The 141,378-nt window shown below is 33.3% G+C and overlaps 17 protein-coding genes across 28 annotated transcripts in view; 8 read left to right on the top strand and 9 right to left on the bottom strand.

Moving 5' to 3' along the window:
- The window catches only part of LOC133692434 (serine/threonine-protein kinase STY46-like), an 11,780-nt gene extending 10,643 nt beyond the window's left edge, over window positions 1-1,137 (bottom strand). For 2 of the 4 annotated variants that reach the window (XM_062113368.1, XM_062113369.1), the window contains exons 1-2: window positions 651-1,137; window positions 408-522 (exon numbers count right to left, since the gene is read on the bottom strand). In XM_062113368.1, the coding sequence (XP_061969352.1) occupies window positions 408-522; window positions 651-835 (300 nt within the window). In that variant the 5' untranslated portion in view covers window positions 836-1,137. Of the gene's footprint in view, window positions 1-407; window positions 523-650 lie in introns of those variants that run through there. The other 2 variants (XM_062113367.1, XM_062113372.1) reach the window with 2 other exon arrangements.
- Window positions 1,138-10,147: 9,010 nt separating this feature from the next.
- On the bottom strand, window positions 10,148-13,987 carry LOC133692506 (SKP1-interacting partner 15-like). Of its 5 annotated transcripts, none has more exons than XM_062113509.1 (2): window positions 12,734-13,987; window positions 10,148-10,573 (listed from the first exon to the last, which is right to left on the bottom strand). In XM_062113509.1, exon 1 carries the CDS (start codon window positions 13,872-13,874, stop codon window positions 12,738-12,740), a length of 1,137 nt encoding a protein of 378 aa, XP_061969493.1. In that variant the 5' UTR covers window positions 13,875-13,987; the 3' UTR covers window positions 10,148-10,573; window positions 12,734-12,737. The 5 variants fall into 5 exon arrangements, with proteins under 5 accessions (XP_061969493.1, XP_061969491.1, XP_061969494.1 ...); XM_062113507.1 differs by having other exon boundaries at window positions 10,148-10,499; XM_062113510.1 differs by lacking the exon at window positions 10,148-10,573 and adding an exon at window positions 11,104-11,541.
- A 9,473-nt stretch (window positions 13,988-23,460) lies between these two features.
- LOC133692375 (serine decarboxylase-like) lies at window positions 23,461-26,480 on the top strand. The gene is made up of 6 exons (XM_062113269.1): window positions 23,461-23,567; window positions 23,692-23,961; window positions 24,318-24,549; window positions 24,642-24,835; window positions 24,935-25,071; window positions 25,739-26,480. Exons 2-6 carry the CDS (start codon window positions 23,700-23,702, stop codon window positions 26,303-26,305), a joined length of 1,392 nt encoding a protein of 463 aa, XP_061969253.1. The 5' UTR covers window positions 23,461-23,567; window positions 23,692-23,699; the 3' UTR covers window positions 26,306-26,480.
- A 2,495-nt stretch (window positions 26,481-28,975) lies between these two features.
- Window positions 28,976-31,738, bottom strand: LOC133692374 (abscisic acid 8'-hydroxylase 3-like). The gene is made up of 9 exons (XM_062113268.1): window positions 31,374-31,738; window positions 30,960-31,278; window positions 30,711-30,863; window positions 30,252-30,518; window positions 30,085-30,171; window positions 29,923-30,001; window positions 29,740-29,846; window positions 29,549-29,667; window positions 28,976-29,226 (listed from the first exon to the last, which is right to left on the bottom strand). The coding sequence occupies exons 1-9, from the start codon at window positions 31,580-31,582 to the stop codon at window positions 29,136-29,138; spliced, it is 1,431 nt and encodes a 476-aa protein (XP_061969252.1). The 5' UTR covers window positions 31,583-31,738; the 3' UTR covers window positions 28,976-29,135.
- Window positions 31,739-34,928: 3,190 nt separating this feature from the next.
- On the bottom strand, window positions 34,929-39,975 carry LOC133692269 (transcription factor VIP1-like). The gene is made up of 4 exons (XM_062113086.1): window positions 39,213-39,975; window positions 38,834-38,966; window positions 35,982-36,066; window positions 34,929-35,477 (listed from the first exon to the last, which is right to left on the bottom strand). The coding sequence occupies exons 1-4, from the start codon at window positions 39,761-39,763 to the stop codon at window positions 35,233-35,235; spliced, it is 1,014 nt and encodes a 337-aa protein (XP_061969070.1). The 5' UTR covers window positions 39,764-39,975; the 3' UTR covers window positions 34,929-35,232.
- A 20,746-nt stretch (window positions 39,976-60,721) lies between these two features.
- LOC133692767 (vacuolar iron transporter homolog 1-like) lies at window positions 60,722-61,884 on the top strand. Its single transcript, XM_062113900.1, has one exon. It carries the CDS (start codon window positions 60,859-60,861, stop codon window positions 61,525-61,527), a length of 669 nt encoding a protein of 222 aa, XP_061969884.1. The 5' UTR covers window positions 60,722-60,858; the 3' UTR covers window positions 61,528-61,884.
- Window positions 61,885-62,360: 476 nt separating this feature from the next.
- On the bottom strand, window positions 62,361-64,488 carry LOC133690800 (cytochrome b-c1 complex subunit 6-1, mitochondrial-like). 2 transcript variants are annotated; one of them, XM_062111064.1, is made up of 5 exons: window positions 64,206-64,488; window positions 63,973-64,021; window positions 63,252-63,336; window positions 62,760-62,849; window positions 62,361-62,672 (listed from the first exon to the last, which is right to left on the bottom strand). In XM_062111064.1, coding segments are annotated over exons 2-5 (210 nt in total). In that variant the 5' UTR covers window positions 63,975-64,021; window positions 64,206-64,488; the 3' UTR covers window positions 62,361-62,639. The 2 variants fall into 2 exon arrangements, with proteins under 2 accessions (XP_061967048.1, XP_061967047.1); XM_062111063.1 differs by lacking the exons at window positions 63,973-64,021; window positions 64,206-64,488 and having other exon boundaries at window positions 63,252-63,944.
- Window positions 64,489-65,555: 1,067 nt separating this feature from the next.
- Window positions 65,556-68,642, bottom strand: LOC133691704 (cytochrome b-c1 complex subunit 6-1, mitochondrial-like). The gene is made up of 5 exons (XM_062112311.1): window positions 68,536-68,642; window positions 68,255-68,298; window positions 67,353-67,437; window positions 65,878-65,967; window positions 65,556-65,800 (listed from the first exon to the last, which is right to left on the bottom strand). Coding segments are annotated over exons 2-5 (210 nt in total). The 5' UTR covers window positions 68,257-68,298; window positions 68,536-68,642; the 3' UTR covers window positions 65,556-65,767.
- Window positions 68,643-68,694: 52 nt separating this feature from the next.
- LOC133691703 (probable sulfate transporter 3.3) lies at window positions 68,695-69,956 on the top strand. The gene is made up of 3 exons (XM_062112309.1): window positions 68,695-68,971; window positions 69,082-69,368; window positions 69,565-69,956. The coding sequence occupies exons 1-3, from the start codon at window positions 68,911-68,913 to the stop codon at window positions 69,679-69,681; spliced, it is 465 nt and encodes a 154-aa protein (XP_061968293.1). The 5' UTR covers window positions 68,695-68,910; the 3' UTR covers window positions 69,682-69,956.
- Window positions 69,957-70,564: 608 nt separating this feature from the next.
- Window positions 70,565-77,314, bottom strand: LOC133691702 (uncharacterized). Of its 2 annotated transcripts, XR_009841725.1 has the most exons (8): window positions 76,589-77,314; window positions 76,175-76,253; window positions 74,190-74,341; window positions 73,203-73,314; window positions 72,872-73,057; window positions 72,414-72,485; window positions 71,358-72,275; window positions 70,565-70,883 (listed from the first exon to the last, which is right to left on the bottom strand). XR_009841725.1 is itself a non-coding variant. In XM_062112308.1 (7 exons), exons 1-7 carry the CDS (start codon window positions 77,035-77,037, stop codon window positions 71,451-71,453), a joined length of 1,875 nt encoding a protein of 624 aa, XP_061968292.1. In that variant the 5' UTR covers window positions 77,038-77,314; the 3' UTR covers window positions 70,973-71,450. The 2 variants fall into 2 exon arrangements, 1 of the variants encoding a protein (XP_061968292.1); XM_062112308.1 differs by lacking the exon at window positions 70,565-70,883 and having other exon boundaries at window positions 70,973-72,275.
- A 366-nt stretch (window positions 77,315-77,680) lies between these two features.
- On the top strand, window positions 77,681-85,408 carry LOC133692987 (uncharacterized). Its single transcript, XM_062114172.1, has 5 exons — window positions 77,681-77,750; window positions 84,195-84,302; window positions 84,417-84,765; window positions 84,850-84,931; window positions 85,019-85,408. The coding sequence occupies exons 1-5, from the start codon at window positions 77,681-77,683 to the stop codon at window positions 85,406-85,408; spliced, it is 999 nt and encodes a 332-aa protein (XP_061970156.1).
- A 3,584-nt stretch (window positions 85,409-88,992) lies between these two features.
- On the top strand, window positions 88,993-93,726 carry LOC133691177 (fructose-1,6-bisphosphatase, cytosolic-like). Of its 3 annotated transcripts, XM_062111569.1 has the most exons (12): window positions 89,008-89,387; window positions 89,631-89,678; window positions 89,773-89,847; window positions 89,926-89,987; window positions 90,086-90,152; window positions 90,294-90,407; window positions 90,690-90,776; window positions 91,797-91,867; window positions 91,947-92,012; window positions 92,672-92,758; window positions 92,885-92,960; window positions 93,419-93,726. In XM_062111569.1, exons 1-12 carry the CDS (start codon window positions 89,127-89,129, stop codon window positions 93,512-93,514), a joined length of 1,110 nt encoding a protein of 369 aa, XP_061967553.1. In that variant the 5' UTR covers window positions 89,008-89,126; the 3' UTR covers window positions 93,515-93,726. The 3 variants fall into 3 exon arrangements, with proteins under 3 accessions (XP_061967552.1, XP_061967554.1, XP_061967553.1); XM_062111568.1 differs by lacking the exon at window positions 93,419-93,726 and having other exon boundaries at window positions 88,993-89,387; window positions 92,885-93,272; XM_062111570.1 differs by lacking the exon at window positions 92,885-92,960 and having other exon boundaries at window positions 89,005-89,387.
- A 1,355-nt stretch (window positions 93,727-95,081) lies between these two features.
- Window positions 95,082-106,262, top strand: LOC133692023 (exocyst complex component SEC5B-like). Its single transcript, XM_062112680.1, has 21 exons — window positions 95,082-95,618; window positions 95,844-95,995; window positions 96,296-96,390; window positions 97,028-97,222; window positions 97,415-97,542; window positions 97,633-97,791; window positions 98,652-98,756; window positions 99,325-99,399; window positions 99,550-99,687; window positions 99,786-99,962; window positions 101,114-101,257; window positions 102,082-102,208; window positions 102,281-102,491; window positions 102,967-103,082; window positions 103,174-103,408; window positions 103,538-103,631; window positions 104,067-104,144; window positions 104,254-104,310; window positions 104,620-104,769; window positions 105,201-105,416; window positions 105,731-106,262. Exons 1-21 carry the CDS (start codon window positions 95,220-95,222, stop codon window positions 105,968-105,970), a joined length of 3,291 nt encoding a protein of 1,096 aa, XP_061968664.1. The 5' UTR covers window positions 95,082-95,219; the 3' UTR covers window positions 105,971-106,262.
- A 976-nt stretch (window positions 106,263-107,238) lies between these two features.
- On the bottom strand, window positions 107,239-109,064 carry LOC133691379 (sm-like protein LSM3B). The gene is made up of 3 exons (XM_062111855.1): window positions 108,867-109,064; window positions 108,554-108,649; window positions 107,239-107,591 (listed from the first exon to the last, which is right to left on the bottom strand). Exons 1-3 carry the CDS (start codon window positions 108,981-108,983, stop codon window positions 107,511-107,513), a joined length of 294 nt encoding a protein of 97 aa, XP_061967839.1. The 5' UTR covers window positions 108,984-109,064; the 3' UTR covers window positions 107,239-107,510.
- Window positions 109,065-113,077: 4,013 nt separating this feature from the next.
- Window positions 113,078-115,298, top strand: LOC133692394 (uncharacterized). The gene has a single exon (XM_062113292.1). It carries the CDS (start codon window positions 113,641-113,643, stop codon window positions 114,982-114,984), a length of 1,344 nt encoding a protein of 447 aa, XP_061969276.1. The 5' UTR covers window positions 113,078-113,640; the 3' UTR covers window positions 114,985-115,298.
- Window positions 115,299-124,717: 9,419 nt separating this feature from the next.
- On the top strand, window positions 124,718-127,493 carry LOC133691329 (trihelix transcription factor DF1-like). Its single transcript, XM_062111782.1, has 2 exons — window positions 124,718-125,146; window positions 125,599-127,493. Exons 1-2 carry the CDS (start codon window positions 124,854-124,856, stop codon window positions 127,106-127,108), a joined length of 1,803 nt encoding a protein of 600 aa, XP_061967766.1. The 5' UTR covers window positions 124,718-124,853; the 3' UTR covers window positions 127,109-127,493.
- Window positions 127,494-135,791: 8,298 nt separating this feature from the next.
- On the bottom strand, window positions 135,792-138,737 carry LOC133692082 (trihelix transcription factor GT-2-like). The gene is made up of 2 exons (XM_062112765.1): window positions 138,177-138,737; window positions 135,792-137,589 (listed from the first exon to the last, which is right to left on the bottom strand). Exons 1-2 carry the CDS (start codon window positions 138,470-138,472, stop codon window positions 136,095-136,097), a joined length of 1,791 nt encoding a protein of 596 aa, XP_061968749.1. The 5' UTR covers window positions 138,473-138,737; the 3' UTR covers window positions 135,792-136,094.
- Window positions 138,738-141,378: the final 2,641 nt, after the last annotated feature.

Here is a 141,378-nt window from a genome sequence, read left to right as displayed (position 1 = left end):
ATTTTAGATGACACACACACACACACACACACCAGAAAGCTATCTGTTTTTGATAAAAGTTTCTCACCAGGAACATAGAGTCAAATTCGTTGTTTTACAACTATATATGTTAACAACATCGATCCAAGAAACTAGAACCCGAAGTATCCCACCGAGTACAGTTGATTTCAATCCCTATCATTAATCACTCCACCACTAAATTTACAAAAATGACTAGTACAATGTCATTTAAGAAAATGACTACTGCCTTATTCATCATTTCATATCTTGCTTCATTTTCAGCTAATTCTCCATGAAAGTTCCGTCGAAATTATAAAGCAGATTGGAGCTTAGCTAACCATGTGATTCAATAAAATAAGAAGTATCAAAAGCCATTGATAGTGGGAAGAGCAAAATCAAGGCAGTACCTCTAAGAAACGGATATGGTAAACAGGACGCCTTTCTGGATCCTTTGCCATAGCAAGTAGTTTTTGATGTAACAAAACGTCTTCCACTCGATCCATGTTAACATCCAGTCCGTAACTGATAACAACAACAACAACAAACAAGCAAATACAGCAACAATAAGTTCACTAGAATAAAAATAATTAACAGATTCACAAAGAGAACAGAAGCGGGAGCAAATATGAAGTGAATAGAATTCAGAAAACCTAGCAGGCAAGCGATTGAAGTGAGAGTCGATGTGTTCACGAAACAACTCAGGATTAGAAACGGCTTCTTCATGACCACTCTCTATGAAGCGATTATACACGTCGTTTCGCACATCGTGGTTACTAAAACTACCAAAGCTTCTCGGCGGTGAAGAGCTCTCTCCAACTCCTTCCGTTAAATCCATTCGATTTTCTTTCTTCTTTGGCGCTATAAGCAAGTTTCTTCAACTCCAACTGGTTCCATGGAGGGGGGAGATTTTCTTTGTGAGTGGAGAGGACAGGATCTTTGACTGTTGGTAGAATCTAGAAGGACAAGTGAAATGGATGAATTTGGGGTTTTGAAGGCATGCCAAGGACAGTTTCGTCCTATGAAAAAATCCGTAGCAGAAAACGGAGACTCTACTCGACGTCTGGAAGAACAGAGCAGGGAGACTGTATGGTTTTCTTTCCAGTTTTTCAATTCAATTTTTATACTTTTTATTAGCCTTCGGTGCTTTGTACTGCATTTTTATTTGTCAAGGGAACTGGATAAAGTTACTGAATTACTAGAGTACCCTTGATGGTTTAGAGTAATTATGGGATTTGGAAATGGTGCCGTTGGATTTGAGTATATCGCGAAAAAAGCCATTCCGGGTAAAAAAAGGACGGGGCCACGGAAAATTGTACGATACTTTTATTTTAAAAACAAAGACAAAATAAATAAATTTGAAGTCCAAGAAATAATAAGAATATTTTAACTGCATTTTTCTCTTTTTATTTTTTTGGGAAAGTAAGTATAAATAGTTAATTCTTAAATATCTTACAATTTACCAAACACATGATTTCGTGACAGAATGCAAAAGAAAGTGATGGCATTGGAGTCATATGCGTGTTTGTTGCGAGTGAAATGGTTTGCTCCTGGGTTTGGGGTGGGACTAGGATTCAATTCATTAAAATATATATATATTTCATCCACTCCCAGCTGATCATCTTTGTTCGACCATTTCAAAGCGATCCGGCAGGCCATTTTTATTTGAAAGATTTGCAGAATCCACAATTTTATAGGAGTCCGAGTCACATCCAAGATGCAATCTACATTCGTCAGATAACATGCCCTGTTTCTTTATAGCCGAGTTGTCTGTCGCCCTCCTATTGCAACAACAATATACAATTCAAATCCCGCCCCGCCCGTGCGATCTTTCCAGAAGGAATATGGAATGTACTGTAAGTTTATGCTGTCCGTCTCTGAAGTCTTCCCAGTCCCAGATTAATGCCGTTCTGTGCGAATAAATAGAGCATTTCACCTGGCAATATATATATATATATATATATATATATATATATATAGACACACACACACTCACATTAAACGACTGCTTTGAGCATAGGAGTTAACGATGAGCTCAAAGTCTTTCTTATTCACTATTCCTTGACCTTATGATTCCCTTCTCCTTCTATAACAACTCCATAGTTGGTGAGCGTCTTTAGAAATGTTTTCGAGGGTAGTGGATTTTGCTTTTTGAAGGTTTTTTTTTTTTTTACTAGTAATGTATTAAAATAATTTTTTTAAAAAAAAAATTTATTTTTAACATCATCATATCAAAATAATTCAAAAACATCTAAAATAATAATAATTTGAAGTTAAAAAAAAAATAAACATTCATCTTGAGAGATAATGAGGTTTGTTACTATTCTCAATTTACAAAAAGCTATTACAATTTTTTATATATAAAAAAAAACTATAAAATCATAGTAATATTGAATGTGAAAAATAAACCAGGAAAACTATTCACTTTAAATGAAAAAAAATCTACGTAGTTATAATAATACATAATATAAAATTATAAAATTAACTTAGAAAAAATATCTATTTTTCTATAAAAAAAAAACTCACACTTTCGTCTTTTCAGGTTTGAAGAAAATCGGAAACTATCATCCACCATAAAAATCCTTTTTATGTGTGGTTTATCTCATCATATGTTTCTAACATCTTTATATGTGTCACTTTATCATGAATCCTTAAATATTATATTCATGTATGTCGTCTCATTGTAAATCTCTCACACAACACTTTTGTATGAGTTGGCACATCGTGGATCTTAATACTAGGATTTTTAATAGCAGCAACAGACGAAAACAAAAATAACACATTATTTCTGGAATAGTAACCTCTATGTTCTTTTTTACATAACTACGTCATCATGTTTTGTGACCTCTTTCAACTATGATTATTTAACAACATACAAAAATTAACCACAAGGAATTGATACATGTTTTATACCACCTCCATCCAAAATCACTATGAATTATTGGCCTTTGAAAGCAATTTACACATATAGGAGTGAAGGGTAATAAGATTTATTAAAAGTCATAACTCTCAAAAACCAAGAACATCATAATTATGGGGAAACATTTAAAATATTCAATTTTTATTCATCTAAATCTTCAATTGTAAAAAGATAAACACAACTCTTCATGTGAAAATAATCGATAAAACCCTATTAACACTAAATATAAAAAAACAACTAGGAAAACTATTCACTTCAAAAAAAAAACTAGAAAAGTATAATAATACTGAATAGAAAAAAATATGAAAACATAAAATGAATTAAGAAAGATTTCTATTTTTCACGAAAGAAAAAAAAATTGTTACAAGTTAAATCCTTTATTCACTCATATTTGCACTTACCATAAAGTTATTACAATTATTTGTGTGGAAAAAACTAGAAAACTATAATAACATAGAAAAAATAAAATAAAATAATTATTTCATTAAAACAAAAAAACCTAGCCCCGTCCCGTCATCACTCATCGCACCGGTTTATAGCATCATTTGGTAAGATTTCGACATCGACGATGTAGGATTGCATCCATTATTATATGGGGGATTGGCCTACTAATTAAAAGAGCATACTCATTCAAATCAGTGTGATAATTAAAGAAGTGTACCTATTAGATATGTATTAGGTCTAACTACCAGAATTAAAATCCTAACAAGTCCGATAATCCTAGCGTGTAAAATCTAGCTAAAACATGAACTCGATTCTAGCTATTGCAGTGATTCTAAAAACAATGATATGTTTTATATCGTGTTATAATTTAACTTCTGTTATGATATATTAGTCAAAGGTAGCATAAAATAAAGTATTGTTTGGTAATTAATTATTATTCTTTTAATATTTTTATTTTTTAATCTCACCAGGTAATAAATTAAACTTCATAATAAACTGTTTATTCTTGGTTAAAAACAAAATATCTTACCTTGATTCAAAATCGAAACATATTATTTTTAAAAAGCCACATGTTTGATTTCAAAAATAAATAAATAAATAACTCAATTAAACACTGCTTATATATATATATATATATATATATATATATATAAGCAAATATGTTACAAAAATACAATAATCCTGGTTACAAAAAATCAAAACTACCATCAATTAATATCTCTTTGGCCGATGTATCTGAATTAACGAGTGAATATAAATGACATCTGACACGTATGTCAAGCACCTCCTTTCACGGCGCCGAGATTTTAAATTTATTTTTTTCCAATCCCCCGGCCAACCCATTAAAACTAACTGAAAGCTACATGCAAAGAAGTGGAAGGGCAGGGAAGCACTGCAACAAAAGTAACAACCGGAAGGAAAGTGCCTGTGCCTTTCAAATTGTATACATAAAGTTTGGAATAATCTTAAAGCAGAACTTCATATATAGCTCTCTAGTTCCCGCATATATGGTTTCTGTTTTCTGAATTATTGATAGATGCCATATGTTGTTTCATGTCCATAGTGTCTGTGATCCATGATGTCTGTGTTTGGATTCTGGGTTGTTAGTTTGGTGCATAAATGTAAAAATATCCATAAATATTTGGAGTAATTATTGATCATATTAATATATTACAAAGTATATACCGCTTGTGTATCAAAGGCCCCACCGCCCACGGCAGTCCATTGGGTTGGCCGTCAATTTCACATTACATGGGATGGTGGGGTGAGTTTGGTAACAGGGTGGGTCCTGTCCTGATCTTCAAGATCTGAAGACAGGGGAAGGAGACGGTGGGGCTACCCCCAACGCCTAGTTATGATGGCGACGCAGCAAGATGCATGCATGTCAAAAAGGTGAGTCTTCCCTTTAAGAAATGAAAAGGAGAAAAACATAAACTGATAGCACAAGAAAGGTAAGACATTAGTTTCGATTATCCCAGCCCCTTCAAGAAGAAAGGAAAAGGAAAGAGGGGGGGAGGGAGGGGGGGAGGTTGTTATTTGTTTTCGGACGTGCTTGCTATTGTTTTGAAAACACTGTTTAAAAAAATGATTTTTTTTACTTTAAATTAATTTTTTTATAATTTTATATTGTTTTAATATGTTACTATTAAAATTAAAATTATTTTTAAAAAAACATTATTTTAATATATTTTTAAATAAAAAATATTTTAAAACATAACAAGTATTATAATCTCAAACATCCAATCACTCCGGTATGCACTTAGGAACACTGTATTTATTCAATTGTTTTCTATTGCCCGAGTCCAAACGCCGGTTAGAGGGGTCTGGACCACCTTTACACCCTAAAATGCAGCCTATTTTTGGACTACGGTATAAAAAATTCGGTGATAAAATAACACGTGCAAAAAATATTTAAAAAAATAATATGGTTTAGTAAGTTGGAGATAATATCAGTGATTCCCAGTTTCAAGTATCATCTAGAAAACAAAATAAGGAATTAATAAGGAAAGAAAAGGGAGAGAGAAAAAATAAAAGTTAAAAACACATCAAAACTCCAATGATAAGACCAATAATATTACTAGAAAGATATCGACAAAACAAATATAATAATACTAGAAAAGATCACCAATACAACCAGAATGAATCACATAGGTGATCCGTAAGCAAGTAAGCCCAATATTTTTTGATGACTCTTCAAATACAAAAAAATTATTGATTTCTAGTCAATTACATGATAACTAATAAACCTTTTGAAAATATCTCAATGCTCCCAACAGTGCAAAAAAATTTAGTGAGAAGAGCAAAATTTTCATTTTTATTGTTAGAGTTAATATCCATGAGTTTGTGTTTACATTGTCTTCCCAAAAATAATTAGTTATTTTTAATTTGGTAAATAAAAAATTTATTCGTGAAATAATTATTTGTATAATAATTTATCTTTCTTAGAATTCTAATTGATGGAATAGGCATCTACCAATCACGATTTACACACATTTCAAAAGGCAACAATTCTTCAAGGTGGTTTGTTATGGATACTGACCAGAGTCAAAATGCAAGATGAGTTTGAAAGAATATATAATTGGAGCAAAAAGCATCTAAGAGGAGTATTTTGCACAAAAGCTATTAGGGTTCTAATCAATTGCATGTGAATTTATTATATTAAAATAAATTAAAATCACGTGAATGATTTAACAAGTGTCTATTTAGATTAGATCCTGAAAAAGATGTAGTCGTGTCAAACAATATGCCTAACTAAAGATAATTTTAGATTCGATCATTAAATCAGATTTAATTTTTTTAAAAAGATTCTATAGATTTAGTTTGTTAATAGCCTGACTTGCTATAACTAATCGAGATGGGAAGGCTTTTGAATTAGGTCTAAAAAATATTTTATCAGTTAATTTTTAATTTATAGTTTGATTTTTAGATTTTATAATATTTTTCTATTTGAATTAACATTCTGATTATTTATATCCTGTAAAAAGTCAGTCTAAGACCTATTTTAAAGGTTGTCTGAAGGGCAAAATATTAAAAGAAAAATTTACAGTAATAAAACTATGAATTAGATTTCTGTATGATCCCTTCTTTTTAATTAAAATCTTATCTTTCTTGTTTTTATAATTTTATTCTTTAGGTTCCATTGCATCAATTTTAAAGCATCATAGTACCAAACAAAACTGGGAAATAATGGGTTAGAAAAGAAGTGCACTTAATTAAAGAACCACAGCATTGTAGCTTTTACTTCATAGGAGGTGACTTCTTCATGACTTATTAACTTAATAAATAGTGAATCTAGAATGTACGTGTTTGAGGTAATCAAGGAATGTTTGAAAATATTATAGTGATTATAATTTAAAGTGTTTTTTATTTAAAAATATATTAAAATAGTATTTTTTTTATTTTTTAAAAATTATTTTTTATATTAGCATATTAAAATGATATAAAAATATAAAAATTTTTAATTTTAAACAAATTTTTTTAAAAATTTTAAGGCACCTTTAATTTTCAAATTCTTATATCTATCTCTCGACAACCCTCTCAGATGCTATTTATACACAATTTTTTTGGGTGAAAATTGATGTAAGAATTAATTTTATAAATTTCTAGAATTAATTCCTCCTCTTCAATGCCAATAAAAAAAAATTACTTTAAATTAATTGATATTTTTAGTAAAAAAAATAAAATCAAAATTATTCTAACAAATTAATTCAACAATTATCTATATCAAATAATTATTTCAATCCAAACTCGAGCATAGAGTTTCCATTCTCTAAAAGTTTTGGTACTGTTAACTTTTCAACTTTCTACTTTACAGTACACAAAAAATCTATTATAGTCTTTCAATTGAAGTAATTTAGGTTTGTAAGAGTTTGTTAAGCAAGGATTATTTAAAATTAATTTTTTATTTATTGATAATTAATTTTAAACATGTGTGTTAAAGTATTTGTGTTTAAAAACAATTTCCAATAATATTTTAAACCAAATTACAAGTGAATCTGTATTTAAATTGACTTCAAATATATCTATTAAAAAATGTTTTAAAACCAATTTTATAATACTTAAATATCATAAGAGTTTAGAAGGAAGCCTAGCTGTGTTTTTGAAGTTCTGCTGGGATTAGAAGAAAGTTCTGCTGGGATTATAGAAGCACAAGTCCCAGCAGGTTTAGACTCCTTAACAGAGGTACAGGTGCATTGATCGGGTGGTCTACGCATAGCATCGTCCCCATGCTCAAAACACAGACACTGAAGCAACCCTTAATAGAACTGCCGTCATAAAATTCACAGGCATAGCCTTCTTTCCTTTGTCAGTAGCCAGGCGCCTTTCCTTTTCAATTCGCAGTCGTGCAGCTTGCGGGAGCCAAGCCTGAGACTTTTTTCGTTGTTGTTTTTTCAAGAAGGCTAAATTTTTTTATCCTTTTAATTCCTTGAAGTCCCAGTAGTGATGCCTCAAGAGGACACTAACGCAACTCAAGAACAGATTCAAAAGCAACAACAAAGAATCAGAGCGTAATCAAGAGCAGTGGTATAAAATTACATGATTAAGTTGCTTGTTTATTGTGATAAACGTGCTTAGTTTTCTAATATTCTTAAATTATTTTTGCATCTCGTAATCACTACACAGACATGTGCACAGTTTACTTGAATGTTAGATTATTAAACAGCACTCAATAAAAACTGCATGGATTTCAAGGTCCCCTGCATGATCTCTGATAACTTTTTATTTTTAGTTTAACGTAGATGTCCGGGTCAGCTTGCGTGCACCTCGACTAATCCCACGGGCCCTGAAGTTAACAACTATGTAAGCCTCCAGTGACCATTATATGAACAACCACATGACTCGAACCTAAAACCATAAAGAGAGCAAATTTCTTGATCCTAAACTCTTATCACTGGATCACCACCTAGATGGTTATGATCACCGATAATTTATTTAACGCATGTGGTGGTTAGAACATAATTTTAATGGTAGCAACAAAGGCTAACAACCCTAACCATCTTCAACAGTTCATATCTCCATGGGAAAGTATACTATATACGTGTTGGACTCTGTCTAGCTTAAGATTAAAAAATTAAAATGCAAGATTCCTTATTCTTAGCTTGCCCAAGCAGCGAAACAAAAGTAGGGAAATTCTGATGCACCAAAGAGAGAAAGTCTTATAATGCCTTTACCTACCGTTTTGTATTGCGGTTTAATCATGTTTTTGAAATATTTTAGCTTGAAATTAATTTTTGTTAGGTTGTTTTAATGTACTAATAATAAAAATATTTTTTAAAAAAAAACATTATATACTGTTTCTTCTAGTTGTGCAGTTGTCTTAGCAGAGAACACCACCAGAAAAATGGTCCAAGTCCGTTCAAAATCAATGCCAACCTTGCAGACAGTCCTTTATTCGATTGCTGATACTAGCTGCCTACATGCTCCCAAGCCAGCACAGGTCAAGTTCGCGAGAGTTAAAACATTCGCGCACAAGATAAGATGGTCTCAATCAATTTTTATTCAATATTCTGCAAAACGACATCTAAGAAAAAAAGGGGGTTCGGGAATCTTTCAAGGGATCCATCCCAGTAGTGAACATGTGAGCAATGGTGACCTTATTTTTAGGCCAGCAATATTGTCCTTCGGTCAAGTTGTATGGCAACGTGACATCCTTTTCCATAGCCATGTGACCGTACATGTTCATTTTGTCTTCAACGCATTTGTTGTTGACTTGTTTTAAAATTGTTTTTAAAAATATTATTTCTTTATTTGTTTATTTTAATTTATTTATTTTTAAATTATTTTGATGTGCTGATGTCAAAAATAATTTTTTAAAATAAAAATATATTATTTTAATATATTTCTAAACGAAAAATATTTTAAAAAGCAAGAATTATCATACTCTCAAACACTTCTGAGAAATTGACAAGAGACTGCATTGTTAAAAGTTTTTTTTAAAAAAATTAGGGTTTAAATCTGAATAAAATAAATTAAAACACTACCGACTAGTTTAGAATAGTTTTCAACTAATTAATTAATATTATTTTTCAAACTACTTTTTATTTTGAAATTCATTAAAATAATTTTTTTATTTTTTAAAATTTATTTTTAACATCAAAACAATCTTAAAAAAATAATAATTCAAAAAAAAAAGAAATTCAAAAATCCATGAACAGTGATGGTTGCAGTGCTGCTTCAAACACACATTAATTTTACTTGACATGGCTTTTTCAAGTTCATTTAAGTCGTTTAATTTAATTCTAACATGCATTCTTCAAGAAAGTTGCTTTAAATGATTTTTATCAAATACACTCAACTTAAAAGTCACTTTTAACCTATTTTTGTCATAAATTGTTTATAAATCATGTAAAACTAATTCTATTCTTTCATTCTCTTTTATCCTTGTGCAAGAAAATTTCCTCCAACTGGGGGATCTCTTGTTGGCACGCTACATTAGACAAACACACAAGACTGATCCAAAGTGATTGAACTGGAAATTCAAGCTCTCTGCTCTGACGAGCTTCAAATCAAAGCTTGATTAATTAAGATGGGGCCACCCTTCTAGACGAATTAAGATCACAAAACAATCACTTTGTTTAGATATGTACGTTATCTTTAGAACATGATCTTTGAAGAGTGCTGTGATATGAAGCTTCCTTTGTCTCCAACTAACGATCTAGGAACGAAAGTATTTACATATGGAGTATTCGCGGCCAAAGTTTTCCGTCACTCTTGTGACTTTGGTTATCAGTCTCTAGCCATGAATGTCATGAACCATGAGCGAACTGCTCTTATCAACAACAGTAATGAACTAGAATGCAATCTCGAAATAGCTTCAGCTTCCCAACAGTAAAAAACAACCTAGACAACATGCTAGATGATTTTACCAATGATCAGTTTATCGAAAGCTTATTATGATTCACAACTACTCATCGACTATTCCTGTGAATCAAGAAAGTGTGGACTTGGATACTTCCATAGATGACACCATGCATTTTGATGGCTTTTAGGCAAGTAATGGTGGCAATACCTTCACTGATCTTCTGTTCTGTTGAAGTATCGAACTGGCATCTTGCTTCAAATATAATCGCAGGAATCAGCGAAGTACTTCTAAGTAAAGCTGACGAGAATCTGTTCAGTGATACTCAAGAGCTCTCTCCTACAAATGCAGAGATACTCCAGCATTAGCATTTGTTGGGTGTCAAACAACAATCCAGACCATGCGACCACGATCTGTTCTTTTTAATCATATATTAGAAAAAAAAAGTAGGATTCACGAAAATTAAATAAGAAAAGATATGTAATTGAAGTAAAATTTCTATTTAAATAAAATTAGTCAAAAAAGTAAAGAAACGAGCTTAATGCTTTCATTGATTGTTGAATGTCTCTGCAAAAACTACATACAAACACTGACATTACCTATTTAGAGGCTTCACAGAATAACTGCTCCTTGAAATCTAGACTAATAATTAAGTAGGCAAATAATTGTTCATTCTTATCATACATGTCTAGTGTCATTCGCTTATATGTTCCACTATCGACAATCATATACTGCATTTTCTGATATTCACTTGCACATAGCTATGAAGTGTGGGATTTGCACTCTTTCAAAAGGAGAACATGAGGATTACGATTATGGATGGATGGTGTTTGGACTCTTCCGATTGGGAGAGAGAAGTGATCGTCGTGGGAGGGACAAGTTTCCGATGCTAAAGGGTTTCAAACCAACTCCCTCGAGTGCCACAGATGTTAATCAAGCCCAGAAAATATATTAAAAAATAATATTTCAACATACATAGAAAACAAACTTGGACAGACGAGCTCTTCCTCTATATTACTCTTTATCTGAAGAGAGTGAAGAGGGATTTATACAAAGAATGGGACTCGATGATCTTGGACAAGCTTTCAGAAAGTTACCAGTTCTCAAGTGTACACAACATCTTAGAAAAAGTCTCTATCCGGCGCTTAATTTCTTTGACCATTGTAGCAAACCTTGTTTCCATCACAGTGATCAATATTTCAACACAATAGTTCGTATAAAAGATTAAACGGGAATATTAGCAGCCACATCTGATGGCTTCAATGCTCAATAAATAGTTCTCTAACATGTGTATCGGAAAGAAACAAACCAAGGTGCGAATAAACAAATACATAAAAACCATCGATGCATCCTTGTATCAAGCAAAGGCCAAAAGGGTTAACTGGAAACAATTTAACAAAAGGTCAATAATTAGGCATTAGGTACAGGCTTTGAGTTCATAAATAATCAAAGTAAAGACAAATGCAAGTTGTATAGCCACCATCATAATCCACAACCAACCAGATGCATTGCACTTGTCCAATATAAGAAATCTTTTCTTTTTTTTCTAAATAGAAAAGGGATAAATTTAAAGGGTTTATTTCTGGCCGGACAATAAACGAGAATCATTGTGAATGCCACTAAACTGAAACAAGAGATGGGTCGTTCAACTCCTTCGAGTTGTAGCAGGAGGGATTGGTTAAAATTTAGGAAAACAAGGACCTTAAGATCATCCTAGGTTGAAAACAGCTGTGGCTGTAATTGGAACCTCATCTCCCCATGATTCAACCACATATAGAGTTCTCAAGAAACAGGTGAATCAACCGAAGAAAACTTTTTGCAGGCAGAAATCTTCTCCGACAAACCTTCCTTGGATCCATTCTTTACACTCGTTGAAATTTAAAATTCAGAAGATTTACTCCTGGAAACATATCTTCTTGCCTTGAAGTATGTTTGCAACCGCAATTAAGTCATAACAAGAGTGAATACTGGTCAGGGATTCACATGCCCATTGCTGTCCTCTCGTAAATAAAAATGAAGTGAACGTAATACACACTGTTTACTTACAAACACGATGATCATTTAGCCAATCCCTGTATCTGAAGACCCAACATGAAGACACGAACCATATGCAATCAAGTAAACACAATAAATGAACAATATAGAAAAAGGGCTCCGAAATGAACATAACTCAACCAAAAGGAAAGCATAGGAAAACATTAAGCTAGCCAGAATAAGAAATGAAACGGGACGAGAAGTCCCATCACAAGAATCGCATTCACGTTTCCAGTAAATGCAATATCAAATTCCCATCAGCATAATGCTCATAACAGCAATTTCTTGCTCACAAGTGTATCAAAAGCAAATCTGAACTCGTTAAAGGTCTCAGACCTAAGGACACGAACTAATTTCAGCCGATGAAACAGAGTAGAAGCAAGGCAACCAGAGAATATCTCATACGCAACTGGTACCATAAAGCAAAAACAACATTTCATTGATAAACCAAATACATGGTACAGCATAAATAAGCCAATAAGTTTCTCAAATACAATAGTGGCAATAAAATCCAACTCTAATTTAATAACCAAACATACCAGTTCAAGGCAATGCAGTACGACCAGCCTCAAACACAAACCCTCTACAAAGCCCATCTCCACCTACAGGCACTCCTTCAATCCACCTCCAAACAACACCATCACAATCATCCCACAAAGCCAATTTCCTCATTCTCTTGGCCGAGAAACAAACCCTATCCCCGCCACCAAAAACCTTCAACTTACTCGATTCCTGGAAACTCCTATACATGTCCACCGGCATTCTCCCTGCCTCCTCCCATTCCAATCTCTCTAAATCCAGCCTCAGTATCAAAATCGTCGAACACGATGTATTCAACGAGAAATTCGACTTTAACCCTCCAATCATCAACAATTTATTCCCCTTTCCTCGAACCAAACGTGGTCGTTTTATAATATCAAAAATATCTCCCCATTCTTGCCTTTCTAAACAAACCCAGTTGTTATAATTGTTATTAAGTTTCGACAGTATACATGTAAAAAGCTTCCATTGAGATCTCCATGGAGACCCAACATCGCATAAAGCGAAAACAGAGTCCGATATTAGAATTGGGCTTCTGGGTTTTGATGGTAAATTCGCGGAGAAAGTTAACCACGAGTTTGTCTTGTTTGTATTTGAGAAATATAAAGCAGCGAGTTCAGTTAATACCATGACTCGGTGGTTAACAGAGTCAACCAGGACAGATCCGTGTCGTGACCAGGCCGAGCCAAGTTGAGGGAGCACCTGAAATTGGCGGGTCAAGGGGTTACAGACAACGAGTGACCTGTTCGACTCGATCGAGGTGGGTGATTCACCCCAGAGGTAAATGAGTCCACTCGCTGACGCCACCGGGTGAGGTGACCTGAAAGGTAAAAAGCTGAGACTGAACCTGAGCCATTGATTCTGGTCTGGATCGAACACGTGGAGATAAGGTACAGAGGAGACGTGACTGTTTTGTCTTTGATGGTGGAGGTGGTGGTGGTGGTGGTGATGTGGAGGGCGGAGAGCGAGGAAGCGCAGCGGGGGCTGGGTGGAAATTAGGTCCACGAAGGATGGTGAGGTCAACATTTGATTGAAGAACTTACAGACGGATCTGCAAATCATGATTTGACGAAGTGGGAGAGATGAGAAAATCTGGTGGAGTGTGTCTTGTGGTAGACGGTTGATTGGTGAGTCGTCCATGGTATCAGGTGGACCGGCGACGCAGAGAACAGGGGGGAGAGAAAAAGAAGAGATGACAGAGGGGATTGAATGGAGATTTTTGTTTTGTTTTGTTGTTAAAGTACAGTCTGGGGCAGGCCACCGGCCACATGCGATGCCTTTGTTGACTGCTCCAGAGTCAAGAAGAGTCGAGGCTGTAGCTTGTAATGGGCCAGGTACTTGATGGACCCAGTTTTAAGTCCGAATCTATCTAACCGGGTTGGATCCCGAAACTATGTCCAGGCAAGCTTTGGGCTTGTAGCTCAAAATGTTCGAGATTTGATTAATTATAGAGATTGATGCTTGATGAATTTGCCAAGCAACTAAACAGAAGCTGGTTAGATTTGATTATCATATAAGAAGAAGCGCGTTGAGGATTATACCAGCTAGCCTTCGTTTCGCAGCGGAATTGAATTATTTTTTATACAAAAAATTAATATTTACATATTAAAATGAGGTAATAAAAGAATATAAAAAATCAGTTATGATTAATATATAATAACAATAATTAAGGATTTTAATCATACAAAAAAAATTATAAAACCTTTAAAAAAATATATTAACTTTTTCAACACGTGACCTGAATCAATAGGCTTGAAATATCCAATTCAAAAAAACCATAAAGTTTAACTTCCAATAAATGAAATATTAAAAAATAAAATTAAAAAAAATCAACCATATAAAAATATTTTAAAAATAATAGCAATTCAAATAATGATGATCAAAATCATTATTATTGTTATTGTGCTGCTAATACCATTATTGCTAATATTATAATTATATTTTTCATTATTATCCTTACAATTATTATTATCATTGCTACTGTTATATTATAGCAAAACACTACTATTATTATTATCGTCATCATTATCATCATTGTTAGTATTATCATTAGCATTATTATTATTATTATTCTTGATGTTGTTGCTACTACTACTACTATTGTTATTATTTTTATTTTTATCACAATTATCGTTATTATTACTATTATTATCAAAATTGATACCATTATCACCATCATAATAAATCATCATCATCATCATCAATGTTATTATTACCATTACTATTATCATCACCACCGTTATTACTACTATTAGTAGTGGTGGTGGTTTTAATGTTACTACTGCTACTATTATTATTATTATCATCACTATTTTAGTTGTTGTTGTTATTAATAACAATATTAATTTAATTATTGTTGTTATTACTATCATCACTGTTATTATTATTGTTGTTGTTGTTATTATGACCATCAATAATATTATTATTTCCATTTCTATTTTTATTTTTATTTTTATCATTAATATTTTCATAACTAACATTACTATTATTTTTATTATTTTTGTTGTTGTTGTTGTTACTATTATTAATATTATCATCACTATTATTACTATTTTTGTTACTACCACCACCACTATTATTGCAAAATAAAAACCATGAACTTGATTTAAAGAATAGAATTGAAAACTATAAAAACTTTGACAAAAAAGACAAAGAAGACAATAAAAAATAAAAAAAAGAGGGACTCAATTGAAATTAGTATTATCATTGAAAAAACAAAAATCAAAAAATTAATTTGAAGGATAAAATTGAAAGCCATGAAAACTTTGACAAAAGAGCAAAGGAAAAAAATAAACAAATAAAATTTGAAGGACCAAATCAAAAAAATTATGTATAAAAAATTAAAAACCAAGGGTTAAATTGGAAACAAATAAAACTTTAACAAAAAAGAAAAATGATAAAAATACAGAAATCAAATGTAAAATGATTAAATTTGAAATATCAATAACAACGAGGACCGTAGTGTATTTATTAGGGCAGGAGAGAAAAACAAAGGAGAAAAAAAGAGGGTCATCAACAATAAATCGATCATATTTGGATGGCACACGGCACTCGTAATGGAATAGAAGGCGAAAAGGAATAAAATGATATGATGAAAGCCTATTTTTTACCATCAGGAGCTGCCATTTGCGTCATCCAGAGTGCGTAACAACTCCAATGCGCCAATAATTTTTTAAAATAAAAAATATTATTTTAATGCTAAATTATATTACTACCCTCAACCAAACTAACATTCAATAAAAAACCAATGTTAAAATACCATAATACCCTTGACCCTAATGAATCAAATTTATTGGATCTAAGTGTACACATGTAATCCTATTATGTATAAAAAGAAAAATACCTAAATACCCCTACATGAAATTGTTTTTTTGTTTTACTCTCAGGGGTATTTTGGTTGTTTATTGTTAATTAAAATGTCGAATAGATAAAAATAGCCCCAAACAAATCAATAATAACCAATATGACATGTGAATATAGTACAATAAAATGCTAAAGGATTAAATAAAAAAAATCACGCATACATCATTTTAACCTTGTCTGACCCTGGTTAAAAAGTGAAACAACAAAATATCAAATGATTAAATAAAAAAACAATTGAGGGAGTGAAATGAAAAGACATTATATTGACTCGGGTTAACATGCGAAATTTACAACACGGGTAAAGGATATGATCAAAATAAGTTAACTAGTTGGATAAATTGTCTCTTTTCCTTTTCTTTTCTTATTTTCTTCCCGGCTAGCCCTTGATTGAGTTTTAATTGACAATGAATTAGATTAAATTTGAAAGTAAATTAAAGAGTTATAAAAGAATTGAAGATGAAATTTACAAAAATATATTATATTATATCAACTCTGGTCAACTTGAATTAATATACAGAATTATTAACCAGGTCATGGACATAAGCTCAATCAGACACAATTTTTTCAAGCTAAATGATAGAAAAAATATAAAATTACATTTTTCTTATTCTAAGTTTAATAAAAGATCAATGATAAAAAGAGTCAAATTGTATTTTTTTTCTTTAAATTAAAGGGGGAAATGCATTAAAAAAACCTAGATGTCGTGTCTCAACCCATAAAAAATTTGATCCACGCTAGAGACAAAACCAGGTCTAATGATATGCCAAGGATAAAACTAGGTATAATAATTTACTTTCCTTGAATTTATTATGCATCAAAACAAAACATAAAAAATATTACAAAAAAAGCTCTAAAAAAAAACTAGCGTGTCTAGGCCTATAAAAAAAGTGCTAGGCTTGCACGCCCATGTATTATATATTTTTCTTGTCTTTTAAAGAGGTGGAAAACATGTCATCCATCCAGTGGCGGAGCCACATAGGGGCAAAAGGGGGCAATTGCCCCCTCCCCCTCCCAATTAGCAACCCTCCACAACAAGAGAAGCATTTGATGGCGAGACAAAAGCACAAGGATAAATGCTCCTGGTCCTCTATTTGATAGTCCAATTCATCAATGCTACTATTAATTCCACTTTAATTATTTCATAGTATAAAGCGATGTTACTTTTAAAAATGATTTATATAAATTAATAGTAGATAAATCAACATTTGAATTAAATAAAATATAGAGATTTAACAGCTAAATCAAACATAATATAATGAAAAAAGAGTTAATCAAAACTAATATAAAGCTATGTTACTTTTCTATTTGTTTTATTATATAATTTTAGTTTTATTTCTTTATAATTAGTTATTGAAAATGTTAGAGTTTATAATAATTTATGAGTTTGTTAAATTAATATGTGTATGGATAATATTATATGCTAATAGATATGAAATGAAATGAGTTTTGATGAATTGATAAGTATTTTATTATGAATTTCATATGAAAAATGATGATAATAAATTTACTAATGATTAAAAATAAAATACATTACAACTAAATAAATTAAGGATATAATAAATAAATTTAAAAAAATATTTAATATTTATGTTTAATCCACCTGTATAAAACAACAAGCTAGCAAGAACAACATTAATTTTTGACAATCTTTTTAAGCTATGATTTTAGATGTTATGTACTATATGTCAGCATAAAATTGTTACCAAAAACTTTCCTAATCCTTGGAAAATTTAGAAATAAATAAATGAAAATTTACTGTATATATTGGAAAAGATATTTTTAATGAGATTAAAAATAAAATCATTATGAAACAGTTTTAAAATATTAAATTTCAAAGAGAACAATTATAATGTAAGATTTTTTATTTTAAAAATATTCTTGAATTAATTTTGCTTAACTTGAGTTGGTATATATATTTCAAATTAATTTCTATATATAACACATGTATGTATAACATATAATATCAAATATTTGTTTGTAATTTGCCCCTTCATTTAAAAAATCCTAGCTCCGCCACTGCATCCACCCCTATTTTCTTTTAAATAAAATAATAATGCAACACGTTATCTATCTGCTTAAACTTTGATTATAGATTTCCCCCCTATAAACCTATTTTGTAACTCATTTTAACCAAACAATACCTCACAAACACCAATAAATCAATTTATCAATCTAAAACACCTAAAAAAAATCATAAAACAAGAAAGTAAATTGAGTTAGATTCTTCTTACTGGACTTTGATCTATTTTTGAGATAAAATATTTAATCATTGTTTATATTGTCTTTGTGAAACTCAATCATGATTCAAGCCATCTCTATTTAGTGCCCAAGTCTTTCCAATTAATTGTTTAGTCAATACATTGTTTTGGGAGAGAAATAAAAACTAGTCTGAAAAGAGGGGAAACTCTTTAGAAAAGAGAAGGGAATTTCCGAAAAACACCATAGAGAATGCTGTCTTATCAAGGTGTTGTTGGTCCGTGCAAAAGGGAGAAGAAGAATAATAGACGAAGAAGATTTTCCATTGGATGCTCATTGGCTAGCGTCTCCTTTTACGCTACAGTACGCATAATTTTGGCGTCGGCAACGTGACACATAAGCAATTAAAATGTGAAGATAAACAAGGAAACAACATTGTCAATGCCACCTTGTTCGCTCCACATCGAACAAGCCACCTGGGACCTTCCTGCCCTTAAACGACAAACGATTAACAAAAAAAATAATATTTCTGGACTATAGCATGCTAATTTTTTATAATAAAAGAATACAATACAGAAAATATTTTAAAAAATTATATGATTTAGAAAGTTATATATAAGATATGTGATTCACAAATTGTAAGTGTTTTTTAGTGCTCTTTAAAAGAGAAAAAAGAAAAACAAAGATTTTAATATAGAAAATAATAAAAAAAAGATTTTGAAAGCACATCAAAATTCTGATAACAATACCATTAATAGCACTAAAAAGATCTCGAGGATATGATTCTATTAATACTAGAGAATGTCACAAATAGTGAGTTATAAAGATGTCAGACTCACTTGTTTTTAGAACATCTACTCGAATTATTGTTGATAATCTTTCTTTGTATTATTGAAAACGTCTCATCAAGAATTTTTTTCTGATACAAATAATATCATCATTTGATATTTCAATGTATTTTTTTTTCACTCTCTTCTCTTTTCCATCTCCTAATTAAATTTTGTATCTTTCAAATAAGTTCATATAACAATTGTGATTTGTGAATTACAAAAATTATTCGTGATTCTGTGCGCTCTATTAATTTTTTAATTTTTTTTTAATGTGTTATTCACTAGAAAAAAAAATCTAAAAAAAAAGGTTCCACGTGATTCTGTATCTATCCACCAATCAGCACTCATTTCGAGTCTCGACAAATCTAATGATATCCAGTCCAGTCCAGCATAAACGACGTTGCATGATAACCATTAAACGGTACCGTTCCTTCGGGCGGCCGCCTGCATAGACCGTGCTGCTTCCCACGTTTAAGCTAGACACAAGATCGAGCATCAACATGAAGTGGTGGCCTATGACGTTAGCCCAGGAAAAAAGTATCTCTTGCGCACGTGGCTTGCAGTAGCTGGTTTTTGTTTATCCTGGACATCTAGTTTCAAACTAGTTGTCGGTTAATTCGGATTTTCTAGTGTTTTTTTCTTCTCACAATAAATCATTCAATTTTATTAGATTACATTTATTTTCGGCATCTCTCTCTCTCTCTCTTTTTTTAGAGACAGATCATTTACATGATATCACTACTCAATAGGAGGAGCTGTGCTTCTTCGTGTGATCTTCGAATCCGTTAAAAATGTACTAATATTATTATAAAAGAGACAGTAAATCTGAAAGTATGTACAATTGAAAATTATAGACATTCAATTGATATCCAAGAACGGGTCAGCGTGCTGGACATATAAATTTGATGATCATGTCATTATGCACGAAGAAATAAAAAAAAAAAAACTAAGCGGAAAAAAAATTAAAATCTCATGTAATGAGATAATAGAATGAGACAGTAAAAATAAGCACGCTGGAGTATAAAAGTTAAAAACTGTTATTTTAGTGTGTAATTTTATCTATAAACTTTTTAATGTTCATTTGATTTTTCTTTATGAAACTCAAACATAATTCAAGACTATATATTTTTACCTAGAGTTTAAGTCTTTTTAATTAAGGATGTGTTTCTCTTCACGATCAATCTGATGTAAAAATCATAATAATTTTAAAGTTTTTTTATAGCTAACCATAATATAAAATGATGCCTTTTGAAACTAATCATAATTTAAAACATGATTGGCATGTAGGTAAACAGGTATAAATTGTTTAGCAAAGACATCATTTTTGAAGGCTAATTATTAACAAAGTTAAAGGAACATTTAAAACATGTTTCTTTGTTTTTTATCGGTATATCTTATTTATTTTTGTGAGGCTTTTCCTAATAAATTTCTTTTAATATCTTAAAGTGTTTTATTATTATGCTATTTTATTTAAAGTTTGGATTTTATGTAATGTAATATATATTATGAACCCTTATTTTGTTTTTATCTGATGATGAGATGTTTTGAAAATTTATAAAATGTTGTGTCATTTTATATAATTTGTTTTATAATATAAATGTTATGAGACTTGGTGTAGGTGTAGTGTATTTACAGCACTGTTATCATGTTACCGGTCATGAATCTAAGGTCCGGGTCGTGACATTTACTATAATAAAAGAATTAGTTTTTAAATGTGCTATTAAATAATTCATTAGAAAAATCTAAAAGTAATAAAGAACACGAAATAACATATAGTTAAATATTCAACTCATATATAACTGAAAAAAAAATATTCATGATAAAGAGTATAAATATAATTATATTTTTTAAAAAACTAATTAAAATAGTTTTTTCTTAGCCACGTTAGCCACAAAATAAAAAGCATGAGCGGGAATGCTCTTATAAAACCAGAATTTACATCGCCGCTGAGGATTTCCCACCACCAACAGGGCCTGTTAGCAGTATTCCTCTTGTAGCTTTTTTCCGGTCCTTTTACCTGTTGTCGTTCGTGTCCAAGTTTGTAGCGTGAAACACTGAGGCCCCGTTTGTTTGCAGGAAAGTAGTTTCCTTTTGGAAAGTGAATTCCGGGAAAAGTGAATTCCGGGAAAGTGAATTCCGGGAAAGTATTTTCCGATGTTTGGTAGTGTAATGGAAAATAAGTTGGAAAACACTTTCCAGTGTTTGGTTATGTTATGGAAAATGAGCTGGAAAATAACTTATTAATATTTTATTTTTTCAAGTTTATTAAAATAATGAGGAACAAATCTTACAAATTAAAAAGTTGAATGAGAATGAAATTGAAAAAAAAATATAATTTCATAAATTATCTCAAATAAAATAAATAATAATTAAAATAATAGAGATCAAATCTAAAAAATTAAAAAAAATGAAAGGTGAAGAAATTAAAATAATAATAATTAACATTTTATAAATTATTTCAAATAAAATAAGTAAAAATCAAAAGAATGAGGACCAAATTTGATAGATAAAAAATTTCAATAAAAAAATGATAAGAAAAAAGCAAATAACAATTATAAAAATAAGGACCAAAATTAATATAAAAATTAAATTTTAAGAGATGAAATTAAAAAATAAATATTCAAAACAAATTATATATAACAATCAAAAGTTTGAGGATTAAATTTGATATAATTAGCAAATAATGACATTTCTAAATTTTTCACAACTTCCGGAAAGTGTTTTCCGCCCAAATTTTTCAGGAAAACACTTTCCTGAAAACCAAGCCAAATTTTCCTTTGACTGGAAAGTGTTTTCCGTTGACCAACTTTTCCAATAGCAAACAAACACAAGAAAGTTTGGAAAGTGGTTTCCCGGAAACCACTTTCCGGAAAACAAACACAGCCAAAAGGGGAAATACTTTCCTAGAAATCAAACCAAATTTTTCTTTGACTGGAAAGTGTTTTCCGTTGACCGAAAAATGTTTCCGTTGACCAGAAAGTGTTTTCCGTTGACCGGAAAGTGTTTTCCGTTGACCAACTTTCCTAATGGCAAACAAATACAGGAAAGTTTGGAAAGTGATTTCCCGGAAAATGAATTTCGGGAAACAAACATGGCCTGAAACTTATGCTTTTTCGGTTTGTCCGACTTTAAGCTCCACGTGTTTCCGTGTCTATCCACCAATCGGCACTCGTTCCTGCCCCGAATCTCAACAATCCATCATTAACGACGTCGCATAACAACCATTAAACGGTATCGTTCCTTTGGCCCGCCGTCTGCACAGACCTTGCTGCGTTCCACGTTTAGACACACGATCGAGCATCCTCGTAAACTGGTGGCTGATGACGTCATCCCAGGAAAATTAATCTCCGCGCACGTGGCTTGCAGTAGCTGTGAATTTTTTTTTTTTATAAATAAATTGTGTTGAGCTTTATATTAAATAAAATTGATATTAATGAGTGGTCATTCGTTAAAAAAAAAAAAAAAAACAGCAGTATCAGATCACAAGAACAGATCCTATAGGATTCTCTAAGAATAAAAAAAGAAAAAGAAAAAGGTTAAAGCAGGCCATGAACACTGCTCCTTTGTTTTTCTTTTAACGTATGCTGTGAGCTCCTTGAAGCCAATCACCATGGCTATACCTCACATGAGAAAAATATAAATTGATTTTTTTATGGAGCACGAGTCAATATTTTTTAAATTTAAATTTTTTTTTAATTTTTTTTAATTCAAAACTTGTTATTAAATTGAATCAAAATTTTATATTAATCAAAAGTTAAAATTTTCAAATTTTAGATTCCATTTACTCGAGTTTTTCAAATTGATTGAAGTTGTTTTTAACTTTTGACTAATAACAATGTTATACATATATTTGGTTACAAATTATTTTCAACTTAAATAAAAAAATTGTTACAAAATTGAATCAAGATTTTAATTTAATTTAATTAAAACCTAAAACTTTTAATTTTTAATTTATGAATTCAAAGGTATACTGCATTTATTTTTATCAATATATCTCTATTTTAAAGTTATTTTAACTTATTTTTTCATGAATTATTTATAAAAAAACAACTTTGAAATTTTGATTCAAAATATTTTTTATATTTATCATACTAAACGAACTATTAATTTATAAATTCTATCCTATGTTATTATATTTATTTTTTAAAAAAGTTGTCTTAAATTGATTTTTATCAAATATATTTTAAAAATAACTTATTTTTTCATAAATTATTTATAAAAAATAAATTGTGAATTGTAATTAATCACGTGACCGTGTGGGCCAAAAGAAATGAAAATGAAAAAAATAAAATAAAAATCCCAGTTCTGTTTAGTTTCACCAGTATTATTACCATATTTCTATAAATAACCAACCAATTATTTTCTATTTACCCCTCTCTAATCAAACTCCCTTCATTCAAGCAAGCATATAGCCACCGCCACTCCATTTCCTCAATTTCTTCAGGTGCCCTTTTCCCTCCCTTTAATGTTTCAGATCTACAGTTACATTAAAATCATTCATCATTAAAGCAAGCAACCGATACATTAATCCTCCCCTCTCATTTTCTTAACGGCTATTTTTGTAGCAGTAGAAACCATGGAAGCTATCGATGCAGAGCCGGTTCACTTGAACGGGAAGGTTGCGATCGAGGACTTCGATCTGACGGTTGTGGAGGCGGAAAACGGAGATAAACAAAATGGAAGAGAGATTGTGTTAGGGAGGAACGTGCACACCACTTGCCTCGAAGTCACGGAGCCCGAGGCTAACGATGAATCTACCGGAGATAAAGAAGCTTATATGGCAAGCGTTTTGGCTCGCTACCGAAAAAACTTAATGGAAAGGACTAAACATCATTTAGGTGATCAATTTTTTGAACACCAATAGTAACACTAAATTTCATCATTACTATTATCATTACTTTTTTTTTTAATCGTAAGTGTCTAATTTGGTTTCTTAATAGCTCGTGTTGATGTTTCAATTTTAGAATTTTGCTTATTATTAATTTTTTCTTCCTCAATGCGGGAATTGAATCTGTTAACGCTGCTCGGGATCTGGTCATTGTTTTGTTAATTTTGAAATGCATACAATTTGTTTGGTATAATTGCTTTTAAAATCTATTATGTTGCTGGTGTTTGGAAGAGTCTGCTTGGTTCCATGTCTGTAGAATCTATTTATTTCGAGTTCGAATCGTTCACATGGTTTTATCTGTTAAAGGTTATCCTTATAATCTGGACTTCGACTATGGTGCTTTGGGCCAGTTGCAACATTTCTCCATCAACAATCTTGGTGACCCGTTCATTGAGAGTAACTATGGTGTACATTCAAGACAATTTGAAGTTGGTGTTCTTGACTGGTTTGCACGTCTTTGGGAGATTGAGAAAAGTGAATACTGGGGTTACATCACTAATTGTGGTACAGAAGGCAATCTTCATGGGATTCTAGTTGGGTTAGTAGATTTTTCATGTTTCCTTTTGAATATGGAGGAGTTGAATCAAGTGCTAGAAAAGAGTGAGTTGCTAATGCATTTCAATTGTGCAGGAGGGAAGTGTTTCCTGATGGAATTCTCTATGCATCTCGAGAGTCGCATTATTCTGTCTTCAAAGCTGCTCGAATGTATAGAATGGGTTGTGTGAAGGTTGATTGTCTGGTATCTGGCGAGATTGACTGTGCTGATTTTAAAGTTAAACTACTTGCTAACAAGGACAAACCAGCCATCATTAACGTTAATATAGGTATCCTTCTCTCTTTATCTGCACACACTCTTATGCAGACCCATGCCCATGTCTGCTTGAGCATCATTAATTTGTTTCAATGGACCATTCTTATTGCAGGCACGACTGTCAAAGGAGCAGTTGATGATCTTGATCTTGTGATACAAACCCTTGAAGAAAGTGGATTTTCACAAGATCGATTCTATATTCACTGCGATGGAGCTTTATTTGGACTTATGATGCCTTTTGTCAAACGTGTAAGTGATTTCTTATGACTCCTGTTAGAAGATGATTTGATTGATCATAGGAAGGTAATAGTTCTTGTGTTTTCTGTAAGGCTCTTGGATCAACCAATATGAATAACTCATGACATTTCATGAGGATCAATCCCATTTATTTTCTCTCCAGTTGGTCACCATCTATTAGAGTGACTGAATTGTTCTGCTTCTCTTAAGTATGTTAGAAATTAAGTAGTTCATCTTAACAAAATTTGACAAAAAGGGCTGAATCATCTGATCTAAATGTTTCTGTAGCATCACCAGCCCCTATACACTTGGAACAATCTCAAATCTTTCATTATGGCGGTTTTATTTCTGGAGCGCCTCCTCTTTGTTGGCAGTATCTTTGAAATGCTGATACATACAACCGTTGAACATTATAAAAGTCATTGATGGAACCATAAGAAGCAAAATATTATTTTCATGTACACAAAATGTAGAGAACAAGAAGTGGCCATATTCCATTATGCTAGCGAGACGTCATGATGTCATGCTGTCCTTGCTGTCTTCCCTGTAGCTGTTTAGTATGTTGCGGTCACGCATTCCAATTTTCTTTGTTTGGGTCGTTAAGAAGTATACAAGTACCTGTTATTTTAGCGTTGTGGTCCTGGTTTTCTGTGTAGCTCATTTCATTGGTGGTAAACAGGCACCGAAGGTTACTTTCAAAAAGCCCATTGGAAGCGTTAGTGTCTCTGGCCACAAGTTTGTGGGATGCCCAATGCCATGTGGCGTGCAGATAACAAGGATGGAGCACATTAATGTCCTCTCAAGCAATGTTGAGTACCTTGCTTCAAGGGATGCTACAATCATGGGAAGCCGCAATGGTCATGCCCCTATCTTCCTTTGGTACACGCTCAACAGAAAAGGATACAAAGGGTTCCAGAAAGAAGTGCAAAAGTGTCTCAGAAATGCTTATTACTTGAAGGACCGACTGCGTGATGCTGGGATTAGTGCTATGTTGAATGAGCTCAGCAGCACAGTTGTATTTGAGCGGCCTATAGATGAGGATTTTGTTCGCAGGTGGCAGCTAGCTTGCCAAGGGAATATTGCCCATGTTGTGGTTATGCCCAGCGTTACAATTGAGAAGCTGGATGATTTCGTGAATGAGTTGGTTGAAAAACGTTCAACTTGGTATCAAGATGAAAAAGTTCGGCCTCCTTGTATTGCAGCGGATATAGGAAGTCAGAATTGCTCTTGTGATTTGCACAAGTGAAGTGGTGAAGACACTATACCCGATATATTGTTTATCGCTTGAATAATCATAGATAATAGTCATAGATAATGGATGGTAGCCCAAATGAGAAATTAAGTTTTAGTTCATGTATGGTTTAATTTATTTGAATTTTTAGCTGAAATTTATTAATCAAGTTTTTATTTGTTGATTTTAATTTAATTATTATTAAATATTTTTTATGAACTATAAGTCTTTATTTTGTTTGTTAGAATTTTAGTATTTATACCTTATTTTTTAAATATCATGCAGTTGATGATAAATTAAATAAAAGTTATGAAGTTGCAGATTTTTACAACTTCTATTTTTTCTCTTTAATTTTTTTTCTTTCTTTGGCTTATTTTTCTTAGCTTTTTATTTTTTGTAACTTTAAATCCCTTTTGCCTCGTGTTAATTTTGGTATTAGAACTTTTTTTTTTCACAATTAAATAATGCATGAGCTTGTTTAGATCTTCAAATTGAAAAACCATTGTAAACTTTAGATCTTATGGGAAACTTTGATCAACAATGATAAAGAATGTAACAGTAAAAAAAACAAAAAGAAACAAATAAAAATAATAATCTTTCTGTTTACAGCTTAAATCTAAAAAAAAATTCTTTAATCTTTCTGTTTACAATTGATAAGGGGAAAAAAAAACTGTTCATCTTTAACACAGACCCATCCCACTTCTAACCTAAACATACCCTTAGATCTGTTCTTCTCTTTAACCGTAACAACCAAATCAAGCAGCCAACAACCACCATAACCAATTAGCCACCACACACAACCACAATCTCCCAACCGACGACAGCCACCATTCATCCTCCCTAGCCAGATCATCCGCCACACCAAACCCATCCCAACTACCACAACCGCAGCAAGCACAACCTTAACAACCGTCCATAACACTCGCAGTGCCATCGTCCTCAGCAGGAACCAACAGATCGACGTCACAGACCATTGAAAGCCCCCATCTGCAGTGATCGCAAGATTTTCGTCTTCAGAAGCCACATCAGATCGATGCAACAGATCCTCGGCCCACGGTGCCACACTGCCTCGAGACGACAACTCCTTCACGCTGCTGATCGCAACCCGCTGCAGAACCACCTCTCTCTTCAATAGTGGCAAGGGAACCACTTAAGGTAGATTAATTCACTAATCCATGTCAGCATATAATCAACGCCACGTCATCAAATTCTTCCACGTCACCGCCATGCCAGCACATAATCAGTGCCATGCGTCAGCAATCTTCTCCATGTCAACAACAGTAACCACCAGCATCTTCCTACCAATCTAGATAGGAAATCACTTTACTTTTGATACGTTGAATTTTACTATGTATTATACTTGTTATTTAACTTGTTATTAATAGTATTGTTTTGTACTTAAAAAAAATATTTTCATCTTGCATTATATTCTTATACTTTGCTCACTTTATATTTTTCCATTTAAATTTTGCCATTAGTCTTTTTTATTAATTGTGGAGTTTACCTTAAAGTGACTTTTGATTAATTATTTATATTTAAGGTCTAGTATTGCATAGTTAAATTCTTTCTAGTCTTTTCTATTCGTGATTAATTTATATATTAAAAAAATAAAATTAACTTTATTTTTGTTTTGTAATTTTGCTTGCAAGAATAATAAGTGATCTCAATTCTATTTTTAAGTTAGTATTGCATACATATGTATCATGATTATTTAGTGTTCAAATTTAAATCTACATTTATCATGAATCCGACTTTTAGTAATACTTTTATGATTGTTTGAGGGAAGTTGCAAACTAGATGATCAATATATTTAAAATAATTAAATCTCAAGAAAGTTCTCGAATAAAGCATCTAAAGATCAATAAATATCACAAGAATAATCATTGTATGCAAGTTCACCCATATCGCAACCAAAATAACTATCATTTAGGTTAGTTTAAATATGATAGTCTTGATAAGTGAGTAATAAGCTCTAACAAAATAAAAAACACTCATTTTGATCTTTGAATATTTAATATGTGGATTCGTGATATAAATTAATTATTTGAGTGAAAGAATTTATCTGATAATAAAAAAATTAGATTTGTTAAGATGATATTCATTGATGAGTCTAATTTTATTGAAGAGATGTTGGGGATTGTTTTTTTAAAAAAAGAAAACTTTTTATAATTAATTGGGTCAAAATAAAACAAAAGCTACAGAAAAGTAACTACCCAATTTTATGATGTCACAGCACAGATATCATTTTTTAACCTAGTTATGTTTTTGAGGATTTTCCCTGTTTTATATGTTTCTAAATCATGGTTAAACCAAGGTCATCCATAATTTCCTGCAGCTGGACAGCGGAAAATTCCCCCCTCCGTGTTTTATGATGGCTTGACAGGTTGGGTGGTTAATTAGATTCTTTATTACTCTGTACTAGTAAATATAGAATCCTTTCCCCTCCTTCCATCGCTATGATAAGTTCCAGTGTCTTTGCAAAGTTGTCTATTCTAATCTTCTTTCAATGGATTCTGGGCTTACCTTTTCGTATTGCATGGAAGACTAGTTTTCTGGCAATCACATATAATGTGAACCTTACCTACTGATTTTTGAGTTTCAGACCCAAACTTAATTCACCACGCTGAAATGGTTCAAGATAGTTTTTTGTGGCAGCGCAAAGTTGAACTTTGTTGCACAGCAGAAGACACAAAACGAGTCCTGTTATCATGAATTACATCATTGTTGAAGAGAAAATACATTGGTTTAAAAAGTTCTCGATGCTTATTCTTGTTAACTCATAAATGCTTCGAAGTTGTTCTTTCTTATCCATCCATATGTTCCTAGGAGGTAGATGCTTCACAGTTTATAGTGGCTCAACAATAACTGGATACTTGTTTCTTGGCATCCGCACAAGTGTTGGCTGGACAGAGTCATCTTTCTCAAGAGGTTTCCACCTATTATTGATACCAGAATTATAAACAGATAGTGATAAGAATAACAATAATAATTAAAAAAGCTTCAAAAGGTTGAGATTGGATGAAGTGATCATGCTCTCCATGAAAGAATGTTCCTGCTCTCATGATGCAAGTATAGTACCATGCAATCTATATTGGTCTTCAAAAGGTTGAGATTGGATGAAGTGATCATGCTCTCCGTGCAAGAATGTTCCTGCTCTCATGATGCAAGTATAGTACCATGCAATCTATAATGGTCTTTCATGCAAGTGATATTTTTGTGCGTTCTATTCGATCAATTGAATATGGTTTTTCATCTTACTTGTATCTTATGACCAGGTGGTGTATGAAGACACAGATTTCTAGTCTGGCAAGGTTGATTCCAGGGCACATCCGCGGTCCACTACCAAATCCAAGAAAGCTGAAAGACTTTACGGGTGCCTGCAATTGATTTCAAAATTATTTCACTCTGCATATCAACTGATGATAACGGATTGTATTTGAGCTACTCACGTCAAATCTGGAAGGGTCAAACTTTTCTGGGTCGGGAAAAACTTGAGGGTCATGGTGGATGGAAACAACATCCAAGTTAATAGACCAGCCTTTCTTGATTTTATATCCTGCGATATTATGAAATGAATTAATACCACTATGTTCATATTGCTGCTTGACATAAGGTTTTGTGGATATACATACCGTCAATTTCAAAGTCCTGGGCAGCTTTTCTTGAAAACCAAGGTAATATTGTGGCTCTTCTGAGAGTTTCATTGATTACCTGGACATAATGGAAGAACCAAACATTCAAATAAGGGGAGATTTTAGCAGATGAATTTTTTTTAAAAAAAATTCCCCCCTCACTTTATTAGTGTAAGGCATGTTGTTAACTTCGGACCATGTGAGGCTCGCTCCATCCGTTCTCTTTGACTGGATGTTTATATGCTCTTCCTGCAAGTCCAATATCAGACTGCATCCAGAAGTCATCCTCACAAAATAAACTATAATTGGAAGTCTGAATTTATCATTACTCGGAGTTTCTCTAAAACTGCAGGATTTTCTTCGAGAAATTTCATAAGCCAGGTGAGAGCAGCTGTTGTTGTATCGTGACCTGCAACTAGCAGAGTTAATATATTATCCTTCAGTTGTTTGTCTGTCAGTTTGTCCTCCTGATCTTCTCCACCTTCTGCTTTGCTATGTTTCATTATCAGGGATTCTAGGAAATCTTGTTGGATGCTTTTGCCACTTCTCCTCCCTGCGATTATTGAGTCTAACATGTCGTACATACTATCCCGAGCCTGATGATCAGGTGCAAAATCTTATCAGAGCACATCTCAAAATATTCGTTTTTTCATGGATTGTTGTAAGAAATATGTTCTCGATTTTGTCCTCAGTTTCCAAAGATTAATTAGTTGCTTCATATCTCACGTTACAGTTTGATAATATGGCATGAAGAATTAATTTGACAACATGGCAAGAAGAATTAATACCTTGATACCGTTATGATAAGCTGTTCCTGGGATTTTAAATGGCAGTGATGCAAATGAAGAAGAAATGATTTTGAAATTTGATCGAAACTTTTCCTGCTCTTCTCCGGCGGGTTCTAAGCTCATTATCATGTTACCGATTACTTTGAGAGTGAACTGCAAAAGTGGAAAGATATTTCAATAACATCCCAAAAACAACAGTGCAACCCGGGTGGGAAGCAATCTCTTTTGATTGAGCAACAGAGACTCAACTGTAGAAGCTTCTTCAAGGACCAGCACTGTTCGTCCAGACCATTGGTCTAATGTTTCCATAGCCACTGTGTTAATGAAGTGAAAATACGTTTTTAGGCCATCTACTGACAGGGGTTCTCCGATCAGACGCCGAAGCCTTTTGTGAGCTTCTCCGGTGGTTTGGAGCAAGCTGGTAGGGCCCAGCACCTGCTTCCCTGTATAAAAGAGGTTTAAACTCACCATCCCATCTTTTCCTGTCAACAAGATTTTACTTGCTTCTCTTCCAGTCATGAATACAGTGAATCTTCCCAGAACAAAAGTCTTGAAAACCTTTCCATACCTACGAAAAAGTTTCAATAGAACAGAAAAACAAAGATCAAATTGTTTAGTAGCCGTTCGGACAATAAGACAGATTTTGAGAAGTAAATTGCTTACCTCTGCTGCCTGTTTTTCATGAAGCTGAATATACCAGCTGCACTAGAAAACGCGGATAGGAAAGAGAAACTCTCACCAACAACTGGCCAACCCAAGCTACCTGGGATTATCTCCATTTCTTTTGGTGAAATCCGTGACTGTAGCCAGAAGAAAGCTGAAAATACAAGCATGCTTATGAGAACTAAGACCAGCAAGATGCTCAGTTCCATTGCTCGTTGTTTGATCCCACTACACAGCTAGCACCAAATATATATTCAGTTAACAATTAACAGTATTGGATGCATATATATATTTGGATGATGAGCTCTGATTTCTCCGGTATATTCTTCTCCTTGTTGTCGTTTCTCTAAGACCGTTGGAACTTATTAGGGACAATCTTTACTCTCTAAATTCCTCCGAATGCCGCTTCCACATTACGACTGCTTAGTAATTAACGTCAATTTATTAAATTGTATGATGCTAAAAATGAGAATGAAATCTAATAAAATTAATCAGTTAAACTTGTAAACTGTATTATAAAATCAATTAGTTTCAACAATTTGTTTTATAATTTTTTTTATCTAAAATAAATATTTATATAAAATTAAGTACGAATCAAATATTAAGACGATTGACAAAAAAATCAAAATAAATTATGTTGCCCAATTAGTAATCAATCAAATATTAAATGATGAAATAAAACAAAAATAAGTAAAAAAAATTTAAAAATCAATTCTAATAAATAAAAAAAAAGGAAAAATAACCTAATTTCTCGAGTTTAGATAACTCAGAACTCTTAGGCCTCCAAAAAAATGCTGAGGCAAGCGAGCTTGGAGCGACCTATATTACTAGGCTTTTTTTTCAATTTTCTTAAAGAGGTTATCCACCCTTTAATTAATCAGAAAAAATACTAAGATTTCATTAATATTTGATCGCTGAAAAATCAAGCTGGTCTGTTTCATACTAAGAAAAACTCATTTTAACCATATTTTGACTAAAAAAAAAAAAAACAACAACAACATAAACACTTTGTAAAACAGATCTATAGACTCTAACAACCCAAAAATTGATTCCAAAACCTACAATCAATTTGAAATTAAAATTTTTTTTGGATTCAGATCTTTAGGTAATTTTAAGTAAAAAAACACCTTGAATAAACTATCCATATATAAAAAAAACATGTTAACTCCAAAATCACTTGTTTTCGTGTTCAGAACCGGTCTCAACCAAAACTTTCTCTTTTTACAACTGGAATTCGGCTAATTTATATTTTCCCTCTCAAACCAGAGATAAAAAAAATTAAAAAAAAAAAGTTTGGGACCAAATTTGAATTTCTTTGAAAGTTTATAATTTAAAAAATTAAAAGACTAAAATGTATATTTAGATCCAAGTTTTGAAAAACCATATTTTTTGCCGTGTTTTTCAATGTAGTTCTCTATCTTTAAATATTGTCATTCCTTAATAAATATGCTTTAACTTTCTATCAATTTGAGCCAATAAAAGTTTAATCATAAGAAAAAAAAGAAGAGGAACTAAAAAACAAATCATTTTGACAAATTGTGATTTGTCTTTAAATGAATATTGGCCTGAGGAATATTATTTTCCCTAGTGTGTTTTTTTTTTTAATTTGATTAAAAATTAAAAATTAAAAGTAAGTGTCTAAAGATGTTTCGATGGATGTGTAAAAATTATATATAAATGTAAGTGGGTGGGTTTTTTCTATTGTAAAAAAGAAAAAAAAAACACTGGCATCATTCATCCAACTGATTGTATTATCAGCCCACCAAATCAAACATCAATGCGCAACAAGGAGAAGAATTCGTCACCTTCGCTTATTACAAGACAACCATAAGCTTGCAAGAAACGTTCACAGGAGCGACAATGCTTATGTTTGGTTTTATGTTGAAGGGGATAATTTGGATAATTTTTATTCACTTTTAAACCTTGTTTGGTATATTGTTAGGAGAGGAAGGAAAAAATAAGGGGGCTAACACTTGATCCTTAAAAAATGTCAAGTATTAACCCAAGTGGGGGTGATGAAAAAATGTCAAGGGAGGATGCTTTTTTAGATATAAAAAAATCATCCTCGTGTTTGATTTTCCTTTTCTTTTGAATTAGACCACACAAACTTTATTATACATATTTTTTTATTATATTTAATTTAAGCATTGATTTAAAATTTATTAGATCCTATATGTATATATGAGTAATTATATGGTTCTGATTTGAAAATTTTAAGACCTATCGTAAGGCTATAAACACTTTAGATCGAAACAAAATTTAAAATAGTAGCATTAATCTACTATAGCATATTCATCTTTCACGTAAAAATCAAATGTTAATTAGGTATTTATCCTGAATTTTTTATTTTAAAAGAATAGAAAAACTTCACCCACATACGTATATATAATTTTTACATATCTATCAAACATCTTTAAGAACTCTTTATCCTTTAATTATTTTCTTACATCCTTAACATTTAACCTTTATACACTTGATTTTTAATTTTTAATTTTGAATCAAATTAAAAAACTGTTCACCGGGATATCAATTCAATATACATATAATTTGATAAGTAACTACGTATTAATTATAAGTATCTTTTATACTTTAATTTATAAAAAAATATTGTTTCATTTCATAAAAAAAACATAATATATATTAATTTGAATAGTTCTAATTAATGTTTAGTCTTAATAAAGTATTGATCATGAACATTTAGGAATAATGTTTTAATGCAATAAAAATATTATAATTATAATAATTTTATAATTTTTTTATAAAACATTTTTGTTCAAAGATTTTTATTTTTACTCTAAATTAATTAATTATATATATATATATATAATTAAAATCATCATGTATAACCAATTGATTAGTTATATAACACATGCATATCAGCGAAAGTCTTCGCACGCTGCCTGCCGGATTCAGCCCCTCTCCATTGCAAGCTGCCAATGCCCTTGGCTTCGTCAAGGCAATGCGATCTTGTTGGCGGGTCTGCACCTAGACTTTCCACAAACCCACAAAACATTCTGCCAACTTCCCACGCTGCCAGAATCAGTATGCCTTGGGCTATCCATCACCCAAGTCTAGACTCATGCCTGCTTGCATAAGTTGGTGCGATGCCTGCCGAAATCGCTGCTGTCTTGCGGGATACCACTGTCCATTATGTCTCTCCAGTCACATTTCTCGTCAGCGCAAACCTAGCCAATTTGACACTCTGACACTGTCCTTTTATCTGGAGGGAATCTTGCTCGGTCACAAGTGAAGACAGGCAGATGAAAGAAATAAAAAAGAACTGAAAAGGGTAGTCTCCATCAAGAATAGCAAATGGTTGGGCCAACGATCCCTGCAAAACATAGCCACCAACCGCCTCCAAAACCTCTCTTCTTTAGAAAGAAAAGACTGAGAGAACCGGTTGCCATTCTCATCCATGTATTCTGGAGGACTAAAATATAACCCTTTAGGCTTTTAGCGATGTCAAAAAATTGCATGCTCGTCATTTAATTGTGAATGGCGTAAGGGATAACTTCTGACCTAGGTGCGCTCATAGCTGGTTGAAACCAACACATATTTCAAAGGAAAATGTGTGGTGCTTGGTCCAGCCGAACCCAGAGATTAATTATTCTGCACATAGAAGGTTACAATAGTCATCCACTCAATTGTTTAATGAAGGCCTAATTTCTATGCAACATGTGATAAATATAATCTGTCCTGAGGATAACATAGCCTGACGTGACAGGAGCTACGAGAAAGTACTCTCACAACCTGTGCCTGCAACCAATATACATGCTTACATATACAAGATGCTACGAGGGTCGAACTAATTTCTATTTTGCAACATTACATTCCAGCTAATGAGGTTCCGCCGGTGACATTAGACCCTTTGGCTGAAATTTGAGAAGCTAGGGTGTGGCTGCCCATTATGAGTCTGGCCAGTGGTGGATGGCTGTGGCATGTGCAGCTGCTGCTGAGTTTGCTGGTTGCCAAAGGTTTGTAAGCCCTGATGGGGGGGGAATTGAGGAGGCAGAACTCTGTTGAAAGGGTTTCCATTGACAGCCGGAACCTGACCAGTTGCTATCTTAAGCCGCTGCACCTCTTCCCTTAATGCTTCATTCAGAGCTGCACACCATGGAAAATTACAAAACACCAATCCATCACTACTCTAGATTCATCCCCTAAAACTACTGATGAAAAATAAGTAAGTGAACATGTTTAAAATAATTAAACATGAGCATTTTGGCAGAATGCCAAAATAAAAAATTGTTCATATGGAAAATGATAAAAGGTATTTCTCCCATTTTAAGAATAATTTCAAAGCATGGCAACAACATAATACCTTTGGATAAATGATGCTGACATGCTATAACTCATACTCTACAGACACACCTACACCCAAACCTGCCCAGGCACTGTTTAAGATGTGGCAAATTATGGCATATCACATCCATCAAATGCTAAAAGAGGACGATGTTCACATACCAGGTGGGGTGCTTAGATTATGTAAGTACATTATAATGTTACCTGGTGTGCTTAGATTATGCAAGTACATTAAAATGTCAAACAAATAGAAAAATGTGATTATTACACCTCCAAAAAAGAAAAACATTCTTATTCAAAGCGTACCATCTCTAAGGTGTGCTTGTTGCTCCATAGCCTGTAACCTCAGTTTCAGTTCCTTATTCTCAACAGTTAACCCAGTGGTGTCTCTCTGCATCCATAAAAAGAATATAGACAAACATTAGCTTTCCTCCATATTTTTCTGTATTTTTTTCCTAACTGATTTTTTTGCCAGTACTAGCTAATGCAGCCTCTATGAGTGCCATCCAGGTTACTGGAAGGATATAGACAAGTCGGAATAAATTAGTACAATTTTGAACAAGATACCCATATCATCTAAAAACAAATTCAAAAAAGCACGCAGGTGGAAAAGGAAATATAGCAACATGTACTAGACTATATATAACCCATGCAGCCCAAAACTTAAATATGTTCAACAAATATCATTGCATCTTTTGGGAAATCCATGGATATGGAAAGTATTTGCCAAGGTGAAAATAGGAGCCTACATTTTTCAAAAAGTCATATACCTGTCTAATACAAAGCATAGGACATACTTGTCAATATACACAAACACATCATGAATTGCACAATCTATTTTAGGAAACATAAATAATGCTCTGCAGATTAATAACTGGATAAGAGTGTAAACAAGAATCTGAAGTAAAGCTGTCTGTAGGCAAGTCTCAAAAGCACACCAATCAACTTGAAATTTAGATAACTTTCCAAACAGAGATTTATCCAAGCATATTTTTAAGAAAAATAATCCAGATTTCAAGGAGGTGTTAATGTGGGCTCCACTTTCACACGAAATTTAAATGTATTTCAACACTTGAAACAGAGCTTGCAGCCACTACTTTCCATGCATGGTGACTGCAGGATTTAATTTCATGTCTTCAATACAAAGCCAAAGGGACAAAACCATCTAAGATAGCTAGAATCTTTGCTACAGGTTCCAACTGAGATTATGGACAGCCATTGTGGGAGTTAAGATGATATGAAATCTCACAAGGTTTGTTGCATTTCAAAATAAATGTTAAAAAAAGTTCCAGATAATCTTTTAGTAAAGTTTCTGGGGGCATGTCTCAATAGCTAAGGCTGATAAATACTTTCATTGGAGAGCATTTATGGGCGTGCAGAAACAGGGCTGGTTGCATGAATGGTTGGATGGGTTGCAGTTGAAATGCCATGAGCCTCCACATGCACTATGCATGATAACACAGAGAACAATTATATCCAGTATTATGGAATGACAGTATGGTGCATGCTTCAGAAGATGGAATGAGTTAAGCGTGTGGACAATAAGCATAACTCATTGTTTTTGGCTATAAGTTTTGAAATGATTGATGCATCACTCAATTCTTCCACGCTTCAACATGAAATCAAAAACTCTTGCTCAAATTTCTTCTATGAAATCCTTCTAGAGTGCAAGTACAGCTCAAACAGAGTTCAAGTCCAGTGAGGTCAATTCATCCTGTTAAATCAGGTTCATCATCAGGGGTTCTATAAATAAGATGATCTGGTAGTATGACAGCACGCAAGCAACCAGTTTGACTGAGCTCAAATTGACAGACCCAAGTATCTCCTTTTTATCATGGCCACTGACAATATGAAATGAGGCAGCTTGCTGCAGTTGACGCATAGATGACATCGTGCTATTTAAGAAACTTCATTGATATCACTAAAATATAACTATTAATCACTGTAAAGGATATATACACAACAGTTCTTGCCTTTGAGGATAAGGAGCAATTGCGTGGCCACAACAAAAATAGTAATATGATTACTGTGTCAGGTATGTTACCATAACAACCAGAACTTCTCACTGAGAATTAACACAATATTTAACACAATGCTTAAATTAGAACACTAGAAGATAATACCAGTGCATAATCTCATAAATCCACAACCAAATGAGATGATTAGTCAGCGGTTGTAAACGGTGATTAGATAAAACTTGAACAGAATTGACATGTCAAAATATTATAGATGGTTTCACAATTGAAAATATGGTTGACTAAACTTCCAATTATGGAACACACAAGACAGTGTGTTGGGGTTAATGCCTCAAATATGAAAGGCATGTAGCTGCTTGGTGCAGGTGACGCATGAAAGACGCCATGCTATTATATTAAAGTCGCTTTGATGTCAGTAAAAGAACTATTAATCACTATATGGCTACACTGTTCTTTCCTTCAAGGATATGGAGCAAGGTGTGTGGCCTTAACATAGTAATCTGATCAACGAGTCAGGTTTGTCATCATAAGAACTGAAACTTCTCAAATCAAGAACCAACCCAGCATTTAATGCAATGCTTAAAATAAAACACCAAAAATGATCATTGTTACATGCATAATTACATGGGTCCACCACAAAATATGATGCATCAGTTAAAACAATAGCATGTGGAAAGAATTTTTTTAACAAAACACGAAAAAAGTTATTAAATCACAGTCTTGAAAAATGGTTATACAAATGCAAGAAAGGTTAAAAGAGATTTTGATTGAACATAAACTTCCTATTATGGGATGGACATAGCTTAAAACAAATAAGGCAGTGTATCAAGGTAAATGCCTCAACATGCCATAGCCAAATTGTAAAGTACCATAGCTTCTGTACTTGCTTTCCATCCTGTTAAACTCTAATAGATATCTCAAAATGGTATCAAATGAATTGTCCATCATGAGACAAAATTCATAATCACTCCATCAAGAGATCAAAGTCATAATCAATAGATCCAACGATTATTCCCACGTGAGACATCACAAACAAAATATTGCAGCTCCATGCATTCCCATAGAGAAAAAAATCATCACTTCACAGGGCAATGAAGCACAAATTCAATAAAAGAAACCAAATCTAATTATATTTCTCAAGGAAGTTAGATAAAACCATTAAACAACAAAACCAACATATACCTGCAGCATCGTGACCTGTGCGGAGAGGGTAGTTGCTTCAGTCTGAAGCGTCTGCACCTTCCTCTCTAGCTCGCCAGTGTATCTGATTTTCCTCTCCTTTGACCGTGCTGCGGATTGCCTATTAGCAAGAATCCTAGAAAACACAAACATTTCGTTAAAAAAACCCTCATCACTAATCATTTTACCCAGCAAAATGACAATTCAAACAACAAAAGACCACAGAACTAATAACATCACACAACTACTTCTCCATCTTTCTACTGAAGTACTACAATAATTAACACATATAATATATATAGCTTAGGAAGCAAATGAGGAACAGGTAGAATTAATCATTAGAGATTAATTTAAAATAAAAAAGAAAAAGAAAAGGTCAAACCTTTTAGCTCTTTTGGGATCAATCAAAGATAGCTCTGCGAGTCTATCGGGAGCCATAGCTTTCTTGACACCATCAATCATAATAGAATCCACCTCAAACGACCCATCCATCGAATAGCTATGCCTGTGGTGGGGGTTCGCGGCCCTCTTTTCTCCCGCTACCGCTTTCCCGTCGAATTTCTCATCTGCACCACCAGCAGCCCCAAGACCCAAACCGTCAAAAAAGTCGGAGTCCATAGACAAGCTCCGGAGGTGATTGACGGGTTTGGGCTTCTGATTCTGACCGTTGGATGTGGAGTCATCGGACAAGGAGTCGACGGCCATGGGAGCTGCAGGTGGAGGGTGGGTGGTGGTGGTGGTGGTGTTCGGAGTAGGGAGGTCGTCGAGAGAGGAGAGGTCGAAGTCAGAAGCATCTAAGAAGAGGAGGTCGTCGAAGCGGAAGGACGTATCTGAGTGGGCCCTTCTGTGGTGGCTCCCTCGGTAAGGTGTCTCCGGCATCTGCTCAATGTCAACCGTCATGGGCTGCTTCCCTCTGAACTTGGTGGGGTCCATTGTTGGACTTAGAGCGGTGGTTTTGGTGGAACTGTGTTGGTTGAGTCAAGAATACAGACAACTGCTCCACTTGAGACGGAGAGGGTTTGTAAAGAGATTTGAGAGATTATGTGCTGTCTAAGTTTTGCTTCGTTACGCGGTTTCCACAAATAACTTTTTTATTGTTTTTTTAACCGTACACACTCTACGCAGGCTTTCTCTAATCAGAGCACAGCACACGGTCTCCTTCTAATAAACTCTACCTTTTTCGCTTCGTTGTTGTCGTCGTTTCCTTTCCAAGTACGATCATTTTTATTCAAGCTCGCAATGCAATGCAGTGTTTTAACTAATTATTTACCCGCGTAATTAGGTTTTAAAATCTATTTTTTTTAGTTTTTTTATAATTTCATAGAATATTTTTTTAAAATGAATAATTCTTTTCTTACACATACATTTTTTTACTAAAATATTTCTTCATACTAACAAGTATTTTGAATTAAAAGTAAAGGCAATTAAAATATCTTTTTTATAAAAATCTCAATAATTTAAAATAAATAGGAAAATATGAATCCCTTCAATCTAAACTACATTTTTTTTATTGGTAGAAACATGGTTTTTTTTTAATTAAAAGCATTGTCTTTTAAATAAAAAAACTTATATGGAAAAAATATTGATAAAATATTGAAAATCATGCCTCCATATTTCATATACTATTAGAAATTAATTAATCTAATAAAAATATGTAAGATATTTATAATAAAAAATATAAATCTTATTTTTATTGAATATTTTTTGCCACAAACTTTTTTTTTCATATTAGGTTAATAAATAATAATTAACAGGATTATTGCTAAAATTACAAAAACAAATGCTATGATCAAATTTGAAAACAAAGGTAAAATTGAATGGTATTAATGGAATAATATTTTAAATATAATCCTAATTATTTATTTATAGTGAATTTTATCATAACTTATTTTTTACCTCAATTTTTTTATGTGTTTTGTTCAATTTAATTTTTAATATATATATATATATAGAGAGAGAGAGAGAGGAGAGTTAGAGAGAGAGAGAGAGAGAGAGAGAGAGAGAGGAGAGTTAGAGAGAGAGAGAGAGAGAGAGAGGGGAGAGTTTAAGGGTGAAATAAAAAGAAAAGGAGAACAAGGAACTAGGTAGAGTATGGACTTAAAAATAATAATGAGAGATTGTGTTTTAAAAAAAAATACATAGAAAGATCAAGTAGAGTTTAAAAATTATTGCAAAAGATGCTGCACATTAAAAAATAAATTTTAATTAATTATGAATCCATAATCAACAATGAAACAATATAATTATTTAATATTATTTTTTTAATTTAGTTTTTTTTACTCCACAAAAAATCTCGTACAGTACAAATAGAGAATGACACATCTAGACGTTAAACGAATAAACTCTTGCACCGAGGCTTCTAGCCCAGCAGTAGAGGCAAGGTTTCTTTGCCTCTGCCTCTTGGGTTCGAGTCTCAGCGTGCACACATATCATCCCCGCGGTGTCTTATCTATCTACTGGGTTTGCGGGGTGTTTAGTGGGTCCGGGAATTAGTTGTGATACGTGTAAGCTGGCCTGGACATCCCAGGTTACCAAAAAAAATAGATTCTTGCAAAAAAAGACCCTACAAAAATAGCAAAAAGAGAAGGAAACAATAAAAAAAATACAAGTTGCTAAATTGCCCAAAAAAATCCGGCAGCACATAAGTAACTTCCTGACCTCCGATCTCCTATCTTTAGTGGAGGTGACTAACACCACTGATACTATTTAGGAAGAGGAGTGAGTTGCGCTTCCTGCAAAGTGGTCTACGCGCTGAAACATTAATAGCTCCGTCGTGCGTAGAGCTCACATGCTGGACCGTTTCTTTTTTCTTTTCATCAATTCTCTTTATCCCAACTGACTCCAACGACTCGTTAAGTTTGATTTTAATCCTTATTTGTTGTTTATATAATTTTGTAATTTGTTTTGTTAAATTCTGGACCGCAAATGTTCATTGATATTGATATTGATATTGATATTGACATTGATATTGATGTTGATGTTGATGTTGATGTAGTTTTGAATATATTCATGATTTTTTTTTCATGTTTTATATTAATTGAATTTGTTGAAATATTGGTGGTTATGCTTGGTACAATAATTAATTTAGGTTGGGTTAATATAAATTGGATAATTAAAGGAAAAAATTCAAAACCCAAATCTTTGTTAATTATTATTCCGAATCTTGCCACAATCTATTAATTATTATTTTGAATCTCGTCCCCGTAATAAAAATAAAAAGTAAGGATTTGGTTTTGTTATCAAGCCTATATCCCAAATCACTATCTTAAAAGTTTTCACCTCTAATAACATATGCATTTAGTTTAGGTAAAAATATTGGCATGTATGCATGATATGTATTTTTATTTTAAAATCAAACAATAATACAACTTACCTCATGTATGATATCTTATGGTGATTTAAATTTTAATTAATTATGAATCCATAATCAACAATGAAACAATATAATTATTTAATATTATTTTTTTAATTTAGTTTTTTTTACTCCACAAAAAATCTCGTACAGTACAAATAGAGAATGACACATCTAGACGTTAAACGAATAAACTCTTGCACCGAGGCTTCTAGCCCAGCAGTAGAGGCAGGTTTCTTTGCCTCTGCCTCTTGGATTCGAGTCTCATCGTGCACACATATCATCCCCGCGGTGTCTTATCTATCTACTGGGCTTGCGGGGTGTTTAGTGGATCCGGGAATTAGTTGTGATATGTGTAAGCTAGCCTGGACATCCCAGGTTACCAAAAAAAAATAGATTCTTGCAAAAAAAGACCCTACAAAAATAGCAAAAAGAGAAGGAAACAATAAAAAAAAATACAAGTTGCTAAATTGCCCAAAAAAATCCGGCAGCACATAAGTAACTTCCTGACCTCCGATCTCCTATCTTTAGTGGAGGTGACTAACACCACTGATACTATTTAGGAAGAGGAGTGAGTTGCGCTTCCTGCAAAGTGGTCTACGCGCTGCAACATTAATAGCTCCGTCGTGCGTGGAGCTCACATGCTGGACCGTTTTTTTTTTCTTTTCATCAATTCTCTTTATCCCAACTGACTCCAACGACTCGTTAAGTTTGATTTTAATCCTTATTTGTTGTTTATATAATTTTGTAATTTGTTTTGTTAAATTCTGGACCGCAAATGTTCATTGATATTGATATTGATATTGATATTGATATTGATATTGATGTTGATGTTGATGTAGTTTTGAATATATTCATGATTTTTTTTTCATGTTTTATATTAATTGAATTTGTTGAAATATTGGTGGTTATGCTTGGTACAATAATTAATTTAGGTTGGGTTAATATAAATTGGATAATTAAAGGAAAAAATTCAAAACCCAAATCTTTGTTAATTATTATTCCGAATCTTGCCACAATCTATTAATTATTATTTTGAATCTCGTCTCCGTAATAAAAATAAAAAGTAAGGATTTGGTTTCGTTATCAAGCCTATATCCCAAATCACTATCTTGAAAGTTTTCACCTCTAATAACATATGCATTTAGTTTAGGTAAAAATATTGGCATGTATGCATAATATGTATTTTTATTTTAAAATCAAACAATAATACAATTTACCTCATGTATGATATCTTATGATGATTTTCACCTTCCCTTTAGCATAACAAATTTTTTATCCAAAAAATTTTAAAAACCAATTAGGGTTCCAATAATCATAAAACTAGGTGATAACACCTTTTTTTTTTTATCCTTTCATGTAATCAATTCACTAAGATGTCATCCATGACAAATTTTAATGAAAATTTTTGATGAAAAATAAAAATAAAAAACAAGGGTTGTCTAAAAAAAAGTCAGATGTTCGGATCTAGATGAGCCATCATGCTTAGCCCAATACAAAAAAGTTGAGGCGCGTGTGGGCCTTAAAGGTTAGGCTCTCGTGTTTGGTCTTCTTTCTCTGTTTTTAACCTATTTGTCTTTTTCTAAAAAAAACCGAGTAGATAAAGTGTAGCTTGTAATAACATACTATGTGTTCTTTACCAGTATAGATTCTTAGCCATTAAAGGTGGTCAAAAAGTCGGTCTAACATTTGAGACCTCAAAAACCTATTTTTCAACTATGTTCACATAAAAGTAATTAAAAACACCTTATTAACCTTAATAAATTTATTATTTACCTCAAATCACTCCTAAATCGATCAAAAACCAAAAACTAAATTGAATTAACAAAAGTTTTTCGAGACATACTCTATCTTTTTTGGCGAGATGAAAGTTTAAAACCACCTCAACAAAATTTATCTCATTAAAAGAAATCCAATAACACCAAGATTTTTTTTAGTGTCAAAATGTATTTAACCCGTCACTTTCTCTCTGCTCTGTTATTTTTCAATGACATTCTCTCTTTTCTTGAAACTAAAAGACTAGAACATGAAAAAAATAAAAATTATGATCTAAGCATAAAATTATAAACCTAGAAGGACCAAGAATGATTGAATGAAGAATTTCTAGATGAAAATGAACCTTTTTCAAGCAAATATGAAAAAAACCCATTTGTTTTTTTGGGTCATTCTTCTTGTAATTATTTTTTATACTACAAATTGAAATCTTATTTCATTAAATTTACCTCTAATTTAATTATGAAATTTTAGGAAAAAAACCTTGAAGGCTAAAAATATGCAAAGAGAAGTAAACATCACAAACATTATTTTGAATAATAAAATTAAAAAAAAAATTATGACCAATTATTTTTTTAAAATAGTATTATTCATTAAATAGTATCATCCGCAATAACGCATTGTTAAAGGATGTTTTCTTTTAAATGTATTGTATAATGATCAGCCTTTTAGCTTGCCTGACATTACAAGTTATTTTCAAATAAATTTTAAACATATCATTTATTTATATATTTGAGAAAAAAAATTTATTTTTATTTTCTAAATGGCATGACAACGAGCAAATTTATTTGTCAAAACTTGAAAATAATTGATTAAATTAACAGTTTTAATGTGCTTTCAATTAAAAAATACTTTTACTAAAATATATACTTTGTATTACATTACCAAACAAATACTTAATCACGATTGCTAACAATGCAATCATGAAATTATCGTTGCTATTTAGTACTTAAGGAGTAAAAGAAAGTATTGCCACAATACTACAAGGGATTGCATAGCCATCATATGAGGCTATTTGATGTAATATATAACTCGAATAAAAACTAAGATTCTCAGGCCTAGAGAAATAAGTAGAGAAAAGTACTCTAATATTCTCTGAAAAACTTGTAGTTAAGTAATTTTTATTGATGATTGTTTCAAAGCTTCCCATTATAGAATTAAAGGCTTATTAGTACGAGTTCTATATTCTAAAACTCCATACCATAATTTATTAGCACCACATAAAAGTTTCCATATAACAAATTCTATTTTTTGATAACCATGAATTTTGTTAAAATAAAAATTGGTTTCATGTTTTAACCATCCAATAAAGTCTTTTTTCAAAAAGTTCCCATAAAAAAAAATCTCTCCAGAGTTAGTAAGTGTCGAATAGGGTTCTTAAATAGACCATTATGGATTGTTGCTATTGTCCATAAAATATGCCAAACTGTATTTATATGAATTGACATAGCGTATAACATGAATACAAACTAGGGTTTTTAAACTCTGAATTTACAATTCTAAATTGTAGAGAAATAGATGGAGAAAACTCTAATATTTTTTTAAAATCCTGTAATTTAATAATACTTTTTTTTAAAAAAAAAATAGCCCTCAGGACTGTTTAAATACAAGAAGAAATATCATAATTAATAAAATCCTAGCATACAATAATAAAAACAAAGAAAATCATGGGCAAAAACTCTTGAGTCAAATCTGGCATGTTCTCGAACAAAGTTGACTTCTTATACTTGTAGACAAAACGTTTTAGCAAAATTCCCACCCGATCCATTAATTAGATAAAAAATCATGATCCATTTTTATTAAAAAGTCTATTTGACGCGTTCAAATTCTTTCTGGAGCTAAGACTTTTGTTACGCGCAATGCTGCTATCGCCACGTCGATAATGAATGGAAACATTCGAATCCAGCACTGTCACTCGAATTGAACGCTCGTTGGTATTTTAAATATTAAATGAATATTTATGTCTTTGGATCTCTTGAACTATTAATTTTATCTCTCAGATTGCTTTAAATTTGCATAACAAAAGTAAATTGTCGATACAGGTAATTGCCTGTAGAGTTACACAGCGAATCATAACTATATATTTACATCAAATTTCTCAGCTACATTAACACATATGGTCATGCCGTTTAGAATTAAAGAACACGTTTATATAGATATTAAACCTAGACCGGTCTAATGGGTTGATTCAATGATTAGACTGGTTCTGGTAAGTTAAAAGACTGGAATGAGTAAAAACCCAACAAAACTCAATTGATTCATAATATGAACAACTTGACAAAATCTAGTTGAGACCCGATTTTTTTTTCAAATGCATTTTTTCTCATAGCCAAAGATCTTTTTTATATATATATATTTTAATTAATTATTAATCTTTTTCAGAGTTTATTATATAAATACTAAAAATATATATTTTTTTAATGTAGGATTTGAAGTTCTCTAATATATATACTTTATGTTTACAGCAAAAATCATTATTTTTTCAACGTGAGATTTTAAGCACTTTAGTATATATATTCTATATTTACAAGAAAAAAATTATATTTTTTAATATAAAATAAAAAAATATTTTTAATTGAGATACTTCATCTTAAAAGAATAACATATTAGCATAATATCTCTTCAATGTGGGATATAAAATCTTTTGAAATAATCTTTTAAACTTCATTATTTATAAAATGAATATACTATATTTATATTTATATGAATTATTTTTAAATTTTTTTATATAAAATATTAAAATTTCAGATATATTTTTTATTTTTTTAAAATTAATTTAAATTGAGTCAAATGAATCCATATAACCTGAAACCGGCTCCTTTACCGGATATGATAACTATGCATGTGTATCTATCAACACATCACAGACGTGGTGTCCCCCAAGTGTATCATTGCTTTCCATTTATTCATTACATCGAACCTGGCACTACTTTTAGAAAGCTTACAAGAATCCATGCACGAAGTCTGTTTTGCTCCTTAATTTTCAGCTTTCGCCTACTTTATTGTAAATTAAAAAACCGCCAAAAAAGAATTCGGTGAGGATTTTTACACCTACTTTATTGCTAGTTGCTGGAAGTAGAGGATGGTTCTATTTAAATGTATACAAGGTTTCACTAAAATAAATAAACAAAAAAAATATGAAAAATGTCAAGTAAAAAAATACCAACACTCATGCATGGATCTTAGCTAAATCATATAATATTTCCACTTAATTAAAAGAACACTGAATACTGATTAATTGTTTTGCATGTTTCGTATTTTATTTATTTATGTGTTGCTTGTATTATCTATAGCATTCCGTTTCATCGATGAGAGCACCAATGTTTTTTTAAGTAATTCATTTTAAATTATTAAAAATCTCTTGATGAAAAATTTAATACAAATACCACAACTATTAGTTTTTAAAATAATTAAATAATTTTATTCACACCATAAATGCCCAAACAGTTTAATATATTTGATTTAATAGCTAAGCGGTATAACCATAACACACAAAGCACCGCCATGTAACGGGTAATTCCTTACTATTATTATTACTATTATTTCTTTTGCATGAACCATTTTAAAAGGTATGAGCTGCATCATCAATGGAAATTATACTTGTATAAAAAAAGTAATATTCTGATGAAATTAATACAGGAGAAGTGGATCCCACCAGGAAAACCAGCGACCAACTACGATGTTCGTGTTCTCTATGGCTAACCTGGCTTGCCTAAATTTAGGAGGTCCGAACCATTTCCTTGTTGCCATATTAAGTGACGGCAAATAACTCCTTTGCAAGAAGAATATATGTCAGTGTCACCTTCCTCGTTTGGCTAATTCAAACGCATTACCAGCCAGCTTTGTTCATTATTATCCTAGTAACACCGATGGAATATTTGTAGATATTTAAATACTGATTTTATTGGGAAAATATTTCCTGACAGAATCACATACGATTTGAAAAATATACTGTTAATAATTTTTGTTTTATTAATTATTTTATCGGTAATATAATCATCGATGAATTTATAAATAAAACAAATCACCAAACAAAAAGAAATACCGGTATCATTTCATCGGTAATTTCATCGGTGAGTATGACATATTACCGACACTGATTTTATTGGAAAAAATGTTTACCGATAGAATCACATACGGTAATGGATCGTTGAAAAATATACCGTTAGTAATTTTTGTTCTATTAATTATTTCAGCGGTAATATAATCATCAATGAATTTATAAATAGAAAAAAGAATGCCAAACAAAAAAAAATTACCGGTATCATTTTGTCGGTAATTTTATCGGTGAGTATGACATATTACCGACATAATAAATCGTTGATAATTCTATCAGTGATTGAATTCATATTACTGACAGAATTAACCCGTCAGAGATTTACATATTGTTAGTGGTAAATTCTATAATTTTTTTGGAACTCTCTAGAATTTTCTGAGGGACTTAGTCCGTCGATAATTTTATTTGTAATTATCGGTGGTAAAGTCCTGTAATTTTTTTCTAACCATCTTGAACTTTTCTAAAGACTTATTCTATCAGTCATTCTATTTGAGATTCAAATTTAATTGATAATTTTTTCAGTATTATATTGAATATTAAAATAAAAATAAAACAAGAATAAAACTAAAATAAAAAATCAAATTTTTATTATTAATTTTAAAAATATTATTCAATATAATTTATTTAGTGGACAAAGCTAAAGGAAAAGAAAGATTTTTACCGGGATCAGGTGGACGACGAGGTAGAAAGTTATTCTAAAAAAAATATTTATGAAAAAAATGATACTGAAAACAGTTTTTCTTGATAAAAGAAAAGAATGTAACAAAAACAAACAGAATATTTTCATTATTCTGTTTGTATTGAAAAGTCAACTTGAAATCTAGTGTTTCAGTTTTGGTCGATTGCGTCCAAATTTACTTAAATTTACATAAGGGGACAGAAGGACTTAATTATAAATTTGAAGACAGTACTTCGGGGACTTCAATTTCAAATTTTTTTGCTTGCTACAAATTATACTTAATTTGATCAACAGTTTAGCGATTAAGCACTTTAAGTTAAGACTGTGAATCGCCATGGATCTTTGGCTCGTCAAGCCATCTCCTTTTATGGAAATCGCACAAAGTTCCAAATAAAATTGCCTTTGAAATATGACTAATTAAAAAAAACTAATTCATGTGGTAATTTCATTCTTGAAGTTGTACCCTGCATAAATTACTGTGAATTAAATAGTAATTTGTTTTTAAAAAAATTAATTTGTTCCTTAATTTTTTTATATACAATAAAGCTTTTTTAAACTCAAATTAATAACGAATCACTTTTTTTTTTAAGAGGGTGAAATCAAAACACAAAGAATAAAATTGTAAAACGTGAAAAAAATAGATGATAACTTTGAACTTCATTAAAAAAAAAAAGTTTGGATCCCTATCTTTCTCAGTTAATAAACGGTTGATCCCTTTAGTTGTTAGAAATTCCACTTTGATATCAAATTTTTTTTTTCAATTTTTTCTATGAGAGGAGAGAGAGATACTTGTTGAAATCTAGTGTAGAGAGAGAAAGTATTTGTTAACACCTATTTTGACCACCAAAATGGTTGAAGTTGGTGTCAAGAAGATCCATTCAACAAGGGGAGTCTTAAGATGGTTGTTTTGAGCCTCAATATTACTTAAAAAACCAGATCTAAGTTGAGAATAAAAAATTTTATTCGAGTTAATTTTGTGAATTAAACCCTTTTTAGTTTATTAGGTTGCTATGTTGGTTTGTTGATGTCTTAAAAGTGTTTATAGGGTGTTTTCAAGTTAAAATAAATTAAAAAACAAGTTTTTATAGTAAAAGACACATGAACATGATTTTCCGACTACCATTGTGGTGGTTGAATTCTAGTCTAATAGACACACATCATCGGCTATAGCATGAGATGTGTCGTTTTCCCTTTTAAATAAAAAAAAAATATTACAGGCTTGGGCGTCCGGACTTGAGCTTGAAGGCCTACAAACCCAAGCTCTTCCTTTCACGGACTTAGGGGTTTGGCTATGGGCATGCGTTGCTAGGCTATTTCACTATTTTTTATTGACGATTTATTTTTTTATTATTATTTAACTTAAAACTAAAAAAATACAATTTAACTCTTTGTTATTAATAATTTGTTTTTATTATCTCAATCCCACACAACTGTCATAATTTTTTATCTTATAAAAAAATATTTTATACAAAAAATTCTTAGATGCTTTATTGTTATATAAATCTATTAAATGAAAAACAATATATGAGTTAAAAAATCAATTGAATCCAATGGCGTGCATGACTTGCATCACAAGATTGGTTGGCTGACTTGAGTTCACGTATTTTTTTTTAATTGAGTTTTGTTTCTTATCAATTTTGTCATTCGATATTAAATTAATTGGAGATTTAACTTTCTAATTTGTTTTTTTCAAGATTATTCCTGTAAGTTTTGCATGTTAATCTAGATTCATGTAAATAGATTCCAACGTGTTTCCATTTTAATATTATATAAAAATATCATTTTATATGTAATTATTTTAAATTTATGATCAAAATCTATTTTTCAGGAGACATATTAACAATAAATAGACTTTTCTTTAATGTATTTTTTTTAAAAAATACTCCAATGCACGATATAACGCGAGGCAATGAACTAATCGAGAACTAAGGATTGGTGGGTCATCACTTAATCTGTGCAAAATCATAGTGACCCCCCTTTTTTTTTGGTCGGGAGACTTCTTGTTCCTTTTATTTTTTGGTCAAAGATTAACATAGATTCTTCACTCCAAATTCCTTCATCCTTTTGAGTGCCGTCTCCTTCAAAGTGGGTGGCTCTTATGTCCCACGAAGGTATCGTCAGAAACCTGCAAGTTATCTATCTTGTTGTGAATTTATTTTTCGAAGAGCGCATGGCTGGACTTGTTTATACATGAATGATGCAAAATAATTGGATGTTAAGTGTTTTGGGGTTTGGAGTATGTAATTATCTAACAAATTCATACCATTTGGCAAATCCAAATAATCAATAGCTGAACTTCAATATCTAAACTATGGAGAAAGCAAGGCATCTTCACACATGGCTAGCACATGGTGCTTTGATATTTTATGTAGCATAAGCTTGCAGTACTGGAATTAATTAACTAACAAAGTGTTTATATATAGAAGAAGAAGAAGAAGTGTTTATGACAGCTAACAAAGTGGGCATGTTCTACTAATAATTAAATGAATTACTCTTTGGAGCACCGTGCCAAGCACTTGAATCCTCACCTGGCAATCAGTCACGTAATCAGGGTTTTTTTTTTTTAATAAAAAAAATCCAGAGATGTTGGCCGTAAAAAAATTGAAGCAATTGCTGACAAGCAGCTTAGGAGTGAATGAATGGCGAAGGGACCATTAGAAAATTTAGACGTCATAGCCAGAGAGGTTAAAACCTAAAACTGAGGTCGCAAGTTGACTCTCAAAACTAGGGCCAGGGGATAATTAAGAAATCTACTATGGCTAACGTATGTCCTTTATTATATCAGTAATATATTTACACAAACACGCACACAACCCTCCTGCATTCCTATCAATTTTTTTTAACATACAATGTGGATGTTTAAACAATAGCATTCGTGAAAAACAAGAAAAATATAATGCTAGCGTCACTAACTTGACTATATGATTGAATAATATAATAATCTAATTTAAATTATAAAAACTAATAGCTGACGAACTATACAAATTTTTTTTATAACAATTGATTAAAATAAATAAATTATTAATATTATATCCGGAAGGAGAATAAAGAAGAAATTTAAAGATACACTGTCAACCTGAATCTTGCTGAGACGGTCTAAATTCATCACTACAAAAGAGTGCATGGAGACATTAAAAGAAGCCGCATGGGTCGCTAGAGTAATGTCGTGGAAAAAACAAACAAAAAAAAGGAGTGATTATTCACTTACAGTTAGCCAATCAATTCTATTTAATTAAAAAATAAAACTTATCTATAAAAATAAACTTAATAAAAAACAATAAATAAAAAGACTCAAGAGAACTCAATCAAATAAATAAACAAATGACATATAAAGTTGGGAAAAAATAGAGCTCGATCTAATTAAATAAATATTGAATGATAGAATTAAAAAAATATTAGCTTTAAAAAATATTAAATGAAACAAATAAAACCCTAATGAACCCCTAAAAGCGGGTTAATTTTCAAAACATACTACGTGTAAAATCCTAGACATAGGCTTAACCAAAAAGCTAAAATTCAAACAAATTAAAAGGACCAAATATGACAAAGCAACAACTTAAATGAGGATGAAATTGAAATAAAATTCCAAATTTTCAATTATTTAAAATAAAGCAAATAATAACAAAAAAAACATAGACTGAATAAAAAAAAGAGAAGTTTAATGGTTGATTTGAAAAATTGAAGGGCAAGCGTAAGGATTGAGGAAGATAGAGGAAAGAAAGAAGAAGAAAAAAGGAATGGCCATCGGTGACAAACTGGTGAACTTATATATGCACGCGCTGTGTTTTTCATGGAGAACATGTCGAGACGCATCAAAAGCAACCTTGAAAAGATAATTTTGGCGTTCTAAATCAGCCACATGCCCTGTCATAAGACAACGAAATAGCTGACGTGCTTTAATTTTTATCTATTTATTAAAATTCTTAAATGACCTCACCCGACTCATTAGTTACAAAAAGAAAAAACAATAACAACAAAATGACACAAATACCTTTTAACCCAAAGATTAATTTAACTAATATATTCATTTGTGCTCCGCTGTGAATCAGATTTTTTTTTTCTAAACTTGAAAAATAATGTTAAGAGTATGAAGATTTTTTTTTTGTAGTATCATTAAATCCAATGAAGCAGTTTGATTTTGAAACTTTCCAGCCTGGCTCTCTGCCTAACTCGAATTTCAAATTACACCATGTAAGAGCTAATCCAAAGTGAGTTATTCAATTTAATAGGTCTAAAAACAATTTGGATGATCAGAAAAAACATGACACAACTTTTAAAAAACTTTAAGATGATATTTTTTTTAAATACTGAGATAATGATAGATTGGATCGACTTCGGTTACCTTGCGACATGAGTCATGAATTTCAATGAGTTTAATAACTTTATTATTTTTATAAATTATTTTAAGTTTTATTTTATAATAAAATTAGATGCTTACAAAATTGATCATAAACCCTGAAAAGATATTATTTAGATCGTGATAACCATATAGAAAATAGAGAAAAATAAACCATGAATTTGATTTCCTAACTAATCCAATATTGAAGAAGAGTTATATATAAAAAAGATATCATGTCTGATGAGTAAACCTGTTAAACCCGTGAATCGGGTAACTCGAGTCAACACATCGAACACACAAATCGTGTAATGGACTCTATTTGATAAATTTTTTTTATAAATTATTGTTTATTTAACTATATAATAATAAAAATAAGCAATCATAAAATCGAGCATCGAACTAATACTGAGTTTTTTTTTAAGATTATAAAAAAATTATTAATTCTAAATCCATACACACACGTCATAGAGGAATAAAGTTAAAAAAATTCAATAACCATAGAAAAAAAAAGGATCAACATGCAAAATAACAATAATAATATTATAAATTAGTATTATAATCCGCAGTCATAATAGATGTGGCGCCCTACCTTTTATCTTTATACTTAATATTTGATCTGAACGATAGGGTTAAATGGATCCACGTATGCATCTACTTCTTGTTATTTGAAACAAAATATCAGTACTAATTACGAAGTGGAAAACGGTGGAAATTTTACATCAAAAAAGGCTCCAGCACTAAGAAAATTGGAGCACCTTTGACTTGTCTCCATGAAGTGTATCAGTCATTCTCCCTTGCGTCTTATCATCTTCTCGACATGTAGCATATGATATGATTTCCATCTTGTCTTATCTCTTTCTCTAGGCTTTTGTAATCTTGCGGCTGACATTTTGCTCCTCGTCCCTTCAAAAACAAGTAAAAAGCCACACTCATGGCACAACATCCAATCTGATTGAGTGCTCAGAGCTGTTTGGAACGTGTTTGTGGAACACTGTTTTTTTTTTATTATTATTATTTAAAATTATCTGTTTCAATTATTGCCACCCTCCAAACAGCCCCCAAGAGAATCATGTTTGTCGATATTTTATCTGTGAACAACAACATGGGAGAAAAAAACAAAAAACCTGATCGGCAAGTTCTTGCTCGTGAATCTTGCAAGGATCACGTTTGTCGGTATTTTATTTTCGGAGTGTCTTCTCAGTATATAGTTCTTCCACCGATCTAATCAGGCCATGGAAAGTCATGGTTTGATATCATGAATTGATCGACCTGTTTTTCGAATGATTCATACCAGGAACCAGAGGTTCTCAATCGAAAATTGTCATTTATTCGCAGAGTTTCGACATTATTTTTCTTCTTGCAGTCAAAAGAAAATAATTAGTAACTTTCAATTATTATGCAAATTGCATCTGATTAAAATTACCATTCTGCATTCCCTGGCCTTTCCTCTGTAACACCATAGAGTCTTCCCCTCGAAGCTGGAAGGGAATAAATTGAAACGAAAAAAGATCTATCTTTATAACTGGTGACTAATAAAGTAAAGCCCTGTAAAAATTGTTTATCCGAAAGTAATGTTTTGTCATTGATCCTAAGTGTTTGCTTAAGAATGAGATTTCATGGTTACTTAATTCTTATCCTCTAATATTTTATTTGTTTGAAATCTAGCTTTAGTTTTTTTCTTACAAGTTATCATTTGATTGGAATGGATATTTTGATTTTTTATATACATTTTTCCTCGTATGAGATTATTTTATTTTTATATTCATGATTATGGAGTTTAGTAGTTAATTTGATTGATAATTATTTGTTTTATTTTTTTAAATTATTTTTTTAATTTCACACTTTAATATTTCAGATGAGCTTAGATCTACTTTTTAAACTTTATTTATTGTTATTATATTTTTTCATATTATTTAAATTATTAATTGAACTAATAATTATTGTCGGATTTTTTTTTCTATTCTTTTTTATATAAAAAAAGTGGCAGGAAAGACAACGCATGGGCTAACAAATCTAATAAAAACTAAAAGAGTCCTCGTAAATTCTATTTTATATATTTTTATCTTCAAATGAACAATTATAAAACATCAAAATCACTAGATTGGGATTATTTTTTTTTCTATTTTCGTGCTAGTGTTTCAGGATAAAGAATCGCACTTACTTGCCATTGTCCAGAACCAACCATGGAAATGAAACAAGAGAAGAAATGGTATTGCTGACAACTTGTTGTGTAACATGAAAACATCTTTGGTTCTCTCGCCGTGTTTATTGATAATTTGTAGTGTCTCTTTCGTTATTAATTAATTTGTTATCTTTACATGGAGCATAGCATGGAAATTTAAGCTTTAGAAACACTTTATCCTAATATGGGCCCAGATTCTCTGACCAGGTACGGCTCAAAAGCTGAGTTCAGTTGATGATTCTGAAAAATGCCCAGTTCAGTTCATTATATAGATAAAGGCCTGGGCTATGAGTTAGACAAATTAAACTACGGGTAAACAAATTGTTATATAAGGCACCAACGTGAAAAAACAATGCTGTCGAACCCGTATCAAATAATGGTTCGGTTAAACTATTGGTTATTTTTAAAAAAATATCTGTCAGGCTTTCATTGCTTTTTTTATCGGGTCTTCTATCAGTTTTAGTCTTAAAGACCTTGTTTATTTGTTGTTAAAAAGTTTTTTTTTTGGAAAATATATTATTTTTTAATATTTAACAGTATTATAAAAAATAAATTTAAAAATATTTTTAGTGTTTAGTTATGCTATAAAAAATAAATTAAAAAATTATTTACTAATTTTTTAAATTTTTTCTCGAGTTTATCCAGCATATATAGAATATTAAATATAACTATTTGACCAATTGCAATAAAAGAATGAGATAAAAAAAGTCTAATGTTGAATTTTTTTTATTATATATATTTATATATAGTTTATTTTATAAAATATAAATATTAATATGATATAAATATTTAAATATAATATTATAGACATGTATCAATTTTTTGTTGTTTGGAGAATATTAAAAATATTTTTTTCTACGGTATATTAATTTTATAACAAAATTTATATTATTTAAAATATATGATTATTGTATAATATAACATATTTTGTATTAGAATATTGTGTTTTCTAGCAATATTATCTAAATTAAAGTATAATATAACTATGTTTTTTTACCTATTCATTCAATTTCGGACATTTCCAGGGAAGCAAAAATAGTTGCTACTTTCATTTTTTTCTTTTCCTAAAAAACACTAGCCACTCAGACTATATGATTATCAAGGGTGATCATTTTCAGTTCGGTTTGATTTTTATAAAAAAATATAACCAAATCAATTTTTTTAAAAAAACCGAAACTGGTTCAAACTGGTTTGACTCGGTTTTTTCCAGTTTGACTCGGTTTTTTCGGTTTGCTCGAGTTTTTTTTTCTAGTTTTTTCGGCTTGGGTTTGGTTGGTTTGATTTTTTCAGTTTTAGGCTTATAAAACCAAAACCAAACCGAACCAGTTGGTTTTTTCAAAATTTTAATCGGTTTTTTCACAGTTCGGTTTTTTTGGTTATTTTTTTCCCAGTTTTCTTGATTTTTTGGTTTTTTTACTTACTCACCCATAATGATTACACACTATTTGTATTATTATTTATTATTTAAATTCTAAAATAAAAGGCTTGAGTATAACTATAACTATATGTGCTTTGGTCGGTGTAAAGTTGAACTTAAAAATATTGGGTCTGACATCTTATTAGATCCACAAGTATTTAAGACCAACATGTAATTGAGCCTAAAATTATTAAATCTGGAAAAAAAAAGATCCACATCACCTAAACTTATTATTCTATCAAGTTTATATGTTAGGTTATCACCACCACTATTTAAGCTAATAAGTTATGTATGAAATATGACTTTACTTGTATTTGCAACTGTTGGGCTGGATTCTGATGGTATATATTGTGCCGTTGTTTTCTTAAGGCCTATCGGAACGTTGTCCTGGTTACTGATGCAGTTGTCATCAGAGCCTATAAACAACTCAGGCCTTCAAGGTTTTTGTAAAGAATTGGGATTCCCCTATTTCTTCTTCTTAGGTAAAAAAGAAAAAGAAAAAGTGGCTGGTGGGGTGAGACAAGGGACATAGCTCATCTCTCAATAATTGGAAAATTATGGATTTCGTTGAGACTAGATCAGCATCCTAGTTTTATCTTTTCCTTTCCTTTCCATTTTTTTTCTTGGAAGAATTGTCCGGAGAAAATAATGCAAGGGAAAGAAATGAAAGACAGCTCGTTCAGATTTTGTTCTCTTCGATTCTGAGTTCTCAGGTCCCTTGCCATCTTAGGATGCTTTCCCGAATATCCCATAACAAAACAAAACAAACCAGACAAGAAATGAACCAGGTCTCTCCAGTAAAACGCACCACTGACAGATTTGGGCTTTCTAGAGGTAATGGATGCCCACATAGCATCCTTTTGATGCTAAGGAAGACAAGAAAGTACTTATTATTGTTTGATTTGTCCAAATTGAACATGATGCCGCCTCCCATTCTCATCCCACCATCACTTATTCAGTCTCCAGCTGCGCCTTAATGTTGTTACACACTATGGCCACTAATGTAGCCACAAATGGCTACATGAAGTTCTTCGGGTTTTATATGGCCCCACGAATAATTCCAATTAAAATGCAGTACTCATTAGGGGCATGTTACCCCAAAGTTAATTACAAAAATATAAACAAATTATTATTGTTAATTATTGATCACGTTCTTGGTTAAGCAGAAGATACAGAATATTGGCCAATTACAGATGTTTTTTGCACGGGGGATATTTATTTTATGAGCTGGCATTGATTCGAGCAAGAGAATCTCTTGAGGAATCGACCATACATGATGAATCAATCTATACCTAGCATAGATGGCACTAAATAGAAGTTTAATTAGTAGTGCAACATCCACCGAAAAAGTTGTGTAGATTTTTTATTGCCAGGCATAACCTAGCTATCATGATGAACTTGGACTCAGGGTATTGATTTACAGCATCTTCTAGTAATAAATTTATAATTTATAAATATGGATTTCATACTTTTTCCTAGAAGTTAATTTTAGCTGCTCAGAAACCTGCTGATAATGACTGCAATGTTTATATAATTAAGCTGGACTGCTGCAGTATAAAAGTATTATATGTACTAAATCTTTCATTACTAAATTTCTATGCATGAAGGATTAAAGACCAATCCTTTCGTGCATACTCCATGAACATGGACAAAAACCATTAAAATGGTTACGCATAAAATTAAGTTGTAGGGGTTCCATTAAAGAAGATGGAAAGCACAATGATAGCAGCGGCCAGTTTGAGTGGAATGTCGAAAGAGAAATTAGGACAACAAAAAGACTTCCAATAAGAGTAGTTTTTGATTGATAAAATAATGAGAGAAGGTGGCATTCGTGTGGAAAGCACACTCCTTGCATTTCCTAATATTATCGTATTCGCCAACACTTCTCTCTCTTAACTATATACCGAGTGCTTTCCGATTCAGCAATCCATTATGAATGTTACATGCTATGAAAAATTCCTGGCCACGTATATGATCTGATCCTTTGAAATCATCATAATTGGAGTATCATATATATATATATATATATGGATGTATATATTGAGATTTATGATTTTGTACCCCATGATCTTCCATTAAATTAATTTATGATTTTAGAGCAGGCCAGATGATTTGCAAGAAATTGTTGGGCGGCTGGCTTATTATATTGGTGGGTTTTTATACCAACGGGTAATTCCCATGTATAGTAAACATGAGCTTCGCTGTTGAAAAGGGCGTTGATGATATACTTCTCAGGGAAATTAAGTGAAGTCTCGAGTTCCAGTTTTGCTTTTGTCACCTGAACAAGAACAAAAGGCCAAACAAAAAAAAGAAGAAGATGAAGAAGAATTTTACTTAAGGGCCTTGGCCCATCTCTAAAAGAAAAGGAAATGAGCTGCATACATGCATGGAACTGGTGGGGGTCTCTCTAACCTTTCAATTTTCATGGTTAGGTGCTAGGGCACAAAATTCGTGTTGCATTTTGACAAGATCATCGTCGACTTATACTAGATAGAAATCATAAATGAGCGAAGCATGACAAATTAAGCAATCTTCAAGACGAGTTGCCTTCATCAAGACAAATTCTGCTTTATCAAAACGTTACAACAAGTTAAAAAGCAAAAAGTTGCAGGTTAGTTATCTAATATTTTCTTCGTAAGTACCTGTACTTTTCAAAAATATTTTTTCGGTGAATTATTCTACACTCATATTTGGTCATCTTTAAGACCATTAATTCAACTATTAATTCAAAAAGAAAAGATTGTTAATAATTAAATATTAATTAATCCCAAGATAGAAATTTACCCAAAACCCTCTACCTGGATCAAATACACCAAATAATATTGAAAATTGAATTATGTTATATATTTTTCTGAATATCCGAATTTAATTAAACATCATCTTTTAACAAATGAAAATCCTTCAAGATCACATGGAATGATGGAAAGTTGTCTTGGACACACAACGTTCAGTTAATTAATCATATTCATGAAAATGCCCTAAATCTGGATTTCGTACGTAGATCCATAATTAATATGTTAATTGATCATTATATTCAGGAAAATACCCTATGCTTATAATTAAATAGCAGACTACCCTCTTTTTTTTTGTTCCGACCTGAGAATTTGACTAGAATAGAATGCTTGAGAGCGCAGATTATAGAGTTTAGGAAACCGAAGCTTTGAAACGCTTGCTTATGTTAGTTTCCATGTATATGTTTGCCGTTGTTAAGATAGTTGTTTGTCCGGCTTCCACGGTACTCATGCTTTAGTCATGACTTCCAGTCTCTGGGCTAACTGCCTAAAAGCGAACCTCCTCTTCTTGGGGTATATATCTATATCTAGGAGGAATTACTGGATCGAGTTGTTTTCTCTCTTCCTGCATTGGCAAATAGTTTTCACCTTTTTCTTTCTTTGTTCTTACTTGTCATTCTTTCATGACTGTTTATGATTAGTATTCCTAATCGAATCATAATCCTTTTCTTTTCTTTTAATTTCTTCAGGAGCACAGTACTTAGAGAGACAAAAGGTTGGATTATATATTTTCCGTGTGTGCGTGGTGGGTGGTTCTTAATTAGGGCTCGACCATGCTTTTTTTTTGCTGCTTGATATCGATGGATGAGTTCTAGTTATGGTGATAAGGTTACTGTGAAGGCCATTGCGGGTAATACATCAAATGACTTCAGACGCACAAAAACACCATTTTCGACAAATAAAAGTTTCCCAAGTTTCATGTAGCTTTTGCATTTCATTTCATTCTTCGTAGGCAAACCCACCATTAAAAGCTCTGTGGCAACCACATCGATCATGAGCTATGACTAATAAATGAAATTAAATTCTCCTTTTCAATTATTCTTTATAAAAGTTTTGTTGCATAACATCTGACATATCTTACTGCTAATTAATTAACTTCTCTGGGAATTTCAATTTTTGAAAATTACTAATATATTGAGTATGGTAAAGTATAACCCCTACTTTTCCTGAAATACATACATACTAATACAAGCGCAATAATTGTGAGACCGCATACAATTGGCAACTACAAGGATCTTTTGTTATATAAAAGCTTTTTCTTCCCCTAGTGGGCATTCCCACTTCAATTTGCCTCGCCTTCCACCATATATAGCAAAGATCTTCATCTATATATAACCTCTTCAGGGCGTGTGCCATCCACACTTCTCCAAACCTTCCCCTCTTTACTATCTGATTATTCTAACAAAATCTCCATAATTCTCAATCTGCTTTTCTTCCATGGCTAGCAACCAAACATCCCTCAATGATGCCAAATTTGCTCTCCCTATTAATGATGTTGAGCAACAAGCGACCTTAGAGATTGAAACCGAAGACTTTGACTACTCAAAACGAGCACAATGGCTACGAGCTGCAGTACTTGGAGCCAATGATGGTTTGGTCTCCACCGCATCATTGATGATGGGTGTGGGGGCTGTGAAACAAGACATTAAGGTCATGATACTAACCGGGTTTGCCGGTTTGGTAGCTGGGGCTTGTAGCATGGCAATAGGTGAGTTTGTGTCTGTCCACTCACAACTAGATATTGAGTTGGCCCAAATGAAGAGAGAAAAGGAAAGAAGAAATAATGGAGGAAAAGAGGAACAAGAAGAGGGAGAGAATAAGGAGAGTTTGCCAAATCCATTGCAAGCAGCTGCAGCTTCAGCTCTTGCCTTTTCAGTTGGTGCATTAGTGCCATTGCTAGCTGCTTCTTTCATAAGAGGGTACAAGGTGAGGCTAGGAGTTGTGGTTGCGGCAGTGACCTTGGCTTTGCTGATCTTTGGGTGGATAGGGGCTGTGTTGGGAAAGGCTCCAACTGTTAAGTCATCACTTAGGGTTTTGGTTGGAGGATGGCTGGCTATGGCTATCACCTTTGGTCTTACCAAGTTGATTGGATCAAGTGGACTGTGAATTAATTTGCCACTCTCTCCCTTCTAGGTTTTTTATTTTTCCAAGTAATTTTCGTGCAGTAACCAAGTTGTTTTTCTAGTTTCACTTCTTTCCTTTCCCTTTTTATCTGGCCGTTGTGACGCATGTATGCATGGGACGTTGAAGTTGGCTTGTTGTATTATTAGGAATTAGAAGCCAAGGAGGGGAGGGGAGTGGAAGTGATTGGATTGAAGTATCAAATGCTTATAAATAATTAGAAAGAGCTCTCTCTCTCTCTCTTTCACTACTCACATTTGTGAAGGGAATATTTTACTGTAATCACACCAAAGGAATGCCCCCGCTTGTGAGGTCTCTTAATCTTTTACTTAATTTGTGTTATATTTGTTGGAAATTCTAATTAAAACATGGTTAATGGATATATTTGAAGTCAAATTAAAATTGAGATTCATTCATTTTTAATATTAAAATTTTATTAGAATTTAATTTTCAATATACATGAGGTCTTTTATAAGGAACATTAATTAATATGATTTAAATAGAATGAAAAATCGATTTAAATTTTTTTTAGTTGACATGTTTAGTAAAAACTCAATTTTTTAAACATGTGGAAAAAAAAAAGCTTTATGTAGTGGAAATGTGAAAGATTATATTAAATTTAAAAGAGACATTCAAATTTTTAGAGAGGAGATCTTTAGCAAAGTAAACTTTGGACTTAATTGATTAAAAAAGAATTTATTCTGATATTAATTATAATTATTATTTTTATTTGTTTTATTTATGAAATCCACTGTATAAAGAAGTTGTAAGAATAGTATTTCTACACTGTTTTTTTCTAGATTCGATACACTCTTCCGTACCTCTTTCTATAAAAAGAGGGCAGAACTACTGATATTATAAACCCAATCATGCAGTCTTTCGATTTTTTCATCGTGACTTCACATGATATTTGCTGCAACAGCTTACAAATCCATCAATTCACAACATTCTCTGTTATTCTAATTCAAAAGGTTTTCCTTGTCAAAACGATAAAGGGTCGACACGAAATATCAGCCAAGCAACACTTCACATAACCCAACTACGATAGCAAAAAACTCGACTAGGAAATGAAAGTGGTGTCCTGACAGCACTCCCTGTCACTTCAGTTTAGAGAATAGCTTCTGTGCAACCTGCATATTCCAAAATCCCGAATGCTGCTGATGATCCAGACCAATAATAATCTAAGAAAGCATTAAGAAATGGAAAGAAAAACTTACGCATTTATCAATACAGAACCAGTAGTCAAAGTACTGCCCTGTACAATGTTTGTGGCCACTGTCATCTCCTTCAACTCTCTTAACACATGCCTGTAATAAGTGGAATATAATTATAGTTCCAGTGGCAAAACATATACTCAAGTTGAGAAATTTCCAACCAACTGGGACAGCATTTCAATTCAGCAGTGACTAGCGAATTTTGGATAAAACAATAAAACATTCATTTCACGACCCAAGGCTGATGAAGTGCCATATAAAACAATAAGCAGCGTCATTTCTATTAGTTCCTGACAAGATTTTTAAGTACTGTATAAGCATATAACAATTCCGTTATGGAAATCTCGGGGAGTGTAACATCAAATAGCTTTGGAAGGTATTGGATATAAGTCAATGGCCAGAAGACATAAAGTCAAGAATCATATTCATTGCATGTTTAGAAAACAAGAAGGCAAGGAAAAAGAAAAGACAAATTAAATTGTGAAAGTGCTTCACCTCATATTCAAGTAGAGGCTTCACACATTTAGGCTTGCAAGAGTCCTCGAGATACTTCTTTTGATCAACAAGTTCCTCGTCCGCCCTTAATTTAATTAAATGAAAACAACAAGCGCATGCATAGTAAGACATGAAAAAACTATGACATGCAAAATAAAATTCAGAACTATGCAAGCAGATAAGGTTCATTACCGACTCTAGCACAGGTATAAGCATGTTTTTTTTATCTTAGCATCCATGTTTTTGTGTCTGAAAACATGATAGTGTTGGGACTTGGGACAAGCAATATCCAATCATGGATAGAAATCTTGCTTAAAAACAAATAAATCTTTACCTTCGAATAGTAAATTTAAAACTAGTATGAGATTGAGAATGCTTAAGATGTAAAAATCAGCCTTTCATGGTTTCTTTCAAAAAAAACATTTATAGGTCCAAGATCCCAGATTATCACAATTACACCCATTAATTACATGGATTCAGCACCATACAAAACACGACAGCAATTGGTTTCCCTAATGCACCCATCCTTATAAACAACCTTAAACCTGAAACCAACACAACAACACTTAACAGATAATTCCATATTAATTACAACTAGATAATATCAGAAATTGTGCAACACCACAGCATGGCGAGCCAAAAGCCCATCAAAATTCTGATACACCCAGATTCAATTATGATTAGCAGTAACTTAACAAGATAAAGGGAGCCTAATACTCACATGTATTAGAGCTAAAAAAAAGGCACAGTATGATAATTTGCGATGTTCCCTGCAGAGAGGACGGCAATTAATTTAATTTTAGATACGTGCATTAATGGCGAGACCTTGAATTTTAGAAATGCTGCTTTATTTATTTATTATAAATAAGAATACGAAAATAAGGGAGAAATTGAACGAAAAAACAAAGGAGACTTCGATGATTTGATGAGTTAATGAGAGACAAGGAACTGTACCTTAGATTAGAGTTAATGACACATAGAGAGATCGTTCACATATGCAAACTATGTCACTGTTGATGTAAGGATGCTTGGCAGAGAGTTGTGACCTGAGATTGGGCTGAGTTTTGTTGGGCCATAACTGGGCTCTCTTTTTTGGTTGGTGAAAACGATAAGACGAAGTCTATCCACCGTTTGCTAGTCGACAATTTCGCATCTGAAAAATCAACAAGGTTACTTAGGTCTGGTTTGCAACCCGTTTTGGGCGGAGGATACACCGTATAATGGCGGAGGAGTAGGAGCTCCCACTGGTTCCCGTTTTCAATCACATTGAATTCTGCGGTTTTAACACTAGCCACAGCCTTTTAGATTTTTCACTTCTAACAAATTTATTCCTTCACTTTCATTACCATTTTCTACTGAAATTAAAAAGAACATAGCCTTTTTTTTTCAATGATAAACCTTGAATATATCTATATATCAATCAAGATTGAATCCCTTTTTTGAATGATCTTGTCGAAACATCCCGTTCAAATAATGATCCAAATCCAGGATATCAAATAATGAACAAAATTTGTATAACCAGAATTTATAGGAAGATTAACTTTTTGACCAGCTTAGATTGTTGGGGATCCAATGAACCCTTTTGCAATCCCGAGATTCACAAATTGAAACCGAAAAACCTTCGAGCAGAACTTAAAGTTTGTTTTATATGATTGGCTTTTAAAATATTATTCACTCAAAAATATATTAAATTAATTATTTATTTATTTTTAAATTTATTTTTAACATTAGAGTATTAAAATAATTTAAAATTAAATCATTTTATTTCAAAAACACTTTTATTCCACATAAACAAACGTTGAGATTCTACAACCCTAAAGCAGTGAAAAGTCTAAACAAGTCAATCTAGCGAGCGAGCAGAGATCATGCGTGACTGCAGAATATATAGGACGCTGAAATGATTGCCACGTTGAAAAAGCAACGAATTCCGTCCGATCAGCTATCAGTTTAGACTTTAGACAGTTGATACTTGCTATGAAGCGAAACCTGAATTGAATTGTATATATCAACACAACAGTACATGAACAAATATCATCGGAAGCATCATCTCTCCCAGCGGTGTTATAGAAAGGCATTGGCATGGTCATATCTAGGCTGTGTCATAGCAGATTTTGTGATGATATTTGGTTACTTGTCAAGAAAAAAAATTGAAATATATTAAAATAATATTTTTTTTATTTTTTAAAATTTATTTTTAATATTAATATAAGAAAACAATTTAGAAACACAAAAAAAATATTTTTTTTTTAAATCATGCTGAGCTGCAAAATCAATCCACCCCTGGAGAAATATATAGCCTCCATCTTTAAAATTTTCAACATGACCTCGCAAGATATATCACCTTCAACAACTTACAAGTTACAGAGCAATCAATTTAAGACATCTTCCATTATTTTCATTTAAAAAATGTTGCTGATCAAATCGAAAAGAGGTGCCGCAGATGAGTGGAAATGAGCCCATGATCTGACATTTCAAAAGATAAAACAGGAAATGAAAGTGCCCTAACAGCATCCCTACTACTTCAGTTTCGAAAACAGCTTCAGAGCAACCTGTCCAAAATGCCAAATTCAGTTAATGACCTGAATCAAAATCTTGACGAAATTTGAAACACTGAAAGCCAACTTACGCATTTATCAACACAGGACCAGTAATCAAAGTACTGTCCAGTACAATGTTTGTGGCCAGTCTCATCACCTTGAATTCTCTTAACACATGCCTGTAATAAGTGCCACAGAAGTTATATGCTTTTGGCCATAAAATCAAATCCTCGAGCTCAAGAAATAGCCATTCGGAAGAAACCAGTAAAAGAAATGATTTTTCAGTAGTAACTACCAAAGAAATGATTTCCAAAATTCATATAGCCAAAAATTATGGCATCCAGTGGCGGAGCCAAGATTATTTCATTATGAAATGAGGGGGCAAATTATTAACAAATGCTTGATATTATATACTATATAGACATGTGTTATATATAGAGAAATCAATTTAAAATATATGTACTAACTCATGTTAAGCAAAATTAATTTAAGAATATTTTTAAAATGAAAAAACTTATATTATAATTGTTCTTTCAAGTTTTCATATTTTGAAACTGCTTTATAATGACTTCATTCTTAATTTCATTAAAAATATTCTTCTCACTATATACAATCAAACTTTCATTCATCTATTTCTAAATCTTTCAGGGACTAGTGAAGTTATTGGCAACAATTCTTTGTTGACTTGTTGTTTTATACAAGTGGGTTAAATATAAATATTAATATATTTTTTTTAATTTTTTTTATTGTGTCTCTAATTTTTTTAGTTATCCGGTACTTTATTTTTAATCACTAGTAAGTTTATCACCATCATTTTTCATATGAAATTCATAATAAAATATATATTAATTCATCAAAACTTATTTCAATTCATATTCATATGCATATAATATTATCCATACATATATTAATTTAACAAACCCATAAATTATCATAAACTCTTAACATTTTTAAATAACTAATTATAAAGGAATAAAACTAAAATTAGACAATGGAATAAATAAAAAATGAAGGAAACTCACCTAAAACATAAAGCATACAAGGTTACTTGCTTAACTAATTAATAGTTTAGGACTTGAAAAGAAATTTTGTAGAAAGGAGAGAGGCAGGGACAATAGTTCACAAAGGAAGAAGAAGAGCTTGTATCAATTAATAGCTAACAAAGAAAATTAAACTTGTTAAGTTATTATATTAAAATTCTAAAATAAAAAATTTTTTGAAAAAAAAAATTAAAGGGGCAACTGCCCCCTCTTTCCCCTATGTGGCTCCGCCACTGATGGCACCAACAAGGAGATGATCCACATTTTCCCAACAAGTTATCGAACATGATCTTATATCTTATCAAGCAGCGAAGGATTGAAAATGAAGTGAACAGGTGCTTTGATGGACACAAAGTTTTTTTTTTTTAAGACGTCAGATTTCAGAAGTCGCTGAACAAAGACCACATTCATTTGATATCTAGATAATGGAAAAATGAAAAGAGAAAACAAAATAAACTACATGTACAATACATCATTTTCACTCACACATTCTTTAAACAAGTTTGAATATAAAAATGCTTTACCTGATATTCAAGCAAAGGCCTCACACATTTAGGCTTGCAAGATTCCTCAAGATACTTCTTCGGATCGACAGGTTCCTCGTCCGCCCTAAGTTTAATTGAAAGGGAGCAAATGCATGTATAGGTGAGAAACAGAATAGTGTGAAATACAAAAATACATTCAAAACCATGCAGGTACATAACTTCTTTATCTTCCCTGAGACAGGTATTATTAGCACATCTCCATATGACTAATGCATTTGCAAGAACATGGTGAAAAACATATCTCCAAATATAAAAATGCTAGTTTAAAAAACACCAAAACAAAGTTCTTGCTTAAAGCTGATCCAACAAAATAACTAAGCCAGAACAAACACGCTTATGCAAGCCTTTAATGGTTTCTAAGCATAATTGTCCCAAATGGTGCTACAAGAGAGTCATAGTCATTCCATTGTTATGGAAAACAGTTTCATGATCAGGACCCTTAAGACATCATACCTAAACCAAAAAAAGTGAGAACCTAGACAACATGGCCACTTTCTAGGAGATTTTATTACATACTTGAAAAGCAGGAAACGTATCTAATCTATCTATATTTATCTCATTTACTTAAACAGCAGGAATACATGTAAAAGGAACCTCGCCTACCCACACGCACGAGCGCGCACAAAAATTATTGATTGAGGTCTCAGTTTATCACAAATAGACCCATTAGATTGGAGCACTCAGTGTTGCCTAGCAGTTTCTAGTCCATAACACAATAATTGTTTACTCCATTGTAAATCCAAAACCCACATCTCAGTCACGTCAACTAGCACATAATTTAACAAATGAACAAACAAGATAAGATTAAGAAAAACCGACAGATTGCTATAAGCTTAAGAATCATCACATACGTTTGAATAAAATACAGAATACTCACTCACATGTATTAGAACTAAAAATCACGGTAAGACAGTTCGCGAATTCCCTGCAATTATTTGAAATCAATCATCGGAAAGGATTCGTTCGATTGTTAATGACATCCAAAGGCAAAAAAAAAAACTGCGAGGGAGACCTAAATATTTGGACAGGGGTGATTTGTTTGTAATAAAATACGAAACCAACCGTCAAATTATACTGAAAACAAAGGATGGACGACGAGAGATCGAAATAGGAGTGGTTAAGGGAAGTAGAAGAGAAACGTGACAAGGAGAAGAAATCGCACCTTGGTCGGGGGAGTTGGAGATACGATGATCGGGAGATTGACGCAGACAAAGCGACTGTTAGTCCTGTGAGATTTACTTTTCTAATCGAAGACCTCGGACTGGGACTGGGAGGTGTAATGGGCCTGCAACATTGATTGGACTATAACTACATAAAGGGCCTGTGAGACAAATATCTTTCTTTCTTCTTCTTCTTTTACTATTCTTCTATATCTTATTTACTTTGGGATTATCAGCTTTTTTATATGAAGAATAAATTTAATACTCCCTGGAAATACATGAATTATTAAAGGAGGAAGGTTAATCTTGGATTGCACCGTACTTGTATACATATTTTTGCTGCTTTGAAGAACTACCAGGTAGATGGTAACAAGGAAATGATGGCAATTGGGTTAATGAATGTGATTGGCTCCGCCACTTCCTGTTGTGTCACAGCAGGTGCTAACATATACAGTCTACTATCCCTCCTTTCTTTTCTGTTATGCTATTAAGTGCTTAAAAATAGAAGAGACACACCTATGGTATTATGACAGAACTTTGAATTTCAGGAGCTTTCTCTCGTTCTGCTGTCAATCACAACGCAGGAGCCAAAACGGCGGTTTCCAACATTATAATGTCAGTGACAGTTATGGTGACCCTCCTCTTCCTAATGCTTCTATTCCAGTACACCCCAAATGTTGTATTGGGTGCCATCATAGTAACAGCAGTAAATGGCCTCGTAGACATCCCAGCTGCTTGCCAGAAATGGAAGATCGACAAATTTGATTTTGTTGTGATGTTGTGTGCATTCTTTGGTGTTATTTCTGTCTCTGTCCAGGACGGCCTTGCCATTGCGGTGAGTTTTCAAGTTTTAGATAATGGTACCAGAACTGAACCTGTACAGGCTTGAAAAAGTAAACAGGAATTACTTATTAATTAGGATTTAAGTTGCTTTTCCTTTTTCCAATTATCTTGGGAAAAGACACTATAAAGTGATTCCTGCTTTCATGTTATTGATGATACAAAACAACCATGATGCTGTTGATGAACAGGTAGGGATATCAATATTCAAGATCCTTCTTCAAGTCACAAGGCGAAAGACCGTGGTTCTGGGAAACATACCTGGGACAGATATATTCCGTAATCTTATCATTACAAGGAAGCTATGAGGATCCCTGGTTTCTTCATTTTAAGTATTGAAGCTCCAATCAATTTACTTTGCTAGTACAACCTACCTCAAAGAAAGGTTTTTCTGTGCACTCAGTAGCTCATAAAGCATACTTGCACTTCCCATCATGACTCTAATAATTCTCCTTTAATTTTTCCTTCTTTTTTCTTTTTTTATGGTAACTCTCCTTTAACTTTGTAACCGGATTCTGAGATGGCAGATGAATATGAAACTGAAGAAGACACAAAGAGACAGTTAAGTATTCATTTTCTGATATATTTTTGCTCTTCTTGTTGCTGATGCTTCACTAACCAGGAGATTATTCTCACTTGATAGTTGATCCTACGCGCAAGTCCCCACCTGGGCATGGAACTAGAGCACACGCACGTTCTCCTAAGATGCAAGCATTGATAAAGCATTCTCTTCTGCTGGTATTTTGAACGCCCCAATCCCACACTGGGAACAAGGGAGAAGATAGTTTTATGAAGATGATCGGTGTATTTAGGCAAAATCCTAATCAATCCCCATTGATCTCCTTCTCCCGCTATGATTAACAAGCATAAACATATCAGTGTATTTAGGCAAAATCCTAATCAAAAAATCATCTGGGAACCCAAAACTTCTCTTTAACTTGTTGAGTTAAACAACATTAAGCCCATGACTCCCACTCATCATCAACTATAGAACTTTCTGTAGACACATGACAAATATAAAAATTTAGCTTCGGGAGTTGCAAAAGAATACAATAATTAAGTTTTTCCTCTAAAAAAACATTAAAATAATCTATTAACCATAAAACATTCATAAATTTATAATGAGAAACACAAAGTACGGCATTCTTCTTACTAAGTTCTTTTATTTATTCTTCCACTAAATATCTGGAATTATACCAAACATAATTTCATCATACATAACATATCAATTAATTTCATATTTAATAGGAGTACAAATAATTTTTTAATTGTTCCAAACATTGGTATACTCTAAAATAACTGACATCCTTTTCAATTCAAACAAGTGTCAAACTATTCTCAAATAAATGTAAAGTTCAATCTAAGAAAATTATTTCGATATTCATAGAAAAGTGCGCGCGTGTCTATATATTTCTGTTTCCATGCAGAGGGCAGTCATTACCCTATATCATATATGCCCGAGCAACAAAAAGGCTGACTGCCCCCTCCAGACCCCCTCGGATACGCCAGGCTGGTTCCATAGAAGCAATGAAAAATTTGTAACCATTCGTTTCTGTTTGCTGGATTTCATGGTTAAATATTATGAATAAAAAGAAAAAATATGACAACAGGATCTCTCCCTTAGATCTAATAACTCTCCAATAAGAACTCTGTTCCGTTGCCCTTTTGCGTTCCTCCAGGGCAGAGTTTAACTGTTACAACATATTCAACCGCAAGAACATGCATGATTATTTTGGCATTCCTACAATCCCTCGCCAAAGGCTTTCCAAATCAACACAAAGGCAATATAAACGAATTTTACACATCAGATTGCCATTAAACATGACAGTATACCTCCCTTTCAGAGTATCTAACATTATCAAGATCGAATTAGAATGAGCAGGCTACAACAATCCACAGCAGAAAATGGTGTTGCACATACTTGCAAAAGATAATATCATGACCCCCCCCCCCCCCCTGCTTAATTTAAAAGAGGATGCCTTACCCTGATTTTTTTTTTGTGATTGTTCTTGGATTATATGCCATCTGTGTTTCCACCAACAGGAGCACGCTAAAGGATCACAAAATGGGTAAACATTCACACTATACTAGGCGGATCCCCCACCCAATTGCAAACTGCACGCGACCAGCGTGTTCTAATACAGTCCACCAGTGGTGCATGCTGGGAAGGCTCAGGTTTTGTCACCTCAGTGTCTTTACCACTTGATTCGTTCCCAACAGGCCCAGAAGTCACTACCACATCTGCCATGAATTCCTCGGGAGTCCACCTTGGTGGAACTGAAACCCTCAATTTTGTGAGCCTAGGTCTCTGAACTGGTGTTTCACCCCCAGAGGTTGTGTGGCTTCCATTTAAATCAGATTTTGCAATCCCATTAAAATGGTAAAGATCAAACACCTTCTTACCCATTAACCCACTTGAATCCTTAAGGCCTCCCAAACTTTTGTCCAAGTCCAAAATAACCTGCCAGAACTCACTCCATACAATAAAGCCAGTGCTGCAAAGGTGATCAAGTTTCTCGGATGGAAGTCTAATTCCTGCTTCCCTAAGGACTTGATGGAAACCTTCAACACTGATAAAGCCACCGCCGCCACTCTGATCTTGTGCATCAAATGCCCTCCGGATCTGTGATTCCCTTTCTTCCAGCTCATTCTCATCTTGAACAGTGGTGTCAAGAGCAAATAGAACTGTATAATGGGATTCACTTCCTACAACCCATATTGGCCATTTAGGGCATTTTAGATGCTGGCCAACCTTACAAAAATTAAGGGATTCTAGTAGAGTGAGAAATCCAACTTCCACACTTGTGAATACGCCCTTTAGAAACATGCCTCCACCTAAGTCCATCCTACCGTCAAATACATTAGGGACAGCCTGTCCACAGAGCAAAAGGTTCACAATTTCCTGTTTCACAATGTTCAAAAGAATTGATACCATCCCAGAAAAATTCAATCAGTATTCAAAGATTAACCAAAGGACAGATACCATCAAAGCAGAGGGGGACGAGATAACACAACCTAGATCAATATGTGGGTATTATACCTGTGAAGCATGCCCAAAAGGTGCAGTGACTAGGGGAAGGCTGGGATCGTCCCTGTCAGATTGAATGGAGTCCTGAATAGAAGAGACATTTTTCAAGCATAAGTGGCATAAGCATCCAATTTTAAAAAGGGAGAACCACTAATTCACAAGGAAACTTCAAAAGGCTGTTAGAGAACTACAGCATAAGACTGGAGAAAGACAAAGCCATCTTTTTTTTCTACTAACATAACATAACCCCAAAGTAAAGCTCAAAACTCCCATTTCAAAAGGCTTTGAAATTAAAATCTCAGACACCTCAATCCCACCCCGCTCCTACCTTCTTCCACAAAAGGAATAGGTTTTGAAATGGACTAGCGATGCCCCCATTTCCAAGCATAAAATGATGAGGATTAGGTCAAACTCTCAAATGGGAAAATATTAAAGGGCATATAAATGAAGAGATAGCTTTGTAAGCATACCAATCCCCGGGACAGTAATGCAGAAATAAGGAACAGCAGTGCCCCCATACGAGATTGGAAAACAGGAAGTGCCTTATGAAGCTTCTGCAATGCACTTGCTTGTGATGTATGTGTTTCGATTCTTAGAATTTTTTGCAAATCAAAGGCAGATTCAATTGAAAGACCCTCAAGTGCTTTTGCAACAATCTGCAAGATAGAAGACAACCCCTATCAGCAAATAAATATCCAAAACAGCTGTGCAAAATAGTCATCACAATCATGATGTTTCCACTAAATCAATCTCTAAACTTATTATTGCAAGTACATTGATATCAAGCCTAAACCAACGTACCTCGTTCTTTGCAAAGCCCTTGGTGTGGCCAACAACATTCAAAGTGGCAATCACAGCTCTTTTATTATCCCCACACATAAACAATATCTCGCCCATGCTTTTGACCAGGGCTCTGTGAATGGGAAAAAAATCAAAGAAATGAAATGAAAATGGAGAAGTGAGCAAATATAAATGAATTTCTATAAGAGATTGATCATGAACCATATAAGTTTTTCAAAGCATCCCGACATTCATTTCCAACTAAAACAGGTAGAACGCTAGTTACACATAATTGATAGTTAATCAAGGGTATAACAAGTTTTCAAACCACTACTTGCTGTTAAACCTTGCCCACTAGTCTAGATATATGCAGTGGCAAATTATTCAAAAACCTCAAGTACACAGGAACATAAGCTATTAAAGTTAAATTTTAACCAGGACTGAGTTGCACATGACACATGCAAATATAAGATCAAAGAGGTTTGAATATTCTACAAAAGATCAAGTGGCATAAACAGGAAAAAGCATATACACCTCATATGGTATCCATCACCAGGAAACCAACTCCATCACAAACTCAAGGAACACTGTATCAATAACTTGATGACACCCAATTAGCAATTTGTAATAGCTCAACCATACATATAAATCAGAATTCCCTGATAAAGAATATCATTGCAGAAAATAACTCACTTGAGAACAATGGAAAACCCTTAGATATGAAGTTATTAAACTGTGACAACTTAAAACTAAAACAGTTCACGGCACTTAAAAAGCAACTGAGCACATCTCAGGAATGAATACCACAATTTCGTTGTTTGTAAATCAATGGATCATAAATAATGGCACAAAATGAAAGCAAACAAAAAATGGAGCTCCAAGCTTTAAATGCAACTGAAAAAAAGGGTAGGCTACAGGCAGGAGGAAAACCATGTGAAACCATGAGTGGTAAATTTCTAAGTGCATAAGGTCTTCCATTGTGATATTTAACCAATGGTTTATAATCACCTTGCTTTTGCATCTTCAGTGAGAGAACCAAAATTATCCGATGCAACATATTGGCCTTTAGACAATCTTCCAGGGCCTAAATTTTGTGGCGCATTTGATGTAACTTTGCCTATTTCATTCGGAAAGAAAAGAAGGTATTTGAGAACAAATGCCTGCACAACCCCACAAAATATTGTAAGAAAATCAATAGGGATTTTGAACTGATTATGAAGCTATGAATATTGCAAATCAGTATAGCACCAAGAAAACTAAAATAAAAGATGAAATGGTATGAGGAGATTAAGAACTGCACACTTAAATTGCAACCAATACTTGGTTCAAAGGAATGATGAATGATACAGTTATATAACTTCAATTACTACCTTATACAAAAACAGAGGCTACCCATTTCCAAGTAAGAAATCAAACTCCAACCCTCCTCCATTTTGGAGAAGTTCAAAAAACCAGCCATAGCATTGTGAAATGATCAGGCCAATGGCTCAATACAATTATGAAGTGAATTTTTTTTACTTTGGTTGGTTATGGCCTATGGACCTTGAGTTTGAGGTAGCCTAAAATTCTCTAAACCCTTAATGACACACAATCCAAAGATTTGAAAATAAAACAATTTTTGAAAAGGGCTATGCCTAGAATTTTTTGCAATAACCACAAAGTCAAAAGATATAACAATTATTTCAAATATTTAGATAGTTAAAATAATCATCTGATTTACAACAGATTGTCAAAATCACACATGTGTTAGCTAGTGTTTTGAAAGATTATCACCAACAAACACAGGGAATTGATACATGACACAATAACTAAACTCAACTTTGCTAAACCCAATGTAGTTTATGATCAATCACATGAATCATTCTTATATATTATAATTCTATTAAAGCTAAATTTACTATAAACTATCAGCTATTAGATAACTTTTAGTCAGCCTTTCTCCATTTTTAATACTGACTACTAGATGAATCCAACCAATCTTCCGTGTCAGGATGTCTGAAAATGTTAGTTGAAGAAAACTTAACATCAACGGATAGAGCTAATATTTTGGCAATGGCTCCTGGTGTTTAGTTGACCTCGAGCAAAATTTCTAGTAAACTCCTACCGGTATTAAATATGTTCATCTTCATCTTCAAGTTCAATTCAAAGCATTTTCTCTCATCTCTGTGAAATCTGCAGCAGTGATTGTAGCATCCTCACCCTGCATTTGGCTTCTTTGATAATTAACTAAATTCTTTCACACGCCCATGACTTCAGCTTGTCATGAGCCCCCATAAATTCCACTATCAGTTAAAACTTTACATGACTAGGTTATGGTATTTTATATTTTTTATTTATTTTCTATTGATCTAATCTTATTTGGGAAGATACATATTTTAGATTTATATAATATAATATAGTATAATATTATTTTATTTTTTTAATTTATAGCATATCGCCTTGGTTCATTCAGGCATGCGCCTCGGGCATTTTATAGGCCTGGACTCTTTTTAGCGCCTTTTGCCTTTGACAACACTGATTATAAATAAATCTAATATTGAATGGCATAGACATCCATTTAAAAAATCAATTCTATGAATGACTAGACTGTCGCCTAAAGCATGAAAATTTAAAAAAAGATGACATCAAAACATCTATGATGAAATTGCATATTGACATTCAAGTAGCCTGGCAAGAGAGAGCTCCATTCTTCAGCATCACACCATGGTTAACGATCCATCAAGGAATGCATCCAAATTCTAATTAGCTTTATCCAAGGGCAAAAAGCAGAGCGGCATAAAATGCACATGCACCCCACTTCACTAAAAGAGAGGTACGCATGAGTTGTACCCTTCAGACAGTAAGTCGGTAACCCCCCTTCTTCTCATAGAACAAGAAAGAAACAAAGAAAAAACTAATCCTTGATTTATTCGATACAACACATAATGTAGAAATTGATTAAAGATACTAGCAACAACAGAAAAAACAGCATAGTTAGAAATCAAGGGGATTACTTGTATAGTTGCTAAGACGCCACAGGGACCGCCTTCATGCTGCACTAGGCCCATAGATGTTTCTGGATCAGGACTAAACCTATATGAACGTTCAAAATGATATTAGCCAATAACGGGTATGCCAATGAAACTTCTGCAACATCGTGATTTTGAAAACGAACCAGATCTCAAACAAGTTGTAAGACAATTAATTTAGTATACAAATTCCTATGGGATCCCAATGGGGATAGCCCTTAAAAGCACACAGTTCTACCCTTTCATCACTACAATGAACCAATAAGACCACTTTTTCTCCACTTCAGTTGCTGAACATGAATCAAATTGCTAAAATCCACTATTATGACCCATCAAAATGTGTCATAACTAAACATGTAAAACCATTTGCAATATGGAAGTCACCACATTATCCAATACCTTATGCCCTGGTTACTCCACTGAGCAAGAATGTCCTTCGAAACTCCGCTCCCAAACACCATCGAAAACAACTGATTAACTTCCTCACTCGATAATTCCAGTCCCGAATTCCCCTCTTTCGCACCAAAATTCACCTCCTTTCTAACACAGTCCGCACTTTTACCAGGATTTCTATCAATTGTTGCTTTCGAAGGTGAAGGTGAAGGTGAAGGAGAAGGAGAAGGAGAAGGAGAAGACGACAAGGAAGGAGAAGGGGAGGCAATTCTCGTTGCGATCATCCGCTTCTCAGCGGCCGCTGCCATGAGCTCTCGTTGTATCCGCCTCGATTCCTCTGGTGACGCCGCAGGAGCTCCAGCGTCTCTCGGCTTGCTTCGCTTAGGTTCAGGAGGCGAGTTTTGCATGCTCATTCTTAGAGCCACTCTCAACTCCTCTTCTTCTTGATCCGCCATTGAAGAAAAAATCAGAATCAGAATCAGAATCAGAATCGCAGATCCAAAATGGCTTGCAATTTGGCGAGTTTAGGGTTTCATGCGTATATACAGGTAGATTTAATCCAGTAATTACAATGGATAAGAGGATTAGATTTGATTTAAAGATGAAGATATCAAAAAATATAGTAATTATAAAAACCCTAGTGAATTAGGGTTTGAGATCTTTTATTTAGTACGTGAATGGATTTGGATTTTATTTGTGTGTGGGAAGTGACATTTGATTTTCGACGAGAAGAACGATGGTAGGATTGGTATTTTAAATTCTGGATAGGGTCAAAAACGGAAAGAAGATTAATCTGAGAGCGAAGATGCATGTGCCTGAACGATGTCGTACGCTTTATCAACTGTGTGCTTTTTGTTGAGGATATCTACGAGATGATACGTTTGACCTCGTTTATTGATTACTGGTTACATTACCTGCGCAATGCTGCTGGTTAATTTTTTTTATTTTATATAAAAAATATAAAAAAATAAGATTTAAAAATATTAGGTTTTTCTGTAAAGCTATATTCAAAAATCTTGGATTTGGTTGCAATGCTTGACCTAAGAGTAATATTTATAATATTAATAATAACATTAAACTTGCATGATCTAAGTTTAAATGGGTCTGGCTGCAATACCAGACTTAATAGCTTTGGATGTGGGTGTGGCTGCAAGGTTGTGTCATAAAAGTGTGATAATTAAATAGATTAATTAAAAAAACAAAGAAAAAAAACCAATGAAGAAAAGGAAAAAAAATCTGAATTAATTGGGTTAACCCTTTAAACCAAGTTAACCTGTCAAATATTGGATTCATGTCGTAAAAGTTTGATAACTAAATAGGGAAAAAAAATTGACGAGTTAACCCAGAATTAACTGGGCTAACCTGTCAAATCAGGTTAACCTGTCAAACTTGGAATACGTGTCATAAATGTTTGATAACTAAATAGAAAAAAAAAATAACATTAACAAACTAAATTAAATTAAAAAATAAATTAAAAAGGAAAAAAATAAAAATAAAAACAAACAAAATGCATCAGCCTTTTTCATTATAGACTACACTGTGAAGAAAAAGAAAAAAAATCTGAATTAACTGGGTTAACCCTTTAAACCAGGTTAACCCGTCAAACCTAGGATTCACGTCATAAAAGTTTGATAACTAAATAGAAGAAAAAAATTGACGGGTTAACCCATAATTAACTGGGTTAACCCGTCAAACCCGGGATACGTGTCATGAAGGCCTGATAATTAAATAGAAAGAAATTTAACATTAACAAACTAAACTAAACTAAAACAATTAATCAAAACAAAAAAATCAAAAAAAATTATGGGTTAACTCGTTAAACCAGGTTAACTCGTCAAACTCGGGATCTGTGTCATGAAAGTCTGACAAGTAAATAAAAAAATTATCATTAACAAACTAAATTAAACAAAAAAAAGTTCACTAAAAAAACAAAGAAAAAAGCAAAAAAAAATCGAAAGACATAAAAAATGAAAAAAAAATAATAATAAAAAAGACAACTCAGCTTTTGGACTGTAGACTGCATTGTGCAGTCCAAAACCAGGTCAACCCGTCAAATCCGGGACACGTGTCATGAAAGTCTGATAGTTAAATAGAAAGAAATTCAACATTGACAAACTAAACGAAAAAAATTAATTAAAACGAAAAAAAAGCAAAAAAATAATTTTGAGTTAGCTCGTCAAATCATGTTAACATGTTAAACCCGGGATCCATGTCCTGAGAGTTTTATAACTAAATAAAAAAATTTAACATTAACAAAAAAAAATTAAAAAAAATCCATTAAAAGAAAAAATACAAAGAAAAAAGAAAAAAAACCCGAAAGACATTAAAAATGAAAAAAATTAAAAAAAATAAAAAACAAAAAAAAATAAAGATATAAGTGTAAAAAAAAAGTGAAAAAAAAAGAAAAAAAAGAAGGCATAAGTGTTTTACTGTGGATTGCATTGATGTGTTTTGATATATTTTATAATAGGTTGTGGGCGTGTTTTGATGAAGAATAGAATCAAGAGTTATTTGTTTAAGAAGTGATTTTGAACAATTTATTTTTTAAAAAAAGGTTTTTTTATATGATTTTAGATATTAATATTAAAGATAAATTAAAAAAATAATATATTAATATATTTCTAAATTTAGAACATTTGGTTTATCTTTTAATTAATGAGTGTGTTCAGTGACCTGTCTGGCTAATTCTTTTCTTCCTCGGAGAGCAAAGCGTTTTGCTTTAGTTGTCTGAAGAGAATCTTTGCCAGAATTGGAACTGGGATTTGATTAAGTGTTATGGTTGGGCAGGAAGGCTTGTATTCATGATGGATTTATAACCATCAGATGCTAGAGTGTTTGAGGACGAACGCTTGATGTTGATTGCAAGTCCTTAAGGTGGAAGAAAGTCTTTTCCTGTCAATGCGGGGTAAGAGGGATTGAGAGTAGACAATGGTAGCCTATAAAATGGATTTGAGCTTTTCTTTTTCATTTAGGATGGAGAGGAGGTGGAAGAACGCACTGAAGTTGCCGCCCATGAATCATGAATGAACTCTCTCTGTCCATTTTAATAAAGCCCACGCACAAGATCTTTCATATGCTGCTGCAAGTCGCCCTCTCAGGCGAAACGTTATGGCTAGGCATATTGATGGTGGATCTGCTATTGTTAGCCATCCTTTTGATCCAGTAATCCAATCCGACCCTATCTCTGAAATAGCGTTTTTGCTGTGAACAATATATATAGATCACCCTAGCTACAGGCCGGTACAAATTTTTTTAGTATAAAAAAATAATATTCAAAACAAATTAAATTAAATTTACTAAACTACGACCCATAATATAAAACCAAAACAACTCATGGAAAAAATTACAAAGTTTAAAATTTAATACTTTAATGTCAAAAATAAAAAAAAATCAAAAAATATAATATTGAATAAGAAAACTTGAGTCAACTCAACCTAACTTGATAAACTCATAATCCATAATATGAGATTAGGATAAAAAAATCAAAAAAAGTACCTAGTAAGAAAAAAAAAGTTTAACAAAAAAAACTAAAAAAAAAAAATCATTGCTAACCCGAGTCAATAAAAATTAATTTTAAAAAAATTGAGTCAACTTATGTTAAACTCAACTAACTTACAATTCGATAAGAATAATCTCATAAAAAAGCAGAACAAATCGTGAAATTCAAAACTCAATAATTTAATATTAAATAATTAAAAAAATCTTTTAAAAAACTGAATTTAAACTGAATTTATCATCAAATTGATTGACCCAATCATGAAAAAAATGAGAACCAACAATGGAAACCAAATAAAATTCAATTCAATTCAATTCAATTCGACTTTACCTCGCTGGCAGGACAATTAGGAAATGTAATAAAGGGTAAAACGGCTAATATACTGTCTGAATGTTTTCACGCTCAGAAAGCACGGGAAATAACTGGGCTCATTTATTTATTTATTTTGTAATAATCTTGATTTTGCTACTGCTGAAAACACGATCACAGTTATGACTTGCCAAAATCTTCGCAAACAGCTATTTCAATCAGTATATTTATTCTCTTTGGTCACCGCCAATTGAGAATATTTATGCTTAAAAGCTAGATACATAAACAGAATTTGTTTGGAAAATACAGCTATTTGTAAGTCTCTAAATTTAATTAAATTCGAAAGTTTAAATGAAGTTTCATGTTTGTAATCCTTTTAAATGTCAATAATTAAATTTTAAATGAGATTCAATCTAAAAAAATAATATAAAAGTAAATTAAGAATCAACCCCTCTGATTTACTACACTAAATATAATAAATTAATATTAAAAATAAATTCTTCGAAGTATCCATCTACTCATCTTTCTTTTCCTTCACTTTTATCCTTCTTGACGATATTAATTACATGTGCACCACCGTTAAAACTCAACTACACCATTAGCAAGACACTATTTACTTCTCTTCTCGTCACATTCTTTGTCCTCAATTTTGTAACTTGTATAGTCTTGAGAAAATAAGACCTTAGGAAAAGGTATGTGAATTTAATTTTTTGGGTTATTTGTGCATGGTGATTGTAGTGGAATAGACTTGGAATAAAAATGAATGTGATAAAGTAATATAAAAAATAAAACGAATTAAATTTGGTAATATAGTATTTCTTTAGATTTATTTACTGATGAATTCAATTTTAATACTATAATTTAATTTAATTAATACAGTAGATAATTAGCTAGAGGCTGACGAAAGTTTGTTTTGAATTTGAATTTTTCTTTTGAAATAATAACCTTTGGCATGTATTGCACTGCCATGCTATATATGGCATACTATCATCCCCTTTCTCATTTTCTTATAAGCATGTATTTTTCCAACTCTCGTGACCATCGGTCAACGGCTGTGCCTTAAAACGTTGGAAAATTCGAGAAAAATATCAAAGAATATCGATATAAAGGGGTTGAAAATTTAAGATCAAATTGATAGAAATTGTAGATTTAGAATTAAAATAAAAATAAATATATAAGTTTGGAACTAAAACAAGTTTTTTTTTCAAATATTAAAATAAGCAAAGTATGTCAACATTTAACATGTTATCAATGCAATATATGAGGTGACATTCACCTTCACTATGAAATAAAAGGAGCGACGTGACTATGAAAAATAAGCACGCCAAGTTCTTGCGCGTGGTTGATTCTTAAGAGTTAAGGAATGGTAAACGCGTATGGTCTATTTTATTTTTCCATGACGACTTTCTTATGAATGTATACTTGCTCCTTGTTTCTTCTGATGAAATATGTGAATTTCTCATGACAAATCAAAGATTTTTTTTTTAAATCCATGTTCTTGTATTTAAATTAAAATAATGTAGAATTCTAGTTATGGTGAATCCCATTTATAGTGTTCCAATCACATAAAAGCAATTCAATAGTAAACAATTAAAAAAAACTAAAAAACATGATAATTTGCCATTCGTTGTTATAGCTCCTCTTTCGGATTCATCTAGTCAATCTCCCACCTGCAACCTCTTGTTTTTGTTTGGTTTTGCTTTGAGCTAATCGGTGAGGGTAGGTTGTAATTGTTGGGTCGGATGGGAAATTTGCCTTGTTCTAGGATTTCAAGTTCTTGTGCGTGGTTGATTCTTAAGAGTCAAGGAATGGTGAGATCCGGCGGTTTTTTTTTTTTTTTCCTAGGAAAACATCGACGCTTTCCATTAGGCATAAAAATCACTGCTTCAAGATACAACAGTCACACGCCCACGCCCACGCCCACGCCCACGCCAAACAACAAGTTTCTCTTCAACTCTGTTCCTGTCCCTCTCTCTGTCGAAGGACAAGAGATAATTTCTTACAAGAAATAGACGATAGTACTGAAAAGGAAGCTAGGGAGAGAGAGAGAGAGTGGACAGTGGAGGGTTTGTGTCTGAAAATTCAAGTGGTAGTAATGCAAAGAGAAGTGCTTATGGTTGGAGTTCGTAGAGAAATCAATTTGAAATCGTAAAATTAATTTAAAAATATTTTTTAAATTAAAGACTTATATATATAATTATTTTTTCAAGCTTTTATATTTTCAAAATGCTTTATTTTATTTTTAATTTTATTAAATATATTCTTTCTCAATATATATAATTAAACTTTTATTTATCTATTTCTAAATCTCCTGGGGACTAGTGAAATTATTGACAACAATTATTTGTTAACTTGTTGTTTTATACAAGTGGGTTAAATATGAATATTAATATATTTTTTTATTGTGTTTCTAATTTTTTGAGTTGTTCAGTACTTTATTTTTAATCACTAGTAAGTTGATCACCATCATTTTTCATATAAAATTCGTAATAAAATACATATTATTCATCAAAATTCATTTTAATTCATATTCATATGCATATGGTAGTATCCATGCACATATTAATTTAACAAATCCATAAATTATCATAAACTCTAACATTTTTAATAAGAAATAAACTAAAATTAAACAATAAAATAAAAAAATAAAATAAAGAAAACTCACTTAAAACATAAAGTATGAAGCATAAAAGGTTACTTACTTAACTAATTAATAGTTTAGGACTTTAAAAAATAATTTGTAGAAGAAAAGGAGACAAGAACAATAATTAAAAAAAACTTGGATCAATTAATGGCTAATGAAAAAATAAATTTATTAAGTTATTATATTAAAATTCTAATATAAAAATTATTTTGAAATAAAAGGATTTAGGGGCAATTACCCTCAATCCTCATTGTGGCCCCGCCACTGCACCCAGACAAAATCTTTTTCAAGCCTGCACTTTATACGGTCATGAATGTCCAATAATCAATCTGTCTCTCTCTGGTAGAAGCACCTTGCTGATCATCTGCATTTTCATGAACTACTGTAGGTTGCTAACTTCCCAGATCATGCAAGATGTTTTGACTCCTTAGTGTATATTATTATTGTTGGAGCATCTCCAATGCAAAAAGTCAAATTGAGAAGCTAAATTGATAAAATGGCTTTTTGAATAGTATAAATATAGCTTTTTTGATTATGTGCATTCCAATAGTAAAAAACTATTTAGAAAAGTCATTTATAATTTAATATATTTCATGTTAAATTTATTTTTATATAATTATGTAACTAATTTAGATATTTAATGAAATAATATAATTATGATGTTATTAATTATATAATAAATATGAGTAATTTATAAAAATAATATAAAATTTATTTATATGAATATTTTTAATTTTCAGTTTTATATGTTACTATTAAAAATTTAATTTTTTAAAAGTAAATTCAAATTCAAACTTTGAAAAAACCATCAATATTATAAAATTTGATTTTCAATTTTTTTAAAAAAAATTCATGCTTTGAAAAAATGACCGCTGCCATTCTAAATTTTAAAATTTTAAATTTTGAAAAAATAATCGCCATCATTTTAAATTTTAAAATTTTAAAATTTGAAAAAATGACCGCTAACATTCTAATACTTCAAAATTTAAAAAAATAATCCATCTATAAATATTCTCATATACCTTAACATTTTTTCTCATCATTCCATTGTTTTCTCTCCAATCAAAAATATATTTCATTAAAATTCATCATGAATCATTCTAATTTTAATTTTTATGATGCTTTTGATTTTGATGATGACACTCCTGTGTTTGCTTTTCAAGTTGTTGCTGCTGTGGTTGCTGAAAAAGAATCGAATAATCAAGTGCGGAGAACAGGGTATCGTGGCTCTATTCTTGGCCACAATATTGTCAATCGTAATAGAAAGGAAGGTGAGTTGAGGTTATATAATGATTATTTTGCTGAAAATCCTAAATTCACTGAAACTCAATTTCAAATAAGATTTAGGATGAGTCGTCGTCTTTTTCTTTGGATTGCAAATGCAGTGGAAGCTCATAATCCATATTTCAAACAAAGGACAGATGTTCTCGGTGTTCTTGGTTTATCTTGTCTTCAAAAGGTAACTGAAGATCACAGAATACTTGCATATGGTATTCCTCCAGATCTTACTGATGAATATCTTCAAATTGAAGAAAGCACTGCGATAGAAAGTCTTAGAGCTTTCGTCAAAGCAATCGTACAAGTTTTTGGTGATTGGTATCTAAGGGCACCAAACGAGGCCGATGTTTGTCGATTATTATCAATTGGAGAGCAGCGTGGATTTCCAGGGATGTTAGGGAGCATTGATTGTATGCATTGGAAATGGGAGAAATGTCCAATTGCATGGTATGGGATGTATACTGGTCATTGTCGTGAACCAACTATAATTCTAGAGGCGGTGGCTTCACAAGATCTTTGGATATGACATGCCTTTTTTAGAATGCCTGGATCATTAAATGATATTAATGTTCTTGATCGGTCACCTATCTTCGCTGCACTTGCTGAAGGTCGTACTGCTCCTGTCAATTATATAATTAATGGGCATGAATATACAATGGGATACTGTTTAGCAGATGAGATTTATCCTAATTGATCAACTTTTGTTAAGACAATCCCAAGGCCATTAGGAGCAAAGAAAAAATATTTTGCAAGTAAGCAAGAGTCTGCAAGAAAGGATGTAGAGCGGGCATTTAGAGTGCTCCAATCTCGTTTTGTAATTGTACGTGGACTTGTTCGATATTGGGATGAAGAAACGCTTGCAAATATTATGAAAGCTTGCATAATAATGCGTAATATGATTATTGAAGATGAAGGAGCAATGAATCTTGGATTTGACCATGAACGTGAAGCCAATTCCTTTATATCAGTGTCACATGGTGAAATACCAGAACTACATGATTTTCTCCAAACTCATAATCGAATCAGGGATAGAGCAACTAGCTTTCAACTACAAGAAGATTTGGTTGAACATTTATTGGAACAATATGGTAACGAGTAGAATCATTAGCTTTGAACTTCTTATGTCATCATAATTTTCAAGTTTTTTATGTTTTTTTTTCATTATGGTTGTTGTCTTTTAAGTTAATTAATCCTACTTATTGTTGTTAAGTGTTAGAAGAACTTCAAAAAAGTATTATGAATTAATACCACTTTTATAACAATGTATTTAAAATAACCAATAAATTTCTAAATATTTAATTAAAAATACATTACACTAAACAATAAATAAATCTAGTTAATTAAAAATACATTACATTAAACAATAAATAAATCTAGTTAATTAAAAATACATTACATTAAACAATAAATAAATCTAGTTAATTAATAATTAAAACTCCTCTTTTGCATAATTTCTAACTTTCTATTTTGAAAATATGCTGCAGAAATTGGATCCAAATTAGAAATATCCATTTTCATAATTTGTTCTTCTTTCTCATTCCTGTCCAATTCTTGTTTCTCTTGACTTTGTTGAATCATCATTGCTTGTTGCTCTAACATAATTTTTCTGTCTTGTTTCTTTTGATCCTCAATTTCAACTAAAGTATCCCTGAATTGTTGTAAGATATTTATTACAGTTGTCTCCCCAGCTTTATCTTTTCCTTGTTTACGTTTAAGTCATTCCTTTGCAGCCTTCTGACCAATTGGTCTATCTTGATAAATCAACGGTTCACTGTCTTCTCCTAAACTAACAGAATCAGGGGTAGATGGAGCTGATGAAGTCGAACTTGCATTGACATGACTTTTTTTGTTTCTTGTTTGACATCTGATGTTGACTTGCACGCTCAAATTGTCATTTGGGTTCTTTTCTTAGGATAACCCAACAATGTTCTAGTTGAAATCATTTGCCAACGCAAGAAGCATACATTTGTCGAGCATCATTAATCTGGTAAGTGAAAAATTAGAAAAATTAAATAATGTTAAAATATATGTTAAACAATTTAACATGAAAACGAATATTAAAATTACCCTTGATTCTTCAGTCATTTCATTTTGCTGACGATTTTCAATTTGAGTAACAAATCCAACAAATCTACCGACTTCTCTATTTATTTCTTGCCATCTATTTGAAATGCTTATTTGGGAACGATTATTCAAGTTTTCTCCATTCTCTACAAAGTAAGCATGTACTCGAGCCCAAAACTGTTTTGTTTGTTGTTCAACTCCTGTAATTGGATCTTTGCTTGTATTTAGCCATGCAGAGACAAGTAAACAATCTTCCTCTAGTGAGAAGTTTTTACTTCTTTGTGACTTTTTTGTTGTATGGACATTTAAATTTGAGTATGTTAAGTCATCAATTAATTGATTAGAATCACTCGGTTGAGAGAGAATATCTTCTGACTCACTCATAAGAAAGTTGGTGAAAGAGCTTGGAAAATTTGAATCCATCTACATTAAAAAAAACCTCAAGTTAAAACCTTATAGGAGAGTGTAAAAGAAGCGCACATTCAATGTCTAGCAATTTTGTAGTTTACATACATGTGAATTAATAACAAGCATTGCATTCTACTTGTTCTAACATTACAATTTGACTATTTTTTGGAACTAAAAGAGGATTGATATACTGGTTTAATTGCATTTTCAACAAGACAAAATATAATTAACCTCAAATTAAAACAGACAATCAAAAATAAATTTTAAATATGTCACTTTATATTTTTATCAATATTAGCTACCATTATTACTTCCTCTTAATTTTGTCAAAGATAACAACATAAATAAAAGATTGTTTTCCTTAACCCATATCAAAAACATAAAATTACAAAGAAATAAAAATCATCACAAATATCAAATTAACAACAAAAAATCTACAAAATCAAGAGATATTAAAGAGAAAATATAAAAAGCTTTTAAATAAACATACCTTTTAATTTCAGCTAATTAACACAACCGATGTTATTAATTAACCAGAGAATAATTGATTCTTGTTTTTCTAAATTTGAGAGAAGAGTGAGGCACAATACAAGATTTAAAACAAAAACAAGTTTCTTTGCTTGCTTTTAAAGAAAAATAAATTATTGTTGACCAACGACTATTTTTATAGCCGTTGACAACGTTAATCTCTTTTTGGCTATTTCTACAGGAAACTGTAGAAATAGCTCTTCCCAATTTAAACAACCATTTTGGCTTCTCGGTTGCCTGCTGCATTGAAATGACAAATTAAAGGAACAAAAGCTAAAAGGACACTTTTTTAACTTTGCCTCCTCATTTGCCTCTCCAGTTGGAGATGCTCTTACTGTTATCTTCATTGTTGTTGTTATTATTATGATCACCGTTACTAATTTTATTAACATTACTATTATCATTATAATAACATATTATTATTATTATCATTATTGTTGTTGCTATTCCTAGTTTTATTACTCTTATTCATATTCATATTCTTATTTTTATTATTATTACCATAATTGCAATTACTATTATAATTACAATTATTGTTACTATTACCATCTTTATTGTTAACTTTATTGTTGTTGTCGTCGTCGTCAGAATTACTATCACTATATTATAATTTCTATTATTATTATTAATACTTCTATTGCAACTACTACTATTATTATCACCGCCACTATAATAGTTGTTGTTTTTATTATCATCATCCTATCTTTACCAATAGCATCATTATTAGCATTGTGATTATTACTATTATCATAATTAGTATCATCATTAACATGTATGAAAATTATTATATAGGACAAATAAACAAAATTTTAATAATATAAAAAAAATTAAAACTAAAAATCAAACCAAAATGATCGAACTTGAAACATCAATAATAATAAGGATTAACATTAAATTTTCAGGTAGGAAAGAGAAGAAAAATAAAATAAAAGTCCATATGTTATAAACTGGACATTTTAAGCTTATACGCGTCATCCATAAAAGGAGAAGGAGATGCTGGAGAATCAAATGAGACGATAAAAGTTTATTTTCCACTACTAGAAGGTGCCGGGCGCAACTTCTCCTACTTAACATCAGCTTTTCTAATTTAAATAATAATAATTAAATATATAATGCCACTATTACCTTGACCAAATGATAGTTATAAAAAAACTCGAGGTAAAAAGATTCATCTACTGATGATTACATGGCCAATATTTTGTGCCTTAAGGATATATTTGTAATTTTATTGCATGTAAAAAAGAAAAAAAAACTACTTCCACTTGCCTATCAGCGTTGGATTTTTTTTGGCCAGGGAGGCATTTTTATTATTTTACTGTTTATTAAAAAATTTAAAGTAAAAAATACCTTTAAATAAACCTATAATAATTAACAATGCGTCGAGTGAAAAAAACAAAAAAAATATCCACGATTTAAAGACAATCAAAATTTGTTAAGAAGGCTATAGACATCATTTTAATTGTAGTGAGTAGTAAAATGATTCTGTTTAAATTTCTTTTCCCCTTTAGCTTTTTTTACTGCCACGTAAAAAACGGCAGTTCAGTTGACAGGAAATATAAAAATAAAAGAAAATTAAATAGGAGTACGAGTACGGAAGCTATAAAACGACCTCCAAGTGCACCACGACCTCGTCATCCTCAAAACACAGACGACACAAAAACCTCATAACCGTCGAAATCAGAGATAGACGACGAAAGGTGTTATCTGCAGTGACGGCCACACACCTCAGTCCCTCACGCTCCTGTCTCCACGTGTCACCCGAAACTTCCGCCTACTCCGGATAGCCCCATCCCAGTCCCCTCTCTCTCCTCGCTCTCATGTTTATCTCCTCGCCCCACGTGCACTCGCACAGGTATATATTACCCCCCTCGAACTATAAGAAAGACGGGTTTGTTCAAGTTTTAGAGAGAGAAAGAGAGATGGATCACTCAGCAGATGCTCACAGAACGGATTTGATGACCATAACGAGGTTCGTGTTGAACGAGCAATCCAAGTATCCTGAGTCTCTTGGTGATTTCTCTATTTTGCTCAATCACATTGTTCTTGGCTGCAAGTTCGTTTGCTCTGCTGCTAACAAGGTAGGTCCCTTTCAGCGTGTTCGATTCTTTTTAACCAAACACGTAAACGTGACTTCTTCTTTAGCCACCTTTGATCGCTGGCGAATTGGAAATGAAATGAAATGAAATGAGAATTCTAAAAAAAAACAATTCTATCACCCGTGGTGGCTGAATAAATTATTGAAGAAAAAATGAAATGCTTGTCTATGAATTTATAGGTCCTATAAGTAAGATTTATTCATCTCCAATTTTTTACTCGTGTAGGCGGGTCTAGCCAAACTTATTGGACTTGCTGGGGAGACCAATGTTCAGGCAAGTTGTTGAGGGCCCGGTCCAAACTCCAAGCTATTTGTTGTTATAGAAATACAATGGCTAATTCGATTATATTTCACTTTTTTGGAAAAAGGGTGAAGAGCAAAAGAAGCTTGATGTTCTGTCAAATGAAGTGTTCATTAAGGCCCTAGTAAGCAGTGGCCGAACAGTAAGTAATGGGGTAATCTATTTTTATCTATGAACTGAATTTGTTGGAATTTGTGTAAGATTTTGGATCTTGGGGCAGTGCATCCTTGTCTCGGAAGAAGATGATGAAGCAACATTTGTGGAGCCTTCAAGGCGCGGAAGGTATCTGCAACTATGCTCCTTTCTTCGCTATTTGTTACAGCCGGTTCTGTTTTGGATTGTTAGACTAACACATGGTATCGGTTTTCATATATGAGCAGGTACTGTGTTGTATTTGATCCATTGGATGGATCCTCCAACATTGATTGTGGTGTTTCTATTGGAACGGTATGATCGTGTCTAATTCTGAAACATGACATTGTTCTATTTTTTAAATTCAAATACTTAACTGACAAGACGAAGAGTGATTGTTGTTACAGAATAACTGGATATTGCAGTTATATATTGAATGCCTTCTCCTTCATCTAGATTTTTGGGATTTACATGGTGAAAGATGGCCATGAACCAACTCTAAATGATGTGTTGCAACCTGGGAAGAACATGCTTGCAGCCGGCTATTGCATGTATGGAAGCTCTTGCATGGTATGATAAGTCACCTTTCGTATAGTTAAAAGGCTATTCTTCTTCTTCTTCTTTTCTTTTTTGTTTTTTTCTTAAATGTCATTAGGGATTTTCAAGACGACAGGTCGTATGGATCTTTACACCACCCAGCTTCTTGATATGAGAAGTTTCTTTATGTATAATTAGAAATTTGAATTCTTTTGATTAGGGTATGATGATGATGGTTCACGAGGTTCTTTGTCTGCCACCATGACTTGCACTTTGATATGTCATCTACTGATTAATCATCGTATGATTTGGCAGCTTGTTTTGAGCACCGGATCTGGTGTTAATGGTTTCACCCTGGATCCATCCCTTGGGGAGTTCATACTTACTCACCCTGAAATAAAGGTAAATCCTGTTTTCATCAGTAAATTGCGGAATTGCAATCAGTTTAATTGTGTGATTACGTGCTATAGTTAGCTGCACATACCAGGAGTTCAATCCATCCTCTTTAATTACAAGAACCGCATGTTTATCCTTGACCAAAACTGCAGACTGCAGTTAAGTGTATGTCTAGGAAGTGTTTAATTACTGCTTTAGAATAAAAAAGATTTAGACAATGAAGATAAAAAATATAAGACAAAGAAAGAGATGAAAACAAAATTATATTTGATAATACTGTATAAAATAAAGTTATTATCTCTGTATCATGTTTGATTATAATATACAAAATAAAATAAAATATAAAAAAGTTTATTTTATCTTTAATAGGTATTACAATCAAGTTTATATATTTTAAAAAATAATTAATTTTTTTTTTGTTTATATTGAGTGTTAAAATATAATAACTCTAGTTATAAAATGTGGACTGATTTGACGAATTGATTTGGAGCCTGAACTGGTTTAGATTTAAGAAAAATAAAGGTAGAATTGACCTCATCTAATTCAGTCAGAAACCCAAGTCCATCCACACACTGGGATAGAACAAGAGTTAAAAAAAAAACTAACTTTTTTTAAAGTTTTTATTTTTGTCAAAACAAGGTTACTTTATTTTTTTTTAAAAAAAATTATTTTGGATCAACTCGTAGCATGAACCTTGTCTCGGGTAAACTCCCGAGTCGAATTTTAAAATTATAATAATAATAATTTTTATCTATAAATATTATGTTTTTAAAATATGATCTCTTGTTTTGTTTTGAAAGTACGAAAATCAACTTCAAAATTATTCAGGAATAAATTCATATTTTTGTTTTTATCTTTTTCCTTTCAAGAAACTATCTCCATCGAGAAATAACAACCAAACGTTAATTCTTTATAAGAGGCTGCTAATGTATATCTTCTTTTTAAATAGTAGAAAACTGCTATTTAAAATAACACCGATTTAGCTTATTATGGAGGTATTTGTTTCTCACATTTCTTTCTGGACAGATTCCAAAGAAAGGAAAGATTTATTCAGTGAATGAAGGAAATGCAATTAATTGGGATGGTCCAACAGCCAAGTATGTAGTATTCATTATGATCATCTATTACATTTCCGGTGATTATTTGCTGTTGTTTACCGGTATTTTACAACTCTAGGTATGTTGAAAATTGCAAGTTCCCCAAGGATGGATCCTCAGCAAAATCTCTAAGATACGTTGGAAGGTATCCTTGATTCTCTTTCTAGCAACTACAATTTTATGTTATTTTGATCAGTCAGTCACTTAATTACTGCAGTTACCTTTTGAGGCTATCTACTCCCCAACAAAATGCACACTTGATTGTTGAACGAAAAATATAAGTAAAATGAATCACATGCCTTTCTACTTAGAAATCTTTTCAGTCCAACCCGAATCTGAATTTCATCCCATTCTGGTGCATTCAAAGTTGTAAGGAACAGGATTGAAGTTAGAAAATATTGTAGTCTCTGTATTTAGGTTATGGCTACTGCTCCAGCCTCTCTTCAGATTATTGTATCTGACTTCCGAGAACATCACCCATTTCATCCTTCTGTTTGGATACTGTCAAAAGTTAGCATATCGAAGATGTTTTATTAGCAAAGCCTCAACTCCAACTAACTAATTATTTTGTTGTTTGAATTCCTTCATGAACAATTCATTATTTGGGTCATATACTCCAGTTTATTTTTACAGGAGTATTGATACTCAGTTGACGACTACTACTGTTCGTCATGAAATCAAATATTCCAGTGTGATTATTTTCTGCATATAGAAAACCGACAATATCTGTCTCTTTTCATATGGCTTTGCTGTCTTCAATTTGAGATTCTTAGTTTGTTTATGACATTTTCGTATGATACACAGCATGGTAGCTGATGTCCATCGCACATTACTTTATGGGGGTATATTTTTGTACCCTGCGGATAAGAAGAGCCCCAATGGGAAACTGCGGTACGTTTATGCACTCTTGGTGCTGGTATTTCTCCTAAAATGTTTGATGAAGCCTCTGGTATAATGTCCTTTCATCTCTACCTGTTCTAATTTGGGACTCATTGTGGATATATATGTGTAAACTAGTGTTCTATATGAAGTCTTCCCAATGTCCTTTTTGATGGAACAAGCAGGAGGGCAGGCTTTTACTGGCAAGCAACGGGTACTGACTTCGTTGTTTTTGTTGTTGAGCTGTTTCGCTACTCAGATTTATGAAAACTTAGTATTCAATGTGCTTCCACCACCACCACCACCACCACCGTTAGTATTATTTAAAGATATGCTTCTATTTCAAGTTATCAAGCTGTTTCCTTGCTTGTTTGTCCTGCCCTCATGTAAAGGGACCATAGACTATATTAATTATATTGTTCTAAATTTGATGCATTGTTTTTTGAACTTGTATAAGGTTACATGGTAGTTTATAGTTTAAGCTGCATGGAATTGGTAATATATTAATTTCATATGTTAATATGCAGTAGCACGATCCAAGCTAGCTTCTGCCATTCCAATAAAAAACAAAAAGAAAAAAAGTCAGTTAATAGTAATTGGGAAAAAAAAGAATGACCGGGGTGATTGACGTTCCTTTTCTATAGCGTCTGATGTAATCATTTTCCTCGGCAGGCACTGGATTTAGTTCCAACGAAGATACATGAGCGCTCTCCTATATTTCTTGGCAGCTATGATGACGTCGAGGAAATCAAAGCACTCTATATATAATGCTGGAGAGAAGAAAGAATAAACACCTATATATACTGTGGCTATATTTGGTATGGCGCTGCACCATGCCAGAATGCTCGAAATTCCGAAGGGGGTTATTTGTTATTACTTGTATTATAGTACTCATAATATATTCATAGCCTTTAATTGTTCTATGGGCATTTGACCAGTTTCTGATAATCTATTTCATCAGAAAAATCGTTTTCATTTCATCTGATGTGTGTTCATTGATGGGATAAACAAACCTTTCGGCTGCTACTGGAAAAATGAGGAAGGATGTGATCATACACGATTGATATATCGTGACCACATAGGAAGCTAGATCCATTAATTTCTCCATGCGGGAAAACGTTGCATGCAACTTGTTTGTCTTGGACAGCAAGTGCACATAATTAAGCACGCTCTGAAGTTTGCAGTTTTACAGATGCTTTTCAGCCTCGCAAGGGGGCACTGCTGTCCACAGGAACGTGGAGTAACGAATACACCATGGCACGCACACGGAAATGGCACGGAGTGATTTCGCTTTACTTCCGGGGCAATTGTTTGTTTTTTTCCTTTTTGTGCTTCCACGAGTGTTTCTTATCATTTTCTAATTCAAAGTTTCAAATCTTCATACTCCAGATCCAGATGCCATGTTGCGCATCATGCAAATGGGCCCTTTGCTAGCACTGCATGGTTCATTTGATTAGTCTTTTTTATATATCATTTCATCTTGCCAAAGTTATCTGTTTCACATTCGTTTGCAATGATGACAAAAATCTGCAATCATGCTAATTTTAAACCCTTTTCTTGACGTTTGGTCGAGCAAACCGCATTACATGAGTTCTTTTCCATGTTCAATGCATGATAATGCTTATCGCGGGATAAAAAGATTTACAAAGGGAAGCAGTGTTCGGGAACATGGTTCACACCATATTTTTTAAAAAAGTTAATTTTTTTTATTTAAAATTAATTTTTTTTTATTTTTAAATCATTTTATTGAATTAACATTAAAAATATTTTTTAAAAAATAAAAAATATTATTTTAAAAAATAAAACATTTTAAACTACAAATATTATAAGTCTTCCGAACACCATATTCGCGATTACAAAAGCTCGTAGAAAAAGCAGGCCTTTTCATTGAATTTTCGTAGCAACAACAATGCTAAGAACTCTCGGAGAACGCGAGTTTACTTGCTAGCTCGAACGTCTAGAAGTTTAAATCCTATCCCTCCCTGTCGGCACTTTATTTTTTCTCATTCTCTTTTTATCACACCCCTACGCGCACAAAGGAAAAGGAAAGGAAAAATAAAATTGTGTTTACATGATCGCCAATTACTCCCTCCAAAAAGAGCTATCCTTTCCTAACAAACTTTTAACCATCATCATAACTCCACACTTAAAAAATGAAAAAATGAAAAAAATGCATTACAAAAATTAAATAATTTTAGTTAATCATTTACAATTATAGAACACCAAAAAGAAGGAAAGAAAAAGAGCTTCCTAATAGAAACGGTCCTCCTACGCACCTTTCCTTCTCATGCGCCACTTGTCTTAAAATCCACTCACTCATACCAAGCCGTAAACTACACCAGATATATTCTCCTCTTCTCCTTCTCTCTCCCCCCTCGAACGTTCAATTAATACCAAATAATCAGTCATAGCAGACCAGATCTATCCTCAAACAAAAAACAAAAAACCCCTAATACTCCATTAAATTACGAAAATGTCAAGCGATAGCGACGATGAAGACGAGCTTCTCCAGATGGCATTAAAGGAACAATCTCAACGCGATCTCAACTACCAGCGCCCGCCGTCGAATCAGCGCAAGCCGGTTGTCAATTTCGTCCAGCAGCCAAGGCAACCGCCTCCCCCGCAGAGGCCGGCGCCGACGAAGAACATGGCGAATCAGACGAAGAATAGGATAGCAGTGGAGGATGATGATGATTCGGAGGTGGAAATGCTGAGCATATCGAGCGGTGATGAGGAGGTTAGTAAGGACCGTGGCGGTGGAGGAGGTGCGGCAGCGAGAGGGAGAGGTGGACGTGGCGCCGGAGGGAGGGAGGAGGAGAGAGTGTGGGATGGCGAAGAGCCTGATTGTTGGAAAAGAGTTGACGAAGCTGAGGTATACACAGAACTCTCTTCAATTTTTATCAATGTATCTATATTTTGAATCATAGATGTGAATGATTATAGAAACCTTTGGTAATTATACAGTGTTGAGTTGATTCTTTGTTTTGGAGAATGATATGTTAGGCATTACTGATGATGCAGGAAGAATCATAATTTGTGAAATTTAGTTTAAAATGGTTAGTTTGTTGAAGGTGCTGAAGCTGTGCTCTTATGACAGCTTGCTCGTAGGGTTCGTGACATGCGAGAGTCGAGAACTGCACCAGTGGCTCAAAAGTTTGAGCGGAAGCCTTCAGCATTGGCTAGAAAGGGGCTCACCACTCTGCAATCATTTCCCCGTGGCATGGAATGCATTGATCCACTTGGATTAGGGTAAGCTTCTCGCATGCAATTTTCATTGATAAGCAACATTTTTCAGTTTCTGAGGCTTGTTTTGGCTCATGGATTGCGCTAGTTGATTATTTTGAGGATTCCAAATTTCTAGACATTTGTCAAAGCTTGAAGAACAAGAGTTTATGATATTTCAAAAGTGGAAATGCTAATAGATTCCCTTTCAAACATAGAACTATAAAATCTTATCCTTTAGGAGACTGAAGTATAGGTTTCCTTGATATTTTACCTTTCAAAGTCACTTATGCTAAGTGTTATCCTGAGTTTGTTGTGAACTTACAGGATTATAGATAACAAATCATTAAGGTTGATCACTGATTCATCAGAAAGCTCTCCATCAAAATCTGATAGAGATCACTTGGACAATATCCTTCGTGGTATTCCTCTTTTCCCTTTCTCTCACTTTTCCTCCATTCAATCTTACCTATTTGGTTCATTTTATATAACTACACATCATTGCTCTCAATAATATACATTTCCGCATCACCAAATAATTTGTTCTCTCATTATAGTATCATGTACTATCATCAGGAGCTGAATACTCTTTAAATTAGAGCACAGCCATTCTGCATATTAAGCGGGTGCTCTTACGTGTAATGCTAAAAGGGATAATCATAAATACTTGTTAAATTAGGGCTATTCGCTCATCAAAACCAGCAATTGTAAGAAAGTTATTTAAATTCAGTGCTGATCTTCATGTTTTCCACCCATCAGCAATCAATAAATGAAATGACATTCTCAGAGCCATGAGAGAAGGGGCAAGGTCTTAAGATCCTTATAGTTTTGTTGATAGAATTTATCCTTCAGCAGTGATAGTCCTATCGAATTAATCAATGGGTGTATTAGCCGCTTGCTTTTTGTCTTCCATGAAACTTTTGCTATAAATTATGCATAAGCCTTTTTAAGAACTTGATAGATTTAATTCACAGGGCAGCAATAGATGTTTATTTTTGAGGCTATTTATTTTAGTGGTTATGATGTCCGGCTACATCTTTTTAATGTTTTTATTTGCAGAGAAGTTGTTGTATTTCTCTGAAAACTTTGATGCAAAGCTATTCCTATCCCGAATACATCAAGATACAAGTGCAGCAGAGTTGGAGGCTGGTGCGCTTGCTTTAAAAACTGATCTCAAAGGACGGACTCAACAGAGAAAGCAGTTGGTTAAAGACAATTTTGACTGCTTTGTCTCTTGCAAGACTACAATTGATGGTATGCAATCATCATGTTGCACTGCTTGCTAGATGTACTCTTAACCATGTCAAGTGAGCTGCAGATTTTTTGTTTACACCCAGCTTTCAGTGGGCATGGTTTTTGCTATGCAAGGTTATTGGAATTGTAGCCTGTAATGATATGCTGATTGTTGTATTGATCTTGATGTTGGAATTGTTAATTCATTTACAGATATAGAATCAAAATTGAGACGGATTGAAGAAGATCCTGAAGGTTCCGGGACTTCTCACCTGTATAACTGCATGCAAGGAGTAAGCTCACTTGCTAATCGTGCTTTTGAGCCTCTATTTGAGAGACAGGTTTGTGAGAAATAACATTTATAACTTGGTTGAACTAGATACCTTTTGATGCATCACAGGTCACCTAGCTTGTTTTGTTTCTAAAACTAGGCCCAAGCTGAGAAGATAAGATCTGTGCAAGGAATGCTTCAGAGATTTCGAACACTGTTTAACTTGCCTAGTACAATTCGTGGAAGCATTGGTAAGGGTGAATATGACCTAGCAGTTCGGGAATACAAGAAGGCGAAGTCAATTGCTCTACCCTCTCATGTATGCAAGAATCAAGAGTTAATTTACTGTTATATTGTTTGGTTGAGGCAGATGCATCAAAGTATAATCTTTAGGCTTCAAGGGTTTTACTGTTGAACTTTTCTTGTACATGTTTATTGTTCTCCTGATTTATGGTAATGCTGAAAGCTTTACTGTTAAAAGACTTATGTTATGGTGCATGTTCTACCATTTATATCTAATTTGACATGTGTAATCTCAGTTATTGTTGATGCATTGATCATCATACACTCCTCTTGCAATTCCCAGTCATTGTATTTTCCCATTTGGTATGGTAGAACACAGTCATCCTCAGCCATAATCTTCATGCTGCATTTCATTCCAAACTTGATTTGTTATGTACTATGAAGCAAAAGTCAGGAAGTTTTGGTCATTTGTGAAGGATTAATGAATATTCTTGGGCTTAATCATTTCATCATTTGATCTGCTTGATAAACTGTAAGAACTATCTGATATCTGAGAGCGTGGCCTTAGTTTTGGGAGGACCTTTTTGTGGGATAGGGTCTGCAAGGTTGAGCATCTTCTGGGTGAGAAAATGAAATGAATTTAGTGAGACTGTTGTTGACATCCATGTTTAAACATGAAATGTCCTCTCCTGTTGATTTTTCACATCAATAACAGTACCTTACTCCATTATATCTAAGTATGTCCTTCGATAGTTCTATTTTGCATTTTCTAAAGATCTTAGATACAGCTAATTCCCAAAGCATGTGTTTTTTGACAGAACATCTTTAAAACAATGTCTGAATGTCCCTATTCTTTTGAATCAGTTATAGAACATTGTTCTTTTCCTTCTCGCTTTTTTTCCCTTACAAATTCTTACTGTTTTATGTCAATTTCAGGTGAACATACTAAAACGTGTTCTAGAAGAGGTTGAAAAAGTGATGAATGAGTTCAAAGGAACACTTTACAAGTCTATGGAAGATCCACAAATAGATCTTACAAATGTAAGGTTACTAACTTTACAGTGTAAAGTCATCTTTTGTACAGGAAATTACAAAATCAATATTGATCCAAGGCTTTGCTTGTTCTAGTTTATTGATACAGTAATATGGTAATGGGATTACCCGCTAATATAAACCTTTTCATATCGATGCATAAGATCATAGTTTGTTGTTTGTTTTTCGGTTTGAGTAGAGGAAAAGTATAATTATATACTGGATAGTTTGTTTGCTTTGTGGCTCACCGTGGTAACAATCATATATTGGAAAAACCATTGTGCAATAGCAGATCACATTATAATCTAGTACACAGTGATGATCACACCCTTGACCACTAAGCTTACGGACTGTACTATATGTGCTTTAATAGAAATTCATTTAAGTGAAACAATTCAAGCGGACATGTTGCCTTATCTATGGATACCAATGTACGCGGTTGGGTGGTATGTCTGGTCTGGTTATGCATAACCAGTAAACAGACCATGCTGTGCCTGAGTGGAACTTCTGGTTGTATGAAATTAATTATTCCTATTTTATTTTTGTGGTTACTGAAGTATTTGTCTTGTTTATTTAGCTTGAAAACACGGTGAGGCTGTTGTTGGAGCTGGAACCTGAGTCAGATCCCGTGTGGCATTATTTGAATGTGCAGGTCAGTGAATCCATAAACTAATCTTCATATGACATGCAATGCATGTAATTGAAAAGTCCAATTAACAGAAATATACAGGTTTTGTAACTTCTAATTTAAACACAATTGGAAGGCCAATTTATGGATTCTCAAGCTTTGTCCCTTTGGCAGAATCACCGAATTCGTGGATTGCTTGAGAAGTGCACCTTAGATCATGAAGCAAGAATGGAAACCTTGCATAATGAGATGCGTGAAAGAGCTCTTTCTGATGCAAAGTGGAGGCAAATTCAACAAAATCTGAATCAATCTGTATGTGCATTCATCAGAAATTATTCTGTTACATCATGTAACCCATGGGTTGGTGCTGAACAATGATTTTACTTTGTATTATCTCTTATTACTGGCAGTCAGATGTTGATCATTCTCTTACACTGGGGAACATCCCTCCACCAGTAGATTTGAGTGGTGAAGAAGTTGATGCTCTTAGAGGAAAGTACATCAGAAGGTTGACTGCTGTGCTTACACATCACATACCAGCCTTCTGGAAAGTTGCTCTGTCTGTTTTCAGTGGGAAATTTGCAAAGGTATTTTGGATATTGTCTTTCTTCTTGGACACTAACTTGTATCCATGGACTTTAATTGTATTTGATGAATGCTTTTTAAAATTACTAAAAAAATGGAACATAGAGCTTTTATGACATCTGTTTCATGCTGACACTTACATTCTACCATCTACACTTTTAACATCTCTCAGTTTTGTGTACTTTTTTTGGTACCATTATCATGAAGAATCGATTTAGATATTCTAATGTATCATCTACTGGCCATTTGTATGGACAGGGAGAAGCTGAATAAGCCAATATTTGGGTTAATAATTTTGGTTATGACATATAGTCCTTGACAGTGTTGTTAGTCTCTTTGCAACCTTATATTCAGCGTGTGGAGATCCACCATTAATAGCAGCAATTTATGTTGTAGCATCAATGTTATATCAAGAAATTATAATAATTAGATGACATTGAGGAGTCGCTCTAAATGGAAAGTAGCCTTCTTTTAGAGTCTCACTGAACATTACACCATTATAGTATTCTTCCTTGACAACCTTGATTTCTCTTACCCATATGTAAATCCAATCCGAAGTCAAACGTCATTTGATGTTTTATTTGAGAATTCACTCTTGAAATCTTTTTCAAGCTTAGTAAGGAAATTTTGAAACATGGGTACAGGACCCGTTGCATGTATTGTATGGCACCATTGATAAACACCAAAATAAGCAATATTTGACAACAAAGAAATTTATAGTAAAGACAAATCCATGGACGTTATAAATTGCGAGGATTCAAGTCCCTCTAACACGACAAGAGTGCCTATGCTTAGGGAAAGTAAGAAAGAAGACATGAAGCAGAATCTAATAATTCTCCTGCTACTAAGACAATAGTGGTTTTGTTGCTAAGATGCAGGCACTGGCATCCCCCTCCTATTGGAATTGCTTGCTATAATTGCTTGGCTTTGAAGCTCTTAAAAATATAAAACAAAGGAGTAAAATGATAATTTTGTTATCTCTTAGCCTTGATAAATGCAGTGACAACCTCTTCTCCAAGCCATGCATAAAAATAATTGTGCTGGTTTTTCTATCTTTTAAAGCCAGTTCTGATATCATATGAAGATCTGTTCATTTCTTCTGTAAAAGTTAATTTCAGCCTTGGTTTTGATCTTGTGGATCTTACTTTTCCAGTCTTCCCAAGTTTCTGCTGAATCAAATGTTAATGCTTCAGCAACTAAAAGCGAGGAAAAGGTTGGAGATGGGAGGTACTCTGCTCATTCTCTCGATGAAGTTGCTGGTATGATACGAGGTACCATATCTGCATATGAAACTAAGGTGAGCATGCATCATGCATTCATTTAATTTATGGTTGGACATTGTTTCTTTAAACCTTTTTAATTCAGATAGAAGTGGTCTGCGTTTTATGGAAGTAATTTGTTTTTCTAATCTGATGCAAGCAAGGTTTCAAATTTGTCCCAGCTATGGAATTTGAGAAGGGAGCAGATTAAGATTGAAGGTTCAACTGAACTTAAATCAGGATTGCTAAGTAAAATGTATAAATATAGTGAATGTTCTATAAAATTAGAAGAAAAAAAACAGAGAGAGCTTCTTAAGCTTTAAGAGGTAACTGAGGATCGAAGTGCAAGCAATGAGGGGTATAAGTGGACAAACTTTTCATAGTTAATCCAAACTGTAACTTCACAAACGGATCAATTATCGATCTTTAACCATATCATGGCCTGTTGCGTCTTTTTCAATCAGGTTAACTGGTTCTTCAATGTGCCTGACCACCTCTGGGTTTGAGGGGTCAGTCAGGCTGTATGCCTGTATCCAGACGTGTTCCCAGTCGGTCATGTGCCTGACCACCTCTGGGTTTGAGGGGTCAGTCAGGCTGTAGGCCTGTATCCAGACGTGTTCCCAGATGATCATGTTTAAAGCAAATCTGGTCAGGTTTTGATAACCTTGGTTTGCTGGAAAGACTTTATTTTTAAAAGTCTTATGACCCATGTTTTAATGATACTGCTGAAATTATCTTTGGCAGATAATCAAATGAGGCATTGATAATGCATCTGCCTGGCAATTTTGACCTTTTTCTTGATTTTTTCAATCTAGACAGTTAGTTTGGCAGGTCATTCCAAATGACTTTCCTTCTGTTGCAGGTCCATAACACATTTCATGATCTTGAGGAATCAAACATTCTCCAGTCTTATATGAGTGATGCTATAAAGGAAATATCTAAAGCCTGCCAAGCTTTTGAAGTGAAAGAATCAGCTCCACCTACTGCTGGTGTGTAATCTCTTTCATTAACCATCATTTCTTCAGTTTTCAAATTCTGAGTGTTTCATCTTTTTGTGACAGTGATGGCACTTAGAACCCTTCAGGCAGAGATTACAAAGATTTACATAATTAGGCTTTGCTCTTGGATGCGGGCAATGACAGAAGAGATATCAAAAGAAGAAACTTGGATTCCAGTATCTATTCTTGAAAGGAATAAATCTCCTTACACAATTTCTTTCTTGCCTCTAGCATTCCGCTCAGTTATTGCCTCTGCAATGGATCAAATCAGTCAGTAAGTCGTGAGAACTTACCTTTACAAAGAATTAGTTATTGTCTTTGGAATTGATTCATAGGCTAGCAGAAACTTATGGAGCTTGCCAATAGCCTCAATGTAAGGTTTGAAGTTAAGAATGTCTCGTGTATCATGCCATATTTTTAGTGTAGGTGTTTCGCACTATTTTATTGCTAGATAAAAGTTGAAAAATGGTTTAACCCTTTTGCAGAGCTTGATTGCTGAAATCCTGTAATTTTTGGACAGTGGTAACATGTTTTGGGTGTGAGAGCCACATTGTCTATCAATCATATTTATTGTAATTCATGCTATTAAGTACCTTCTGCATCTGCCTCTCTGAATTCTTGCTTGTCCTTATTTTTTTATAAGGATATATATAGGTTTAAGACTTTTGAATGCTCCGCTCTTTAAACTATCTTGTGTTCTTAATATACGTCTTTTGAATTGTCTGACTCTTGGGAATATTTCTTTTCAGAATGATTCAATCCTTAAGGAGTGAGGCTGGAAGGTCAGAAGATATGTTTGCTCTGCTACAAGAAATTCAAGAATCTGTTCGACTTGCCTTCTTAAACTGTTTCCTAGATTTTGCTGGTAAAATGAATAACTTATTCCAATTTTATATTTGGAAGTAGGACTCATCCAGTTATTAATTTATGATGCTTTGTCTGTGCCCCTTGGCCAGGCCATCTGGAACAAATTGGGAGTGAGCTTGCCCAAAACAAATCAAGCAAAGAAAGTTTGCATTTACAGAATGGATATTCTCATGAATCAGAAGAAAAATTATCATCTAATCTCCAAGGAAGTGTTGTTGATTCACATCAACAATTGTTGTTAGTGTTGAGCAACATTGGATTTTGCAAAGATGAACTTTCATATGAGTTGTTCAACAAGTATAAAACCATTTGGTTGCAGTCCAGGTAGTGACCTCTTTTTCTCTCTTCCTCAAAAGTTAGAAATATCATGTATGTTTGAAAGTGCATATGCATTCTTTTATGCCACCTGTTGCTTACTATTATGAAGGTTCTATCTTTTATTTTCTAATCTAGGGAAAAGGATGAAGAGGGCAGTGATATTCAAGATCTTGTAATGTCTTTCTCTGGACTCGAAGAGAAGGTCCTTGCCCAGTATACTTTTGCAAAGGTATAACTTAGCATGGTTTTAATTTAGTATTTGTTCATACACGAGCACAAGGAGATTAAAACATGTAGCTATGCTGCTGCAAGGATATTGATATAGAAGGTAACTCTAGCTTACTCGTCCTCGGTCTCTATTTCTGGACCGGAATCACCTATTATTTGGTTAGTATACAAACACAAGTAGAGTACTTCATAGCTATGCTAGTGTGAGGAAATTGATTTGGGAGTATCTCCTACTTTTTTTCCGTGGGCCTTTTGCTGGACCAGTTACCTTTTAGGTGGTTAGTACTTAGTACAGTCGAAATATATGAACTTGGGACTCCCAATAGTGGATGCATATATGTTTGGTGGTACTTTATGGAATTGACTCCAAATGTGAGTGCAAGTCCTTTCATTTGTTTTGGCTTGATAAATAGGTAATTTTGTGTCTTCCTGTCAGGCAAATTTGATCAGAACAGCAGCTATGAACTATTTGCTGAACTCTGGTGTTCAATGGGGAGCAGCACCTGCAGTTAAAGTAAGAATTTATGGATTTTATAATTGCTTATTCGCTTCGCTTCTTTCCAAAATAGCTCCGGGGATAACAATTTTGTAACAACAATACATGGAATACTAATCCCTTGCAGGGTGTACGTGATGCGGCTGTGGAGTTATTGCACACTTTAGTAGCTGTGCACTCAGAGGTACATCATCTTTATCCCTGGAGTATATATGCTTTATATGTGCATCAATCTTGTTCATATTTTTCTAGCTGGATCATTGAAATTGAATTTATGGTTTTTTTAAATTGCTCATTTAAATTCAACTGTGTTAAGGGGCTACACTTCCACAAAATCATGACAAGTTGACTGCTTTAGAAATCATGTACTCCGTACCCAAGACTGTATTTTGTGTTGATAAGGTTTAGGGAATGGTCTTGTTCTTGATAACTAACCTTCATTGTTATTGCCCAATCAAATGTTTCCTGAGATATATTAATTTGCTCATCTCAGGTTTTTGCTGGTGCTAAGCCCCTCTTGGACAAGACACTTGGTATTCTTGTTGAAGGTCTTATCGATACTTTTCTGAGCCTTTTCCATGAAAACAAAAGCAAGGATCTTCGGTCACTTGATGCAAATGGCTTCTGTCAGCTCATGCTTGAGGTAAAGCATAGTTTTTTTCCCAATGGCAAATTCTTGAATCCAGCAACTTTCTCTTGAAACCATATAATTGTTGCAGTTTTATGCTGTGTAATGAATGATATTTCCTTCCAAGATCCCTTGTGGCTTTTATTTGTTGAACTTTTCTCCTCCACTAACGCATTCAGAGACACAATATATAATACCTATAATCATCTTGCTGGCCCCATGATGCCTCCCATTCCAAAAGGGAAAAGGGACTAAAAAATCACATAGGTACATGTGTATAAAAATAGAAAGAAATGATGGTTGGAGTTGTAATTTTTTTGGTGACAAAGTTTTAGGATAGACAATAGAATTGCTTAGTTCATCTACTGGCTGCAGCTTTCTCATCTAGATGTCATGTCTTGCACAACTGGGTAAACGTTTGTTTCTTTGACATGTTTCTCTGGCAGCTGGAATATTTCGAGACCATATTAAATCCCTATCTCACACCCGATGCAAGGGAGTCTCTTAAGTCCTTACAAGGGGTGTTGCTGGAGAAAGCCACTGAGAATGTCACTGAAGCTGTTGAAAATCCAGGGCATCAACGCAGACCAACTCGTGGGAGTGAAGATGCACTTGCAGATGATAGGCTGCAAGGACTGACTGTGTCCCCAGATGACCTCATTGTAAGAACTGTATTTTTCGTTATACCTTTTATGCAGTGTGTTTTGCGAGTCTAAGTTTTGAAATTACACTGAATCATTTGAGTGCATTGTTATGCTTATTGGGATTGATTTGGCATGATAAAGTGATGAGCTGATGTTTGAAAGCTCCAGAGCGAAGAGCAATGGAGCAATTATATTTCATTTCAATGGAAATGGTGTATATGCAGACTAGGAAATTGGCACTATAGGATCCTCACTGTGGGAACCCTAGTCATCCAGTCTGTTATATTTTGCTCATTCAGTTAAACTCTTCTAATTTGTTTTTTGGGTTTTAGGCTCTTGCTGAGCAGTGCAGCTCTGAGTTGCTTCAATCGGAGCTTGAGAGGACTCGTATTAATACAGCATGTTTTATCGAGTCGATTCCCCTGGACTCGGTACCAGAATCAGCTAAAGCTGCTTATGCCTATAGAGGATCAATGGATTCCCCCAGAAGCTACATGGATTCCCCCGGAAGAAACTATAGAGGCTCACAAGCAATGGGTTCCCCTGGTTTCTCTCGCCACAGACGTCGATAACCTAGTCAGGAGTGGTTGGTGATTACAAGTTTTGTTTTTCAAATTTTCTGTGCATGTGCAATTGATGTATTTGTAGTTGTAATATATTTAGTAGAAAGGAACCCTTATTCTTTCCATTTTTAAGTTCCTCATGATGAGCTTGTCTTTCCCATTTTCTTCTTTATTTCTGGGGTGGGGTGGGGTGGGGTGGGGTTGTATTGCTCTGTGAATTTTCTGACATTTCGCAACTCCTAGTTAAGTTTTGGATTATGATTCTTTACTACTATTGGAAATAAAACCATGGTTATTGCTATTTGACTTCAGAACTTAACGTTTTTAACGGAGGACGGGTGTTTAGAAAGGTGGCTGAAGCCTGAAACTGAATGTCTTTTCTACCCTTTCTTACCTTTTCTTTTTTTCCTATTCATTTATTTTCCTTTTTTGTTGATTGTGGAATGTCTTCCTTTCCCTGGCTTGCTTGCAAGATAGTAAAATAAGCCCCGTTGCATCCTTTCTTATCTCGATTGAATTCTTTTAAATTGTGACCGATGACTGAAACTTCCGGCTTCAAGAACCACGTGTCAAAATCCTCCACGAATTATTTTCAAGTGAAGAAGAACACATGTGGAAAACAGGTTGGATATGATCCCCGTTGCTTGCCAGGATCGAATATTCGAGGTGGATGTTGTTATCAACCGGATCATAAAGGTGTTCCGACAGGGAATCAAATTAAGGATTGATTGTTGGTTTTGTATCTATAATACTCCTTGAGTAGACCTTGCTGTTATTGACACAATCACTGTCATCGCAGTGGACTTGGAAAAATCCAGTTCAAGCTCCATTCAACAAAAACCTGAGGATCTTGCATTTTAAAATAAAAGGTCGCAGCAACATTGGTGGAGACGGTTTATCTTTTCGGTCCATCTATGCTTTTCACAAAAAAAAAAATTTAATTTATTTTAATGTTTTTAAATTGTTTTGATATATTAATATTAAAAAATAAAAATATATATTATTTTAATACATTTCCAAATAAAAAATATTTTAAAAAACAAATCTTATAACCAAACCCTACCAAGGAAGTATCTCTACTTGGCTTAAAAGTGCGGGTAACCGAGACCATAAACAGGAACAGAAGAAGACCAACCTTGGAGCATCTGATTCATTCAGTCTACCTTAAGTACAGTTGCGGCCCTATTCCTAAATCTTGGTAGCCAGTATGCTCGTCAGATCCACTGAATGATGGTCAATCAGCTTCGAGTCAATGGAGTTAAACCAGAGTAGCTAGATTCTGACAAAGTTGCTCCATAATATATATTTCCCTAAAACAAAGTTTCAGCTTGGCAACTCGTACAAATCAGTCCAAATTTAGAAGTCATGTCAATTACAAAACGATCTAAAACTGTAGGCTATTCCGCAATCTTTACCCCAAACTACGTTAATAATATGATGCAAAATAAGCTTGGGCAGGTTCTAAAGTACAGCAATGGCAGTGTAAACAACAGATGAAGAAGGTAGATTTCTCTTCCTGATGATTGCACATTGAATTTCATCCTCCAAGTTAAGCTGTCCTCAATGGAGGAGAGACCAATATGACACCATCTCCTCTAACGAATAGGAAAGGCACTGTGCGTCTTGTAGCCTGAAACAGAAGATAAAAGAAAAAAGGTAGGCACCTGAATAAGTATTATAATAGCAAATAGATTACTTGCAGTCAGAAGAAGTGGCCCCTCATTGCTTAGTTATACTTCATTTTATAAACAGAATCTTCATATGAAATTGTAATATCATTTTTATTTTTAACTTTGGAGCTCCGAGTATCGCTTAATTTCCTTTGAACCAACACTGTTTCTACATCTTTTGTTTTCTTTAAGATATTCCAATCTTTAGCGTAGTTCCTACAATTTTTCATTCAAAAGTTAACTTTTTCCACTTCTTTGGAATGTGCGCCTAATGGAGACTTGGTGTTTCTACGATTACCCAAGGTTGCTTTCTATGATGGCTATTAAGAATACCAGTGAGCTGTAAAAGCTAATAAAGTGGTATCAAAGTGCCTGTGCATAGTAGAGCAGAAAATATGAGATGCTTTCTGATGAAGAATTTGCAGGCGTCCTCCAAATACTAATAACAATTCTTCCTACAATATGAATCTGTAACTATAAGATTCATTTCATATCTGCCTTCTCACAAATCCGATAATGCATGTAAACATATATGATATACAGGTACATGCCTCCAATCTTCAATGAAAAGATGTGATTCGAAGGAAAACTTTATTATTTGATGTAAAGGCAGCAACAGACATCGATGAACAGCCAGTAGCCCAGTACCCTATATAACTTGCAAGCCTTCGAAATATTAGCCGTCGCCACCACTTAGCCAAGCCATCATCATTCATATTTAAGTGAATCCTATCATCTTTACGCAATAATAGCTGCTTCCCATAAAATTCCTAGAGTTAACAATTCGAGTTTCCAATGCTCACCATAGTAAGACCCCTTCCACTTATTCAATACTAGACACTGAGGCATGCAGGTTCTGCGTTTACTACCTAACAAACATTAAGGAGAAAAAAAAGCTTTTAAAAGTGAAATCATAACATACCCGAACAATCTCTTCATAGGTTTCATCGTCGATTTCGACTGTAGTAACAATTTCTTCAACATCCCCAAGAATCATATTCAAATGCTGATCATACGCCTGCAAAATCACATTAAAACATGTAGCTAAAACCCTAAGAGAAACACCACAGTCCACGCAGCAACACAAAGAGAATTGAGAATATGCCGTTGGCGTTGGCGTTAAAAAGAATCGAGAATCTAGGTTTCTTGTAATTAAATTCTCCAAAACGACATTGTTGTATATAAATAAATAAATAGAAATGGGGGTACATGTAGAAGAGAGTAGAGACTCATACGTGGAGTTTTCCGCGAAGTTCACGATCAGAGCGGAGCTTGACGTAGATACGCTCGTCCAGGCTAAGTCTGATGAGATCCAATGGCTCTTTTACCGCGCTCTCTTCTTCGCTTGCCATTCTTTTTCTTTCTAGCTCGCTCTGTGTTTTTTTTAGGTCTAGCGCTCCAATTAATGTTTGGGCGCCTACCCGTTTTTTCTTTGAAAGGATTTTAATCCCTCTTTCTCTGGGGTTTCATTGGGTAGCCTTTCGGCCCTTCACCCACTATGCTTCCAGGTTTCTCATTCTCCTTTTTGGGCTTATTGCCTTACAAATCGGGCCCAGTATCCTCGTAAGAAATTTTTTATTTTTAAAGAGAAGAGAAAAATAAGGTGTTTTCAGTAGAATTTGATAGTTTGATATTCCTGGTTTTTTAAAGTATTTTTTATTTAAAAATATATTAAAATAATATTTTTTATTTTTTAAATCATCAAAACAATAAAATAATTAAAAAAAATTAACTTTAAACAGAAAAGAAAAATCGCCGGTTGTTTTTTTTCCGTACTACTAAGCATGCTTCTAGTATTGGAAAAGTTATTTTGACGCGAAAACTATTAAACTTTGGCTGCTGGCTTGAAAAACACGTGAGGGGTTTTGCATGCCTTGTTTGACATCGTTGCTGCAAAAGGAAAATGCAGCCGTTATTGTCCCTGAGTAAAAATGCCGGGACGTTGAATTCTCGTTTCGATAATAGCAGCTGAATTGGAATGAAGAAATTAACAAGAAGAAGAATTATTCAAGGAGTAGCCCTAATAATTTTGAGATCCCTTTACCCTTTTTATATGCAAAAAATTTATATGAACAATGACATGCCTCATATTTTTCTGTTGATTTTTTATATGTATATAGAAAATGATCCTTCGATTTCTCTTTCTTTCTGGTTTGGTGCCTTTTTAACTTTTTTTTTTACAAACTGACTTTTTCCCTTCTGATTTGATATTTTTATACCTAATTGTATGCGAAAAAGATTACAATTTAATTAAAAATTATCTACTGTGCTAAAATAATTATTGATCATTATATTAAAAGAGTTTAATATTGGGATAGTGGTTATTTTTTAAAGTATTTTTTACTTTGAAATGCATTAAAATATTTTTTTTATTTTTAAAAACTTATTTTTAATATTATCACATCAAAATTATCTATAAATTAAAAAAAAAACATTAAAACAAGAAAAAAATATATTTCTTTTTACAAAAACACTTTCTACAACCAAAACAAATGGACTTGAAAAAGTTGAGATTTTCCCACCAACTTCATTGTTTATAATAAATCATTCAAGAGCTTATTTGATATTGTGGTAGCATATACTTTTAAAAATGATTTTCATTTATAAATACATTAAAATAATTTTATTTTTATTTTTTAAAGTTTATTTTTTTTATCTTACCACGTCAAAACAATCTAAAATTACAAAAAAAAATATGAAGCAAGAAAAAAAATCTTTTACAAAAACACTTTCAACAATAAAAATAAAAACAATCCAAGCATAAAAAAGTTGGGTTTTTCCCACCAACTTCATCGTTGACCCCCCCTCCTTTTATATTCTCTAAAATTTTTATTCTTTTAATTGAATGCTTTTTATTTTTTTTCCTTTCAACTCCATCCACTAATATTTTCTTGATTTTGAATTAGTTGTTATAATTTATTTTGATTTATTTTTTATAGGGTTATCGCGGTCTCAAGCAACTATCATGGTATTTAGTTGATGCTTGATTTTACAAGATTTTTTTTGTTATCATATCTTTGGAAAAAAAGTAGTTTAACAAATAAAGTTTTTAAATTCAGTGGAGTCCATGGTTAAGATTGCAAGTTTGACGAGTTAAACTTCGAAGTTTGAGTCGATCTAATGCCATTTTCTTAATATCTGAAGAAAAAAAATATTATATTGAATTTTTTTTAAAACTACGCCATGTTTTTTACTAGTGATCTAAGTTATTTTTGGACACGCCATGTCACGCAGGGGCAAATCCTACGTGGTTAATTATAAACTCAAGTTTGGTAAGGAATTAAGTCGAAAGATTTAAAGTTTGACATGCTGAGTTGAGTTTAATAACAATATCCAGATAATTCCTTTCTTTTAAAACTTCATCTTCCTTTTTTTTTATTGAATTTTATTTGGGTTTTTTTTATTTTATTCTTTAACATTTGATTGATTTTGAATTGGACTTTATAACTTGTTATAATTTTTTCCGAGGTTATTGCAGTTTTCAAATAAACATCATAATATTTGATTGATATTTAATTTTGCGAATGTCTATTATTGTTACTATATTATTAAATAAAAAACAGTTAAAAAAATAAATTTATTAAATCCAATAGAACCCATGATCCAAATAACAAGTTTGGTGGTTTAAGCCATGAAAATCAAATTAATATAATATGTCACTGCTTTTATTAAAAAAAAATGATGTTATCTTGTATTTTTTAAAAATCAAATCATGTTTTTTTTATTAGTTGTCTTGATAATATTTGGACATATAGAGTCAACTAGGTCATGTAAAAATCTTGTACAAATAGCAAATAGCTTCTTTAATAACAAGTCAAGTAAAAAAAAAAGATCAAATTTAATAAATTAGCAAATAGCTTATTTCACCATAACAATATTTTTATTTTTTACATTTAAAATTCTGAGGGGTGTAACTCAACTGAATAAGTTTTAGGTTTATTTCTTAGAGATCATCAGTTCGAATTTCATAAATATTAGGGACACTGAAAACTTTTATAACCATTAACTTTAAAGTTTGTGGGATTAGTCAAAGTTGCGTTTTAGCTGGTCTGAAGTTCTATATTAATAAAAAAATAATATTCTTACCTTCAAAGTTCAAACTTTTCTTGATGTGACCTTCGTACTAGTGTGGGGCAAAAACCAGGTGTTTTGAATTATACCATAACTATTTTATTAGGACATAAATAAATAGTATATCTAAGAAACTATTTGCGAAACTCTAATTTTTTTTCTTTACATATATTGTTCACGAGTTCATCTTAAAAAACTGGATACATAAATCTCTCGTACGTCCAATAAATGTGATGAAGATTTGTGTAACTTTAATAAATTAAAATGTATTTGAATCCTCCCATCATTTTAGGTCCAAGGCCCATTAAGGATTATATTTTTTTATATCCATGTGTCAAATCACATAAATTTTAAAATCAATTGACTCATAACTGAAGTAGTACTAAATCCTCAAGACAAAAGAGCATGGAGGAAAAGAACGAGGCCATACATTGAGCCGGTCTTATATTTTTCATTAACATGTTTAGGAGTGTAGTGATTATTTTTTAAAAATATATCAAATAATATTTTTTATTTTTTAAATTATTTTTGATATTATCATCACATTAAAACTATCTAAAAAAATAAAAATAATACTAATTTGGAATAAAAAAATAAAAATTTTAAAATGTTTGAAAAATATTTTCAAAGATACTAATAACCGCTATTTTCCACCCTTTTCCAAATAGTAGAAAAGAATGGTCAATCACAAGCTACGCGTGTAATAAAATTTATAACCACACATGTAATTTCCTTGGTGCGTGCTCTAGTAAATCATGGTTTGATAATATTTCTTTCCATTGCCACAGGGTTACTGAGAAGACCTCTATGTATTCTTACATTTTTTGTTTTGTTTTTTTTCCAGCGGAAGTAACGTATTTTGATCTTATATCTATTTTCTTGTTCTCAAGAAAAATACAAAGGAACCCACAAATCCCTTCCTCCCTCCCTCCCTCCCCTGGTACTGGTAGTTCATCTAAAGACAAGAGTTAATCATCAATCTTTCGACACTTTTGTGTCATTTCGTATTAAAAAAGAAGAGGCTGCCCCATGAATTTCTCCAAGTTGCATGTCCTCTTGTGATTAAAATATTTAGGATCCATCCAATTATGTGGCATGGCTTACAATTTTGTTGGCTCTACTCTTTTTTTTAAAAATATATAAAAAAGGACACATGGTTATGGCATCGATCATCTTAGATTTTGTTTCCACTTCATCATTTTGGGTTTAATTATAAGAATTTTTTTTATATATAAACACGACTTTGATGGAAAATATACAATAACAGGACAAGTCTCAAAAACAATATATATATATATATATATATATATATATATAAAAGGAACATTGCTGACTGTGACACGAATAAATAATACCCAAAGTATAATTCGGTTCTTTGAACCTGCTTAAAACTTTTTGGATGCAAACTGGACGCATAGTAGTAGCATCGTATACAATGACACCTCGAGAAAGACAGGAGAGAGGTTTCTGAGATCTAAAGTCCTGGATTCTCGACCTGGTTTTGGGACAACATACTCTCTTGCTTCACGGTTTTTTTTTTCCCTTATCGCAGATAAGTGGCTTTGCTTCTGATAAAACTTAAGCATGGCTTTCTTTTTTGTTTTGTTTTGTTGTTCTTGAATGCCGCGGTGCTTTTTTATTTCATTATTTTGAATTTTGGAAGTGGTTATCTTGATGAGTATTTCAGTTTTTGTCTGAAGTTTTTGAGTTCTGGAGATGGGTTTATGATTCTGTTTGGCTTCTGCGAATTGAAGATGCGTGCTTGATGATCTAGGTAGTTAAAGAAGGCAAAAATAAGAATTGGGTTTGCTTTATTTTGGCTTCCTCTAGGTGAAAACCATATACTGTTATCAATTATTTTTTTTTCATAGCCAAGGTGGTGATTCAAAAGGGGGCAATGGGTTTATAGGTGCGATCTAAATTGTTGTCGAAAAAAACATGGAAGGGAATTTGTCACAAGGAGGTATGATTCCAGGCGGGGCTCCTTTTGGAGGCCTCGACTTGCAAGGATCAATGAGAGTTCATACTCAAGCACAGCATCCACACACTATGCACCACCATCAGCACCCTCTCCATCGGCAAGGATCTTCAACCCTCACCTCAGTTGAAGAAGGTTTTCCACTCAGGATGGGGTTCATGCACAACTCTGATCAAAACATTTCCATGACTGATTACAATAAAGGAGATAGGGGAAAAAATTCAGTCAGTGATGAAGATGAGCCAAGCTATACTGAAGAAGGAACTGATGGTCACAATGATGCAATCACAGGGAAAAAGGGGACGCCGTGGCAGCGTGTTAAGTGGACCGATAAGATGGTTAGGCTCTTGATAACTGCCGTGTCTTATATAGGTGAGGACGGGACTTCAGATTGTGGTGGTGGGATGCGTAGGAAATTCACAGTTTTGCAGAAAAAGGGAAAGTGGAAATCAGTTTCAAAAGTCATGGCTGAAAGGGGCTTCCATGTTTCTCCACAGCAGTGTGAGGATAAATTCAATGACCTTAATAAAAGGTATAAAAGGCTCAATGATATGCTTGGGAGGGGCACTTCTTGTCAGGTTGTGGAAAACCCTGCACTTTTGGATGTTATAGATTATTTAACAGAAAAGGAGAAAGATGATGTTAGGAAGATATTAAACTCAAAGCATCTTTTCTATGAAGAAATGTGTTCCTATCACAATGGAAATAGGTTGCACCTGCCTCATGATCCAGCTTTGCAGCGTTCCTTACAGTTGGCTCTAAGAAGTAGAGATGATCATGATAATGATGATGCGAGGAGGCACCAACATGATGATCTGGATGAAGATGATCAAGAGATTGAAACTGATGATCATGATGAATTTGAGGAGAATCATGCTTCACATGGGGATTGCAGGGGCATACATGGGGTGTTAGGGGGTTCTGCAAAGAGGCCCAGACAAGGCCAGGGCCATGAAGATGCTTGTTTTGGGAATTCATCTCAGGAGCCTAATAAAGGGTCGTCTTCTTATCATCCACAGGCTGCCCAGGTTGATATGAATCAAGTCTCACCTGAAAGTTCAAGAGCAGTTTGGTTGCCGAAGCAGTGGATGGAATCCCGCACCCTTCAGTTAGAAGAACGGAAGCTACAAATTCAACAAGAGATGTTGGAATTGGAAAAACAGCGATTTAAGTGGCAAAGATTTAGCAAGAAAAGAGACCGTGAACTAGAAAAGTTGAGGATGGAAAATGAGAGGATGAAACTTGAGAATGAGCAGATGGCATTAGAGTTGAAACGCAAGGAATTGGGCGCTGATTTTAATTGATTGTCTGGTCCTGTTGATTTCGTTCATCATAACAACTGGACTTGCAAGCAAATCAATTTTGTGTTTATGGTAAGCTGCTTCTGGAACTGGTGTATCATTTAGGAGGGGTATCTATTGAGAAATTGTTACTCTGTCTGCATATATTGTGTAAACTTAGGATAGTCACAATAATGTCTCCCATCGCTTTGTTTTGACACTGTAGAATTATCGTTGCCTATGGTTAAAGATATTGTGGCAATATTTTTTTCCCCTGTCATGTATTTTGGTTTCATTGAAGTTTGAATATCTAGTATCAGCTTGATGATCCAGCAACATATTTTTGCTTCAAGTGTTTACCTTTGAGTATTGGCTAATGATTGTTGCAAACCGTGTTCAATGGAGTCTAAATTCACAGAGTTTTGTTCACAATCCCAGGGTCAGAGGCTATGCAGTAGCGGGTTTTTACTTCAATAACCGTGTTTCCTTTTTTTCCTGTTCAACTACACTTCTCTTCTCTGGTTCTCATTATGATGGACAAGTTCTTTAAGGTCCTTTCATCATGGGAGATATACAAGTAGTTGTCATTCACTAGATGTGACATGTCCTGCCCCCCCTCTTAAAAATATTTTCTCAGCTTGCTGGGGCAGATCTTGTCAGTTAGGGTTTTTCCAGTGATTTGTTTAATGGTTGTATTAACTTCTGTGAGACAACAACATTGTGCTGTCTAGTATTTTTATTTTAGTTCAGCAACTTATCCTTTCATATGCTATCCTAAATCTTCTGAGAGATAATAACAGAGTTTGCAACTGATAGCTATAAATAAAAAGGCATCTGTGCTGTAAGTATGCAATTATTTGCGATTTTGGTGGGATTAGACAGATAGTTGAATGGTGGAAATTTTGGCTACCATGAGGATGTTTTTACTTTTTAAACTGCTCACAAAATAGTCATTTTTTGTGTGTGATGGTGGAATACAATATTTGAACATCATCATTACCATCACTTTTGCTGTCGCTGTTACTGTTTTCAGTTCATGTTCTTAGACATTTCGGCTGTTATAAATGTTGTTTATTAACATGGTGTTTAAGAATATCAGCTATCAAGTTTCAGTTTAATATCATTAAGCTAAAAAACTTGTTATTGCATTAGAAACAGCGTCTTTTTATGACAGAAGAACCAGCAGTTTTTAACACGTTTAGTATTATTAACTCTCATTCCACAAATGAAGCTCTTGGGTTCCTGAGAATTCTAAGTGAACATTATAAACTAGGGACCATTGTTTGGTAATGGTAAAAAGTCTTGAGTTTGCTACCATAAAACTGCAGGTCTGAGTCTCATGTACAGCCACTTGATGCAAAAATCTTGAGGTAGGACCGTAGCTGTAATGTGATTGCCTTTTAAACACAATGTCCTTCCAAGTAATAACAGTGTTCAGTGAGAAGAATTTTCTTAGGATTAATTTTTAGTAGAAGCTCGTGTTCTAAAACAATTCTGTTTCATAGCTTCCTGGCAGGGATCTAAGGCGGTGGGTTATAAACTGTAAAGAAATTTAAAGAAAATTCTCTCGTGTTTTATTAAAAATTTTAATAATGATCCTCCAAATAAACTAGTGCCTCTCTTAAAATTCCTTATAGAAAATAATTTCTAATTAGAATAATTTCTAATTAAAACTTATCTAATTAACAGAATCCATGTATTCCTAAATACTAATTAAAAACAAATAATTAAAATTCAAAATTAATAGAAAAATAATTAAAACAACAACTTTAAGCTTCATGCATACGGGTTTTTTCATGGACTTCTTTTCAGGCTTAATCTTGTTTATCTAGTTGATAAATATAGTTGTAACACGCCAAATGTCAAGAACTAAATGTGCACATCCTTTGTTTGATGAGGAATATTTATGTATGTAAAAACTGACTGGATATGTTGAATTGACCAATATTCCTCAAAAGGCTGTTTAATACATATCAATGTGATCAAATGTTATTCATATTGATATGGAGGCTGCCTTGTGTTTCTTTCTGTGACTCGATAAAATTTAGTTTCTTATCTATGTGTGTTTGCAAGCATGCAAATTCCAACTTGGATTCTAAAAATCACAACGTAAGTTGGAATCTTCTGTAATGGTGTTGCCATACTCTTTTAATGCAGGTGAAACTGTCAAAATAAAAGGGCAGTGGTAGATTGTATTTCGCCACCGTGAAATTTTTGTTTGAATGGTATAGAACTGAATATTGCTGACTTGAACATGACCTTTCATAAGTGAAAGAGCACCCAGAGTTTTGTAGCTCGTTCTGTTTGAACGAAATGGTTAGTATTGGATGGTTTTATTGTTTAAACATGTGGTTTAAAAGGCGACCCAAGTACGCACACAATTTAGTTAAGATACTGCATGAAATGATGATCATTTCTGAAAGTATGTTTAAATTAGTGAGCTGCAATTGGTGAAGGTGCTCTGGTGTGCCCTTTAGGTTGCATTTTGGGTAGTATATGACACATGCAGTTGAGTAACAGTAAGAATCATGCCAGATTAGTGGATGGCGAAATTGCTTAGTATTCCACATGGGACCTGATTCTGAAAACGGGATATCAATATTAAGATGATACATTTTCTGTTTCAGCGAATGCTGGAAACTTCAGAATTTAAATTCTTAGTTAGAATCTCAGTTTGTGAATTAAAGTATTGACCTCTGGCTGGATTTATCGTTCTTTAATCATATCTAATGAAGTTTCATCCATCATGTAGAGAATGCACTTTATCTTCTTCAGGCTTAGAGAGAAAAAAGACTTTTCACTCTGGGAGAAGCCAGAGGGTGCAGGGCCTGACCTTGTTGGTGAGTAGTTGGCAAAGAGCTGCAGCTCAACTGGTTATTAGTACAAGATAAATTGTTCGTTCATGGTATCTAAATTTGCCTAGTTTATTTATTTATACAGCAGATGGTGTCTATTCTTGCTTGATACCTGCAGATTATGCTTTAATGGTTCACCAAGTGTTTGCAAGGAAGATATGCCAAATGATTCTGGAGGATTATCAAGTAAAATCTTGTTCTCGCCACATTTTTATTTCTAATGATTAACATTTTCTTATCCACATCAGGTGCTGCGTGCCTTCTTTCCAAGGTAGTGCCTTTCAATTTAGAGGAAAGGATATTTTGGAATGGCTTGAGGCTTTCAAATGTTTCGATACTAGAGTCCCTTTAGGACCTTGAATCTTGATGTTTTTTTCTTCGCCAGATCTTTCAAACTTAGACTTTTTTCAATGCTCAACTATGGCAGAGTATTGGTTGCTTTGTAAATAGAATTAGTTTCAAGGCCTTTTTCTTAATGGAAGTTTAATGGTAGCATTCCACTAGGCCAATGCAATGATAGACCATCAACTGCAGCTTTCATGTAGCTGTTTCAAATGTTCACCCGGGAAACATTACTACCATGACCCACTACTGTTTTGCTATGAACTGCAACTAGTAGTTGTATGGTCTTTTCATGGCTTAAAGATCGACAATAACTTCGGTTTATCTTGTGCAATCAGACGTATGGAGATGCACGTCTGAATGAGTTGTAAACAGATGAAAATGTGGAGCTTATGATGCTTACAATGTATTTCATTATTGTGCGTGTCTTGATGTGTGCCTTTTTATATAAATCACTACTGCAACATTTCTCCTCGCATGAATTTATGGAGATTTTAAAGGCATCATGGTGTTCTCCAATCATTCTTGTGTGGAGAATATAACAAAGGGTATTGGTCTGGTTCTGGGATATGGCACACAACCATCTTTGAGGAGCTTACTTGATCACTCAGTGCCCTGAAAAAAGCCAAGCTCTTGGGTTGCAATGTTATCTGTAGTCTTTCATTTCTCTTTGGGGTGCAGAGTTGCAAACTAGTGTGAATGCTTGATGTTTTGGTGCAACGATGCTTGAACCTCTGTTTATTGACATAAAAACTTCCTGGAAATCTTAAATTTATTTACAGTGTATCTGAGACCAACAGTTGGTCGAATGACCCCTAATCTTAACTTCCTGGAGTCGATTTCTCTTGAAGAAGATGGTATTATTGAACGACGAAGATAAAATTGTTGCCAAGCAGTTAAGCCTCAACCCACCACCTAATCTGCAACTAGTTTGTACTCTCCTGCTTGACTTGCTATATTATCCATAGTTAAAATTTACTATATCATGAATAATAGTAGATCTTAAAACAAATTTTAAATTAAATATGTTTGTAAGAATGTAGATAATATATATTTATGGTTGAAAATACAAGTAGATGAAAAAAAGAATAAAAATGGAAGAGATGCGCAGCAGATACAGCAAATGGTAATCGTATTGTCCATGAAACAGAAAAAGCTGACGGCAGCGTGCAACGGGGATGATAAATTAGCTCGATGTAAATGTAGGCTCTCGAGGTAAGTTGTTTATATGAAGTCTTCCGTCACATCGGCAAAAAGAGCTTGGATAATCTTGCATTCATGGCGCGGCTGAAGAACCCATTTTTCCTGCCTTTTTTCTCAGTACGAATCATTCCTAGTACTAGCTAGTATTTGCGGCAACCTTTTGCTGTGCCAAATAATTAAGGGCAGAGCGCTAGTGCTCGCTTTTGAAATTGATGGAGAGGTAGCTACTTGCTAGGATAATATCTCGGCTTGATTGTGAGCCGTTTGGAAGTAAACCTACAGAGAATTACAAAACACAGTAGCCAAGGCTTATCCTGTTATCCAATTTGTTCTGTGTCCCACTCTTCCCGTCAGAGAGAAGTGGACGTGGGAGGAACGTGTTTTTTTGTGCTCGTACTCTTCCCCTTCTTCCTCCCCATTGGAGGTCGTTTGTGGTCACATGGGGGCCTCCACCCTGGTAAGGGCTTTTTGAGTGCTTTCTTTTTGCCTTCACGGGGCCCGTCCACAGTGACTTCTTTTACAAAACAAAGGTCTACTTTTCTGGTTAATTTAATTAATTTCTTTTTTTTTGGGTTAATAACCATGCTAATAATTAATGCTTTTATTTATATTATTATCGGCCTAGGGATCATTTAGGTTTTACCAGCAGATGCACATGCTTTCATGTTCCAATGATTCTACTTAAGTGGCGTCAAGTACTGAGGCATTATTGTTAACCACGATGAATATCTTTGCACATGCTAGTGAATATTGCTTGTATTTTGCTCCTCCTTTCTTTTTTATTCCTGACGGTGTTTGTTTTTGTGATTTAACCGTGTTTTTAAATAAATTTATTTATTTTTTTAGTTACAAAATATTATTTTAATGTTGAGATTTACTCCGGGCTAATCCTTGTTGGCGGGTTTTCTTGGAATGAGAGGGGAAAATGGAAAGAGGTAGACGAACATGTTAGAAGGTTCGGTTAATGCTGATTAAATAACAATAATCACCAAGTTAATTAACGAAGATGATGACCAATCAATCACTAATGAATATAATCATTGTAATGTTTTATTTTTTTATTTATTTTTTTCTTAAAACAAGTAAACCAGAGCAGTAGAGGGAGGAGGAGGAGGAGGAGGAGAAGTGACAGAGGAGTCATTGTAGCATTATTTTAGAGCTTGTCGGGTGTCATTCAAGTAGTGAATATCGGCTCTTAAAGGAGGAAAAAGCTGTAAAAAATGTGGAAATTCTCCCCGTGAGAATATGTGACGTGGATCACATTACTAATTGGCATTCAAGGAGAAAAGGGGAGGGAGCGCGCCAAAAAAGAATCAACTTGGTGGTTGCTGAGCTGGTGACAGATAAATGGAGAGGTGAATCCACATGGTAGACAGACAGGAGATGTGAGTGTACATTCACATCACATGCCTACCCATGTGAAGTAAACCTTTTGTCTACTTGTAACTTTTTCATATGGGCCAGTAAATTAAAGTTAGCCATCTCTATCCCGTTTCTTAATATCCGTGTTCGGTTCACAATCAATTTCATAAAAAAAAACATTTAAATACTCATAAATTATTAACCAGTTTCGAGAATATTTATTTATTTATTTATTAATAAAAAATAAAATAGTTAATATATATTTGAAGTATAAATATGTATATTAAATAATAAAATATTATACATATATGCATGTATTTTATGCTAATATTAAGATATAAATATATCATGTTATAGTAAAAAAATCTAAACATTTTACAAATATATTTATATAATATAAATATATATTTTGAGTTAGGTTTGATAATATTAATACCCTATCTATTATTCTTCAGATTTAAAAAATACCTATATAGATTTAATCAGTATCTATTAAGTTCGGATAAAATCATCCTACTCTCTTCTCTTTTTATGTAGATAAATATTAGTGTGTTACTGTTTTTTTCCCATCTCACTAATTGAAGTGGAAAACTTCTCAATTCTTTTTCTTTTTTAATTCAAGATTTTTTCCTCTTGTTCCGTCTTATAAAAGAATTTGTGTGGACTAGGTGAGTGGTTGAATTTTGCTACGTTTCAGTGAGGATAGAATCTGATGGAATTAAGCAACAAAAACTAGGCTACATGTACGTACATGCCCTTCGCTTTCCTAGCTAGAGTTGAGTTTTGAAAATAATTAATCGTGCCTTGATTAATATAGCAATATTAAGTAATTAACTAGTTTAAATATGAATTAATTACCATATTAATCTTCCCTTCATATTCAAACATAAGAACAGCAGCATCTCCAAACATTTTGCACCACATATATATATATATATACAAACATCATATATTGATATATTCCCCTGCTTAATTAAGACAACATGGATCGATCAGATCTCTTGCTTAATTAAGAGCATGACGACGTTAAATACGCAACTTGTTACATGTCGCCCCTCCCGACTTTCATTAAATTCTAAATCACAAGCTCCACTTTTGTACCATGTGGTTCTTTTTTTTTTTGTTTTTTTTTCCCTAACAATTACAAGATGCGGTAGCCTGCTACGGTGCCTTTTATATATAAATAAACAGAGGATTTTAGGCTGTCAATAATAGCCGAGGGGGGGCAAATTAACATGGTGGCGGGCATCTATCCAGCTAGGGAAGTTCTACAAGGCATCTAAATCTTATTATCTGTCTATCAATCTATACCAATATCCGAGCTAGAGAAGTTCTTGCCAGCGAAGCAATTGCAAGAAAACAAAACCAGCAAGTATAAAGTCTATCTTGTGAGATAAGCGAAAACACTCATAAAACAATACGCACCCACCATGAAAAAAAATATACAAATATACTATAATTACTTCGTACAAATTCAGCTACCGCTAATTATTAATTCGAGAGGCCATTTCTATAATCTATCTTATAATTGTAAACATATGCTTCATTAAATTCTCGAGAGTTTAGAATAACCGAGATTTTATTCACTTATCTGGACTCATAAAGTGTACTTATTGGAGATAAAATTTTCTCGAAGTAAAAAAAAATGATGCTTCATTAAAGGATAACAATATCTTGGACGTATAGGCCTCGAACTTAATGTTACTTGTCGATGCGGTACTTGAATTTGTATTTAAACACGTTTTAAAAGTATATTTAACTGAAAAATTATTGAATTGATATTTTTTTAATATAAAATTATCTTGAAAGACTTTATTTTCTTGAGTTTGCATGTGGCAAGGAAAAGAATATAATATATAATTACAATTCTCACTTTTTGGAACACCATTTGATGAAAGAATAGAATTCCTACTTTTGGGAGAGCCAAGTATACGAAGAATAATAATATAGTGTTATATATAATTAATTAATTGAAGGCGAAAAGGCCAATGTGAAAAGCAAAAACAAATATTAAAGGATTGTGCAGTACTCCTCTCATTGTCATTTATCATGAAGATCTCTAGAATATAAATTATCAAATAAAACGGTGCCATTTTTGATTTTCGATGCATGCCTTACCTACCTATCATATTCACCCCGTTTTCCCCTACTTCTTTTCTTATTAACTCATAGCCCCCTGTGTTTCCTTTACTATTACAACTACCGTTTATCAATTACCACATCCCTATCACTTGATTTGTGCACACGTAATGATATTGGAGTACTTTCTTTGTAAGAGATTATTATCTCATATTTTTTATATTTTTTTTGCATTTAATGACCAATTGATTAGTTGGACCCACCTCTTGCATTATGTCTTGGGCATCGCTTGTTTCTTTTGACTCAATAATTGAGATGCTGAGTTAGATATGTAGAAGAAGAAGAAGAAGAAATCTCTCTTGTGTCTCCCCCAATTTTCTTGGTGATTAATCCTACCCTGTTTACTAGCTTTAATCATATAACACACAGAAGTTCTCCTGGGTTTGACTCTGAAGAACTTCTTCCCTCGAAATCACTAATACTGATAAGAAAAAAGCCCGTGAGACCATGGTTCTGAAGGTCATTTGTGGCTACTAATTCAATAATAAACAATCCCTCTTCCATTTGTTTTGATTCGAATACATGTTAGATAGAGATCCTAGGGATTTAATCTAAAATGCGGTTTTAAAACGAGAAAAAATAAGCACAGAGTGTGATCTTACTGCTGATTCATAACAGCAACATGGCTGTAAGATACCATGCTAGAGACCAGAATTATAGGCAATTAAACCACAGATCACCAGAGAGGCTAAAGGTCCCAAAATTAACCAAGCCAGTTGTTTTCCGAATCATGGGTGATTTTGTATGATCACAGTCATTAAAATCCTTGCCTCCCAATTAATACGGTTGGTTGCAACCCTAACTGAATTGTCCACCATTTACTTCAATTCATAAATGGCCTGGCCTCATAATATGACCTCCATCGACTAGTTTAATTCAACAGTGGATCCCACTTCATAACGTCCCTTTTTCTTAAGATAAGTTTGGGGGCAACATTTTCTTTTAACAATTATGAAAACTAAAATTTGTCAAACTACACTCGTCATTATCACAATTAACAGTAGGTCCCTTCCACTACAGGCAGTGCACTGTATCACGCACAGTCTCGGCCAACAAAAGTTGAACATGAATTTTTAAACCCAGGGCGTTTCTGGCATCACAGCAAAAATCCCACCATCCGGTATAGAAAATTCTGAATTACAGAGACAAACTCAGATCACAAATCAGGTGATCGAATAAAAAATTTGAAAAATTAACTAGCCCTTCAATGATTAAAGGTCAATGGGATCCATTTTAAGGCCAATCCTAGCAATTTCACGTCAAATCTTTGCCACCAGGCACTGATCACCGAAACACCCTCCAAAAAGCAAAGCTGATATTTTTCTCAGTACACCCATAAAACAACAACGAAGGTATAATAGAGAAATAAATAATAAATACCCACGTAGCTGTGATTCACTAATTACAGAAAGAATGAGGGATAAAAAGGAAAAAAAAGCTGACCTACATGTGCCGGCTTTTAACTAAATTTAGCTCGACAGACAAGAACCTGCTAATCATCACCGTCGTCTCTATGGGCAGCTGTTGATGAATTCCAGTAATAATATTTATTATCTCTTCCTGTAGCACTATAATGTATATCTTTCTGTGCCATCTTCGTTATTACTGCTAGAGAACCAAGTTACACCTTCTAGCCAACTAACCCTACCACCCCACAATGGCTTAAAAAACAAAAAAAAAAGAAAAAAGAAAAAAAGAAAACCTCAAAGATTCCAGTCCATAGCTAAAAAGAAGAAAAGCAAGAAAATAAAATTAATTACTAGTATTAAAAATAAATAAAAAAAGAAACAACTTCTTGACATTGACAAGCAGATCCCACAGAAATAATTAATAAATTCACCATACCATACAAACCATCTACCATAAAACCCTTAAGAGAATTCACCTTCTCTTTTGCCTTGATGATATTTTTTTTCCTTCTATTTTTTTAGCCCGTATATTTTTTCAAGGAGCTGTAATATTGAGAGTTAGAAAGGAAAGAAAGCGAGTCCTATGCTAGGGGACTCAAGTAGTGTGCTAGCAACCACAACAACAACCCTTGCTGCTAGTGGTGGTGGAGGAGTGGGTAACAGGGAAGCTCCTCCGTTAACCGGTGGCCATCATGAAGGCAGAAACATTGATGTTGGAGGTGAAGATGATAAAGGAGTTATTGAAGGTCACCGGGGTATCGGAGGTAACCGGTGGCCAAGACAAGAGACTATGGCACTCTTAAAAATACGGTCCGATATGGATGTTGCGTTTCGTGATGCTAGTGTTAAAGGCCCTTTATGGGAGGATGTTTCCAGGTGATCATTAGAATAATTACAATTTTATTTTTAATTTTTTGTGATGAGGGGAACTATACACGGTGGCCCTTTTTTTTTTTTTCCTTTCTTTTGGAGTTCATTGATAGAGGTCTGTGCGAGTTCAATTTTTTTTTTTTGTGTTCTTTTTTCCTTTTTTGGTTAGTTTTCTTTTAGTAGTTCTTTGCAGTTTAAATCTTGAAGACTGTATTTGTGATTTTTTTTTGCTTCGTTTTAGTGCACACTGCAATAACAATTAAGTGTTTAAGAATTTAAATTTCTGACACTTGTAAATTCGATCGATTTATGCTGTTGTTTTGCTGTTTTAATTTTCATGTTTATTTTATGTGTGAATATTCTTCAAGATCTTTTGTTTTTAATTACTGAATTCAAGATGGGATAAAACAAGAATTGGAGTTATATATGCTTTTGTTGCAACTGTTGTTATCTATCAGGAAGCTAGCAGAGCTTGGTTATAATCGAAGTGCCAAGAAGTGCAAAGAGAAATTCGAGAACGTGTACAAGTACCACAAGAGAACCAAAGATGGCCGAAGTGGTAAACAAGAAGGCAAGACTTACAGGTTTTTTGATCAATTAGAAGCTTTCCAAAGTCACCCCCCTTCACTATCATCGCCGCTGCCGCCACAACCAACCAAGCCTCATATTCCACCAGCCAACACAATAGCAATGCCTGTGGTTAATCCCTCTCCTAATGTTGTTGGGACTTCTCACAATACTATTCCATCAACAGCAGCTGCCACCCTTGCTACAAACACGTCTCAAGGCATTGTCACTTCAGCTATAAATCTTGCAGTTCCTCCATTTCCTTCAACAGACCCTACAATCTGCCCCCCGTCACAAGCAACAAACCCTACAAATCATTCTCGAGCTAATATTCCATCTTCTTTTCCAAACTTTTCCTCAGATCTCAACTCCAATTCCACTTCTTCATCAACATCCTCGGACGTGGAACTGCAAGGGCGTCGTAAGAGGAAAAGGAAATGGAAGGACTTTTTTGAAAGGCTAATGACGGAAGTGATCCAGAAGCAAGAGGAGACGCAGAATAAGTTCTTGGAAGCAATTGCGAAACGCGAAAATGAAAGAATGGTCAGAGAAGAGTCCTGGAGAATGCAAGAAATGGCCAGAATCAATAGAGAGCGCGAGATCTCAGCCCAGGAAAGATCCATAGCTGCAACTAAAGATGCTGCAGTAATGGCATTTTTGCAAAAATTATCTGAACAACAAAATCCGGGTCAAGTACAAAATAATCCACCCCCAACACAGCCGCCGCCGCCACCAGCGCTCCCTCCGATATCACAGAAAACACCAACACCTACGCCGCCGCCGCCACTGCCAGTGGCACAAGTGCCACCACCACAACCGGTGGCTAATCTGGACATAATGAAATCAGATAATGGGGATCAGAATTTTATGTCAGCAAGCTCTTCAAGATGGCCTAAAGTAGAAGTTGAAGCTTTAATCGGGCTAAGGACTAATCTTGATTGCAAGTACCAAGAAAATGGACCCAAAGGGCCACTATGGGAGGAGATCTCAGCTGGGATGAGAAAGCTTGGTTACAATCGCAATGCAAAACGATGCAAAGAGAAGTGGGAGAATATCAATAAGTACTTCAAGAAAGTGAAAGAGAGTAGCAAGAAAAGGCCTGAGGATTCGAAAACATGTCCGTACTTTCACCAACTTGATGCTTTATACAAGGAGAAAAACAAGATTGATGGTCCGTCCAATAGTACTCATCATATGAAACCTCAAAATTCAGTGCCTTTGATGGTAACCCCTGAGCAACAATGGCCTCCCGCTCAACAAGAACATAGACGTGATTCAGTGATGGGGGATTTAGAAAGTGATGATAATCAAAATCAAGAGGACGAAGATGACAAGTTTATGGATGATGAAGATGAAGATGAAGCTAGTGGCTATGAGATTGTAGCAAACAAACAAACATGATCAAGGAACCCAGCCGGGTGAGAGTTTTAAGTCCACAGAAGCAAATTAACTCTTTGAGTATTCAGAGGAATACTGGCAAGTGCGTCGGATTCTGGCGTCCTTGAATCGGAATGACGGGCTCTGAAGTCTGAATTAATTTGTAACCGAGGACACATGGTGAGTTGAAGGGCGGGGAGGGTTGTAGAATATAGTCGTGGGATCATATGTTTAATTATTTTTATAATTTATTAATTTTTTTGAAAAATTAATAAGGCTAGGGAGTGGGAAAGAAGAAGAGAGATAGGTTCAGCTTCCAAAGAATAAATAAAAGAGACCAGTACTGCTGTAGCTTTGTTCATGTTCATGGTAGTGTAAATGTCAGAAATGGTAACAGGAGTTTGCTTTATTTTCAGGTTTTTCACCAAGATATGTGTGCTATTTGATCATCGAGAAGGGAAAAAAAAAAAACTTTATCAAAAGATATATAGGACCTTTCATTGATAGAAATATTTGGATATGAAGAAATCATTACACCTTCGTGCGTGTAAATTAATAGATATTGTAATAATCCTCCAAAACCAATGAAGGGAAATAAATTCCCTATTTAATTACGTCTGTTAAATAAAAAAAAACATCCTCTACTGCTCAGCAAATGCTTATCGGCAGATTGAAATAAGAGGAAAGGGCATGGACAAGAACAGTCGACAGTTATTTCTATCTGAGCTATGATGTATGGATAAGCAGCAACCTAAAAATGGAGGAGAAGAAAACTAAGTCCCTGGCTCCGACTGGGGACCCTTCCCACAACATGCCAACATCACCCGCTGTCATGCTGCTCGTGGACCTTCGACAGGGTCCACTGAGAGGAATCTTCTAAGTTGTTAATCTAAGGAACTCACGTAATACACAGTTCTTAATTTCTCTGAACTTGTTCGGTTCCCGTTCTATCATTGAAGTCAGTGCCGATAAAACGACCAGGAATGATTGTTTATTGTCCACTTTGTAGCTGCAAAATGAAAAAAATAAAAATTCTAGCTGTTCAAATATAGAGTGAAGCCATGTATAAACCTTGAATGGTGTTTAATTTACCGAATACCTAGGTTTGAAAAGTATGAACATTAATTATTATGATAACAAGCTTGCAATATATATATATATATATATATCCCTCCTCAATCCGGTAAAATCTGAGCCCTACATGTCCCCGACTTTGGATCGATTAACTACAAATATAATCACCCAATATTAATAAATAAATAAAATGGTGTCTTAAAACAAAATATAAAATATAGAGAAAATATGTCAAATACGACATAATGATTTAGTACTAAAAACGCCGTCCATTGCTACAATTAATTGATCGGCAATTAACAATTATCATATATCGATCACATTTTGTTCTTAAATAAAAAATATTAGCATATTATAACATCTGTAAATAAAATGATTAATATATTTTACTTGAAACAAGCATCCCCAACCTTTTGTTTTTACTATATAATTAACCATTCTCTAATTTCAGAAACCATTAATATATATATATATACCTGTGATTTTTTTTTGATGTTATCCAAAACTCAAACGTTTCAATCCTTCTTTTCCTCTTTTATTTTGTTCTACACAATCATTTTCCTTCAAATTACCGTCAACGGATTAGCTCCTTGTAAATTTGTACCAGCTTTTAATTCGCCATGCTTTTTTCTTCTTTATCCAAGGAAATAAGTTATGACAAGTAATATGGTCGTGACTTCATAGCGTTCGACCATTTTATAAAACCATCAGCAGACATAAGCAAGTCAAGAGCACAATAAGAGAAGTCAGGAAATAAAGCCTTGACCCATACACATAATCTTGTTAGGATTAACAGAAAAATTATCTCATAATCAGGCTGCTTGTTGTTAAAAATCTGCTCATTTTTTAGAAGCCAAAGAGACCAAGATATGGCAAAGAAAAGCATTGACCATACTTCTCTTTGAAGAACTTCATTAACAGGACTTCCCATTGTTGAAACAAAGACTCAACATACTTCCAAGATAGCACCAAGAGAGCCCCCACCATCGAATGAATTTAGTCCATATATTCCAACCCTTTTGACAATGTATAAGGAGATGATCAACAGTTCCTCCTTCTGCAAGCATTTAGGACAAACAACCTCTTATATGTCAATAATACCTCATTTAGAAAGCACTCCTCTAGTATTAAGTCTGTTGAGTATCGCCAACCAGCAAAATACTTCCACCTTTGGAGGAACAAGACCCTTCCACAAACCGTTAAAAGAGATATTGTTATTAATCTGAAGGGATGAATTCAGGAGCCCACATAAAGACTTGACCGAGAACTCCCTATTGGAATTAGATAGAAGCTCAAACATAGAATTAAAAAGATTGATTTTCCTCCCTCTCAAAGGTCTTCTCCACCTATAGTTCCAAATCCAAGCAAAACCATCCCAAATGCCCATATAATTAGCTACTGAATAACCTTTGTCAATTGAGAGGTTGTACAAACGAGGAAACTGACTTGACAAACAATAATTACCAATCCATACATCATTCAAGAAGCTGGTGTCACAACCATATATTACCAACCAATATACAATTTTCTTGATCGACAATATTCTTCAGGTTCTCATGATCCCTTGCACATGCATTAACCATTCTACTCCATGTGTAACTAGCATTTTTAGACCTAATATTCTTCTCAATTTTTGCCGCTACCGTCACAAGGACAGGAAAAATAGAGAGATAATAGATTGGAAGGTTGTTTAGCACTGACTTAATTAAGCACACTCTACCCCCTGTAGATAAATGCTTTCTTTATTTTCCAAGCAGCCAACTTAGAACTTATTCTACTAATCACAGCAGTCCACATTGAAGTACGATAAAAAAAGCCCCAATCGGTAGACCAGGTGTTTAAAAGGAAGTACTTCCATTCTTCACCTCAATTAGCAGTTTCAGAGACAATATCCTTCTATATTATCCTTCTCTATTCCCACCCAGTAATTGAACTCTAGAAAAAGTTGACTTTCAGCCCTGACATTAGTTCAAAGCACTGCAAAAGTCTTTTAATATATTCTGCAGGGATCATAACCGAAGATATGACAATCAAAGGATATATACAGGCGACCAATTACTCTTTTCCTTTTCTTTTTAACTATGGAAATTATATCTTGGAACAACGTGAGGGGGTTAAAATAATGCATTATTGCTGCTAATCAATGAAGGGCACCTCTTGTTTCTTCTTGGCATGCATGTAGAGGCAGATGTGCTGCGTGCTACTATTAGCACTATAATCTTAGCGCTGTTTTTTTTTTTTTTGGATAATCAATCTTAGCGCTGTTGTGATCGTTATATTATGAGTGGCTGTCCGATAGCAGGGCAATAATTTTGATTCTGAAATAATGGGCACAATATGTGTTTTCTAAAGCAAAGCATTGCTGTTCTTTGGCACTATGATGCATTTCCTTTTGACTTGTAAGCATGCCCTACAATTTTGTCCAGCTAGATGCAAAAAAAATGCTACAAATGTTGTCCATTAAAGATGTGCCCCCACGTACGTATTGATTGGTCTAGATATTTATTTATTGATAGGAGCTGGTTTTCTGTTATACAGTTACAGTTTAAGACAGTAAAAGCTCCTTTTGCCATCACATCGTAGCCATGGTGGACTGCATCAGCTGAACTTATCACCAATATTTTGTCCAAATAAATGAAAAATCTTGTCCGACATTTAGAAGGAAATTCGACCATATATTTTGATTGCGATCACACATCGGAGTTTCACAGCACACAAGAACATGGTATGACAAGTTTTGCAGAATCTAGCTAGCCAGGATAAAAAATGTTGAAGACGCGTAGAACACACCATGCAGCAATATATGCATGAAGTACTGTTAATTAAGGTTTAGGTGACATTTCATTGCTTTATGTATACTTGATAGATGCTTTCTTATTTATTGAAAAAACAGTTAATTTTATTTTTTGCATTTTTTTTATGATAGATGAATATATCTTCACACATCTAAATCATTAAAAAAAAAAAACAGCCAGCATTATTCAATGTATTCTCTATTTAAAAACATGTTTAAACATACACACACATATATAGGTAACAACCCTAAAATATTTATCTCTCTAGCGTATAAAATATAGATTATATTTTTAAAGTTATTTGAAAATATGATAGTGGTTGTTTTTTAAAATGTATTTTGCTAGAAAATACATCAAAATAATACTTTTTATTTTTTAAAAATTATTTTTAATATTAGCACATGAAAACAATATGAAAATATAAAAAAATTAATTTAAGTAAAGAAAAAAAACTCAAAACATAAAAAAAAAAAAAAACACAATCTTAATATATAGTACGTAGTGATCCCATGATACATCTATATATACCATTTCGATATATATATTGTCTAACCGTCACAATAAAATTATCTCCACAGACCAACGGCAATTAGAGAAGTGTTGATTTGGATCGATTTATTATAACTTAGCATGCAAACGGTAGGAGAATCGATCGGTGTACGTATAAGATTTGGTCATTAATTGTGAAAGGAAAAAACAAACAAAACAATGACCCATTGGTGTGATCTTTTAATTTCTTAATTTGTTTGGTTGCTTAGTCTTCGAACTATAGCTAGGTTTTAAACCCTAGCTAGTTGTTCTTCTTTAATTCGCTTTAATTCAAATTAATAAAGACTCTGATGTGAGATAAATTATTATATAAATTAGATTTATTATGTTATTCATATATAGCTAGATTAGATCAACAAACAGATAAGATTATGCGAAAATACATGTATCATTAGGTATTTTATCTATACATTTTGTATTTATTATTATTAAACTAATCCATGATAAATTTACTTCCTATATATAATAATTTCTCGTGATGTGGTGCACAGGCCAAAGAAAAATAGAAAATCCACCGGATGTGAGGTTCTTATGAACCCATTTGCCAATAATTAGTCGGAATTCAAGATTGTGGGGTCGGGAGGACATGGCCATTTCCATACACTGTACATGCGTTTTGCGCACCGTTGCCTAGGACAGTTTCCAAATCAATTTATTAAAATTTTATATTTTTTAATATTAATATATCTATAAAATTTAACTGTTGTGACGATCATAGTGGATGTGCTATAATTGAAATGGGTGAAAAGTTTAACTATATGTATTCAGTGGATATGTCTAAGGTATTGTTGCATCAAACAATTTATATGTGAAAAAGAATATAAATTATGATTGATGAAGCTTAAATTTCACCATAAAATTCTTTAGTTTTGTTTTATAATGAGCCGGCTCTTTAATCTAGAAGGTGCTATTTATTTTTTAGTTTTAGTTTTAGTTTTTTATCTATTTAATTTTGAATTTTAACTCTTATTTTTTCTATCTTTTTATAATATATTTTCTTCTTCTTTTATGATTGAGGACAAAGATAGATTTATTTAAACTACAGTAAATAGATAATTTCAACAAATAACCATTAATATAAATCATATGTTTTTTTAAAAAAAACAATTGCACCAATAATGTATACTGGCTTTAAAAAAATCTCATTGTCAATGTTAAAAAAAGAAAAAAACTGTTCATAACCATTAATAATATATTAATGAATAAAATTCATTTACATAAAAAAAAAAGAGAAGAATATCAAGCAAGCTGGGAAAAAACTACCCATCATTAATTATATATATAACTGAAAATCACCAGACATTTCCTGATTGATAAAATTATTAAACACATTAATTCATAATATTATGGTACTTTGCTTACGATTAGGAAAAACCCAATTCAATTCCATCTATTACCATCTGTGCTTGGAAATCATGTAAAATTATATTAGATAATTATAAATTAAATCATGATTAAATTGGAAACTAACTCGTAAAAACACAAAATCAAGCTGTTAAGTGCCGGCTGCCATAATCTTAATGCCAACACTTCTCTTTCCAGCACGATATCCTCTAACCAATTCCATTTACCATTGATTTATGATTCCATCTCCAAACACTTTTTTATATAGCCGTTCTCTGGCAAAGTCATCGGCAGCCTGCGAGATTTCACTAGCTGGTGATTGAAGCCTTGAATGCCATCGACTGACATGATCTCCGACGTCGGCGTTACACAGGTTACATGAAGTGCATATTTCACTTAAGTACTTATCCAAATTCAAGTCTTCTAAAGCCCTATTTATTTGTTTTGCCTTGAGAATACTTAGCCGGCGAACCAAAAGAAGTATACCTTCCATAATTTCTCGTTCGAGTTCTGTCTCGATCTCCCTTGCTAGCTCCTCTCTTATTCTCATCTCTTCTTCCGTAACATTCATGCTGAAATATTCTCTCCTATTTTCTGTTGGACAGCCAGAACTGATGTTGCTACCAGTAATTGAACATTTGCCATTGTCATCGTCCGAGACAAAGGCTAAATTAGACCAAATAAAAGTGCTTTCATTTGAGAAAGCAGATGCTTTGAATTTCGGTGGGTGAGAATTGGATTTTCTTTCAGGGAAGGTAGAGGATTTCATTCTGATAGTTTTTGTGGGGGTGTTCAAACATGTACTTAGGGCAGACATATATATATATATATATATATATATATATATATATATATATATATATATATATATATATGTTGCCGGCATCTCTGGAAATTTTGCCACGGGGCAAGACTATATACCTGTACTGTAATAACATATAAGACATATATATAAACGAAACTTGCATATTGACTTCCCCGAGACATGTCCTTGTCCTAGTTAACACATCAAATTATAGGAGATTATATTATACCTAGCTAGCTGGCCAATGGATTCGACGACTAAGATCGGCTTACATTTCAGACAGGAGTCGGTAAGCTGTATATCGACATTAAAATTAGACTATGTTGTTGTGTAAATGAATTAATATATATGATTAAAAGTATACTTGTGTTTGAATAACTTATAATATCTTTAAGGCAATTTATATGTTACAAAATTAAACAGGCCGTAAATCTTTTTTTCTATATAATTTTTTAAATTAAACTCATTTAACAACTCAATATTTTGCATTCATATACTTTTTTAATATGTTATTGGATCTTAATTGACTAAATGGGAGGAGTTCAAATCTATAATCTCTCATTCTTTTTAATAAAATTAAGTATAAAATAATTTTAAATCTGAAGTGCTTGTAATATTTACAAGATGTGTTAAAAAATAATATCAAAACTATTCATAGGCTACAACCAACAAATTACAACTTTTAATTTGAAATGATTTTTTATATATAATATCATTTTTTAATAATTAAACAGTAAAAAATTTGAATCACACATTCTTATATTTATTAATTAATTGAATTGATAAAATAAAGGTAAGGTAATCCATATAAATTTTAAGCTATAAAATATTTTAATTTTAAACAAATAATACAAAAACTTCCATATTTTTAGATTAAAATTGTTTTTTTTTTGGAAGAAGAATTAAAATTGTTATTTGACAAAATATACATGTAATCAATCCCACTAAGGATTATCATATTTTTACCATATATGAACTCTCAAGTTTATACCTGAGAATTACATCCCTATATATTTCGGCCAATCTGACACCAATATTCTATTGGTCGGGTAAAGGTTAAAGGTCCCTTTTTTTGTGTGGAAAAGGAGACTAAAAAGATCCATTTGAAGGTGTAAATAGTGAAACTAGCAAAGCACCAGCATAGTTGCATCTTCTCAGCACCAAACGATGGTGGGTTCAGTTAGCTAGATTCTCATCCTATCCATGAAGATCGATCGATGTTACTGAGGATAAAGATAGACTTGTGTCTTGTGCCTATGCAATGATAGCTACAGGTCTCAAGTTTGAGTTAAAACATGTATTTTTTATAAAAATTTAAAACAATTGAAATTTTATTAATTCATTTGGATCCATAAAATATATTTTTTGAGATGGGGTTTCTTCAAATTAAAAAAAAAAAGAGATACCTACAGGAGCTTTTAAATCTAAATACCCTAACATCTAAATTCATATAGATCATGACCACTCAATTTGTGGACCCTCACCTTTAATGGGCAGTGCAATAATCCATCCTCCAAACAAACTGGGCAAAAAAATCATGATGCGTGCACAGGTAAAATTAAAAGGAAATGGACCATGGTAAATGGGAAATAATTACTACATCCATCTACCGTATAATGTTCAACTTTCTGATCAATGATAAGGTTTGGTTGATCATCAAGAACTATATAATAGATATGATGACTTGGTGGAATTAAAGTCAACACATGGGGATACATATATATATTAACAATACTATACAAAACTTAATCGAAGAGATAACATAGATTCCTTCTGGTAGGACCTTACCAGGACCTTCATGTGATGTAGGCATGTTAGGGAGGGCCCTAATTCCCAAAAGATAAGCCGCTTAATTGTCCTCTTCTATATTACGGTCTCATGCACTGATTAATTATTAGCCCCTCAACAGCACCAGACGAATGCTTTCTCATTCTCATGTTGTTGGCTAAAGTTTGAAAGTGGTTTTATGAGAATATCATATCCGAAGTCACAGACTCCATTAGTACTGTGTAAATGATTTCTTTCATTTACAACCAATGAAAAGAACGAAATATTTGCTTTGTGCACGAAGCTCTCTATCTACCCAGCTAGCTATGCTGACGAACATCACGTAAAATATTTATTCTTTGCAGCCAGCCCATCTAAAAATGTTAATTATTAACTTGAATAATAAAAAAAAAGGAAGAAAAATGTCTTCCCACTATAAAATGGAATCCATGTGTACATATATGGGAAAAAAATAAAAAAGTAGGCACCATTCATATGGCAACCAGATAACATGTATTCTCATCGATCGGTCATGAGCAGCTTCTTCTGCTGCACCTTAATTCAGTTCTGAATGATCTACCAGGTTAATTGAGAAGTACTAGTTAAGTCTGATTCATCTCCAGTAAACATTTGAAGTTGAGAATTTTACCCCTTTTGTAAGAACCATGACAATGAATTACTCACCATTAATGACCAATGGAGCTGATTTGCTTGCTACTACCTCAAAGCCACCTCCCTCATCCTCTTCATCAGTATCTACATCATCATCATCAACAACAACATCATCATCATCATCTTCAATATTGTGATCGATGTTAATATTTCTTTCGTTATCTTCAATGATTGTCTGAGGCTGGGTTGCTTGTTGAAAAGGCCATTGTTGTTCTGGTCGTACCATTAGTGGCTCCATTGTGCTAGTGGGCTTGACAGCATAATCTGAGTTGACTGTAATTTCCATTTTATTTTTCTCCTTGTATAGAGCATCGAGCTGGTCAAAGTATGGACATGTTTTTGAATCTTCAGGCCTCTTCTTGTTGCTCTCTTTTACTTTCTTGAAATACTTGTTTATATTCTCCCATTTCTCTTTGCATCTCTTTGCACTCCTATTATATCCAAGCTTTTTCATTCCAGCTGAAATATCCTCCCATAAAGGCCCTTTAGCTCCATTTTCTTGATACTTAATATCAAGAGTGGCTCTGAGATTAATAAGAGCTTGTACTTCTACTTTTGGCCATCTAGAAGAGCTTGATACAGTAAAATTATCTCCATTATCCCTTTTTGGAACCTCCAATTTTGTAACCGGTGCGAGACTGGTGGGTGGTGGCCTAAGCTGTAATGGCTGTGGTGGAGGTGCTGTTGGAGTTGTTGTTGGTTGTGGGATTTCTTGTGTTTGAACTGAGTTTTGCTGTCCCGATATCTTTTGCAAGAAGGCAACAACTGCAGCATCTTTTGCTGCTGCCGTGGATCGTTCTTGGATTAAAGTTTCATGTTCTCTATTGATTCTTGCCATCTCTTGCATTCTCCATGCCTCTTCGCGTGCCATTCTTTCATGCTCGTATTTCTCAATCGTTTCCAAGAATTTCTCCTGCAAATCCTCTTGCTTCTTGATGACATCCCTCGTTAGCCTCTCAAAAAAGTCCTTCCAGTTGCTCTCTCTCTTTCTCTTCTTATAACTTACTTCCAACTCTTCATCTGATGCTGTTGATGATGGACTAGAACTAGCCAAAAGATGTGTAGTGAGGTTTTGCAAAGAAGATGGGTAAGCATTTTGAGAAGGATTTATGGGATTTGAAGATATTGGCATCGGACTAATTGCACGGTTGTTGGTTGGTGTAGCAATGCTTTGTGACATGATATCCATAGGGTTTGTTCTTGATGGAACAGTAGCATGAGAGACGATAGCGGTGTTATTAGTCCATGGCAATGTGGTAATTGTTGCAGATGCAGTTTGAGCTTTTGGTGGTGGCAGCGGCGGCGGCGTCAATGTTGGCGGTTGTGTTGAATATGAAGGATGATTTTGGAAAGCTTCTAATTCATCAAAAAACTTGTAAGATTTTCCTTCGGATTTACCTGTTCGGCCTTCTTTGGTTCGCTTGTGGTATTTGTACACGTTCTCGAATTTCTCCTTGCATTTCTTGGCAGTCCGATGATAACCAAGCTCTGCTAGTTTCCTGATAATTAAGAAGATTTCAAGAACTTCATCTCTGAATTTATCATAGAATTACAAGATCTAAAAATGCCTTGACACATAAAATTAGCATATTATAGATAGAAAAAAAGAAGAAGAAGCAAAACTAAGATGAAGGAAGAAGAGAAAAGCCCAACATATATGAGAGAAATTCTAACAAACCATGAGGACAGGGAATCACACTTACCATGTTGGAATTGACTGGGTCGATTTCCCAGTTTTTGAACGGTTGAAAGAACAAAAAACCTATATTAACTAAAGAAACCTTGAACTGTGTATTATTATTAACTGCAAAGAATTTCTTCGTAGAGCATCAGAATTAACATTAGTTTTTCCTCTTCTTGATACTGAATTCCCTCAAAGTGAACCAACCAACATTATCAGTCTAAATCCAAATACCAAGAAAAACTGTAAGATGTCATTGTGCGAAGGATCCAAGAGAGTGCACAGAATTTAGCGAAAAGTTACTTCACAGATCTCCATGCACGAACTGATTAAACAAAAGTTTTAAACTTATGCTTTAACCAGACACTTTGAAAAAGAAAAGAGAAAGGAGAAACAAGTCATCACCTGGAAACCTCTTCCCATAACGGACCTTTTAGACCTGAGTCACGAAACACTGCATCCATATCGGACCTTATCTTCAGTAAGGCCAAGGTCTCTTGCCTAGGCCACCGGTTTGCACCATAATTCATCCGGTTACCTTCATGATCAACCCCCGTATTCTTATCTTCTTCAGCTGAATTTGAACCAAAACCACCTCCACCACCACCCTCACCCTCACCCTCACCACCTTCAGTGACGACCCTGGTCGCTGTGGCCGCAACATCACTAGAGGTTGCTTGCACACTTGAATCACCGATCATGGAGTGATCTCCTAGCAATCACAGCTATCTGAAATAAAAGAAAAGTGGGGTGGAAAATATAGGAAAGAAGGTGAATTCTTGTAAGGATTTTATGAAGATATTCTGTGGCTGTTTATTTTAATTGGGTGGGATCGCTCTGTCAATCTACATTAAAAAAAAGTGAATATTGGGAGTAGTTTTCTTTTTTCTCCTAAAGTATTAACCCGCGGAATCTTCAGTAATCTTTTCATTTAGCAGGTTAAAAGGAACGCAGTGAAAGGGGCTCTCTCTACATGTGTGTGTGTGTGTGTGTGTGTGTGTGTGTGTGTGTGTGTGTGTGTGTGTGTGTGTGTGTGTAAAGAGAGAGAGAGAGAGAGAAGCATATAAATAAAATTAGAGAATTATTAGAAAAGAAAATTAAATTAGAAATAATACAAAATAGAAAAGTATAAATATGAAAGCAAAATATGTATGATCGACACCCTAAGCAAGGGGCAACAGCTAGTTGTAGATGGCGACGATGGGGATAATAAGTTGGCCCATGTAGGTCACATTTGCTTTTTGGTGCAATTTTTGGAATTCAGTGGGCAATTTGGCTATATTGAGCATGAAATGACCAAGATATCCCTACTTAATCTTGCTCCTGTCATTGGTGTATTGGTGTTTAATAGGAAGGTGAAAGTTATTTTTTAAAATTTATTTTTAACATCAATATATATTAAATAAAACAATTCAAAAATATTAATTTAAAAAAATATTAAATTTTTATAAAAAAAAATGTTAAAATTCACTCTCAAACACTATTTAATCATGCAAATCATGATTACATACATTATTACATACATTATTTTTTTTGGATCAGTTAAAACCTTATTTTATTTTAAATATAGCTTTGAAAATATTTAATCAATCATTAATGTATTTTAAAAAAGTATACTTCCTTATTAAAATATGATTATAAAAATTACTACAATGATAAATATACATTAAATCATGAAATTAATATAGGGTATTTTTAAGAAAATAATTTTTTTTTATTTAATATTTTGCGTGTCTTGTACTTGGACGGAAATGCTGAGCATTTAAATTAAGATAAAAGAAATACCATTTGCACTTCAAATTCAACCTCACGGGGACAAAACCGTGGAACTCGTGGAGCCACGTGGGCACAAGAAGCTAGTTTTGCTGCCGACCATTACCGTTTTGACAAACTTTGCCTATAATAATCAAATAATTTATCCAAATTAATTCCTACCAAATTAAAAATGAGATACCCACGCTCTAAGCTTATCTCTTGAAATGATCCTGGGAAATGTTGAATAATGGAACCACACTAGTTAGTTAGGGCAGCCCATTTATGAGGTCAAATAAGTAGTGACCCATCTAGTAATTAGTTGCGACCTACCGTAATTAATTTCATGGAAAATATCATAGGATTCTTGGGTAAAAATCACCCCACGTAGCCCTTGAGTTTTAACTATAAAGTCTCCCATTTTAATTTTGCAATAGATTTTGAGTCCCTCCACACAAATTAATAAGGTTAGACCTTGTAATATTAATCATATTGATTTGGACAGGTTTGGGTTGGATCATCTATCTTAAGTTTTGAGCACTCAAGTTTAAATCACCGCACACTTGATCCCTGCCTGCCTGAAGTTTTAAAGTTTTTAAAATTAACGATTATATAAATTTTTAATAATTTTAAAAGTTATAAAATTTAAATTAATAATTTTTAAAAAATAAATATAAAACATGAACAGTTAATTTTATTTTTTTTTGGGTCTAGCTGTTGTGATCAACCGTGTGACTTGTTCCGCCCCCGTCTCGGGTTCGACCCTCTATGTGCACGTCTGTCACCACCGCGGTGCCTTACCTGCTCCTGAGCTTGCAGGATGTCCAGTGGGCCGTGGGGAATAGTCGTGGTGCGCGCAAGCTGGCCCAAACACCCCACGTAAATAAAAAAAAATATTATTTTTTAATAGCATGGAAAGGTGTCGGGGACCATACATAGCAGGGTGGCTTCCCGGGTCTAAATTCTAATTATCTGTCAAGAACATGTCTTGTCACCATAAGATTCCGGCATGAGGGCGTAATGGAAAATAACATGCATAGTTCACACATGTGTGGTCCTCGATGGATGAACTTGCTATAGTACTATAAAGGATCTATTATTTTTAGATTCAATAATCAATATACTCTCATGTCGTTTTTCATATTTTGATTGAAATCTTTTTCTAACAATATTAAGAGGATAAGTTCTATATTGATTTGAAGCGTTTAGATTGATTGATTGATTGATTTCTTTGATTTTTTGTTATAAAATCAAAATTTAAGAAACCAATATAGGATAATTCTTTTTTATCACTTATTCTAAGGTTAAAGATAGCTCATAGTTTCTCATCCAAATTTCTGTTTATGTTTCTGAGCGCCTTGCAGCATCCGATTCGATCTATATTTACTATTCATAACAAGTAGAGTACCGAAGGAAGACGGTAACGAATTGAAAGGAGATTTATCCTCTACGAGATTTTAATCGAGGGAACCATGCATGTGATGAAGAAATATTTTACACGAAGAGAAGTTGTCCGAAATCGAATCGAAGGAGCGGTTAGGAGTTGGAAGATACGCAATGCTATCAACTCAGTGAGCAATTATACAAGTTGAGCTAGCGAAGAAACAACACACACACATCTATCTATAATTATATATAACGCAAGAAATTAATGTCAGCGAAATAAGAGATTACCATGAACTTAAACAAGTTGTAAAATGGAAATTATTTGATCCATATCAGCTGGTTGTGTCAGCGATATATGATTATACTGTGGTATAAAATAAGTAAATAAAAAGGAAAGAAAAGAGGTGGAAATGTCGGTGCGTGTTAATATATATATAATCAAATTGCAATCCAATAAAAGCGAGCTGAC

This window comes from Populus nigra, chromosome 4, assembly GCF_951802175.1.
Source record: "Populus nigra chromosome 4, ddPopNigr1.1, whole genome shotgun sequence".
Lineage (NCBI taxonomy): Eukaryota > Viridiplantae > Streptophyta > Magnoliopsida > Malpighiales > Salicaceae > Populus > Populus nigra.
This window is presented reverse-complemented; position numbering and strand designations above follow the sequence as displayed.

Excerpts from the sequence above, each read along its gene's own strand:
- LOC133691704 (XM_062112311.1), bottom strand. Across the intron at positions 65,968-67,352 it reads GGCCTTTGCTTGAATATCAG|GCATGTGTTAAGAGAATTCA; the intron begins GTAAAGCATTTT and ends CACTTATTACAG. Across the intron at positions 65,801-65,877 it reads GGTCCTGTGTTGATAAATGC|GTTGCTCTGAAGCTGTTTTC; the intron begins GTAAGTTGGCTT and ends CATTTTGGACAG.
- LOC133692375 (XM_062113269.1), top strand. The coding sequence starts at position 23,700 with ATGGAAGCTATCGATGCAGAGCCGGTTCACTTGAACGGGAAGGTTGCG. Across the intron at positions 23,962-24,317 it reads AAGGACTAAACATCATTTAG|GTTATCCTTATAATCTGGAC; the intron begins GTGATCAATTTT and ends TATCTGTTAAAG. Across the intron at positions 24,550-24,641 it reads CTTCATGGGATTCTAGTTGG|GAGGGAAGTGTTTCCTGATG; the intron begins GTTAGTAGATTT and ends TCAATTGTGCAG.
- LOC133690800 (XM_062111063.1), bottom strand. The coding sequence starts at position 63,467 with ATGCTTATACCTGTGCTAGAGTCGGTAATGAACCTTATCTGCTTGCAT. Across the intron at positions 62,850-63,251 it reads AGCCTCTACTTGAATATGAG|GCATGTGTTAAGAGAGTTGA; the intron begins GTGAAGCACTTT and ends CACTTATTACAG. Across the intron at positions 62,673-62,759 it reads GGTTCTGTATTGATAAATGC|GTTGCACAGAAGCTATTCTC; the intron begins GTAAGTTTTTCT and ends TGGAATATGCAG.
- LOC133692374 (XM_062113268.1), bottom strand. The coding sequence starts at position 31,582 with ATGGAACTGAGCATCTTGCTGGTCTTAGTTCTCATAAGCATGCTTGTA. Across the intron at positions 31,279-31,373 it reads ATGAAAAACAGGCAGCAGAG|GTATGGAAAGGTTTTCAAGA; the intron begins GTAAGCAATTTA and ends ACTTTTTCGTAG. Across the intron at positions 29,847-29,922 it reads CCAGGACTTTGAAATTGACG|GATATAAAATCAAGAAAGGC; the intron begins GTATGTATATCC and ends ATAATATCGCAG.
- LOC133692269 (XM_062113086.1), bottom strand. The coding sequence starts at position 39,763 with ATGGACCCCACCAAGTTCAGAGGGAAGCAGCCCATGACGGTTGACATT. Across the intron at positions 38,967-39,212 it reads GATCCCAAAAGAGCTAAAAG|GATTCTTGCTAATAGGCAAT; the intron begins GTTTGACCTTTT and ends TGTGTTTTCTAG. Across the intron at positions 35,478-35,981 it reads ACAAGCACACCTTAGAGATG|CTCTGAATGAAGCATTAAGG; the intron begins GTACGCTTTGAA and ends CATGGTGTGCAG.
- LOC133692506 (XM_062113509.1), bottom strand. The coding sequence starts at position 13,874 with ATGGACGACTCACCAATCAACCGTCTACCACAAGACACACTCCACCAG.
- LOC133692394 (XM_062113292.1), top strand. The coding sequence starts at position 113,641 with ATGGAAGGGAATTTGTCACAAGGAGGTATGATTCCAGGCGGGGCTCCT.
- LOC133691702 (XM_062112308.1), bottom strand. The coding sequence starts at position 77,037 with ATGGCGGATCAAGAAGAAGAGGAGTTGAGAGTGGCTCTAAGAATGAGC. Across the intron at positions 73,315-74,189 it reads ACTGAAGATGCAAAAGCAAG|AGCCCTGGTCAAAAGCATGG; the intron begins GTGATTATAAAC and ends TCCCATTCACAG. Across the intron at positions 73,058-73,202 it reads AGGGCTTTGCAAAGAACGAG|ATTGTTGCAAAAGCACTTGA; the intron begins GTACGTTGGTTT and ends TCTATCTTGCAG.
- LOC133691329 (XM_062111782.1), top strand. The coding sequence starts at position 124,854 with ATGCTAGGGGACTCAAGTAGTGTGCTAGCAACCACAACAACAACCCTT. Across the intron at positions 125,147-125,598 it reads TTATGGGAGGATGTTTCCAG|GAAGCTAGCAGAGCTTGGTT; the intron begins GTGATCATTAGA and ends GTTATCTATCAG.
- LOC133692987 (XM_062114172.1), top strand. The coding sequence starts at position 77,681 with ATGGGTCTGGCTGCAATACCAGACTTAATAGCTTTGGATGTGGGTGTG. Across the intron at positions 84,766-84,849 it reads CCAATTGCATGGTATGGGAT|AATGCCTGGATCATTAAATG; the intron begins GTATACTGGTCA and ends TGCCTTTTTTAG. Across the intron at positions 84,932-85,018 it reads CTGAAGGTCGTACTGCTCCT|ACAATCCCAAGGCCATTAGG; the intron begins GTCAATTATATA and ends ACTTTTGTTAAG.
- LOC133692082 (XM_062112765.1), bottom strand. The coding sequence starts at position 138,472 with ATGATCGGTGATTCAAGTGTGCAAGCAACCTCTAGTGATGTTGCGGCC. Across the intron at positions 137,590-138,176 it reads TTATGGGAAGAGGTTTCCAG|GAAACTAGCAGAGCTTGGTT; the intron begins GTGATGACTTGT and ends CTTAATTATCAG.
- LOC133691379 (XM_062111855.1), bottom strand. The coding sequence starts at position 108,983 with ATGGCAAGCGAAGAAGAGAGCGCGGTAAAAGAGCCATTGGATCTCATC. Across the intron at positions 108,650-108,866 it reads AACTTCGCGGAAAACTCCAC|GCGTATGATCAGCATTTGAA; the intron begins GTATGAGTCTCT and ends GTGATTTTGCAG. Across the intron at positions 107,592-108,553 it reads CCTATGAAGAGATTGTTCGG|GCTACAAGACGCACAGTGCC; the intron begins GTATGTTATGAT and ends CTTCTGTTTCAG.
- LOC133691703 (XM_062112309.1), top strand. The coding sequence starts at position 68,911 with ATGATGGCAATTGGGTTAATGAATGTGATTGGCTCCGCCACTTCCTGT. Across the intron at positions 68,972-69,081 it reads TTCCTGTTGTGTCACAGCAG|GAGCTTTCTCTCGTTCTGCT; the intron begins GTGCTAACATAT and ends TTTGAATTTCAG. Across the intron at positions 69,369-69,564 it reads AGGACGGCCTTGCCATTGCG|GTAGGGATATCAATATTCAA; the intron begins GTGAGTTTTCAA and ends GTTGATGAACAG.
- LOC133692023 (XM_062112680.1), top strand. The coding sequence starts at position 95,220 with ATGTCAAGCGATAGCGACGATGAAGACGAGCTTCTCCAGATGGCATTA. Across the intron at positions 103,083-103,173 it reads CTGTTTCCTAGATTTTGCTG|GCCATCTGGAACAAATTGGG; the intron begins GTAAAATGAATA and ends CCCCTTGGCCAG. Across the intron at positions 103,409-103,537 it reads ACCATTTGGTTGCAGTCCAG|GGAAAAGGATGAAGAGGGCA; the intron begins GTAGTGACCTCT and ends TTTCTAATCTAG.
- LOC133691177 (XM_062111568.1), top strand. The coding sequence starts at position 89,127 with ATGTTTATCTCCTCGCCCCACGTGCACTCGCACAGGTATATATTACCC. Across the intron at positions 90,153-90,293 it reads GTGGTGTTTCTATTGGAACG|ATTTTTGGGATTTACATGGT; the intron begins GTATGATCGTGT and ends TCCTTCATCTAG. Across the intron at positions 90,408-90,689 it reads TGTATGGAAGCTCTTGCATG|CTTGTTTTGAGCACCGGATC; the intron begins GTATGATAAGTC and ends ATGATTTGGCAG.
- LOC133692767 (XM_062113900.1), top strand. The coding sequence starts at position 60,859 with ATGGCTAGCAACCAAACATCCCTCAATGATGCCAAATTTGCTCTCCCT.